The following is a 144,179-nucleotide window of genomic DNA, read 5'->3' on the forward strand; positions in this document are numbered from 1 at the left end:
TAAAAATTGAAACAAATCTTAGTTTAAGAAATAATTTAGGATCACTTAAAAATACACAATTTTAGCCAACAAAAATAATATTCTACATTGCTGTTTTTATGTTATGTGAATTCCTTTTTGTGGGCTTGTAAGTTTTTCAGTATTGCCTGTATTCTCCCTATTTTTTCCAAGCGATGTGTATTTCTGTCCATTCTTTCTAAAGGTTCATGCTTTTCCATTCAAGCTTTCTAAAATGAACATAATTAATATTGGTGGACAAAAAACATGAACCCCTTCAAGCCCTCTAGGACCAGGGATACAGTATCTAACACTATAAACTTGTATCCTACCTAGTACAACAGTGCTTTTGTTATATCACCTTCTGTATATACATTTACAGTATGTAAGGTAAGAAACATTGCTTTTAAAGCAAGGTCACTGTAATATTCACCTTTTCTCTTAAATGCTCAGAGGCTACAGCACTATATCAAAGTACTACATTAGAACAATGAGAACACTGCCATTTAAATGTCAGCGAAATGAAAAAAAGAATCCTTTAATTGTATGCTTTATTGCATAGTATCTCTGTTTGTACTTGTTTGTTAACTCCTGAAAGGCATATGTTCAGTTTGTCCCTTTAATGTAAATGGAACAAATGAAGTTTTGATCTCTTTCATCAGGATCATAGATAGCTTAAGTGCAAATAAGAAATGAGTGTCAATCTCATAAGTGATTGCTTGACCAGTTAAAAAGGTGAAATCACGAATGGACTTTACCAGTGCAGAAAGATGTGTGACAGTTTGTCAATGTAACCTGTACCTTTTTAAATAGCAGAGTAATTGAAAATAAAGGACAAAATGTAAAATTTTGAAAAATACTATAAATGCTTGAATTTCAAATTAATGTGCACTGAATCCTTTGTATTCTAAGTAATAGAAACCTTAAAGCTGCAGTACTTTATAACATCCTATAAATTAGATATGAAAGAGCTTTTTTTATCTCAAAAGATTGATTATTTCTTTAATAGTATTTACAATATGGTATTTGTTGTTTTTTTTCCAATTTGAAAGAACCTTTGAAAAAAGCACATACTGTATGATTCTGTTTTTCTTCTAGAGAAAAGAATCAATTTCAGCTTTTATAAAAAATGTGAAAAGTCAATACATACTACTGTTTTAAAAAGTCAGCATTTTAGCAAGCACTATACCTTATGTTTGCTCTCTGTCAATAGTAAAATAGGTTGCTTAAGTACTTATCAAACTGGACTATTGGTTGTCTGACAGTAAAATATTTAGAGGTTGTTGACTGGTATACGTAAACAAGGGGTTGTTTCATAACTCCTGAGAGAAGTATATATTCAGTTGAAATCCAGAGAACAAAACAGCAACACAAGGCAGAGAAAAAACGTAAGTACTGAATTCTTTTGAATTTCCTTTCCATTTAAATCTGGGTTGAGATCTGTGATATATGTAACCATCACATGAGAATCTATTTTTAAAAGAATTTCAGGGCTTTTAAAATTCCTGGCCAGTGATAGAGAAATACATTAATTTTAATAATTACAAATTATTATTATCATTATTATTATTTCAGATTATATTATTAATTACATGGCCTGATGCAAACTTGATCAGCACTGAAACATGAAATATAATGGAATTGCCATTGTTTTCAGTGCATGAATCCTTAGAGTTGAAATTCCTTAGAGTTGAATGAGAATGCAAAGTATTTTCAGAATTTCAAAGTGTTAATGTTCTGTAAAACAAAATCAAAAAAGGAGTACTAAAGTAGAGCCTAAGGACTAGTTTGGTATCACCAAATACACCTTTTTAAATATTAATATTAATATTTTTAAAACATTTAATTTATAAATCAGAAAAATACCTTGTTGCAATTCTGTTACAGTTGCTGTTTAAAGTACAGTAGATTTGCATGATTTCATTCATGAAAGAGATCCTTTTCTAGTCAGATTATAAAACATTAAAAGCTTATTAGCAGACCAAATAACTTTTTTTAACTAAATGAGGATTTCTTAATATTTCTTATTCTCTCACTGTATATACTGTGTGTATTTTTATTGATTTGTGTTTGTTGTTTTTATTAACAGTGCCTACTGTTGTAAAAAAAATACCTATCAGGATGGGGAAGGGAATTTATTTCTACATCACAGCAGCTCTAGTTTGCTCTGCTGTCCAGGGTAACCACCATCATCACAGTGATGATGATCATACTCACGGTAAAGGGCATCACCACGATCATGGGCATCACCACGATCATGGGCATCACAAAGGTCATGGGCATCACCATGGCCACAAGCATCATCACAATTACAGTTTAGAGGTACAATCTGCAAATGCTGAATTTGCCTTCAGCTTGTATAAACACATTGCTGCACAGCCAGATGCACAAACTAAAAACATCATCTTCTCTCCCCTGAGCATCTCCACTGCCCTTGCTATGCTGTCATTAGGTGCAATGGGCAAGACGCATGATGAGCTGTTCCAAGGTCTCGGTTTCAATAAAAGTGACACCACTGAAACAGAAGTAAATGAAGCCTTTGAACAAATCCTCCAAAGTCTGAATCAGAAGAAAGAACTGGACCTGTCTGTTGGAAACGCAATGTTCATCCGTGAGAATTTCAAACCTGTTTTAAAATTTCTGGAGGACATTAAACACTATTTCCACTCAGAAGGTTTCACTGTTGACTTCACCAACACCACTGCAGCGCTGCATTTGATTAATAAGTATGTTGAGGACAAAACTCATGGCAAAGTCCCACATTTCTTAGATGACCTGAATGCGGATACACTAATGTTCCTTGTCAGCTACATATATTTCAGAGGTAAGATGTCTAGTATAAGTATATAGTTCATTTCACAGCTTAATTTATTTTATCCTCAAGATATCTTCAATACTTAATGAAACTGACAAAAAATATAAAATATAAAAATATTATATAGATATTGTTACACATTTGACCTTAATATGTTATAGTCAAATGAAACTTGAATTTTCCATTGCTTTCTTTTCCTTTCTACATTGTCGAAGATGAGATTGTGTCTGAGATGTCCAATAAAAAGGTATCCAGTAACTACTGTTCAAAACAACACTCATTGATCACTTATTTTGAACAAAATTCACATCTGTTTTATGTTGAGAAAATGGTCTATATTTCTTGTTATATGTCTTGATTTGATATCAGGCATTTTTTTCTATAATATTTATTTTACTATAATAACTATTAACCTAAATATAAACATAATTTTATTTTATAGGTAAATGGGAAATTCCCTTTGATCCAAGGGACACACGTGAAGATGTCTTCCATGTAGATGATAAGACAACTGTTCCAGTCCAGATGATGCATAATGATGACTCATTTGATGGTTATTATGACAAAGAGGCTTCCACTCATGTCCTGAGGCTTGGCTACAAAGGAGGAGTCTCAATGATGCTCCTCCTGCCTGAAAAAGGAATTAAGGATTTGGAGGAGTCTTGGTGCAGAGATCATCTGAGGAAATGGCACAGATCAGTGAAAAAACGGTAGGTGATATTTACATGAAAATGGGGTCATTTTTCTGGTGAATAAATAAGAAAAGGAGAGTTTCGACCAGTTATGAACATGCTAAATCATTCCATTCTTCTTCATAACCCAATGTCAGCAGGATGATGACATGTTAGCAGGGTTGTTATTCAGCATAACAATGGCCCTGAAGACACAACCAGAATAATTCTAAATAAGGAACAAGTAGTAGGTTTATTCCATGCTGAAAAGAGAAGAGAGAAAACACAACGTTTCGTCTGTAATTCTAAATAACATTTCATAACAAAGTAAAACAATAACTTAAAAGTACAACTACTACTAGATTGATATAATAAGTACCATATACATGGTGTTGGTAATATGAATGTTATCTTCTTAGTGCACGTTCAGGAGATTTGTCATTTATGTTAAATTTATATACAACACAAAAGCTGTTTTTTTTATTTCCAGTCTTGGTAAGTGCATTTCATATTTCATTCACAGTGCTATGGAAAAGTATTCACTCCCTTCCAAATATGCCTTAATATATTGAATTGCAAATTTTTATGTTAAAATGTTTGAATGTCAACAAACACATGTGGACATTGAATAACTGAAGTATTAGTTTGTTGTTTTATTATATAGTGTAGAAGAATCTTAAGCATTAAATATTGTGGGTTTTGAACATGGTGTACTGTATAGTAAAGATTAACATGAACTCTTCTTTACTTTTGTAGACGATATTTAGTGAGTGTGCCCAAATTTTCAGTTTCAACATCTTATTCACTGAAGGACGTCCTGTCTGAAATGGGAATGAAGGATATGTTTGATAAAAGTGCAAACTTTTCAGGAATAGCAAATGAAAATTTGACTGTTTCAAAGGTAAAGTCTTGTTTTGAAAATCACTTGTTCATTATTACATGAAGTGGAAATTGGAATTAAAAGCATTTGATGCATGCATTTACGCCACAATGATAAAAGTGTTGTGTGGAACTGGCAAAATTCCATTGTTTCAGGATGCACTTTTTATCCTTGCATATCAGCTTGATCACACATACAGTACAGTAACACTAGGGAGGTGTTAGAAATTGTTGATAAAAACTAGAAATTACAGTATAGTGGGAAAATTCTGCCTTAATTTATCACTACTGATATCACAATTTAGAATTTGTTTCTGAATTCTGTGCCACTCAGAAGGTTCTACAGCAGAGAAAAATAATAGGTTTTTTAAAGATACTCAGAATTTTGTTACTGTTTGTGTATGTGACCATTTGAATCAAAAACTGTCAGGGCTCTCTTAAAGGTACAGTGACCACAGAAAAGCCACTGTGGTACATTCAACACATCCTAATCATGCCGATTACTTACATGCAGATCTTCAGACACTTTCCTGATGCTCAGGTTATTTCTTCCCAAAAAGTCTCACGCTATAGCCATGGCACTCTGATAACAGTTACACAGACTGATCATTCCTAGGCCAGTCTTTAACACTGCAGGACAAGATATTTAGGCAGTTATACAGATTATTAATTAACATGTTCAAGGAATTTTAACCAAGCTTAAATACCAGATATTGAGCACCAGGTGTTTGTTTAATCAAATAAGTTGAGCTCAATGCATTTTTATTTCAAATATATTAGCATATACTGTATTTATTATGCATGTAATAGATATACTTCAGCTATTAATGCAAATTAAGTTGTGTTTCATTTTGCATACTGTTAGTATACATTCGTATTTTGTTTGCAATTAACACATTTTGCAATATTGTATATTACAGTTCTAAATACTGATGGTGGTGGTAAACAGATCTTCTAAGAAGCAAACTGGTTTCTTTCTAGATAATTATATCTAAAATTCATCTGAGTTGTTCTATTGCTACAATTTTGTCTTAGTCTTAATGTAAAAAGATATTTATTAGAGCATTATTGCCATCTCAATCAGTTAGTCAATCACAAGTATATAGTACCTTTCAATACAAAGTAATCTCAAGGGAATTACATAAATTATACTGTATTAAAGAATTCTGTGAACAGAAAATACAATGAACCAGATATAACTGAGAAACTGAAAGAAAGATGTGTCGCTGATAGAACATGTAGCTTTAATATAACAATACAATTTTAGAATAAACATATTGTATAAGCTATAGCATATAATATTATGTCTATTACACTGTTTAAATGTTAAGGATATTTTTAACCGTTTTAGAAATATACTGTATTAATGTCAGCTCAGAATGCAATACTATATTCCATACTGAATCTTTGTGAAATGACATGTCTGTTGTTTTATATTTTTCAGGTTGTCCACAAAGCAACACTAGATGTGGATGAAATAGGAACTACAGCAACTGGAGTCACTGGTGTAGAAATTGTACTTACTAGTTTGCCTCCAAGCTTGACTTTCAACCGTCCTTTCCTTTTTATAATTGGTAATCATGAAACTAGGAGTATACTTTTCATGGGAAAAATAGTCAATCCTGCTGAAAAATAGAGGACAAGATCTACACCAAAAATATTCACAATCATGGTAGAGAAAAAAAATAAAGAAATATTTGTCACTGTTGGACATCTGGAGTCAATTCCTTATTGTTTTTTTAAGATTTGCTTATATATAATTAAATAACAGGCACATTTTTCATATCCAGCTTCTCTAGTTTAGAAAAATCAACCCTCACAATATCTATTAATCTTGGCATTTTTTGTAACAGTACATTGGTAATCACTTAAAAATGAATGGCTATGTCAAGCTAACTATCAGCCTATATTGTCCTTTTCTGAATAAAGCTAAACTTACATCACAGTAAGTAACTGTTAACCTTTTGGAGGCCCATAACAAGAAGTATACAAAAATCTAGATAATTTATGGAATCTACAACAGAGCTTTTTTTGTAAAATACATAACCTCTAAATACCACTGTAATCAAAGAGTACAGTTGTAAACCCATGCTCACACTTTACCTCAGATTTCTAGAGATTTTAAACAAGAACTTAACATTTATAATTCCATAGTGACTGTGTCTGCTGCTCTTTATTACCATGTATGAACAGTTGAAAATTAGAGGGTGTTATTTGGCTCATCTAGCCTGTTGGGTAAATAAATAAAGGTATGTGGTTTTATAGGGAGAATTCAGATGTGAACTAGATACGTCTTGATCATCAATCAAATGCTGTATTTTGAGCTATACCCTAATTACTGCCTTCTGACCTATGAATTTAAGATGTTATTAGAACAAAAATATATGTTTTTTTAAATTATAATTTGAAAACATCTCGTTTGAGTAAATGCTGCTCCCTGAGTACCCCTTTCAAACACAGTGTGATGCTACAACATGAAGAGAAATAAAATTGTTTTCCTAAACCATAAATAATAGTAAATATCTCCAAATCTTTAACTTGGTATAGCTACACATTTTCCCTTTGTTTCCATCTACTATGAATAGGTACCATTTTTATTTTCCTTGAAGCAAGATAGCGCTCATTTGCTTTTTCCTACCGAAATCATGACACATTGACACAAGATTGACCTTAATATTAAATTTGCCTTAAGTTAGGTAAAAACTGCTGAGGAGCCAATTCAGTTGTAAAAAAAAAGTTTCTGCAATAAAACTGCCTACATGTAGTGTGAAGTCCATTGCAAGTTTTAATAAGGGTTGGGTCTGTCACGTCTTTGATTTCATGAGTGATCTGAAAGCAATCAAAAGAATACAATGAGACTGTAAACACTTTTTATAAACATATTTGAGGCATAGTGTATACAGCATATGTTGTAATGAATCCAAATTTAAAGAGACTTTTCTCCATCTACTGTATCAAACAAAGTCTCTGAATAAGGGTAAAGAGAGTAATGCTTTCCACAGTAAAATCCGCAAAAATCTGACTTCTGTTAACAGAAACTGGTTTTAAGTTTATTTCTACTGCTCCCATTTATCCAACTCACCTCAGAGACTCTGATTTATACTAGGCACAGTGGATTTGTTCCTGCTCAGTACAGTGCAGTATGCACGTTATTACAGTACATAAAGAAAACCAGACTATATTTCAAGTGACAGACACCACTTCTGAAAATATTAGGAATTGAACGTTTTTGTAAAGAAGGATTTCTAAAACACTGCACTGAATCCTTTGGTTTCTATTTAACTTTAAATATAAACATTTATTATAAAGATACTTATAAAATACTTATAAATTAAATAATATGTGAAAGGTCTGTTTTATCTAAAGTGAACTGCTTTTCTTCAGCAGTGCGTAATATTTAGGATTTTCTCTAAAGACTCTGAAAACCTTTTGAAAAAAGCAAATACTAATGATTCTATTAATCTTTTTGAAAAAAACATCAATTTCAACAAAATTCACAAAAATGTGGCAATATACTGTAATGCTAAATATCTAAAAAACCTTAGCTTTCATTATACCCAAAGTTTACTCTGTCAACAATCAAATATTTTGCTTAACTACATATGAAACTGGGACTGGAGATTGTTTGATAGTAAAGGGTCTAGAGGTTGATGACTGGTACAAGTAAACAAGTCATTTCATAACTCCTGAGAGACAGAGAAACTGGGATGAAGACCAGAGAAACACTCAGCAAGACAAGGTAGACAAAAGCAGTACAGTAAGTGCTGAATTCTACTTCTGAGCCAGTGAAATCTAGGATGAGATCTGTGACACCTATTTCTCTTGGAAAACACTTTTCCAATAACTGATTTTACAACAACTGATCAGAATTATATTTATTTCAACATATGCTGATGCAGATTTGGCCAGCAGTCCAACTCTATGAAATGTAATAGAAGTGCCATGTTGGATAGTTACTAGCGCATTGATGCGCTCATTAAAACCAAATTAAAAAGGAAGTGCTGAAATATAACGTAACGACTGATTTAGCATTACCACGTTTTTTCTTATATTTAATTAAAGGGTAAAAAAAAATAAGTCATTCTTAACCTGTGGCTGTGCAAGGCAGATTTGCCTGATTTCATTAAGGACTTGGAGGAGTCTTGGTGCAGAGAGTATCTGAGGAAATTGCACAGATCAGTGAAAAAAAGGGTAGGTGGTATTTACATGGAACTGATCAAAAGAAGATTTGAGGTTATTTTGCTAGTGAACAAAGAGAAGTGAAAAAAGATGATGTTTTAAAAATCCAGTTTCATTACTTTCAAGCATAACCCAGTGTCAACAGGATGGTGATATGTTTGCATGGTTTATTTTTAGCATATAGTAATAACAATGCTCTAGATAAGCTCAGACTAAATCTAAATAGCATGTTTCAGACTAAATAAAAAGTGCTGAAAGGTACAACTACAAGATTAAAATGTATAGTACTGTAATGCATACGGCCGACATTACAGGTTGTACGAGCTGGCTTACCAGCACAGTGACGTCACCGCCCTTCTCTGTGAATGGCAGGGACCTCAGCCACCGGACTGAAGGGAGATCTCCCTTTAGCTCAATTGGCTGGGTCCCTGTTGAGTGACACCAGAGGCCTGGGTTTGAGTCCCCAGCAGTGGGGGGCTGACCTGAGGTGGCAGTGGCGAGGGCGCATACCCACATGAACCAGAGAGCGCTACATTGGTGTTAGGAGTGGGATAGGATAGCCCTTTGCTGAGGACGGTGAATTAAGTGGGGGAGAGTGTAACACATACAGCTGATATTACAGTTTGTGTGAGCCGGCTTACCAGCGCGGTGACATCACCGCCCTTCCCTGTGAATAGCAGGGACCCCAGCCGCCTGGCTGAAGGGAGATCTCTTTGGTGAGTGACACCAGAGGCCTGGGTTCGAGTCCGCAGCGGTGGGGGGCCGACCTGAGGCAGCAGCAACGAGGGCGCATACCCATGTGAACCCAAGAGCACTACAGTACTGTATACTGTACAGTACATTGAGCTGATCACGAGATGATCTTTTAAGCACACAGATTTCTGAATGTTTAAATTAAAAAAAACATTTTTGATGTTAAATGTCAGTTAATACTGCAAAGCAAATTAAAAACTAAAATATATTGATTGCATATATTGATATTGATCAATATACTCATGGTCTATTTATATAATTTGCCATGGGAAGTTAGTTCAGGAGAACTGTGAATGGAGATTCCATTTCCAGATCACCTGGCACTTGTGAGGTATTCACATGTACAACCACACACACATAAGCAAACATTTTACTATCCAAACAAAGGCAATAACTCTGGTTTCAAACCAAACTTTACCTAGTCTGGAATTCCGGGATTGCTTTGCTTGCTCTGTGGGTGCACACACAGAGTAAAGTAAGGTTGTTCATGTATGATCAAAATTAAACAAACTCAAACCAAACACCCATTTTCTTTGTTTTAGAAGTAAAATGAACTAAATTGGTGTTTAACTCATGTGTTGCAAATAAATACCTTGTTCTGATTTTTTCACCGGCAAAATGGTTTCTCCCGCAACCTGTAGGACCCAAACCTTGGCATGGCAACGGGCTGGCTTAGCAGTGCCTGTTTCATGCGTGCATCGATTTGTAGAAGATACCTTTAAGAGGGGGTGGTATTTTCTTTAAAAATGTATATGAAAGGAGTAATTATGTTTTATTTTTGTTAATAATATGTTCATTGTTTATTTGTGTACTCACTGGAGAAATGTATATGTCAGAATTCTGATAATTATTTAGTAAAATTATTTTTGCTTTATAGTGGACTATTCTAGGGGGAGGAGTTTAACCTAGAAAAGGAGCTTTTCAAGACAGGAGAGGGGAGATAGGAGAAAGTTGGTCGTAGTGTAGAATTTTTACATTGATTAATGTTTATATTATTGTACTATAGTATTGTATTTTTTTCGCTTGGTTGGTTTGTATTTTTCACTTCGTTTTTTGGGGTGTGGACTATGGGAACACAGTTCCTCTTAATAAACACCATGGCACTTCTTTGCACTTTTGGCTATGCCATCATTATTACTGCATTCCATCTACACCTCTAAACCCTTGAAGGAGGAGACTGTGACAAGCACACATTTACTTTTTACAAATAACACAACTAATTACACTGCCTCTGTCTGCATTGAATAATAGTGCTTCATATTATTTCAGAATAAATGAATTTGTCTCAGTACAGTTCTTCAGACGCAGTGTATTTTCAATTACAAAATAACTCAGGAACACATTTTTAGAACTGTACAGATGAAGAGGAATGTATAAAAAATTCAGAGACATAAACTATGCCTTTAAGCACAGCTAAGCTGGATCTTAACAAAATGAAAGGTGCATTTCCTTCACTTCACTTCCTAGTTAAGGATGTCCTTCAAAGCTGAGCCAGGTCTGCAGCCAGATGGACAATGCCTACTTTATTCTGCTAAAGAATTAAATTCAGGACAAAAATTAGATGTGAACGTCCTTGAGTGCACGACATAACATCCTGATTGAAATTTGACAGAAAATCTGTAGAACTTGAAAATTGCTGTCCATCAGTGATTCTCAATCAAGTTTGAGAAAGTTTGCAAAGAAGACTAGGCAAAAAATGCACTATTCCAATCTGCAGAATTTGTAGAGATTATTCAAAAAGACTCACAACTCTTATTGGTTTTGGTACCATATGTGCTGCCACCAAGTGTGACCTTTGGGGGGGGGGGGGGGGGGGGTTAGATATGAAATAAACATTTCCTTTTCATTGACAGTTTTTATTAATACTTACTGTAACTCCGCAGCCTTGAAAGTGCTCAGTGTGAATATTCACTTTAAAAAATGCTTATACATTCAGAAACATGGAAAAACATTTTGCAAAGTATTATTGAAGAATTATGTAAATTTACAATAATATAATTTTCCTAAAAGTATAATGCACACATACTCATCCAGTTCATAATATAAAAAATATCACGTGAGTTCATCGTCTTGTCCAGCACAAGAAAATATTTTTTGTCAATGAAGCAAAGTATATAAGAAGTTAAATGTACATAGTTTTAATCAGAATAATTATCCAAAATGTGTTAAATCCTGCCTTTTGAGTTAAATTTTAGGACTAATAAGCATTGTATCTATGGAAACACCCATTTGGTATAAACTTCGTACCTCCAGGTAAACAGTTGACTCTCAAAATCCCACAGAAGAATACAGAAGAAGTTATATCGTATATCAATAAATATTTCTATGTAGGCACTGTATATTATTAATAAATGAAGTATTGTGTTGGTCCTTTTGTTATAAACAAGAATCTTACATCAATTCATAGAAATATTAGATAAAGTAAATACAATAAATAGTTGTGGGTGGGTGAACATAATCTGTAATAACTATTAACTAATTATTCTTTATTTTTGTTGACAGTATTTAGTGAGAGTGCCCAAGTTTTCAGTTTCAACATCCTATTCATTGGAGGACGTCCTGTCTGAAATGGGAATGAAGGACATCTTTGGTCGAAGTGCAAACTTTTCTGGAATAGTAACAGAAAATATTGCTGTTTCAAAGGTAAAGTCCCATTGTGAAAATTACCTGCTCATGATTTTATGATAATGATTAATATCACAATCACAGACGTATTCTGTGGAACATGATAAAATTCCACTGTTCAGGGACGCTCGTTTTAACGAAGCTTTAAATGAAAATTGTGGAGGAGGTCAAACCCTAACTTATGATACTTGTACTTAAATGCATAAGTAGGCATGTTTCTAGAACCACTGCACTTTTTGCTTTGGGATATTCAATGCATACCCACATGATCAGACATACAGTAACATGTCTCATTTTAACATCGGTACTTTGGAAATGAGATAAAAAAATCGGTTTCTTCCTTTGTTATTCACTTTTGATGTGAATTACTGAAGAAAATATTTTTTCAGATTAGTTTGTTACCAAAACAAAGAAACAAAGAAGAATGAATTACAGATTTTTTTACAGGTACTCAGATTTTTCTTGCACACAGCTTGTTAGTACTGTAGAACACAGATACTATATAAAATGTGTCTCTGATATTGCAATTATTTGTGATCATTTGTACTTAATCTGTCCAAAATAAAATAATGTTCATTGTGCCATTTTATCTAGAATTAATGCAGAATATTTTCCACCTATCTCAGAAATAGTTAAATGTACAGTAAGTAATGCTGGATATTTTCTATACTGAATGTTTCAACAACATGCCTGTTGTGTGATATTTTTCAGGTTGTCCACAAGGCAACACTAGATGTGGATGAAATAGGAACTACAGCAACAGGAGTCACTGGTGTAGAAAGTGTTCCATACAGCATGCCTCGATCCTTGAAATTCAATCGTCCTTTCCTTCTTGTAATCAGTAATCATGAAACAGGGAGCATACTTTTCATGGGAAAGATTGTCGATCCTACAGAAAAATAGAAAAACAATTCGGAAATAGATTTAAATATTTGTTCATTTGGATTTGACTGGTTAAAGCAAACAATGCTTTCTGTTTGAATTAAAATATAAAGGTCTATACCTCACTTTAAGCTAGTAAGCCCTTGATTCCACAGTGGAGGAGCCCAGGAGAAGCACTGAGACTGGAAACCAGGAATAGTAAGGGGTCTGCTGGGATACTGTAAGTTGGCTCAGGAGTAAATTCATGTCTATGTCAATGCCGGATCACTGAGAAGGGACCAAGCAGGGCTTAAATACTCCAGAGCACCTGGTACTGAGTGATGTTTCACTGAAGCCTGGTGCTTTGTGTATTCTGTCTCCCCGACGATGAAGGTAGAGTATTGCCGTGGTCGTCAGCCATTGTGGCTGCAACACACCTTGCTGTAGTTTGTAATGTCTTGATAAATACCCAGCCATTTTCAAACCACAAAGTATACAATCATGTCTGCTGGAGCTGGGCTATAAAGCCAGTCTGGTTGCTAAGGATACTGTGACTTGATGTACAAGCACTACAGATACTGCTTGTGTCTTACTTCAGATACAGTATCTGTGTTGCTGTTTCATCAGACATTTCCTGCTAATCGTTTTCTGCCCTTGAGTATCCATTTCCATGCAAGTCTAATTCACAACTATGTTTTGTGTGTTCTAACTTCAAAAATAAACAATATACAATATCAATATTTTTTTCCTTTTTTCCTATCAGTTTCTTCCTTTAAGGATACTTTGATTGAATGTTTTAGTGAATACTACTGTACAGAGAACACTGTTAAGGAACTAGGCTTAAGCATTTTCTGGGCATGGTGCAAACAGAAATGAAAGAGTAAATCAGATTTAAAGGTCACTGAATTCTGAAAACAGGATCAGAGAATAAAAAAATAATAGTTATTACAGAAGAATGACCTGATAATTGTTGTTTAACCACATGAATTTACAGCAAAGATCAAGATTGAACTTCAGCATGGCCATGAAGACACTGAATCCCTTGGCTTCTACATAATGTAAATATTACATTTTAGAATTAATTATGGGAGTGGAAATGGCTGTTTTACTTGAAGACATTAATTTTTTTCTTTAGCAGTAGCTAACATTAGGGATTAATTTTAAAAAGTCAGCAGAACAATATGAAAATACAAATACTTCTACTTCTTTTTCCTCTTTAGAGAAGTCTCGATTTCAGCTTTAATACAAATGAGAAAAATCAATACTTACAAAAAGTCCACATTTTAACCTTTCATTTTAAGTTTGTTCTGTTGGAAGTCAAATATTTTGATTAAGGACTTGGACAACTCAGTTTGGATATTGTTTGATACTAGAGAGTTTAGAGGTTGATGACTGGTACAAGTAAACAAGGATTTGTTTCACAACTCCTGTGAGACGTACTGTATAAATTCAGTTAAGGTCCATTGACACGCACAGCAACACAAGGCAGACAAGAACGGTAAGTGTTGAATTCTACTGCATTTGCATACACATCTTGTGTAAATTTTTAAACAGTAATGTTTGTATTTGTATTATTATTATTATTATTATTATTATTATTATTATTATTAATAATAATAATAATAATAATAATAATAATAATAATAATAATAATAATGCAGCCCTATCACCCTGCAGCTCTCAACTGGCTACCCACGGTAGCCAAGCAGGGTTGAGTCTGGTCAGTACCTCAGTACCTCTTGGAAGCTATGGTTGCTGCTGGAAGTGGTGTTAGTGCCCACCCTGTGGTCTGTGTGGGTCCTAATGCCCAGGTATAGTGGCGGGGACACTATACTGTAGTGGGCTTTCGTCTTTCAGGTGAGATGTTAAACTGAGGTCTTGACTCTCTGTGGTCATTAAAGATCTCTGGGCATTTCTCAATAAGAGTAGGGAGTTATCCTGGTGTCCGGGCCAAATTTCCCCCCTCAGCCCGTACTGTGGCCTTCAAACTGTCCCCATGCATGATTGTCTTGCACTTGCCCTGCGATAGACTGGCGCCCGTCCAGGGTGTACCCTGCCTTGAGCTTGTTGCTTGACAAGTAGGCTCCGGCTTCCTGTGACACCGTATGGTATAAAGCAGTTTGGCAAATGACATTATTATTATTATTATTATTATTATTGTTGTTGTTGTTGTTGTTGTTGTTGTTGTTGTTGCTATTGGTGTTGTTGTTGATAATAATAATATAGCAAAGAAACAAGTAATAGGTTTATTCCATGCTGAAAAAAAGAATAAAGAGAACACAACGTTTCGGCCGTGGAGCCTTCTTCAGGTGTGAGAGAGACAAGGCAGTAGGCAATAGAATAATCAACTTATATTCCGAATGAAATGCTACTGTCTCTAAACTTATCAATCTCTCACTATACATATTTTTAAAAATGTATTTATGTGTTTTTATTGGCAGATTCTGGTATTGGTCCTTTACAAAAACAATACCTTTCAGGATGGGGAAGATAGTGATTTATTTATGCATCATAGCAACTCTGCTCTGCTCTGCTATCCAGGGTAAAAAACGGAAAGTTCAGCATGATACAAAGGAGGTTCATCAAGAACGTGGGCATCACCACGACCACAAGCATCAACACAATTACAGCTTAGAGATACAATCTGCAAAAACAGATTTTGCTTTCAGTTTGTATAAACACATTGCTGCACAGACCAATTCAAAGCTTAAAAACATCATCTTCTCTCCCCTGAGCATCTCCACTGCCCTTGCTATGCTTTCAGTAGGTGCAAAGGGCAAGACGCATGATGAGCTGTTCCAAGGTCTCGGTTTCAATAAAACTCACATTACGGAAGCAGAAGTGAATGAAGCCTTTGAACAAATCCTCCAAAGTCTGAATCAGAAGACAGAACTGGACCTGTCTGTTGGAAATGCAATGTTCATACGTAATAATTTTAAACCTCTTCATAAGTTTCTGGAGGACATTAAACAATATTACCACTCGGAAGGTTTTACTGTTGACTTCAAAAACACCAGTGAAGCACAGCATTTGATTAATAAGTATGTTGAGGACAAAACTCATGGCAAAGTCCCACATTTCATAGATGACTTGAGTCGGGATACACTCATGTTTCTTGTCAGCTACATATACTTCAGAGGTAAGATGTCTAGTGATAGGATATATTATAATATAATATAATTCAACTTATTTTATTAATTATAGACTGTCTTGTTTAACTACACTTACTGCAATCAATAACCAACTCCCTCTTACTGAATCTGGCTTATTCTCAACAACAATATTTATAGCTATATTCTTATTGCTACAGTATGTCAGCCTTGATTTTTGCTATTGGTGTCTTTCATATTGTAATGATTTATAACACCAGTATTGTGCTAAACTATATGTAAAATGATACATTTATTTTACAGGTAAATGGGTAATTCCTTTTGACCCCAAGATCACGCGACAAAATGACTTCCATATAGATGAAAAAACAACTGTTCCAGTTCAGATGATGATTAACGATGACTCATTTGATGTTTATTACGACAAAGAATCTTCCACTGATGTTTTGAGACTTAATTACAAAGGAGGAATCTCACTGATGCTCCTCCTGCCTGAGAAAGGAATTGAGGGCCTGGAGGGGTCTTGGTGCAGAAGGAATTTGAGGAAATGGCACAGATCAGTGAACAAACAGTAAGTGGTATTTATAGTATATAGTTCAGGTGGGTAGCTACGTCAGCATGCATAGGCTGCAAAGGAACAAGTAACAGGTTTATTCCATGCTGAAAAAAAGAAGAAAGAGAACACAACGTTTCGGCCGTGGAGCCTTCTTCAGGTGTGAAGAAGCCTTCTTCACACCTGAAGAAGGCTCCACGGCCGAAACGTTGTGTTCTCTTTCTTCTTTTTTTCAGCATGGAATAAACCTATTACTTGTTCCTTTATAGTATATACACTTGATCAGATGAAGGTAAGGGGTTATTTTACTAGTGAACAGAAAGGAGTGAAAACAGAAGTGGTGACGTTTTAAACATATAATATCTGCTCACTCTTCAGCTTCATTCAGTGTTGTGAGGTTGGTGATATAGTTTCAGGGTTAATTATGAACATAATAAAGACACTGAAGACTCAGACTGAATCTAAATATTATTGTTCAGAATGAAGAACACCAAATACTGAAAAGCATAGCAATTTCTAGATCTAAATATTTAGTACTATTCATTATATTGGAACTGATCACATGAAGGTTACCCTGTTGGTTTCTTTATCAGCATTGGAAGACAGATTTCAAATTTAATATACTGTACAATGCCATGGAAGAGTATTTTCCCTTTTTTCAAGGATGAACTCAAACTGAACACTTCTTAGGACAAATCTGTCGGTGAAATGTCAAATGTCAGTGAAAACTGCAAAGGAAAATCAAAAACTATGTTGATTGCATACTGTAGCTGTTACACCAGCGGGAGCCAGAGCTTGAAGCCCGTGGTCTCCACGGTTTCTCGTGGAATCAAACACATCTCAGAGCTATGAGAACACGATCGGTGGGGGTGTCTGTGCCACCAGCCCCACATTCATGGGTAATTGCCTTGTCAGCGCTGGATACTTAACCCCTCTCCTGTCCACAGCCAGACGCTCGCTCATTGAGCTTCCTATGAGGCTATAGAGGTGCATCTTGCATAAACCAGCCTGCCAGTTCCATGTCCTGTACTCTGCCTGAATACATCTGACTCCTCGATCCTGATTCAGAGAGAGAACCTGATGACCAGCCATCTGCCTCCTCATTGCTACATGACTGCAGATGGCGTGAAACCTGCCTGATCTGGCTGTGCAGATTACCTGTTCTCTTCTGCCTGGCTGCGCTGTGCAGCTTCCCTGTTCTGTTTGCCTGCCCAGCTCATCTCTTGTTCAGCCAGTCAGTCCAGCTCACCCCCAGCTTGTCCGCTTGCCTTCACCCAGACCTCTGAGCCTGGGTTCTCAGGTCCTCAACCCATCTTACAGAAGTGGCTTTCTCCAGGTTAGTGCTATGTCGTAACAGCAATATACACACCTTCGCCTATTGCAATTTAGTTCAGGTGCACAAGTATAGTTTTTACAAATCATACAATTTATTGCACAGCCTCTGTCTGTATGCATTATTCATTTTCATGATTTCAGAATAAAAAAAAAACATCTGTCTCTGCCTCAGTGAGGCATTTCATTTTAAGCACTGATGCGACCAGAAAGATCCAGTAAGTTACAAAACAACTCATAGACAAAACTTTAGAAAGGTACAGATGATACAGATACAGAAACATACATTTAAAGATAAAAACATTCAGCACAGTTACATTTATCATCAAGAAAAGAAAGGTGAACTGTACCCTCCTAACACTACCCACTCCCTCTAATCTGAGCAGCCAGGCAAGGAATAAATTGGTCAGAGATGCCATCTTGAAGTCAATAACAACTTTGAAATAGTGACAGAGTTCAATGCCTGAACTAGGAGAAAAAGCCCATGCTGCAATTACATCCTAGATACTTTAAAAAGCTGGATGCCAAAATTGCTTTAATGAAGTCTGGACTTAGAGATCTGAATTAGTATGGAGTCAAAATACAGTATATTACTTTTTCATTTTTGTTTACCCTTTTTACTGACATTTAACATCCTCAGTCTTGAAAGTGTTCACTTTGAACATTCATATTTTGATTAAAAACAGTCACAGACAGACTCATTCAAAAACAAAAACAGCCATAAAGTATAAGTTGGTGGTCTGGTCAAGACAATAATTACATTTTTGTCACTAAAGTAAGACATGTGTTGTTAAATAAAATACTGTAACGCATACAGACTCCATTGGTTGTGAGAGCCAGCTTACCAGCGCAGTGACGTCACTGCCCTTCCCTGTGAATAGTAGGGACCGCAGCCACCAGGCTGACAGGAGATTTCCCTTAAGCTCAAGAGGCTGGGTCCCTGTTGAGTGACACTGGAGGCCCTGGTTCAACTCCCCGATGGTGGGGGGTCGACCTGATGCGGCAGTGGTGAGGGCGCCCATGGGAACCCCAAAGCATTACAATACACATTGTTTTTATGACAATGTGTTTAAATCCTACCTTTTGAGTTAAACCATCAAATTAATAACATTACAGCTGGGAAAAATTTTGTTTTGATGAAACAATATGTAGGCCGAAGTACACCCAATTTTCTCAAAATCTCAAAATTCAGAAAAAAAGTTATATGTTTACAAATATTTCTATGTAGGCACTGAGAATAAGTTAATAATTTGTTATTAAATCTTTAGTATTCTCTCATAGGTATAAGTAATTAATAAAGCAAATATAATGATTTGTTGTTGGGGGGTGAATAAGGTGTACAGTGATCATTAACACTAACACTTCTTTACTTTTGTAGACGATATATAGTGAGAGTGCCCAAGTTTTCAGTTAAAACATCCTATTCACTGCAGGAAGTCCTGTCAGAAATGGGAATGAAGGACATGTTTGGTCAAACTGCAAACTTTTCAGGATTAACAAAGGAAAATGTGTATGTCTCAAAGGTAACGCATGGGAAATATAATTGAAAACACACAAAGTGCACCTGTTGCATTCATCAATAGCACAAACTAAAATGTGTAGAACAGGCAGCATTCCATTGTTTCAGTATGCTCTTTTTAAATTAAACTTTAAATAAAAATTTGGGATTAAATCAAACCCTGATTATCCACACTTACACTTACTATAGCTAAATACAAGTATTATGATTCTAGAATTCCTGCACTCATTGTTTCAGGATACTAATTTTAACCAGGCATACTCGCATGATCGGATATGAAATCTCTTTGTTTTACTACTGGCAGGTTTGAAATTTTATTGAAAAAAATCTAATACTGCCTTCTTTATTCTTTTTAATGTAATAACTACAGACTAATTTGAACAAAAATAGGTTTTATGAAAGTCAGAAGTTTGTTGTAGTACATAAGCAAAATCTGGTTATATACTGTACTGTATATATATCACACTAACGTGATTTAATATACATGAGAATAGTTTTCAGTACAAACTGTCTGATTCATTTTGTGCCATTGGGTTGAACTTTTTTTCACACATTCAATGGGCTGGTGGGGTAACTAATTTTATGGCCAGCCCCTCACAGAATATGTTTCCTGGTTTCTCTGGGCTAGTCTACTGATTGTTAAAGCAGAATGTGTCCTTTTCCACTGCCTACAAAGGCTGCCTTGCTTTGACACCACGGGAGGGGGACTTCATTTATCAAACAGGGCACAATCCTATCTTTCGCTGCTCTTGCAGAAATTAAATATCAGACATAACATCATCAATATTATTCAACACATTCAGGTATTTGTAACTAGTCTAATATACCACATACTGAGCACCTGGTGTTTTTTAAAATTAATTAACATGTGCTGTTCCAAGTAACAATATTTCTCAACAATGCTATCTACTCACTAGGTGAATAATATTATTAATAGACCAAAATAGTTATCAATGTACACTTCGGACTGTTGTGTTTCATTCTTAATGAGTACACATGAATGTTTTTGGCAATTAAGATTTCTGCAATATTGTAAAGGGCCACTTAAGTTATTTTGATTAATGACTCCAACAAGTTAGTGTTAGACTTGAAGTAAAACAAAATCTGTTCGTAGAGTCCCCATCTGTTTTGATATGAGTTATTATTTGTTTTTAATATAAATTTATATCATTTATTGTTTATATATACAAAATAAAATAGTGCACATTGTACTGTTTTGAAGTTTGGCATTAGTGCAGAATGTATTCCAGGTATTTCATTATTTTAATTTAAATTTAGAATGCAATACTGGATATTTTCTGTACTTAATGTTTGTGAAATAACATGCCTATTAAATATTTTTCAGGTTGTCCACAAGGCAACACTAGATGTGGATGAATTAGGAACTACAGCAACTGGAGTCACTGGTGTAAAAATTGTTCCATTCAGTTTACCTCCAAGCTTGACTTTCAATCGTCCTTTCCTTTTCATAATCAGTAATCATGAAACCAACAGTATATTTTTCATGGGAAAAATTGTCAATCCTGCTGAAAAATAGAGAATAAGAACTGCTCAAAACTACTGATAAACCAATTTTAGTATTTGTTTTTACTAAGATATTTAAAAGTGCAAACGACTGAATCTAAAGTTCAATGACAGTAGTTTGGACCTGACAGGTCAAAGCAAGCATTGACTGTCCAAACAAAAAAATAAGTAATGTTTGTCCCTGTAATGTACCTGGAATCAATTCCATATTGATTTTGAGATTTGCTTATACTGTATATAACTAACTTTCAGGCATATTTTCATTCCCAACATCTACAATTTTGAAGTCTATTTTTACTAGATATGGACTTATTCAAAATAACTGGCTATGCATGTATCTGCCTATCTGTCTGTCTTGTCTTTTGCTGAATAAAAATAATACTCTTTTGCACAGTGGTGAATCCATGAACCTTTCGGTAGTCTCATAGAATTATTATGGCACAATCTACGGTAAATCATTTAGTGATTTTAAATGAGTAGTTTGTCCTAAAACAGATCGCCTCTGTACTCCAGCAAATACCTTCAGTACTCAATCAGTACAGTTGTGAACCTATGCTTATAACCTTCCAGATTTCCAAAACATTGAGAATTAATATATTTTTTTATTCATAATAATAATAATAATAATAATAAGGAACAATAGGTTTATTCAATGCTGAAAAAAAGAAGAAAGAAAACACAACGTTTCGGCCATGGAGCCTTCTTCGACACCTGAAGAAGGCTCCACGGCCGAAACGTTGTGTTTTCTTTCTTTTTTACAGCATGGAATAAACTTATTACTTGTTCCTTTGCAGCCTACGCATGCTGACGCAGCTACCCACCTGAACTATAATAATAATAATAATAATAGAAACAAAAAATAAAGTTAAAATACTGTAACGCTTACGGCCGACAGGTACTGTGTAAGAGCCGGCTTACCAGAGCAGGTGACGTCACCGCCCTTCCCAGTAATAGCAGGACCACAGCCTGTGGGCTGTGGAGAGATCTCTCTTTAGCTCACCAGGCTGGGTCCCTGTTGAGTGACGCGGGAGTCCTGGGTTTGAGCCCCCGACGGTGGGGGGGCCTAATGCGGCAAGGACGCCCGCCTGAGCCCCCGTTGCGTTACAATACTATAATAATGCAACGTTTTCGGGTTCGGCGAGGACTGACACAGTGATTCAGACTCTCGTTTGAATGAGAAACGGCGCTTTTATTTTTCGGACGAGCGTCCGGCCCAGCGAGGACAAAACACAGCTTCCGCGCTCGCGCCCAGAGAAAAGAAGAAACACACCGCAACACACTGTGGTCTATACGGGTACAGTTACACTGGGATAGGGTGGCAGTGGTGTACGAGTACAAAAGGGGTGTGAAACCAGGGAACTATTTACACGAATCCGGGCGATCTCACCACTCTGTACAACCCGTTTTACAATTGGTCAGCTGCACTAGTCGGTGACTGTCTTAGTCCCCGCCCTGGCCACTACTGCTCCCGTCCTGCCCCTCGCCATGTACCCAAGCCGGGCGCTCTTCGGCAGCAGCGCCAGCCGAAGGCGCTATATTCATATTCATATTCATATTCATATTCATATTAATAATAGTAATTCCTCACACTTATATAGCACTTTTCTGAACAATCCATTCTGAGTTTTTTAGGTAATGGGGACTCCTATTCACCACCACGACTGTGTAGTACCCAACTGGATAATGCAACAGCAACCTAAGCATTACTATACGCTCAACACACATCAACTGTCATTGGGGAAGAGAGCATAAAAATGAAGTCAGTTCGTAATTGGGGATTATTAGGAGGCCATGGTTAGCCCAAGGGAATATTTGCCCAGAATACCGGGGTTACACCCTTACTCTTTTTGAGAAGCACCCTGGGATTTTTAATTTCCACGGAGAGTCAAGACCTCGGTTTTATGTCCCCGTCACTATACTGAGGCATTAGGACCTACACAGACTGCAGGGTGAGCGCCCCCTACTGGCCCCACTGACACCTCTTCCAGCAGCAAACTGAAGAAGAAGCTCCTCCATTCAGGTACTGGCCAGGCTCACACCTTTAACCTAGTTTAATGTATGCATTGTCATTATTAATTAATATTTGTTTAACACGTTGTATTGTAAATCATTGCTGTTTTCACCAAAGTTGTGCCAGAGAGCAAAACACTCAAAATAACTGCTCGGGTATTTTCTTGCCAAAATCTTGACAAGTTTAGGGTTAGAATTATTTATTTTATCTACTGATTAACCCGCTCGCTAATTTTTATTACTTCACTATTTTCGTAACCCCTTTTTCTAGCGATATGAACTGTTTACAGAATGCTTAAAGTTCGCAAATATCGGCTGGGGATTGATAGTGAAGGGTTTAGACTAGAGGTTGATGACTGGTATAAGTAAACAATGAACTCCCGAGAGATGTATAAATTTAGATAAGACCCCCATGAAACACACATGCACCACAACGCAGGCAAACACGGTAAGTGCTAAATTTAACTGTACATCCTTTCTTGTGTGAAAAATCTCATCTGGGACAAAATGTGTGTCCTACTGTTTTTATTTCGAATACGGCTATGACTCTGTTAGGTGAAGTGTAGAAATGCAAATGCGATCCATAGACAGTCTGCCGGTTTGAGTAGGTTTATTTGCTCTCTTCACAAGTGTGCTCTGAATGAAGGAGGGTTGCAATGCAGTACTGTAAATAAAAGAAACTGCTTCAGCTCCACCTGCACCCACTTTGTACACCCCTAAAGCAAAAAGGGGGAACATTTAAATTTCCGCGTCACAGGCTTAGCAATAAGCCGACAACCACACATTGCATTCGCTCCATATAACCCCTTATTCATGACAGAAATGTAAATTAAAACTGCATCTTGAATGTGTATACATATTCTGCCATCTACATTACATCGTTTTTGCAACTCTTATGCTACACTTTTAACATTTTATCAATTTATGAATTGGAGGTAATGTACTTATACCTCTCCTCACGAATGCATACGCAAACTGAGGAGTAAAGATGCAAAACACCTTGATAACATCACCTGAGAGACCGGAAAAATACATTTAAAAATAAAAAAAATACTCCAAAAACCGTTTTCCTTTTTCTGCTATTTTAAACATGATAAAAATGAAACAAAAAACAGAGGAGGGATTTTTTGTGAAATGAACAAAATTAAAATTATATTCATGCACATGCAATTCTCTCATGAAAAACTTATATTTGCCCAGCACTCCAACAATATGAAATATAATGGAATTGCTATTTTAGATTTTTAACAGTACATTAATACAGTACTTAATATTGCAAATCAACATGAATGAGCATGTAGAGTATTCTGAGCATTTTATATGTATCAAATATATGAATATTAATTGAAAGTTGATTAAAAATAAATTGCCAAAGAAAAACCGTTAGTCTGACCAATTTGAAAGAACTACAGAGTTCCACTGCTGAAGAGAGAAATACTATACATTGGCCAGCAATATCCGTGACTGCAGAAGACTGGCCTCTATGGCGAAATGCAAATCCCATCTCACATTGCTCTACAAAAAATCATGTATCTTGAATCTTACTGATATCCTGTGGAAAGGCTCTTAAATACTGGAGTCCCTAAGAAATACTCAAGCAACTTTAGAGAGTCTGAGCAAATTTGAAAAAAAGGGACAGTCAAAAATTCCTACCAAATCAGTCAGCAAAACTGGTCGAGATTTACTTAAAAAGACTTTACAGGTCTGAATACTGATATTGTTAACATATTTCATTTTTTCCACTTTAGTTTTGGCAAAAATTTACTGTAACATATATTACCTTTAAAAGTCTTTTGTTTGAGCATTGAGGCTTTGCATATTAAATTTACAAATGTGTATGTACTGTATAATTTTGTTATTTCACCAAAATGGACATCATAAGACTTTTTAAAATTATTTTCCTAATCATTGTATAACAAAAGCATTAATAGTTAGTACTAAAACAGATCCAAAAATGATCTGTAGTCACAATGACAATATTCATAATAAATCATTTAAGGTCTTCAAAATAAACCAGTTATAATAGTGTTACAGTAGCAGTTTAAAGTACCAGGTTTTCCAAGATACATTCACTTAAGAGATAGCATACAAGGACAATCATAAAACTTTAAAGTACAGTATGTTTGCAGAATAATAAACTTATTTTAGAATCAGATTGTACTGTCTCAATACTTATTCATCTTCACTATGTACAGTATGTATTTTTACCAAGTTATACAGTATATGTTGATTTTTGTTTTCAATAACAGGTCACTAAAGAACAATAACTACGAAGATGGGGAAGGTGACTTGTTTCTGCATCACAGCAGCTTTGCTCTGTTTTGTTGTCCAGGGTAAAATCCATGAAGATCATCCTCACAATGATGATGATCATTCTAATGGCCAAGGGCATCATCAAGAATGTGAGCATCACCAAGGACGTGGGCATCACCAAGGACGCGGGCATTACCATGGTTATGGTCATCACCATGGACGTGGGCATGGTCATGGTCATGGGCACCACCATGGCCACAAGCACCACCACAATTGCAGTTTAGACGTACAACCTGCAATTAACGAATTTGGCTTCAGCTTGTATAAACACATTGCTGCACAGCCAGATGCAAAATCTAAAAACATCATCTTCTCTCCCCTGAGCATCTCCACTGCCCTTGCTATGCTGTCGTTGGGTGCAAAGGGCAAGACGCATGATGAGCTGTTCCAAGGTCTCGGTTTCAATGACACTCACATCACTGAAGCAGAAGTGAATGAAGCCTTTGAAAAAATCCTCCAAAGTCTCAGTCGGAAGAAAGAGGTGGACCTGTCTGTTGGAAATGCAGTGTTCATCCGTGAGGGTTTTAAACCACTTCAAACATTTCTGGAGGACATTAAACAATATTACCACTCAGAAGGATTCACTGTTGACTTTACCAACACCACTGCAGCGCTGCGTTTGATTAATAAGTATGTTGAGGACAAAACTCATGGCAAAATCCCACATTTCATAGATGACCTGAATCAGGATATGGTAATGTTCCTTGTCAGCTCCATATTTTTCAGAGGTAAGATGTCAAGTGAAAGGATTGAGTGCAATTCAAAACTCAATTTGTTTTATGACTAATAGCCTTGTTGCTCTTCTTTTTCTCAAAGTTCTTCAACACTTCAGTGCCTCAAGGTATCTTCAATACTTAACAATACAAGAATAAAACCAAAAGAACTACTTAGTATCTGGCAAAACCTGACTTTTTTACTGCTTACTTTTCTGTCTACACAGTTGAAGACAGACTTTTGTACTGAAATGCCCAGTAACTATTGTCCAATACAACATTTTTTTTGTTATTTCACCAAGTTATAAAACTAATTTATCTTTTTAAATGTCCTTTTTGTACAGAGCTGTTAGCATTAATGTGAAGTGCTGTATAGATACATGGACACAATGTAGTTTATAATACTGTAAGTGTATAGAATATTGAAATATTTACTGATTTGTTGTGATGAATTTCTTAAATGCTTTTTCATGTAACCATACTTAGTGAAATCAATGGTATTAGAATGCTAATTTCCCCTGAGCTTTATTTTATTTGCTTAAAAAATGGATTGTATCAATGTGTTGTATCCACCTTTATTTTTTACCTGTATAAAAGTTTCTTTCGTATTATAATAGGATCAATTCGTTTAAATCTAAACTTATACTTTTATTTTATAGGTAAATGGGAAATTCCCTTTGATCCGAGGGCCACACTTCAAGATGTCTTTCATGTTGATGATAATAAAACTGTTCCAATTCAGATGATGCATAAAGATGGCTCATTTGATGTTTATCATGACAAAGAGTCTTCCACTCATGTCCTGAGACTTGGCTACAAAGGAGGAGTCTCAATGATTCTCCTCCTGCCTGAGAGAGAAGTTAAGGACTTGGAGGAGTCTTGGTGCAGAGAGCATCTGAGGAAATGGCACAGATCAGCGAAAAAGCAGTAGGTGGTATTTACATGGAATTGATCAGATGAAGATGGGGGTTATTTAGCTAGTCCACAAAGAGGAATAAAAAAAAGGACTACACAGTTTTAAACATATAATATCAAAGCATTCCCTGTTCTTGTAACGCAGTGTCCACAGGACGGGGACGTGATTGGTGAGTTTGTTTTCATTAAAATAATGGCCCTGAACACACCACCATAACAATTCAAAGTATAGAATGAAGAATGAAATATACTGATATTAATAAACATATTGAATGCTGTATGGAGTTCACTTAAAGTTTACCTTGCTAGGGCGTAAAACAAGAACAAGAAGTAGAATACAAAACTATAGTGGAGACAGACTTACTGTATATAGTTCAGAACATTAAAAGCCAACAGGCATAAAGTCTGTGGTTTGGTCCAGTTACAGAAACCATTATAATTGAATATTATAATGGTTTCTGTAACTGGACCAAACCACAGACTTTATGCTATGTCACTAAATTATGACACACAAAAAGTTCCATAAAATACACATCATTTACTGAGTCCTATGCTGTATGTGAGCCTTTGATACCACCAAATAAACTTCAGGTAACTCTCACATAAACATTCAGAAATGTACAATGATTTTCCTATCAGATAAATATTTAACAGATACTGTAAATATTTGTATGCAGACACAGTATAATAAATAAAGGATTCTTATGGTTTACTGTATGTGTTGTAAAGGGGAACCTTCAGTATTAATACACTATATACTGTAGATACATGTAATAGAAGACAAATGGTTGTGGGATGAATGGATTGCATTTATACGAACATTTTCTTTACTTTTCTAGACGAGTGTCATTGAGTTTGCCCAAGTTTTCTCTTTCAACGTCCTATTCACTGAAGGATATCTTGTCTGAAATGGGAATGAAGGACATGTTTGAACGAAGTGCAGACCTTTCCGGAATTTCAAAGGACAATGTATTTGTCTCAAAGGTAAGGTAAATTCATTAATTTTAATTAAACCTCTTCATTATTTTCCTAAGTGGAAAATAGAATAAAAAGCACACAGTATCCATTTGACACACTCATCGATACCAAGAGCATAAAAGTTATACTGTACCTCCATAACACCCTGGCTCACCAATTTGGGAGAGGGGTGTTCCGATAGCATTGTCCTTATGATCAGGTGGTTGTTCCCTTACCAAGGTGGATTAATCCAATCAAATTTGAAATGTCTTTACTCCATATTAGAGTTTGCTCATACTACAGAAAAGCATTGTAACCTGGCAGGGCTACAAGACAACACATTCATTATCTCTTCATTTTAATACAAGTTAGAATTTTTAGTGAGAAAAAAGTCTACCTTCAATACCCCATCATGTAAGGACTTGTGTACTACCGAGAAGGTCTATTTATGGCAGAGTACAATAATATGTTTTGTTGAAATCCTGCCATTTCTTGTGAAGAACATTTGAAATATCAAAAATTTATTCAACATTTTATTGGGTTTACACAGGAAGGGGTTTGTATTTGACATCGATTTATCTGTTTTCTAACCACTTCTTACAATTCATGGTCACAGGGGAGCCAAAGCCCATCCCGGCAGGCAACAGGTACAAGGTGGGGTACACTTTGGACAGGTCACCTATCCATTGCAGGGCACATACAGACATCCTCACATGTCTAGGACCAACTTTCCAGAAGCCTATTAACCTAATCGGTATATTTTTAGAATATGGGAGGAAACCCACAGGAACATGGGAAGAACAAACAAACAAAAAACAACAATCACTACAACACTTACCACAATATTTTCTCACATGTTATATTCTGTCTGGTCTGTCAAGTGCAAAATGGTATTCAGTGAGTAAAACACCCCAACCACTCTCTCTGCTGCCACCTCAAGTGTCCTCTGGCCCACAGCAAATGGTGACTTCATCTCGAAACCTACAACCAGCTTACTCCGAACGGTTCCTGATCATTTTCAAGTAGATGCTGAGCTACATTTTGCAAATGCTTCGGTTATTTCGAATTATAATACAATCACCGTAGCCACTGCAAACTGAAAAGAAATTCACATACTGATGTAACGGTCATAGGTTCATGATTAACTCTTTATGTAGCCAGTCCCTCACAGTGCAGATTTCCAGGTTTGTCTGAACTAGTCTTTTGATTGTTAAAGTACAATGTGTCATTCTCCACTAGCAACTTCTCTGACAAACAGGCAATCTTTGTCTTGATAGAAAGGGAACAATCTGATTTCTTTACAAAACAGGACCAGGTTTTATCTTTCACTGTTCTTGTGTCAATTAAAATCAAGTCTTTTCAACTATCGATAATCTGGTATTTTTAATTGAGCTCAAATACTGGATACTAAACCACTTATGTTTTTATGAAATGGCATGACCTACAGTAAGCTATAGGGGGAATATGGTAATAACAACTATGAATACGGAACAGATTACAAACAAGAGAAGAAAATGCAGCTTAGCTGCTACCAGTTAGTTTTAAAGCATAAAGCACATGTATCTTTCTCAGGAAAAGTCTTCCGTTTTTATATAATATTTATATATATAGTGTTCACAACGCTCACACCTGAAGAAGGCTCCATGGTCGAAACGTTGTGTTTTCTTCTCTTTTCAGCATGGAATAAACCTATTACTTGTTCCTATATACTGTATAGTGTGTTTTATATAAAACATAAAAGGTATATTTTTAATAATACATAATATTATGTCATGCACCTCTGATATCACAGTTATTTTAAAATCCATGCCTATGTCATTGCAAATATTAGTGTGTGCATTATAATCTTGCTGCAATTCAGTTTGTAGAACATTTTTAACCATTTCAGAAATATTTTAATGTAAGCTGAGAATGCCATACTGGATGCGAAATGACATGCTTGTTGTTTGATATTTTTAAGGTTGATCACAAGGCAACACTAGATGTGGATGAAGTAGGAACGTCTGCAACTGCAGGGACTGGTATTGAAATCCTGCTTGGATCCAGCTTGTTTCCTCCACCCTTGACATTGACATTCAACCGTCCTTTCCATTTTGTAATCAGTAATCATGAAACCAGGAGCATACTTTTCATGGGGAAAATTGTCAATCCTACAGCAAAATAGAGGACAGAAGCTGCTGAAGATACCATTTAACCGAAAACTATGTGTATTAACTCACCTGTCTCTTGTAATACCATGTAAACCGTTTCTGATTGTGACAAGAGTTTCTACTTAGGTCATAAGTAAAACAAATTGGTTATATATCGCGCTTGAAAACTCTATACTATATAAACGAAACTATTACCTGCAAAAAAGTGTCACGATATTACTAAAAGACAAAGTTTAAGACAATAAAAATCCAGATGGGAGAGCAATGATATGTGTGTTACATTTTAGTGCTGCTGTAAAATGTTTAAGACTTAGTCTTCTTGTGGTATATTATAAAAAAATATAAGAAAAATGCAGTTAAAAATTAATGCAAATACTAGTGGAACTTTATCATTCACCAACGTACCCCAACCAACAACTTACTCATATGAAGAATCATCTAATTTGTTACATTACTTTCCTTTGGAACTGGTGGTTCCATACGTTGTCGCGGAGTGTAGTGTATTTTTTAAATTTGTCACTGCAGAAAAACTGTAAAGATGTCGAAGTATCCTCCGATCAGTTTGAGAGCTGACAAGATGGCAACAATTAAACAGTCTTTTCATCGTGTTACTTCAGTCCTCTCAGTTGGTGTTTTATTTACATCATGATGAGGAGAAACAACTGTTATTAACTGAGGGACAACTGCAATTATTTGTTGCAGTGTGAATATGAATAGAAAGACGCCTAAAAAGTCAAGGATTGAGCCCAAAATGCTCGGATCTAAAATGGAATCCACATTACATTACACAACCTAATTAGTATAAAGCTAATGCATTAAATACAATATTCTGATATACAAACTAAATTGCTATTGTGCAGAAATTGTTAAATTCAAAAAGGAAAATATGAGCGATTATTCTGAGATCGATCTTTGACCTGCCGTTACACGTTCATCTTCGATTGCTTGTGTCTGATACCTTCAGTGCCCAGTGATGGCCGAAGCAAAGCGGGAGTTAAACGCTGATGGGGAGCAAGAAGAAACTCATTTTTATAAAGAACGGATCAGATATACGCCAGAGGAGGAAGAGAGACTTGAAAGGCAGCACTTTTGGAAAGTTATAGATGCCTTTAGATACTATAGGTAACAACTATAACAAGTCATTATGTCTAGGCAATGTTTGTGCTATATTCCAGAACGGTGGGGATGTTTTAAGCAGTTATTTTTTCGAGCAGTATATAATAAACGTTTTCCTTACATGAAAGGGAAAAACCGTAATTTAACGCTTAATGTAATTTTAAAAATGGTCAAGCTGAAGCCTCTTTAGCTTCCCAGGTCTGCTACTAAGGCTTCAGCAAAATAAAGACATTGATCTGGCTCAGTGCTGAAATAACCAGTGTTTACTTAAAAATAATACAGTAGTGAAATCTGCGAAACGCCGAGATACATCATAATCCTTTAAAAAGCGTGATCTTGTGCTTCTACTCGCTGGTATAAATTGGGGGTTTCTGTTCTCACTTCATCACAAGATGTTGTAGAGCAGTAGACGTCTGCTTTGCTTGAAGTTTAGACATAAACGGCTGTATGGGACCCCAGCATTAAGGTTCTGGAGCTGTATGGGTCGAATGGTATTTTCATAAGTACCTGGATCTCCGATTGTTCGGAATATGTAGGAAGAAGTTAAAAAAAAAACATGCGGACAGTCACTGAACTGATCTCTTTTTTCTTTCTCCAATTTGATTTGCCTTTCTAATACCAGTAAGAAATGTCAGCGAGTTTACATTGCTATGAACATGACTAAGTTTGCGGTGTATTTTTCTGACGATTCTTCTAATATAGCTGCCATTCAGTACTGTACAATACAATTTTATTGTCTAATAAAAGTTTTTGTATAGTACCTAAAATGGGATAGGAATTCATATTTTATCCTGTCAATCCATAGAAATTCACACGTTTACTATGCTTCCCATCGGGTATTTCATTGGAAAACAATGACACCACAGTTTGACATATATGAATAAATACATGAATAGATTTAAAATAAATACATTCCAATAGGCTATTGCTCTATTGGAATATTCTAGTGTTAACTATAATGATTAAATACAAATGTGTATGCAGACATTATCAGATATTTGGAAACGTATAGGGTGGGGCTGAGAAATGCAGGAAGAGATCATCATCTCTGTCAGTACTAGCCATGGATAAGGAACTTGTTTTATAAGGGTGACTGATGCTCAGGCAGTAAGATATTGTGCAGGCACCCTAAATTATATGTAAATTATTTTCAAAAGACTTTTTTTCACAAAATGTGGTGTCAGATATGACTTTTCTTCTACCTTTGCATTATTACTGGCCTAAGATTTCATTAGTGATTTGCGATTAAAGTGGTATTTTCAAGAAGCGTGTGATTACTGACCACATCTTAATTTGACAGAAAAAAAATGCGTAAAGACCTATAGTAAGGGAAATGTTTTATTGCATCGGATTTTGACATTTAATATTACAGTGGCAGATGACTTTAACACGTTTAGAGATACCATCATTTTTAACATTATAAAACTAGACATACTTTGATGTACACACACCCTTTTTTTGTTGTACAGCTTTCTTAGTAAAAAGAAATGCCTTGCTTTACAAGCTGTGGACAGTATAATTATGAATAAGTTGTACATTTTTAAAGAAGGGGTAGTGTTCAGTTTAAGGATGCAAAACATAGAATGGAGTGGGGAAAAATAACCTCATTTACTTTACTCATCCCAAATGTATCTATCATCTTGGATTTCTGAACTATTCTGCTGCATTTAAAAACTCTTTCTCTCCTGTTAATATCAGAAAACGATTTTTAAGCATTTTCAGTTTCACACCCTAAGAGATTCTTGAAATATACTTCAAGTGACAAATAAACTAGAAATGAATGTGCTTTGCTCTCTAAGCTCAAACCATATGTGCTGAAAAAGATAGACGCGAGATCTGTATTATTTAGATGAGACATTTTTTTCTGTTTGTGTAGTTGGAAAGCTTAAGTTTCAAACTGTATTGTTTCAGTTATTTTTTTCAAGCTGTGTAAGTAAAATGCCCACCCTGTTAATCAGATATGAATATATAATATTAATTCTAATATGAATTATTCATATAAATATGTAATAAACTTTAAGTGCACTTCTCAAGAAATCCTGTTGAAATAATTTAATATGCCTATGAATTCTGATAGCATATTTTAAAAGTATGGAATGTTATTTTGTTCCTGCACTACCAGAAATAAAGTAAAATAACTTGTTTTTTACCCTTTCAGGATTCATGTTCATGAGAGGGTGAACCGTGCAGAGCGGCAGTTTCGTTTCCTTCCAGATCGGCAACAGAGGCTGCTTCCAAATTTCATCCCTCACCTCAAAAAGATCCGCAGATGTATCGATATCAACCAGGAGGTGTTGCAGGCCATTGTGCTCAACTGTGTTCACATGTTTGAAAATATGGACTATGCAGAAGATGTATGTTGCATTTTCATTTTCTGAGCAAAGGAGCTATAACCTTAAACTATAGTATTATTCTAGGATGTGGATTTGGTTTTTAAACCTACTTTTTGTGTTTGTCAACTCAGAGGTACCATAATGTTTTCCATGACATAATATCCATTTCGCTGCAGTTGTAATGTTAATATTTCTGTAATACGGAGCAGAGTAGCACAGTGGTTCGTATTGCTGCCTCGCAGAGCTGGGCACATGGGTTCATTTCCCGACCTGAGGTCTATGTAAGTAGAGTTTGTACTCTATGTTCTCACTATGTCAACATGGGTTTCCTCCAAGTGCTTTACTTTACTCACAGAGTCCAAAGTCATACTGATAGGTGAAATGGCTTCTGGGAAAATTGGCATTGCAAACGCGAGGAGATGGTACAAATTCCATGCAGATAGCACCCCGGGAATTGAACCCAGGACCCCAGCGCTGCACAGCAATGATAAACACTGTGGCACTGTGCCTTTCAGATTTTCAAATACTATATACATTTCAAATATTCTTCCCATAATAATCTACCTATCAACATCTACCAGGATGATTGATTTTCAGAGCATTTTTTCCAAAGAAAACGTGCGGCCCATAAAAATCCATACTATGAAAGGGGTGCAAATCTAGACAAAACAAGTAGTTTAGAATACACAAACATAAACTAATGTTTTAACATTGTTATATTTCCACAACTTAGAATTAGACACAACTGAAACACGTTTTGCAGTGTAGGAAAAAAAAAATGCCTACAGAAAATTCAGTGTTATACAGTAACCTTATAATACCATTATTTGTTTTAATCTCAGGATGAACTGAGAAAGGTACGGCCATCTTCTACATTTGATATGGACAAACTGAAGTCAACTATCAAACAGTTTGTGCGGGACTGGAGTGAAGCTGGGAAAGCTGAAAGGGAAGCCTGCTATCAGCCGCTGATCCATGAGATACTGAGGATCTTCCCAAGAGATCAATGGTATTTTCCAAACTCAAGTTTTAAAAGGGTTGCTAAAGACTCATAAGGCTTAGGGCACATGTAGGCTTGTGGTTTCTAGAAATTCATGAAATGTCTTTTCTCTAAAAGGATGTGCAGTTAAAATAAGGTTGCTGTTATTATTTTGAATCAAAACCATTTGTATTTGGAACTAGTTGTTGGGATTTTTGTTCAAACATGGGACATTTAATCCCAATATTCCAGCAGTTTTACCTTAAAGCATAAAACAATTGCCAGGCTTTTTAATGCTATAAGCGTTCATTGCAACCATTGGTATATGGAAATGATACATGTAAAATTTTGAAAATATTTTCCGTACTAAATTTTTGTAGGTTTGGAACATTGAAATATATTTCAATTTCAAGTAGATTTCAGTGACATTTTGGTGCTGAACAGGATTGCATAGTTTTCATCTTCAGCTCACCTGGTATTAATATAATGTATACCCAAAACCTGGGAAAATATTTGAAATATGAAATTAGGTCTTTCCATTGCTGGACAAAACTTCCTGTAGTCATAAGTATTTGGATTTATTAGACCAAGTCCACTTCAGGTCAACCTATAATGCAGTTTTTTTATGTTTAAAAACAAATATTGACCTAAGAAATGTAATTATTTTAAAATGTGTGTTTCTGTTAAAGAACTTCATATCCAGGGCTCCTATAAAGTTAGTAGGTCTGTTTAATTAACTGTTATCATGAGAATATGCTTTGTGGAGTGAGAAAAATGGAATGTGATTCTGTTTGAGTGGGATCTCTATAAAGCACTCTGTATCTTACAAAAGTTTGAACAGGAGTTCTGTTCTTACACAGCTTGGTCCATTTGATAATTGTTAAAAAAGTAGTGTCACATAATGTACAGTCAAAAAGAAAGTACACCCTCTTTCAATTCAATGGTTTTACATATCAGGGCATAAATAACAATCATCTAGTCCTCACCAACTTCTATAATTAGACAAATCTAGCCTCAGATGACAGACAACACATAGCAGATTTCACTGTCGTTATTTATTCCACAAAAAGTAAGCCAAAATGCAGAAACCATGTGGGGAAAATTAAGTACACCCTTACTGCTTCCATAGGAATTAAGAAGGTAATTAGCAGCTAGGTGCTGCTAATCAAATACACTTGATTACTTGATCATCAGGAAATGTGACCACCTCTATAAATGCAGAACGTTTGGCAGTTTGGTGGTCTGGAGCATTCAGGTGTGTGTTAACATGATCCCAAGGAGTAAAGACCTCAGCAATGTACTCAGAGACGCAATTGTTGCTGCTTATCAGTCTGGGAAGGGTTATAAGGCCATTTCCAAAAATTTGAAATCCATCATTCTACAATAAGAAGGATTATTTACAAATGGAGAACATTCAAAACAGTTGCCAATCTTCCCAGTAGTGGGCGTCCTAGCAAATTCACCCCAAGGTCAGACTGTATAATGCTCAGAGAAAGAGCTACATCTAGGGATCTACAGTCCTCGGTTAACATGGCAGCAAAGCTTAGGCTTGCAAAGTTGCATCTGAACAAACCACAAGTTTCTAGAACAATGTCCTTTGGACAGGCAAGACCAAAGTGGAGACGTTTGGTCATTATGCACAACGCCATGTTTGGTGAAAACCAAACACAGAGTATCACCACAAACACCTCATACCAACCGTCAAGCACGGTGGTGGAGGGGTGATGATTTGGGCTTGTTTTGCAGCCACAGGACCTGGGCACCTTGCAGTCATTGAGTCGACCATGAGCTCCTCTTTATACCAAAGTATTCTAGAGACAAATGTGAGGCCATCTGTCCGACAGCTAAAGCTTGGCCGAAATTGGGTCATGCAACAGGACAATGATCCCAGGCACACCAGCAAATCTACAACTGAATGGCTGAAAAAGAAAAGAATCAAGGTGTTTGAATGGCCCAGTCAAAGTCCAGACCTCAACCCCATTGAGATGCTGTGGCGGGACCTTAAGAGAGCTGTGCATGGACGAATGACCTCAAACATCAATGAACTGAAGCAGTGTTGTAATGAAGAGTGGGCCAAAAATCCTCCAAAAACGATGTTAGAGACTGGTAAACACATACAGAAAACAGTTACTTCAAGTTATTGCTGCTAAAGGTGGTTCTACAAGCTACTGAATCATGGGGTGTACTTGGTTTTTCACACATGGCTTCTGCATGTTGGCTTATTTTTTGTTAAATAAATAATGACATAGTGGAATCTGTTATGTGTTGTTTGTCACCTGAGGTTAGATTTACCCAATTTTAGGACCTGGTATGGACCAGATGATTTTTTGTTATGTCCTGCTATATAAAACCATAGAATTAAAAGAGGGTGTACTTTCTTTTTCACATGACTCTAAGTACCTCCCACTCATGTCGAATTAGACTCTGGGATAGTATTGATATGGTGTTGTCTTCCTCATTTGGTGGTTTAGTAGCTAAGTGAAGTGCCTTGAGTTTGGGCCTCAACTGCCTGGCTGAGAATCTTGTTCCAGGTACCCACAACTGTTTGTGTAAAGAAGCTATCCATCGTAAGCCATTTTAAATTATCTTTAAGTTTCCAATTTTGACGCTTGATGTCCTTGTTGTATTACTTAGTGTGAAAATGTTCTCTGGATTAACACATTCTACAGAGTCATTCCAAAAGTATTGATGTCACAAAGTGAAAACTACTATTTTTGCTTTATAGTCAGGCAGTTTGTATTTGAGATCATTTGATTAATATCAATGTCGAGTCCCAATTTAGTTCTTGCATAATTACATGCATACATTTGATCATATTGGATCAAAAACATGTTTCTGTGTTCAACGTGGTTATTTCAAGTGACCGGAAGTATTGAGACCCATTCACTTTTAGAAAGCTTCAGAATGTAAAAGTCATCATTTGGTTGCACTTCATAGCTGCATGAAGTCTGAGATCCAGTGAGCTCACCAGATTCTTTATGTAACCAGTTGAGGAGCTATGGCAAGCTTTTGCTGCAGACATGTAAAATGCATGTTTAATAAGATGTGAGTCTAGAGATTGACTAGATTTTCCACTATAAAACTAAGGCTAAAACATAAGGATATTAAGGCTGTACTGTTATGGTAAGAGGTAAGAGAACTTCCATGGATTTTCTTTGCTTTTGTTATTGCTTCTCCACATGGTCACAATGAGGACAATCTACATGAACTCCTAATTCCCTTTTAGATGTAGCTTCCTGCAGCTCCAGATCATCCATGCAATATTTACAGTGATATACATAGAAATATGTCAATTTCATTTGCCATTTGTCTGCCAACTCCACGATTTTGTTTATATTGAGCCTCAAGTCTTTGTTTAACTCTTAAGTCTTAAGTCATTTTGTAATTCTTTTATCACTAATTCAGTCTGTCAGTCCCCTTATTTTTTAGATTAGTCTGATCTATGAATACTTCAGGTTATGTCCCCATTTTTATAAATCTGTGTTACATCTGCAGTTCTCTAATCTCTTGAATCACTCCCATTCTAAGTGAAAGTATAAATATCCTAACTAGGAGTCAGAGAAGTATTTATTCCCTGTATTTGTTTTCTGTATACTAACTGTGGTCGGTAGACAGTTTGCACTCTTACCAACTATGTATATTTTTCTATTTGTAGTGACATCTCAAAGGTGAGTGTTCTTGTGCCCGGTGCAGGCCTTGGAAGACTAGCCTGGGAGATAGCCAAGCTAGGCTATGCCTGTCAGGGAAATGAGTGGAGCTTCTTTATGCTTTTCTCTTCCCATTTTGTTCTTAACAGGTATTTGCTCCTCTCTTATTTCAGACTTGTAAGAAACTGGTGATTCATTGCGTACCATTTTGTGAAACATTCCTTGTTGTTTTAGTTTTTAGTAAAACCTAATCAGTACAAAACAGGTTTCAGGAAAAGGAGCCAAATTATTGAGCACATTATCCTTAAATGTGATGAGTTAATTCCGTGTTTTAAAACATTCAGTATATCCTGCTCTGCATTCTTGCTTCTGCCATCTTGCTCTCAGATTCTGTGACATACTTTGATACATTTTGGTGAAATTGAGTAGTACTTTTCCATTAGCTTGAACACAAGTGTCAATTTATGTTGACAAGTGTATCTTCTTATCTCAACCCACAGATTGTAGTGCATATCAAAACATTGGAACCACCTTGTGAAGCAGAAAGTCTTATAGTGCCTTGCAAAAGTATTCAGACCCTTGCACAGTTTTCACATTGTGTTGCTTTAAAGCGTGCAGTTCTGACATTTGATAGTAGCAATTAATATCACATATATAACCTTCTCTTCACAAAGGAAAAAAACCAAAATAATAGATAATTTGGAAAAATGGAAATGTAATGATTGCTTAAGAACACTTTATATTGAAGAAATTAACTTAATTAACAAGTAATAGGTTTATTCCATGCTGGAAAAAAAGAAGAAAGAGAACACAACGTTTCGGCCGTGGAGCCTTCTTCAGGTGTGAGAGAGGCAAGGCAGTAGGCAAAGGTAATGGACTGGGAGAACAAAGGCTGGGAGAGAGGAGGAGTGAGAGGCGGGAGCAGGGGACAGAAAGAGAGGCCAATCAAGAGGTGTGAAGTCAGAATAGGTGTAGAGAGGTGTGAAATGAAACTTCCAATGAATGGGGAAGAAGAGTAGTCTGTCGTTAAGGGGGAAGGTGTGATCCTAGCTGCAGGATAAGTTTGGTTTCGGTAGTCTTTCTGATGTATGAGTTAGGAAAACTGTCTTTGAGAACACAGACGGAGAGATTAGAGTGGTCGTGGCCGTCAGAGGTGAAATGAGAAACAATGGGCTTGGAGAGATCTTTAATCTTCACAGCCCTGACATGTTCTCTGAAGCGGTCTCCAAGTCTCCTTCCTGTTTCTCCAATGTAAATGGCTGGGCATTTACTGCAAGAGATACAGTAAATAAGGTTGCTGTAGGTACAAGATGCCATCTGGGTGATCCAGAATTGTCCTGAGGGGCCTTGACTGAGTGTGGTGTTAGATGTGTACTTACAGGTGATACAGCGAGCGTTCTCCCGCTACATTACCTTTGCCTACTGCCTTGCCTCTCTCACACCTGAAGAAGGCTCCACGGCCAAAACGTTGTGTTCTCTTTCTTTTTTTTTTCAGCATGGAATAAACCTATTACTTGTTCCTTTGCAGCCTATGCATGCTGACGCAGCTACCCACCTGAACTACTACAGCCTAACTTAATTAAGCTGAACAAAATTACATTAATGAGTCACATACTTAGTTGTGTGGCCTGTGTGCGGTAGTATTGTTCACATGAATAAATACACCTGTCTCTGTAAGGTCCCCCACTCAAGTTTTGAATTTCTAACAGATTCAACCATGAAGACCAAGGAGCACTAAAAAAAAAGTCGGGGATAAAGACGTATAAAAGCACAGATCAGGAGAAGAGTACAAAAACATTTGAAAGACTCATAATACCTATTTGAGCAATGTGAAGTTGATTGTTAAGAAGTGGAAGGCACTCAGACACTGCCTAGGTCTGTCCCTCCAAAGTGAGCAGCCAGGCCAGGAGGAAACTGGTTAGGGATGCCACCTTGAGGCCAAAGGCAACTTTGCAAGACTTAGAGTTCAGTGGCAGAGATGGGAGAAAATGTCTGTGGTTCAGCAATGTACTGTACCAGTCTTTCTACAAAACGTGAATGGAACTGAAAAAAAAAGTTCCACCTTGGGTTTGCAACATATCACTTAAGTGATACTGCAAACGTAGCAAAGGGGATTTGATTGCATTTAATTATTACATTTTCTGCATACCCATCAAGGTGCATTACTTTGGGAAGCCTGTCAAGACTGATGACTGATGGAAATACAGAATCAGCAAAGTGCTAGCAAATTGTAGAGGAAAACCTTCAGACCTTAAACTGGGACTAAAATTCTCCTTTCAGGACAAAGTATGTAACCTAAAACATTGGAGTGCCTTACAAATAAGTAAGAAATTTTCATTGAAAAATTAGGAAGTAGATGTCTTTGAGTGGCCCATTCAAAGTTCTGATTTAAATCCTATTGAGAATCTGTGAAAGGACTTTTAAAACTGCTGTATAGAAGCAATCCACAAAAACCTGTGAGAATTTCAGCAAATTTACCAAGAACAATGGGAAAAAATGCACCAAGCTAGTGTTCAAAGGTGGTAGAGACTTACACAAAAATACTTGCTGCATTTAAAAAATGTGTCTACATCATTTTAGAATTTCAAATGAAAATGGGACACCACAAGAAGGGTCTGAATACTTTTGCAAGGCTCTGTAAGTGCACCTAACTGTGTAGGACAACAATTATTTGGTTGAGAAAATTTTAATGTCGATGTTACTGTAACAATGATTAGATGCATGGGTCTCAAATAGTAAATGTAATAATATGTGGAGTAAAATGACCATGAACAACATGCTGACTCCTTAAGCTGATGTTAATGGCCCCCTTATAGCATCACACGGCCACCACTAACATTGGCGTTCCTTCACAAAGACATTCGACCTTTTGAGATTCCCCGAAAGGAAAAAAATAAGTCTTATTTGAAAAATAAGTTTGAAGTTTTTTTTTTTCTTGAAGCATTAATTTTACATTTTGCTGCCCTTTTCTCTTTAGGTGTTGTGAGGTGAATGCAATGACTTTATATCCATGGATCCACCAGTTCAGTAATAACAAGAAATCCTCCGATCAGACTCGCGCAATTAAATTTCCTGATGTCAATCCACAGAGCCTGCCGCCTAATTCAGATTTTTCTATGGCAGCAGGAGATTTCCTGGAGGTTTACACAGAACCTAGTGAGTAAATCCATCTTACTTGAATCTTAATCTGTAATCTGTTTTTTTTATTACATGTTCACATTTCTGTTCATTGAAGTAATTCTAGTTTTTTTAGTTTCAGCTTTTAGACAGCTGCATTGATAGACAAATTTTGAATTATTTGATTTTCTTAGGTGACATCCAAGCATATGCCTGACTATAAGTATATGTTATCAAATTTGATAAAAACATGAAAGGCACACCTCTCAGCAGCTATGTCACACAGCCTATAATAGTGTTTATCCGCTAACTGTGGAAACTAGAGAAACTTATGACAACTCAGAAGAGTTGTTTCACTATGACAGGTTTATTATACACTCAGCTATCTCACACTTGCCCCTTCGATGAATTCTGCATACACATTTTGAGTTATGTTTGAAATGCAAAAAGCTGCAGTCTGAATCATCCCAACTGAAATGTCTTATTAAGTATATTAAAATACTGTTGTATGTAAGTTGGACAATGATTCTGTCTTTGAGACATAAATTCTACAAAAGTCCAGTTTTGAATAACTGAATATTTTATTGTGTGACTTTACTTGTAGTATTTGGTGTGTATAGTGAATACTTTGGCACAGAAGTTTTGATGTTAACACCAGCACCTATAATTTCTTGTTAGGATTGATTCACTAATATGATTATTTCTTTTAACTTGCAAGAGTTTTTAACATTGGTGCTCATGGTTTTTTTTTCCAAAAAAGATACCTGGGATTGTGTAGCAACCTGTTTCTTTATAGATACAGCACATAACATAATTGATTACATTGAGACAATCTGGAATATACTCAAACCAGGTGGAGCATGGATTAATTTGGGTAAGTAGAACAAAACGTATTGAAAAGAGAAAACAAAATGTCTGCATTTGTTAAAACATTTATAACTTTTGTGTGTGGTCTACAGATGCCTGCAGAATTTTAATTTATTGCATTCAGCTTTAAATTCTGCAGTTTAAAGTTGTATTATCAAGTGCTTCTGAAGAATATAAGGAGTACATTTGATTTTGGATATTTCTAAAACTGATATATTGAAAATAGCAAGCCATTGCTTTATACACAGAGAAGCATGTAACTGAAAATGGCATTTTTTCGCACTCTTTTATAATTTGTTTTTATATACATTAGGCCCACTGTTGTACCACTTCGAAAACATGGCAAATGAACTTTCAATTGAACTCAGCTATGAAGATGTTAAGTCTGTTATTTTAAAGTATGGATTCCAGTTTGAGGTAAGACCAAGCATGCACCGTATTTGCACTGTAATAACTAATTATTGTGCTACTCAATAGGATGTACCATGTGTTACGTTTCTAAAATAACTGTAAAGTATATATTGTTGTAATCTGAAGGAACATCTGTAGTTTTCTACATTTGTGTATTGCCCTTACATCTTTTCTGAACACATACTGTGCCTACATCTTGTTGTTTAACATACAACAAATTAAAACAGTTCTTAAACAGCTTGTCTCCTCAAACAGCTTTTGCTTGGCCTCTGTATGTACATATTATCGATTCCTCTACCTGTTGTAATATATAGCTATACTGTATATATATGGGTGACTTTGATATTTTGATTTATTTATGAACCTTTAAAGCATTTGTCTAATATTACAAAAAAGAAGATATTCATAGGTGTGTTAAATTTATTTTCATTAGGTGGAGAGAGAATCTGTCCCAACCACATACACAGAGAACAGCCATTCCATGTTGAAATACCTCTATGACTGTGTGTTTTTTGTTGCACGAAAACCAGCTGAGCAGTTGGTCTCTAATGGGTTCCCTGCTGGAAATGGGAATGAAGTGGAGACAAATACACAAAAGGAACAAGCTGACAGCAAGTCATGACAGCAGATCAAAGTCTTTCCAAAAGAAGAATTATTAACTTGGATTTATTTTTCTCATCTTTGCAACTTAGCATTAACCATAAACATTTACAAAGACGTCAACAAAGGGTCAGCCTGAACTGATGAAGTGACCAGTTATTTTTGCTCTTATGTAAAGGTATAGAAATTTTGGTGCCTTTTTTATCTCCAATAAAAAACAGTACATTTTTTCTCCTGTTCACTTACCAAATTGCATGTATTTTTAGAACGTAACTGTTTGTGCTATTGTGTATATTTATTTTGTAAAGTTCAAAGCAGTTATTTCATTTTAATTTGGCATGGGTCAGTCAGCCTGCTTGTTTTAAGCAGTTTCTTTGGGTTTAAGAATTCATTTTCAATAAAGAATTATATTTTTGAACAGTTTTTAAAATTTAAAATGGATTACTTAATTCATTGTCCTTTAATCGTGTTTAGACAGTTTTTCACAGAAGTTTGGAATGCAGAATGTCGATACAGTACTAGTTTGAATAGTTCTCTGCAAAATTGAGAATTTAGAACCATGCAGATGTTTATGAATTACATCTCATTCATACCACAGAACATTTGGAATTTCCAGTTCCCCAGAAATATTTTTCTTTACCATATTAGTTTGCCCTCCCAACTTGTGGGCTATTTGTCCTTCTACTGACCTATACTGTAAACCTTGAAAAGATAACCACACAATCCTGAAATGCATCCCTTAACGTGAAGAAAACAGCTCTAATTCAAAGCAATGTGGGAAACGTCTACGGATAATTTGTATGTCACATTTTGTAATGAAGACTGAAAAGTTTCAATAAGTCATTTTATTTTTTGTAATACTAGGGCAGTAACACGTGTTTAAATGTGGGTGGAAAATAAGTTTTTGTGCTCGTCTCGGTCGTTAAGTCCACTATTTACAGAGGGCGCTATAGTTCTTAAAGCGTAGCACAGTAACGTGGTGTGCTCTTTGTTAAGGGGCGGCGCTCACTCTGCTAAGCTTTGGTGAGTTCCTGTTGAGTTGTTGAGTAATATTTTATTTTAATTTAAAGAGCTTATTATATAAGTTGCATATATGACCAAGAGAAGGGCAGAAAATATTTTGCTGTACAACGGTCCTTTGAAGAGATGCATTCGTCCACTGTACAAGATTGGAGCGCATGACCAAGGTATACCACGAGCAACCTGTGTTGATCCGCCGCTTCCACTAACCCACAACACCAAGAAAAGAGCACGTATTGAGGGAGAAGAATTTGAAAAGGCGAATCCACCGTGCAAAAGACGAATCGTAAATGATCTACAGCGTGAACGACATACGACCTTCAAAGAAAAAGACGTTTCTGTGGGGCACATTTCTGGAAGTTTCCAACAGGATGATAAACCCGAGACGCGCGCTGCGGTGGATATTGCCAATCGTAACAACGATGCACTGAGAAGAAATACCTGTGAGGGAGACAACAGCTTCGAAGACGGATGCTTCAAACTTGAAAAGGTGATTTATATTTTTTCCTCAATTCTTGGTTAGGAAATATTCTGAGCTGTAACGTAAGTGCTGACAACAAACGCAAGATGTCGCTGTTTTCACGTGTCAATGGCCCACGCAGCTACAGCAGGGTACTGATCGAAGTGATAATTTTGAAAAACCTGATTACCACTTCTTTTCGCATTGTGTGAATTGTTAGAGTAAAACCTCATCACTAGAAACTCATAGTTGTACATTTTAAAAGGGTAATATTTTAATGATCAGCGAGTTGTAAAAAATTGATTAGTTTTATGATCATAGCTCACTCCAGAACAGTTGTTTTCACCCATTGATTGAAAACCTCCAGGAGGCACTGATTTACCCCCAACTAAATGTGATGATAATTGTCTTGTTCATATTGCACTGTATATATAGTAGTAATTTCCCATTTGCTTGCTTTTGCATTTTGGTCCATCTACTGAAACTTAAGTCCTTGATTCCAGGGAGGCTACGGACTACGCTGTTAATTTATTTATATGTACAGCACTATCACAGGGGGGAGATGAACCTTAATTGCTACTTAAATTATATAATGAGAATATCTATATCTGGCAAATGAATTTGTAGATGTTAATAAACACTTAATAAAAGTTCTTCAGTAAGCAATGATTGCTTCGTTGAAAACAAAAATTTGATATATTACCTTAATGTTTTACAGGTATCTCCGAAAGAAGAGGAACTTTGCCATTTCAACTCATTCCAGTACTGGAGAATTCCTCTTCCCGATCTTGATCTTTCAGAACTCCAGGATCCAGGTCTTGAGGAGCTCCCAGAACATTCTGCCACAGAGACTGACATGGAAACATGAAAGCACAACATGCATTTTTTTAGCCTGTTTATAGTCTTGAGTGAAAGGAAACATATGTTGTCTTTTTCCTATACTTATCCGTATAAGGGTGTGATAAGTGTTAACACTGGAATTTTGTTTCTTATATGCAGTATATTGTATTTGGAGAGATTTCTAGAACTGCATTCCACATAAACACAGAATAAGTTAGTTAGAATAAGAAATGAAATGTTGTTTCAGTATTCTTTTGTATTTTTTGTATTCTTGTGTTAAATATTAAATGTTCAAATACATTAAAGGATAGGTCGTTATTTTAATAAATTCACTTCTGCATTCTAAACTTGTCTTACTTGTAAACTTACCCCTTTCAAAACTAATATTTAGGTAATTATGATGATGTGATAAATTAGGACAAAGTCTTAACCTTTACCAATAAGTGGAAACTACATTGCAGTGCATTTATAAGATCACTTGATTGGCTATATACAATTTCTTGCATTAGGAATTTGTCTTTTTAGCATACCACAGCTTGCTCTCCATGAGACACACAGGTGGAGAGAGAGAAGCTTGGAGTCAGAGCGCAGGGTCAGCCATTTGTATGGCGGCCCTGGAGCAGCTGTGGTTAAGGGCCTTGCTCAGGGGCCCAACGGAGTAGGATTCCTCTGTCAGCCACGGGATTTGTACCAGCAACCTTCCAGCCACAGGCGCAGATCCTCCGCCCACAGAGCAAACCCAAGCAAAGAAGACACATCTTTATTTAAGGGGTTGTGGGAGTATGGACCAAGTCACTATATTGTGGAAGCAGATACCCTGGCTATTTTCAAGAAATAGCTGGATAAGATTTTTGCAACATATAGCTGCTTGCTAGCAAACAGGATAAATATGGCCAATTATCTACTCATTTGTAATTGTTACTATGTTCTTAACCCTCTGATTTTTTTTCTCCCTTTGATTCCCATCTTCAGTTTTTTTAACTACTACTTGTTATCCCATTCTTATACTTGCCAAAGTACTTATGAGCTTTTTTATGGTTGCTGTGCCTGCAAAATTATTTTCTTAACGAACACCCTTATCAATTGCACCTCTTGATTTAAGGTTGCATTGATTTCAAAGTAGTCAGTATAATAGAAACCACATCCAGTTAGGTTCAGATGGTCAAATAAATTAATCTGATTTAGATTCAGACACCACAGATAGGTTGTTTATACCCAAGTTCTGAAATAACTTGACTAAAACCTAAATATAGCTAAAATTAACTTGCTTCAACAATTGTAATTTCAAGGTAAATCATACTGTACATTTGAAAATGTTTTATTTTCACATTGTCATTCATTGTCTTACTGCAGCAGTGAGATCAATTTAAATTTGTCCTTGTGGATAGATATGTTCTGGATACAGGTGTCCAGAATGAAATGAATGTAAATTTCAATTTTAGATTTGAAACATGATGAATAACTTTTAAATGCACTCTTCAGACACAAGGTGACACCGGTAGGTAATTAGTCTTCATGAGCTTTCAACACCTTAGGCAAGAAAGTTAGTAAGAAGTTGTAGAAAAGCTCCTCCCATTAACTGCATTTCAAAGAAGTGAAACTGCTTGTGGTTCTCCAGTTTATTACAGGTTATTCTGCGAAATAGAATGGTAAGTTGAATAAGTTTGCTATGAAGTTCTGACTTTTTCCTTATCTAAAGTTTTAGAAACTATTTTTTAATTTCTTGAAAATCGCTGTCGGAGTGAAGGGACCAACAAAACATTTCTGTTTTGCATTTAGTAGATTTACAGTACGTATACAATATAGGATATGCATCGATTTTCTTTATAAAATGATTGTTACATACATTAATTATAATTTGTGTATTCAAAACAAAGTGGTATTTTGATATGTACTGTAACTGCTTAGAATTCAGTCAAATGTGTTTAAGAGCCCAGAACTATGCAAGCAAACTGCTTAAAATGTCTTTTAGAGAATGAAAGTAAATTACAAAGTTACATAAACTTTAAACTAGTATCTAGAGTGGTTAGAGTTAAAATAATTTACAAAGTGCCTTTCTGTTTTCTTTAAGAATAGGCTGTTGACACGAACAGTATTAAAAGCTGAAACTGCTGTCATATGACAGGGGGTGTGCAATGATCTTTGGTTTTATCAAAGTAGATTCATATTGTGTAGAATTATATATTAGTGTCATTTATGCTACCTATAGAATAAATACAATACTAAAAACATGCATGCTTATTTCAGTATATTGTGCTGGTCAAAAATCTAAGCTGTGTTATTTACTAAAGGTCGGACATAAACGTGATAAATATTTTAATTTCATAGCAAGTTATCTACTAAGTAACTTACAAGCTTTAGTTGAGTGGAAGATGGTTTGGATATAAACTACATCCAAAAATTTCCATTTTTAATAACGAATTGCTCTCAAAGAATTGTGAAAAGCTGAAATACTGCAGTGAGTGTTTTACAGAAACCTACTCTTCTTTGTTTAAATGATGCAGCATTTTCTGAATACATTTAAAAGGTGTATCATCATAAAAAACAGCACATTTTTAAGTTAAAAACAGATTAGCTAAAGTATCAGAGAGAAAAACTGAAAAAATGGTTGCATTTTGTAGCTGTAATTATGTTATTTGATCCTTCAGCTTTCATGAAGTGCCCTGCTATCATGTGAAGTCAACCTTTTTAAAGCCTATAAAAGATAAAAGAGTCACGATTGGATATGATGTACAGTACAGTGTAATAAATCATCTTACTACACAATGCTCCATATACATTATTCTTGCCATGTTAATTACTGAATTACAAGGCTTCAGAGTTTTCATCACGTGGAGATGCTATAAAATTAAATTATTATGTTTGAACTATTTATTTGGGTATTAAGCAGGTTTCTAACATGCTATTTATTTGTGACAAGTTTTTGTTTTACATTCTTTAGTTCCTGGTAATAACTTTGTTTTATGTAATTGCTTCCACAGCTGAAAAAGATTTCTCACATTCCTACTCCTACTTCCTACTTCATAAATTAGCAAGAAACAAGGTAAAATGTGCTTAAACTCATTATTTCAAGGATGATCTATTTTTCATGAAGTATATTCTTGAAGTGAATCACAATGTTTCACAATGTACCGGTAACATCAGATATTGAAAGGTAGATAGGGTATAAATTATAAATGCTATGTTCAAAAATATATATTGTATATATTATATATATACTAAAATGTTTGATTTTTCATTATCTAGAAAGTGTTTGTTTTTCACCTAATACATATTTTGGAGTGTTTATCAACTGGATATCTAGATAATAATCTTTTTTTGGTACACCTTTTTCTGGGTTAATGGGTTTCCAGACAACAGGACTCTGTAAGTCTTGCCAATGTAATTACATTGACTCAGACAATCCAAGAGGATAGGCTTTTTCTGAAAAGGAAAACACTTTTTCAAGCATTTCCTTCTCCCTTTTTACAGTACAGGCCTGATGACCCAGACTTCAGTCTGAATGTAGTCAAGCAGTGTGAGTGCTCTTCACAAGAATCTCTTTTAGATACATAAACGGATCTCTGACAAGTTTTTGGAGGAATAAATCAAGTCTTACAGTGAATGTCCGAATGAAGGTAATGTATTTTATTTCTAAGAAGTTAACAGTGCATGTACATGATCTATTTTAGTGTTAAATAGTATTTAGAAATTAAATGTGAGATTCTAGGTTTACAGAATTACCGGTTAATCCGAAATAAACAGAATTACAGGATTTTATTAGAAACCTATTAAAAACTAATGCTCCAACAGGTAAAGTTATGTATTTTGTAATGCTGAAATAAATATAAATTCAAGGAAATGATTTGGGAAGCTTGTGAAATAGTTTACAGGAAATGATAACGGAGAAGCATTGTAATATTTTGGTGTGTCAAAGCACAGGAAATGCTGCTAGTTCTGGTGAAATCTTGAAGTTTTACAATAAAGCATTTTGTGTAAATTTCATATTGCTGTTATTGAATCCAAATGTAATTTTAAGGTCCAAGAGCCTTCACTTGGTTTCACTTTGGTTTCACACGGAAAAATTTAACATGTTTTTCACCACAACCAACTAACACATACACAGAGTGAATTTTTGAGTGTAAATTGAATGTTATTTTTATCCTTTAATAAAAGTGAATTATCCTTTCTCAATGGAAATGCATACCCTTTTTCAAATCCTGAACACAATGATCCCCATCATTTTCAATCACAATTCACAGAGGTCTACAGTGAAATTCTAAAACATATTGTAGACATATTTGTGGCCTTTATTGAACTGTAGTATGTGTACTTTAAATATGCACTTTTCCACATTATAGAAAATGTTAACTATCACATAATATTTTTAGTCCAGAAAAACATGGATCGAAGAAACTTTCTGCAAAAGAGAATGCATGATGTTTATACCAATCTCAAGAGGGCCACACAGGTAATATTTTAATACTTAAAATTGTTTTGCTATGTGGTTTATGTTTGCAATTACCAACTCTAAGGACACCTTTTTTTCTTGTGATGCAGGTTTCCTTTTCTGAAATCAAAACTGAAATAGAAAACTTTTCTTAAAGTACAAAATAACCTTTAACCTATCAATGTACAAGTATTCCTATACGTAGGCTAGTAAGCACACTTCCTGAGGAGATTCTCAGAAGGCTTTATCAGATGTTCAACAGATACTTATCACAGTTGTAATTTTCATTTTATCAAAAAGGGCAATATGATGTGTTTCTCAATATTTTGAGGTAATGTAATAAAAATGATCAACAGAGAGACAGATTACAAATGCAATAACGGAAATATATATTTTTTAATTATGAAAAACATTTTGAGAAAACACTCAGCAGATAGATAGATATGTATTCACCTTAATAAATAGTTTTCACCTTAAGAAATGACAAGCACCTAATTACATTTCTCTATGAACCCAATATTTCATTACAAAATTCTCTTAAATTGATTCAGGCTTTCTAGTGATTTAATATTTGGCATGAAATAAAAAGTGTAAGCTATATATCTGTACATATAATTTGTTAATTTAGCCGTACTGTATGTGTAAAGAATTTGTATATACTTACTGTATCTTCAGAAAAGTGTCCTGTCAGGATATTTCTTCTTTTTACACTGCAGAGTTAAGCAACAGACAGTTAATTATGTACAATTGTTGACTGAAAATGGGACCCAAAGAATGATTTAAACAGTGCCTTTACTGACATATCCATTCAGAAGCCCAGTTGGTAAAAGTGCTGAGAATTGTATTAAATTGATCTTTCGCCCATCAACATGAGTAATGTCCAATATTAAAATGCTTAATAATGTAACCTAGATCCATGTTACTTCAGAAATAAAAAAAAGTTTTCATGAAGCAGCAATTATATTAATATGCTAGGTACATTTCTAGGTAAATCTGGAAACTTATTTTCTAGCTGCCTCTGTTTACCATCTTGTGTATTACAGATGTATTCCAGGATGTCAAGTGTGTCAGAACTTAATAAGGTAAGATGATGCTAAGCTGGTTCAGTTCGGAAAAAATAAGAATCATTTGTTACGTTTGACTGGTACTTTTTATCCCAAATGCACTAAAAGTGCATCACATACTGTATACCGGGGGACCAACTTCGTCCATATCTGAAGCTACAAAGGTGTTGCGTGGAAGCCATTATGCACTTACAGCCTCACTGTACAGTAGATCAGGTAAAGAAATGAGAAATTACTTCATTAATCATATTAATGGGAAAAACTAGGGAGGCCAGACTGTGAAACTCCAAGATGGAATTTGTCCAGAACACTAGGGTTAACACCTCTTCTGTTTTGAACTGTGCTATGATATCTTTAATGTCCACAAGTATTAGCAATCCCAGTGTCCTCTGTCATATTAGTCCTTAGGCTTGAAAATTCTCCTTCAGATGTAAGAGTGCCAACTACTGATCCAGCAACACTACTATCTGCAGAAACATGAAAAGTTTTTATACAGATCACCTACTGTATGTCAGTTCTGACCATACACAGCCACACTTCTCAAATTTTACAAAATTTTGGGTAGCGTCAGTAACTCTACTATCATAAGATGCAAGTGCATGCCATATGTGCTGCATTCAAAGGATATAATATATAAAAATATATGCATATTACATAGTCAAATCAGGGTTTTAAGATGCATGCACCATATTTTGTTTCAGGTACAATGAAGAGCTTTGGGGATAATAAAAACCTACTACTGTACTTACACAAGCTACACAGTTCGTACTGCTTTTTCTCTTAGTTGTTTGCCTCCAGCTTGGTCGAGTCCGTTGAAAGATTCCTCTTGTGTCCTACACTAAATGAGAATTCCTCATTTAGCTGTGTTTTTATATAGTATATGACAAGCATATAGTATATAGTACATAGTATATTTCTATGCCAGAAATTCCTTGTTTTACACAGTCACCTGTCTAATCCTTATCACTTAGCTGGTAGGGTGGTGGCAATTGATAGTTTAATTCCATCAGATTCTGGAGAATGTAGTAAGGGCAAGATCTGCCACATTGCCAATGACTACCACTATGTTTTGTATCCCAGCCGACGTCTGACTGACCAATAGCCATCCCAAGGCAAATCATCCCCACCATATAGAAGCAGAAAACAGGGCAGTGTGGTGGAGACAAACTAAGAGCTTATCAGTCTCCCTTCTGAGTTGCACACCAGGCATATCTCCTGGTCCAGTCCTTCATGTGGACTCTTTTCCTAGACAATGACTTCCCATGATTTTTATGAATTATGAATTATCTTCATATTTTTTTCACTTGTATTGGTACTGTTTGCCAGGGTGTGCTGTAGCAAACACAGCTTAGCCTACCGCCTACATTCTCCACCATATGTGACACCATGCAGGGTGGCAGAGTGCTGGGTTTCCCCTTGAGTGGAACAAAAATTGGTGCAAAACAAGTGCTTTTTATTTACAGCGCTGAGTAAGAATGAAAACTAAATGGAAAACAAAAATCTATCTCTGTCTCAGTTCTATACTGACATCTCCTGTATTCCTAACTTAACCCAGTGGGGCTACTGTGCACCTTGCTGACTAAGAAACAACAAGATTTAAACAATCAAAACTGTAAAATTATGTTCCACTTGAAAAAGCCTTGACTACTCCTTCTCTTAGTTGCTTGCCTCCATCTCTGTTGGATTTGAGCTTTGCCTCCCATGTCATAAACTAAAGGATCTGCTTCCTTCTTCCATGCAGCAGGTACTGTAACCAGGTCTCCCTTAGGAAGTCCTGGTTTTATACAATACATCTGACCAATCATTATTCTTGGACTGGACAGGTGACAGCTGGCAATAGGTCATCCCCAGAGGCTTGTGGGAAATGTAGGAGGGGCATGATCCATCATCTTGCCTCATGCTACCACTCTTACAGTTTTCCTATAATATTCTAAATGCTAAACAGCAATGGTGCATGTATAATAATTGTTTTAAGTTGACATTTCTTGTATCTCTTTTTTTCTGAAGCAGTGGTCACCCAGTCAAAGTAATTTCCACAGACACTGAAATTTAATTTGAATATTCCTTCTCAGGTGCTGCTGTGGCCGACTGATTGGAGAACATACAGGCTTGGACTTAAGCTCCCCAGTCTACATGTCAGCCCTGGAGAGTGAGAGAGAAGAGTGGTCTGTTGAGAAACACACAAAGGCCAGTCCTACGGATGCTTTTGGCACAATTGACTTTCAAGATGGAGCTCGATCCTTTCATGCTAAGGTTTGAAATATTTTAATAAGAGTGGCCAAGTTTTGCAGAAATCCTTAGTCAAGAGAAATGACTACAACAGAGACTAAGAACCATATTTTAATGGTTTGGGTATTGGGACACAAGGCAAAGCTCAGATTAGAAACCTAATAGGTGTTTGCCATTGAACTAACTTCAGGGTGAGCGCCCCCTACTGGTCCCACTAACACCTCTTCTAGCAGCAACCTTTGCTTTCCCAGGAGGTCTCCCATCCAGGTACTGCTATACTCACTTAGCTTTAGTGGATTGCCCGTTTTGAGTTGCAGGGTGATATACTGTAGCTGCTGGCTGTATAATCAGGAGAAGTTACACATTCAGCACCTAGGTACAGATAAGTTATCTACATCTGTTGAGGGTCAGGAGAAAAATATTAGGAATAATCATGAATCCCAGCTGCTATTGTATATACTCAAGTCCATAATGGCAAAGAGAAAGATAGAGCATCAGGGAGAAGACAGAAGCAGCTCTTGCTGATAATGCTACAGGCTCACAGGAGCCTAGCAAGCTGTAGGAGTCAATGATGCAAGGCAAGCTAACAGTACACGGATTGATTCACGCTCAGTTAGCAGCAGTAGGACTCACATAACACATACCATACCAGTACTGCTATCTAAGGCACTTTGTTCATACTCAGCTAATAACATAGCCCACAGCAAAAGCAGTAAGTGCAGTACAGTCAAGTACAGTGGCAACAAAACATGGACCTATACTGGAGCTACAGTTATAAAGTGAATTCCTGTCTGCCAGTACTTTCAACGTTTTAGAAAAAGAGGATAAATTAGTGGATAGTTTTGTAAAAGCATATAGATTTGAATATATTTATTTACATAACAATAATAACTATCTTTATTTTTATGTCACTCCTTTCATGAGATATCTCCAGGTTGTTTACAACAATAAAGACAAAAATAAGTAAAGTAAAATAAATTAAAATAACTAAAAACGTTAAAGAAGTGAGTTTTAAAACAGGATTTGAAAATGCTGACTGACTAAAAGGTCTGATATTGGCTGGGAGGTTTCTATCCAGGGTCTTCCAATGTTTGTAGTCTTGTTTTGGAAACTCAGAGGCCAGAGTCCAAAGATTACAATTGACGAGGAGGTGTATAGGAGGGTAACAGTTCAACGGTGTATTCAAGACACAAACAATTCAAACTTCCCCCACAATCAAGCTACACACACACATATATATATATATATTTCCTCTATATTTGCACCATACCCCTCCATTTTTGCACATACTGTAACATAACCTTAACTATTTGCACTTGCCCACAAACCAATATTCCTTTGTTGTGAACTCATTTATTGAGTAGTTTGATTGAATGTGGGATAAAGGATTTTCTCATTTGTTAAGTCTGCACTGAGGGACACTAAAACGTCTTTTGAAGGCATTAGTTGGTATTTTTCATACTGAACATCAGGGATCAGAGGAATTATTAACAGCTAGAGAAACTATACTGTAGGTCTATACTGTAAGCATGTAGTGAAGATATTTCTCCCTTTTTGTGGTTGGGGATTACATTAGCAAATTTCTAGTCACTGGGTAGTTTCTTCCTTGAGTAGCTATTGAATATGTTTTACAAATGGTCTATAAGTAACTTGTCAAGTTCTTTTAAGTGCAACGGAGAGACTACAATGAGACCTTGAAATTTTAATTACTTTTAGTAGATTTCCCTTTTCTATACTAATGCCATTTAATAAAGAACTTTGCCTTTCTTTAGCCACCTGGACTGATTCCAGGACCATAAGTATTAAAACTAAGGTTGAGACATTTGCATACCTGATAAGGAGAGCCAATTATTCTAACTTCAACCTGTTCAGAGTTCAGATGTAAAAAGATATGCTGCATCAGTTTCTTAGCATTTAATCTAAGATACGCAGTGTGACAAAGTAAATAGTGCCTGACCGAAATAATGTTTTTAACAAAACATAAATATATGTGTCATCATCATACAAATTAGAACTAATACCGTATCTACATGAAAGGTGAGGTGTTAACTTGTGAGTATTAAACAGATGCCAATAAAAGATTCTAGTTGCTTTCATATCCCACAGCCATGTGAAGGAGCTGAAAGGCCCATCAGCACATCAAACTGTTGCTAACCTGCACAAATGAAGCTCTGTTGAATTCATTTTCTGTCAGAAACACCTCTTTAGAAGGGTGCTTAAAACATGAATATGGTCTCATAAAACTTATATTCAGAATACTTGTCCAAAGATTTGAGATAATTGGTATTCACCCAGATTCTAAAGTCTAAAGTAGATTCTAAAGTCTGCTGTATTTATTTTTTTCCTGAAACATCTGACAGGTTTAACAGTACATATAAAGATTTCCGTAAATACACATTACTAAAATTGTACATGACTTTCTAAATGACTGTATTTACTTTCTAACTTACGTGTGTAAATATAAAATTATGAATTCCTAAATTCTACAATTATGACTTATCATATTATATTGTTAGCTTTTACCTAGAGGTCCTGTGGTCAGCAGATAGGAATTGAGTTCGTTTAGATATGCAGTGATGTCGGAAACATTATTCACGTGTTGTCATCCAGTTCAAAGTAGTTTTAACATTTTTCTGACAAGAAAGATCATGATTGCATCTACAGTACGTAGACAGTCCACAATGCATGTCAAAAGTTTCCCACTAATATTCCTGTGGAGTGAAATATCCTGGTATGCTCTGTCCATCTCCTCAAGCTTTGCTTCAGACTGCCTGTGCATCAACGCAGATGGAGCAACAAGAAAATTCACATAATTAAGCTCAGAATTAGAAATCTTGGTATGAAGATGTTCTTGATCTATAATACAATAGAAGATTACCACTGACTGGGCAATTTGATCCTCAGTGATTTTTACAAAACCTTTATGTTTTCAGCCCATATCAGGGGCATGGTCTTTACATTGAAGAATCGATAAGACTCTCCAAGAGTGCATAGTTTGGCACAAGTACATTACTGACCCTTGATCTAGACAATTGCTATAAATATGAAAAAGCAATGGTACTAATACAGATTTTAATGGTATGTCTCTAATTACATCTGATTAAATCACTCCAAACTGAACATTTTGAGCAGTCATTTTCTTATCTGTGCTTTCTGTTTTTCTTGATGTTTTATTGATATTAGACCAACATCTCAAGTAATCTCTCCAGCAGTTCCAAGTTCCCTTTTGTGATGAATTTAGGTTTTGTGTAGACCATCATGATGGATACCAACAAGTGCAGAATGATAGCACTTATTACCACGTACAACAGAACAACTGATGGGAAAGCTTAAGTGTTACAGTCAGGACAGTTTAAGTGTTTGGTTGCTACAGAGCTCCTTTTATAGGGATTGATGGCCACCTGACTACACGTCACTACATCAATAAAGACCCGAGTCCTCATTTTCTGCTGATGTGGCAACATTCTAAAAGGACGTACAACAAAGGCAGTGTAGTGAGTTAGAAATGTGACACCTGCTACAAAAACATTTTCTAATTTTCCTGATAAGTTTGTGAAAAATGTTGCATTTTTCTAATTCTCTCTAAATAAACTGATTCCTTTTAGATTAACTAATAATCTAATTAAGTAATAATAATTACTTACAATTCAGGCCTTCTGTTTTGGATGCATGTCTTGTAAGGACAAATTTACAGTATGATGAGAGTCTTGCTGTCTACTTGTTGGAATTGGACAATTGTCATTACATGTACAGCACTTCAAAACCATGTTTCTTTCTCATTTTCAGTACCTCAGAGTGTCATATGATACAAAATTGGACCAACTGTTACACTTTATAGTGAAGGAGTGGCAGATGGACTTACCAAAGTTGGTTATTTCTGTCCATGGAGGCAATCATAACTTTGAGCTCCCTCCCAAGGTAAAACATATCTTTGGAAAGGGCCTGATCAAGGCAGCAGAAACAACAGGAGCATGGATAGTGACCGAAGGCATTAATGCAGGTATTTTTTTTCAGTTAAGCAACAAAAACAGTTACTGTACATGTCTGCAGCGGAACACTCATTGGTTCGTATGATCAAATATAATTTAAAGAACTAAGAAAAGAAAGCGTTTGACTTTGCCAGACCCTTTTAAAATTTAGAATCCCGTAAGAGGAGTTTTTATTAATTTAATACATTTTCATACTGATTAACATTATCCAAATACATATGACACACTTTCCAGGTGCATTATCATTCCAGTTGTCCATCTCAGGACTAATTTCAGTGCAATAATACTGTATATGGTCAATAGAATGACTATAGTTGTGCACTGTACAGTTTTTACATGCTGTCCCTTGATTTGAATTCAGCAGCTTTAACAAGAGCACCTAAGCGTATTTGACAGGTTATTGGTAACATTCTAAACGTCTTCTCTCTTTTTTGAGTGTACTCTAAATGCAAGAAATTATTGTCTGCTAATGAGTCATTATTTCCTCAGACAATAATTAATGTACCTAATGTTTCATCATGGAATATAAGAATACATATGCTTACTAACTTTATATTTAAAATATCAATTTACACAATATTTTTTAAATTACTAACTAAAGTAGCACTATGTCACTCGGAATCTGAAGTATTCTTGTCTGCACACAGATAAGAATATTAATACATAAGAAAGAGAGTTTGTTGGTTAAGCTTAACACTTAAACATTTCTGTATGGATGTATAGCACTGTATGTGCAAAACGAAAATCCTCCTATGGTTATCGAACTAGAAAATATCTTATCTCAAGTGCATGTGACCAAAAATTGCATAGAATGACCCCCTACACACACTTCCTTCCTTTTATCTTCTAGGCATAGCAAGACATGTTGGGGATGCTCTTAAAACTCATGGTGATCATGATTTCCGGAAGAGGTATGCAATTGGAATAGCTCCATGGGGAGTGATTGAGAACCAATGTGACTTAATAGGGAAAGACGTAAGTGCTGCTTCTATTCAATAATAATAATAATAATAGCAATTGCAATAGCAATCTTGGATTGATGGTTGCTTAATTCACCAACTTTAATTTGAATATTTTTTACTTCATACTGTTATGCTTCTTATGCTTTTACAGAATGTTTCTTTTACACATTAAAATGAACCGTTATTAACTGTGAGATTTCTAATTGGTTTCCAAGCTAAATCTGATAGGAGTAAGACACAATGAAGTAGATGCTACTTGTGTGACATTTCCTTTTGTTTGAAGTCTGATATGTACAAACTTCATCACAGTAGATCAGATATATTATTATCTTTGTAAGAAAACTGTTAATTTAATGTAAGAGTTCCTTGTGTTGTCACGCAAAATTATTCTTTTTGTTTTTAAAATGATGGCATCAAATCAAATAATATTTAATTTCACTGCTGTCTCTGCTTCATCTAAATTGAAATCTACCTTTATGTTGTGTGAAAATGAACTTATTGACAAAGTAGACAAAAGAGGAAACATTCCAGAGCTCTATTTTCTTTATTTTAAGAGTAGCACAATTTTTAACAGTTATTAACAGTCAAACAGAACGAACTGCAGTGAAATGAGGCAGAATTGTAAAAGAATTTGTTTTACCTGTTCAGGTTGTTTGTCCCTATCAAACACTGGGCAACCCCCTGAGCAAACTGATGTGCCTCAACAGTCTGCACTCTCACTTTGTCCTGGTGGACGATGGGACTGTAGGAAGGTTCGGAAGTGAGATGAACCTGAGGAGAAAGTTCGAACAAATCATCGGCCTTCAGAAGATTCACTCCAGTTAGTATCATGAACGGTATATGTGATGTCAGTGTATTGTTATGGTTTTGGTACATGCTATTTTTTTTCTTATCATATCTCTGCAATGAAAATTGAGACTTCATAGGAAATATTTCATTTTTTCTTCTTCCTTTCACCAAAACATAAGAAGAAGGCTTTGAAGACTGAACACAGTGAAGGATAAGACATAATAACTAACATATCATTAATTATTATATAACTACTTAAGTTCAAATACAGATTCAGTAGATGTGTATACAGTAAGTCTTACTAGTCAAGGAATGTGACATTTAATAATGACTTTATGTCATAATGTACAGTTATATACAGCATATGTTTTTTTTTATATATCTAACAGATACCAAGCACATTTGTAGAACTTGGAATTGTTTTTATACAGACATATAACATACAGTAGGAAAGGCTACAAATAGGAGGCCCAACTAGCTTGTTAAAAGAAACCAGTTTAATATCACAGCTGGGTAGCTTGTTCCAGTCTCCTACAATCTGTTGTGAAAAAGTGCCACCCGTTCTCCACTTTAATTGTACTTCTTAGTAGTTTCAGCTTGTGTCCTCTCTTTTCAGTCCAGTAGTTTGCTTTGTCAATGAATGAGGTCTCCTCATAGTTATCTTTGTTCTTGCCTGAAAAGGTGCAGGTCTCTTATCCTGTCAGTGCTAGACATTTCTTACTAAGAGGGGAGTTGTGTTTTACCCTGAGGTTATTGGGGAAATTAGCAGTTTTTCACATGCAGTTTCCCTCTTCATCTCCCCTCTAGAACTGACAGGAGTTACCAGCCCTTGGGTTGGCCATTCCCACCTCAGGACATTTCCTTCCCAAATGTCCGGTGGGAAGATAGTAATCGCTACACTATCAACGTAGATTTTAATGGGGACTGAAAATCAAAACATTAATTAGTGGATTCGAAAACACAATTTCCAGTCTTAAGCCTTGTATTAATATCAGACGTCTAGTCAATTATTAAAAACTACACATTGAACTGGTATTGGAAGCTTTAGTCAAAAAAATTTAATACAGCCTGGGAGGGATATTTTCCAGGTCTTTTATTACACAAACACGTCCTTGGAGCTTAAACATATCCAGGAGGATGTTGTGACCAACTGTGTGGTGAACCTTCTTTTTCAGGGTTGGGTCAAGGTGTTCCCGTGGTGGCAGTGCTGGTAGAAGGTGACCCCAGTGCAGTGCCACTAGTGTGGGAGTATGTCAGGAGCACCCCCCCTGTGCCTGTGGTGGTCTTTGAAGGGACTGGGGGGGCTGCTGACCTCCTGGCTTTCGTGCACAAACAAACAGCTGAAGGCAGGTGAGAGCCAACAATGTGATCAAGTCGTATGCAAAGGGACGAAAAAGAGATATTGGCGTGGAATTGATTGCAGATACTTCACAGCGAGCAGATTGTTTTCGCATCTCTGCTCATCATTTAGTAACGTGTCATTAACATTGCTATTATAAACACTAAGCAAAAAGAAGGCTAACAAGTCAACACAATGCATCATGCATAGTCAACATAACACAGCTTATGTTATACAAGTATGTTGTAGATCACAAAAGTAAATGTGAGCAACTTTTGTTTTAATAACTATTGTATGTATATCTAAACATCCAAATACATTTTTTTAAATAATTTGTAGACTTGTAAGGCATAATGTGACAAAAAATTGAAGTCCAAACACCTCAAGAATAGGCAAGAACTCAAATCAACTGCAATCAAGCATTTCAAATGATTATACAGAGTGCTTGGTGAGCTCAATGGTTTTCAGACTTCATGCAGTTATTGCCCAAGGAGATATGCAACCAAATGATGACTTATTCTCTCCAAGCTGTATTTAAAGTAAATCTGTTGTCATATGATCATTCATATGATCACTTGAAATCAATTTTCTAATTACCCACATATATAATCGATATTATATTGTACTTGTTATTTATATTATCTCATGATGACAAATACAGACTACTTGACAGTAAGGCACATACAGTAAATGTTTTGAGGTTGTTATTCTGTTTTGGAGAACACTGTACACTATCAGCTGGGTTGGAAACATTTAATAACTTTAATTTAATGTGATTCTGATATTGCTGTATTTTTTAGAGGGCTTCCTCCGGATATTAAAGAAGACACATTATTTATGATCCAGAACAGTTTCAGTTTTGAAAAGACACAGTGCAATCAGCTCTTTAAAACTCTAATGGAATGTATGGCTCACAGAGATTCAGTAAGTACCACCAACATATTGTAGCGCTCTCTGGTTCATGTGGGTAAGTGCCCTCGCCGCTGCCGCCTCAGGTTGGCCCCCCACCATCGGGGACTCGAACCCAGGCCTCCGGCGTCACTTAACAGGGACCCAGCCAGTTGAGCTAAAGGGAGATCTCCCATCAGCCCGAAGGCTGCGGTCCCTGCCGTTCACAGAGAAGGACGGTGACGTCACCACGCTGGTAAGCCGGCTCGCACAACCTGCAACGTCGGCCGTATGCGTTACAATATCTACAAACTGCATAGTTCAAGATCGAAGTTTGTTTGCCATTTGTAACATGTGCATTGGAATTCTTAATTGCTTTTGTTGTGTAAAAGAGAGGTGAAAGCAGCAATAAGTGAAAGCGGCAGGCTTGTAGTGCAAAGACAGTATCTTCCAGTAGACAATACAATACAACATACAGCATACAGTATATTTGCAATACACAATAGTAAACCAAGAATTTTCAAAAACTTCAAAACATTCTGCAGTCGGTGGTAGTGGCTAGTCGTCGGTCAGTATTGTGTATTTGATGCTGTGGTACCTGCTGCCAGACCACAAATATACTGTAAGCAGAGTTTGTGTCCGGGTGGTTAAAACCCTATATTATGGCACAGGCTTTATTTCAGCAACAGTGGATATGCTGTAGATCTCTTCAGTGGATGGTAAGTCAGGTTTTTTTTTGCAGATGTCACAACCTTCTGTACTGTCTTCCTGTCCTGTGTTGTGTTACCATAGTAAGATGTCACTGGTCGAGACACTTTCTACGGTACAACAATAACAGCTCAAGACTATCTGCTTACTCATCCCACATTTCCTCAGATGCCTCAGGAAGTGGAGGCACACTTGTGCCCTGTTCAGAATGGCTTCAGTATTGTGGGTCCAGGCCAGGACTGGTCCAAGCTGTCCTATAGGGAACTAAAAAAAGCACTTTAGTTTCTTCTTGGAGATCACAACAAAACATATGGCAAGTTTTGTGGTCAGGTGATACACAACTGGAACTTTTTAGTCTACATGGCAAACATTTCCTCTTGTGCAAATACAACACAATGCATCACCCAGCCAACACCATGGTGGTGGCAGCGTTATGTAATGGGGCAGGTGTCAAACATAAACAATAAATACAAACACTGAAATGAAGAGGCTATTTACAGTAAGTTAAAAGAATTGGGTCTTTATGTTGGCACAGTGTTAATATTTTACAGATAATGTGGCAAAGCAGTTGAAAAGGCAAACAAAATGTTAGACGATGCAGTAAAAAGTGTAGAATTACAATCAAGGGATGTTTTTCATGTTACAATGGTACAATGCACTAGGTAGGTCTCCTTTACAATATTGTGTACAATTTTGGTCACCACACTTAAAAAAAATATCTATTGCTGCTCTGGAATCCATCCAGAAAATGAGCAACCAGATACATTCAAAGTCTTAAGAGAATGTCCTACACTGACAAGCTGGAAGAACAGAACCTTTACGACTCGAACACACAAGAAGGGAACCTGAATCAAATATTCAAATTCATACAAGGGCACTGACAATGCCAATGCAATGGATGTCTTCAGAATGAACAGTGAAACATGAACCAGTGGACACGAAGAGAAACTACAGCATATGGAACTGCATTTAAAATCAAGAACTGGAGCCCCTTCCTTAACCAGTGGATTGTGGGCAGATGGAACAAGCTCCAAAAACATGTTGTTCAAGCCAATACTTTGGCTTCCTTCAAAAAAACATCTGGATATGTTTGATGAATCAATAAGCTACTATCAAAAGGGCCATATGTGACCAACTCTGTCTCCCCCAAAAATTGCTATTTTGTTTCTCATCTTTCTTAAATTTATTGTCATTGAGGTGGACTGAAATGAGAAATGACATAAAGAATAAATTATTATGACTATCTAAGTACTGGTAACGTATAGGCCCATTCTCTGTATGTAATTCCTCAGAATTCATGTCTACTTAAACTGCATTTCAGATAAATTGCACATATTTTGAAATATGTCAGCTATCTTGTTATGCCACAAAGTTTTAATGGGGTACACTTAGCCCTTTTATACTGTAGTTTCTGGTAATTAATTCTGCTCATTCCCAAATATCAATTCCCAATGGTGCAGCATCTTATTTAACTGCCAGAAAATTGTCTATACTGTTGTATGCTTCTTTAAAACAGCACTCATCTGATTATGCATCAGTATCAGTGTCAGCATCAGCACTACAGTAAGCCGTAAATAATAATTGTTTTGTATCCCAGTCCACTGTGGATTGCATGTGTTGACACCCTGCTTTTGAGACCTGTGATTCTCCAACTCAGCAGTGCTCTGAGGCTGGGGATCTAAGACTAGCTTAGATCTCAATCAAACAGAATTGTATAGTTAGCAGTCAGGCACAAATCAAAAGCTTTTGAATTTCTAAAACGAGAGTTAACAGAATAATTGGAATAATAAGTGCAAAATGTATTTACATATTTATAAAACTGGGGATAATAATTTGGTCCCAGGACATAGCAAGCTCTAAACAATTGGAAGTGTATCACTCAAAGATCAAGTTAAGATTGGGAATATACTGTATAAAAAGCATTTATCCTACATTCTCTTCACCATTTTATTAATCTTTAATGTGATTAACCATACTGTATGAAAAGGAACGTGAAGTATCAAAAAAGTACAGTTAAGACACACAAAATGTCAAAAATACCTTGTTGAGATTCATGGAGAGCATCTTGCAGCTTTATTTATCCAAAAACTGTAAACTTCTGCTTTCAATGAACAATATTATTTTTTATTTTTATCATTTAATTTTATTATTAACATTATTATTTTTAATAACAACACATTTTTAATAACAACACATTTATTAATGCAAATACATTGTCTTTAAGCAAGTGAGAATTGTGTAATATCTAATGCATATATGTAACATTGTATTTCTCCCTTAAACTAGATCACTGTCTTTGATGCAGAATCAGACGATCAGCAAGATGTATGCACGGCTATGTTAACTGTTATATTAAAAGGTAATGGTCTCTTTAAATAAACTTTTGTTACTCTCTATAGTGATGAAAAGTCTGACTTACTTTAACATTGAAAATCTCATTTGTGTAGCCTGAGTTTGTAAAACTACAGACCTCAGAAAGGAAATGTTCTCCATATTTCTTTCTTTTTCTTCAAAATGGGACCTGTGCATAAGGAAGCACAGTAACCTTATGATTACTGTTTTCACATCTAACACACATAACACAGGAGTAGTAAAGGAAGTACCTGAGGTAAAATGCCTGAGGTAAATGAAACAGATGTACTTTGAAATTTTGTTTTAAAATGACAAATATTTTTTATCTTCAAGTAAATGTATTATATATAATTTTCCTATCAAGATTTAAATGTGATCTACAGGTATTAAAATGTCTGTGTCTCCTGTCTGTGCATATGAAATCTAAATTCTCACATACTGTAACATACTTTTTTATCCCATATTTTACCAGGAACCCATGCATCAACATCTGATCAGTTAAGCATTGCATTAGCATGGGATCAAGTGGATATTGCAAAAAAACACATTTTGGTCTATGGACAGCACTGGAAGGTATTTGTAATGTGATGTAATGAATTACATTGTTTGAATATGATGATTTTATTTATATTTTGTTATGAGATGTAAATATGACTTGAAAAATGATTTTATTCCTGTTGAGTATATGCAAAAAGAAAAAAGAAAATCTGTATATTTACTACTGCATTTGAAATCTTGAGAGAACTTAGGTGTATGTCCTAAAGTTAACTTACACAATAAAGTATATTAATAAAAAGCAAAGTATGCAGGAGCTTGAGATAAATTATCCCAATGAAAATAATTCCATTTAAATATAAAAAATAAAAAAATACTAAGGATATGATAAATCTGTCTAATGCAAATAACAGTTTTGCTTCTTATAACGCAGATTGTTGAGCTTTTCTTGTACTATACATGTCCAGGTTGGTTCCTTGGAACAGGCTATGCTTGATGCCCTTGTGATGGACCGAGTGAATTTTGTCAAGCTCCTGATAGAAAATGGAATGTGCATGAACCGTTTTCTCACAGTCTCCCGATTGGAGGAGTTGTACAACACGGTGATATTCTTTTTGTCTCCCAGCTGCTTATTTTCTAATTAACCTTATACTGAATGTTGGATAGGGATTATTTTGTGTGTTGCACTTCATTTCTAAAATCCAGCTATTACAGTAAGTTGGATTCCTACTGTGATTAAGCAGTAGTTATCCATTTGATAGAAGGCATTCCAGTACAAGGCAGATGTTTCTAAAGCAACAGATTAACACTCTAAATTGATATGATAAGACCTTGTATAACATAAAATACTAATGATTGTATTCATTGCATTTCTACTGTGTAGTTAACTACTTATCATGTATACACTATGTGGATTGAATAATCCTATTTGTACTTATATACTTATCCATTTGTACTTATATTATCATGTAGGATATTTACTGTACAAAGCCTTTTATATTATCTAAAGAGATCAATAAGTAAGATATATTCAAACTGAATTTGTAACAATGGTGATATCTTATCTTTAAAAAGCAATAGCAAACAGCTGGCACAGGAGAAGGATTAACCAAAGGGTACAGAAGTGTTGAAACGTTTATTAGTTTTGTGTATAGTTAATCGTAAACCACGGTAAATTATTAACTCATATATGTCACTTTAAACCAGAGTTATTGCTTAAAACTAGTACGGTTTACTGTGCAAAGAAATCCCTAAGGTTAATGTGCTGTTACCTCCAGCTCCCCGTGACCCTGAATTGTAAGTAGCAGTTACAAAATGTATGGATGGATGCTTACCATTCAGTATGGCCCTTCTTTCTAAACTGTAAATATCTTTTTATTCCACAGTGGCAGGGCCCAACACACAGTCTCTTGTATCACCTGGTAAAGGATGTGAAGCAGGTAAGCAGATATATAGCAGAATCATTTTATGTACTGTACCTCATTAACATACTGTATATCACTAAGGTCAGGTGGCTTTGAGTCAGCTAGGTCATTCTCACCTTGTCCCTCAACACCACCCATGTGTCTTCAGTCTATGAGCTTGCTGTGTTGTTACTGAATCCTCCCAGAGGATTTATGGTCTTAACATATGATAACAGGCTGTGATATGTGAATATTCAGAAAGAAAGTCTATTTTGTGTTCTCCTCCCAACAGTGTTAACACATGGGTCAAGAGAGCTTGATAGATGAAATGAATCATAACTTGTGATTCCAAATAAAATCATAATAAACAAAGATATGAATACGATTTTTTGCTATATTGTTAAGATTGCTGCACTTTAATTTGGTGACAAAGTTTTTTTCATATTACTGGACTTTCTTTCCTTATTTGTTTTCATCTATGTTAAATCTAGGAAACTTTATTTGGAAATCCCATTGTGAATTCCACAAAATGTTGACATATATTAGATACAGATATTAGAATAAGGCCTTGTCTCCATTGAGCCAAGCTAACAGATAAACGTAGAGTGACACTATGGAACTGAGTATCATTTCCAGAGAGCTAAAAGACTGCAGTGAACATGGAGAAATAGTATAAATGCACCCTGGAAGACAATACAAACTTATCTAAAATGACAATACACTGCTAACGCTGTCTGACAGAATACCTTCGGTATGTGTAGTTGTGACTGCAGCAGTCAAATGTATAAGATTAAGAAGAGTACTCATTTTAATCCAGTTTACATAGATTCTTCCAGTCTTCATTGAATCTATGCACACTAGATTTGAAAAAGTAATATTTATTCTGTAATTTTAAATATTTTAAATGATAACCCATCTACAGAGTCATCTTCCGCCAGACTACAAGATATCACTGATTGATGTTGGTCTGGTGATTGAATACTTAATTGGGGGAGCATATCGGAGTACCTATACACGCAAGCATTTCCGAGTTCTTTACAATAGCCTCTACAGACAGAAAAAGGTAAGCAGGAGCTGGAACAAACTGTTCAGCCACCATTTTATCCCTTCTTTCAGGAATTGAAATCACATCAGTCTAAAAGCTAGAAAAAATCGTGGGGCAAAGTAGTTCAAGTAGGTGGCTGTGTCAGCATGTGCAGGCTGCAAAGGAACAAGTGAAAGTTTGTTCCATGCTGAAAAGAGAAGAAAAGAAACACAACGTTTCGTCAATGGAGCCTTTTTCGGATATGTCACATTGTGTTTCTTTTCTTCTCTCTTCAGCATGGAATAAACCTTTAGTTGTTCCTTTATATCCTGGGTCAAATATCCTTCTCTCATTTGCAAACATTCTTATGTTCTTACATAAGAATTATTGTACTGTATTCAAACAAATACTCGTGTAAATCTGAGTCCTTTTTCTTTGTTTTAAAATTGTTATATTGTATCATCATTACACTGACTCGCTCATTACAGTGTAGAAATTCATACAACAGCAATATATTTTCATTGTGTAAAATATGTTAAAGTAATTCATTTCACTGTCGTATTTTATAACTGGTGTGAAATACAAAAATAATAGGGGTTTCTTCTCCAAGAACGTCATTTTCATGCAAAAAAATGAGTGTGGACAATTGTATTCTGAAAGTAGAAGTTTTATATATTTCAAACTGGTGTCAATGTTTCCAACCTATAAACCTACATTTTCTAATACATTATGTTAATTTTATAAAAATGTTCCAAATAGGTTTATGCTTAATTCTTCGTGTAAATAGTGCTTTACATTTTGTATTGTTTTCCTCATTCAGAAAATCAGTCAAGGAAATTCTGTCAGCTTTAACAATGATAGCAAACACCTCTATGGCAGGCATGGAAATGAAGACAGCATACCACAATCATATTTCTTCAGAACAGCTCAGCCTTACAAACGCAAGGTAACTATAATGATTTTTTTTATATGAACAGATTTATTATTAATGAAAATAGTCAAAATTATAAATGCAAATGACAATTTATGTAACAACCAACTACATTATTCCAGTGGTTCCTAAATAATACTGATGGCACGAAGAGTAAATGGTTAAATTTAAATATTAAGATATGTTCAATCTTCTTTTACCGTGAAAAAATCATATAATGAAAGTTAACTTGCGGTCCCTTAGTGTAGTGTGGACTCATTTCTAACAATATTTTACTCTCCTGTAGGAAAAGACACTTTTTCATCAAAAGTCGAAAAAGAAGCAAAAAGCGGACCTGATTTTTTCCCAGGAAAATGAATCTCCACTGTTCACTTACAGCTTCAATGATCTGTTTGTGTGGGCAGTGTTGATGAAGCGACAGAAGATGGCTCTGTTTCTCTGGCAACATGGGGAAGAGGCCATGGCAAAGGCTGTAGTGGCCTGCAAACTATACAGGGCCATGGCAAACGAAGCCAAGGAGAGCAACATGGGGGATAACACTTCAGAAGAACTAAAGATATACTCACAGTGTGTGCAGTTTCATCCACATACAGTACAATATTGCAGTAGTTTGGTCAAAATCTAATTGCAGTGAAATGCAAATACAAATAAACAAATAAAAGAATAGCATACTTAATACTTTGGTGTTAACGTACCTGGTTGAGGAAATGACAGGACCGACAAAAGGTCAAAGCTGTCATCACCTACCCTCACTTACAAGGAATGAACTAGGGAGGCTGCTGCAACAGTGAAGCTGTGGTGAAAAGGAAGGGTGTTTCAAAAGATGTCCAAAGAGTTGTGGACTCCTGGCCAGATTTATACAAAGAGCAGAAGTACAAGATTAGAATTTAACCGCCCAAAAACCATTTGTTAACACTCTTACAATTTTAGATGTAAAATAAGATATGTAAGAAATAAGATATATATAAGATATTGAACTTTATCATTAACAGTATGATTAGAGATATAATGGAATTTGCATTTTATACTTACAAATGTACAGTTGAGCAATATCTATTCAGTCCAAAATACTATTTAAAATGAAAAATGCTTTCAATAAAAAGTTAGGTTGGTCACACAAAGAAAGTAACATTATATAGTGGAATATTATCTATAGCACACAAATATTCAGTATAAATAGCAATAAAATGTAAATGCTTTACTCAAAAGAGCAGCATTATACCATACAGTTTGTATTATCTTATTATTTTTTCTTCAAATTTTAAAATCATGTCTCCTTCTTATTTATTAGAGAGTTTGGTCAGCTGGCAGTGGATCTCCTGGACAATGCTTTTAGACAAAATGAGAGAATGGCCATGAAGCTGCTCACCTATGAGATGAAGAACTGGAGCAACTTCACCTGCCTGAAGATGGCAGTGTCCTCTGGGCTGCGTCCCTTTGTGTCTCACACCTGTACGCAGATGTTGCTAACTGAACTATGGATGGGACGCTTAAACATGAGAAAAAATTCCTGGTTTAAGGTAAAACGCTAATAAATGCTCCCACCCCACCCTGGTAAGAACTGAAAATCAGAACTGACAAACATTATGTGTTTGCATTTTTAACTCAAAACCGAAGCAGTAAGAAACTGGAAAGAATCTGCTGTAACAGTAATGATAAAAATTAATATATTGGGGTTCATATTTACAGTTATTGCCTCAGCATAATTTACATAATTTATACAACTTGTATTAGCCCATTTTAAAATCCATCTGAAATAAAAGCTGATACATGCTGTATATCCAAAATTATTGGTCCCTTAGTTCAAATGGATTCTTGGTTGAATAATCCCTTATGTCACTTAACAGTTATTGTACTTCATGGAGTACATTTTACATGCAATTAAGAATTAATAACCTGTTGAGCAGAATAAAAATAGCAAAAATATTGTAATATTCAAAATGTATGCTTATTTTCATGTTTTAACTCTGGAAAATGTCTCAGTGTTTGTGCTTCCGTACCTTCAGGTTATTTTGAGCATCTTGTTGCCTCCCACCATTTTGATGCTTGAGTTCAAAAGTAAGGCAGAAATGTCCCATATTCCTCAGTCTCAGGAGTCCCACCAGTTAAACTTGGAGAGTGGGAGTCATGGATCCAATGGGAAAGATCAGCCACAAGTGGTGAATACAAAATCTTGATGTTTTGCTTTTCAGAGAAGAGAGGATGAGAACACTCATTCTGTTAATTAACAAGAATTCTTTAGAAAGACAGTAATTCTTGGATTTTAATTAGTTAATTCTGGCTTCTTTATTATTTCTTTGTCCTAACACTAGCCTGTGCTGTATATTTATACTGTGACAATTTAACTATTTATATGCACCATGATTAATTTCATGTCTCAGCTATGCATGCCATTAAAACAGAATCCCCAAACTCCTTATTTACACACATGTACTGTACAGTATATATTCAATGTGGATCAAACAAGGAGATCTGTACCACACAATGTTAATGAGGCTTTACCCAAGTGCACTACACACACTTTTGCATTCAGAGCCCAGGTAAATGAACTGTCTTTTCCTATTTCTATTATTTTCAAATTAGTGGAAAAACAAGACAAAAAGGATGATGAAATTATTTCATTGTCAGTTTTTATACGGATTATGCTAATCATATCATGTAAAATAATTTAATAGTAATAATAATGTAAAATCTTTTCAATCTACTATAACATTAAGATGCTGTTGCTGAGTATACAGTATATATATATTTTCATTTTCAGTATTTATTTCAAATGCTAATTAAATACTTTTCTTCACTGTAGAATGACTGTGATCCTGAATGCGGACCCGAAAAACCAGAAGACATAGATTTCTCTCTGACTACACAGCAGAAAGGACTTTTCTGGACACGGAAAGTCTATGAATTTTACAATGCACCAATTGTAAAATTCTGGTTTCACACAGTTAGTAATCGCTCACTTATTTCTTAACTACAAGTTTAGGATTTACTGCCATTTAGATGTTATCTGAACCACTTTCCTTTTTTTTTTACTATGTTGTCTCAGTAGTACAAGACCAACACCCGCTGTGTTACTGTATATTAATTTTGAAAATGTGTTGTGGTTCATATTCCTGCAGATGGCCTATATGATCTTCCTTATGCTGTTTACGTACACAGTATTAGTAAAAATGGAGCCAAAGCCCACCATCCAGGAGTGGCTGGTGATCTTTTATGTGTTTACTACAGCAGTTGAGAAGGTCAGAGAGGTGAGGAAGTAAATGCATACAGTATGTCCTGGATTTACTGTTTTTTACATTGTGAAAGCGATCTATCTGCAGTCAGTATTATTTAACATTTGGTTAACATTCTGTTTTATATATACTTTTATAACAAAATCAGAAATGCATGTGTTGACAATGCGATGTTTAAAGAATGCGTTTTGCCTTCATTGTTTGTTCTTTACCAAATGTTCGTAGTTAATCACGTTGATTATATATGATTTATGATCAAACCTGGTTTTCAAAAACGTTGAACAAGAAAAGTCCTGTTAACTTCCTACATCCAGTGCGGAGGGGCTGATGTGTTCTAAAACAGAATAACATTTACATGCATATTGCAACAGAAAGGAGAGCATGTACTTCACTTAAATTGTGTCAGATGATTTCTAAGAACTGCCTTGGGTTATGTATCACCTAACAATTTGTTTGCTAAGATTTTATCAAATACCTGCTGCAATTATGGATTTAAAACTGTTACAGCAATCTTACATTTTCTGTCTGAATTTGTTATTCATGTTAAGCACTGCAAAAATTTACAGTTTAAGTTCTTTTTTCAACTTTTCTTAACTTCCTACCATTGATAAAAGTAACTTGGTAATGCACAATAATTACTATATTTCCTTACTATAGTTTTCTGTTCCTTGTGCCACTTTGGTAAACAGACTAATGATCAAATAAAATTTTACTGTATGATAAAATCAGTCAACTGGTGAATATCATTTACTTTATATTAAACAACAAAAACTGTAAGGAATGGATTAAATTGGAGTAACTTTCCTGTTCTAATAACTAATAATGTTGACATCCTTGTGTGACATGGCTCTTTTTTCTTTTGCTAATTTTTGTTTATGGCTTATTGAAGGTTTTCATGTCAGAGCCAGGAAAACCCATTAAGAAGATAAACGTCTGGTTTAGTGAGTACTGGAACTGCACAGATTTCTTAGCCATTCTTTTATTTGTCATTGGCTTTGGGTTACGATGGGAAGATGTGCCCATGAGAACAGCAGGACGAATAATTTACTGCCTGGACATCATTTTTTGGTACGTGCGGCTTCTGGATTTGTTTGCAGTCAACCAGCATGCAGGCCCATATCTGATGATGATAGCTAAGATGGTGAGTTTGAGAGAAACTGACCTTTCACCAATAATTGATTTTCTCATTAATTTAAATTTTTAACCTGTAAATAAAGATGTACAGAATATAATTAAAAAGAAAACATATTTGTGGCACACTGGTCAGAGTATTTGTTTAAGCCTCAGGAAGCCAACATAAGAACTTGAGTTCTGGAAATATTGTAAGCTCACACAAAAAAACAACATTTGAAAAAAAAATGGAAACAGAATAGGCTTTGTTAAACAAAAGTTCGGAAGGAGGTCAAATTCTAATCTTAACAAGATTAGAGAGAGGTTAAAGAGAAAAACGTTTTGGTTTACACTCACCTCTTCCAAGCAAGGAAGGGAGTTGCTAATTCGCATCTTCTCAAAGAACGATAAAACTTCAAAAAGGCTCTCTGCATAGCATTTGGTCTTTTTTTCCTTTTCTTCTAACACCATCATCCCTCCCTGCAACTCTGGAACAGTCATCCCCCTCCCCCCCCTTACTGATTTCCTCATTCCATCCTCTCTTCCCCCTGTTTTTATCTATATTTCTGGTTGGACTTATAACTCACTACACCTTTGGCGTCAGGCTGTCTTTTTTTGTTTCATTTCAAGTTTCATTCTCACTGACACTCACTCTACCAACAGGGTGCGTTAACGTGGTATCAGTCTGCACTGGGTCCAGGCTTCTTCATTCATAGCTCTCTCCATCCCTGCTGCCTGTGTCTCAGTTGTGGCCCAGGCTTTTACGTCAAAAAAGGCCCCTTTACCTCCTTCCATTGATGTCCAAGTCGTGCAGAAATGGCCCGCAATTCAACTCATCCCCAAGCTTTCTCCTGCAAAAGTAGCTGCCATTTCTTATTTTTTTAGGAAGTTCTCTTGGAATCTATCCTCAGCCATTCAGTTCTAACAGATTTCAGCAAATAATACCTCACTTCTGGTCCCTATCCTACTTCCATATTAGCACAGTTCACCTCAGGCTTCTCTTTTCAGGTTGTTTCAGTGCCTTCTACTGTCCGCCACAGAGTCCCAGTCTCATGTAAGCTAGGGTTTTGCGGCTAAACTGTCACTTATTTGCTGATATGCTTTCCATCTCCTGCATCATGCTACTCATTTACTTCATTCACCATCTATGTTCCAAATCGATTTTTATCCAATTTTACTTGATCAATCAAAATTGTATGGTGACTTTATTTTGCTTGAGATGTATAGCTATACAATCTTTTTGTCCTCAAAGCGATGATAAATGAGAAATGCAGTCTTAGTTTGAATGAAGAGTTGTTTCAGCATAAAATAAGCTTGGTACAAAAGACATTAATAAGCATTTCACTTTGTGTCAATCTGCTTGATAATAAAAAGTGAATATTTAAAGTATACAGTATATTATGTTTAATAAATATGTTTTCTTTTTACAGACTGCCAACATGTTTTACATTGTTATAATGATGGCAATTGTACTTCTTAGCTTTGGGGTATCCAGAAAAGCAATTCTCTCACCCAATGAGCCCCCTTCCTGGACACTGGCTAAAGATATTGTGTTCCAGCCATACTGGATGATATTTGGTGAAGTCTATGCAGGGGAAATTGATGGTAGGGTACTTCTACATTTGTTAACCTTTATACAGTGCATTACTGTATGTTCTGGTCCATTCTTGCCTCTAGCACCATATAACTCCTATTCAATTTATACATTTTGTAATCTGTAGAGGTGTAGCATTGTTGGAAATACATTAGATGCATTCACAGAATTCTTAGTGGTTTGCTGTAATTTTGTAAATAATATAAGGCTATCGCAAGCCATTAACCTTCATATATTACCTTTAGGTTATGTATGGTTGTTTGTACAGATTTCATTATACTGTTTAATGTCTTTCTTATTTGTCTTTCAACAGCTTGTGCAGAAAACAATATATGTTCTCCTGGTGCTTTCCTAACTCCATTTCTGCAAGCAGTCTACCTGTTTTTTCAATACATCATAATGGTCAACATCCTAATAGCCTTCTTCAAGTAAGTTTAATCAGAAATATGATGTATATGATACAGTATATATGATACTAATATGATACAGTATATACAGTGTATACATATACTGTACATACAGTATACTGTATCAGGAGAGGAAGACCATTTATCCTGTAGTTAAAAGTAGATAATTTCAAGGTACTTGCTTATTACTAGAAACGTTTTTGAAAGATCTTTTATTTTTCACCATTTATTGTGTACAATTTTATACATTTGTGATAATTACTATTTAATAAGTAATAGGTTTTACAGTGATAATCGAATAGTAAATAATCATACATTACCTGAGGAAATAGGGAGAGGGCATATTGTTCCCCTTTTTTGTTTTTATAAAGTGAAAAGAAGGAAAAGGGTGAAGCCAAGAGGTATTATCAGTACAATATAGTAATAAGACAAACTCCTTTCCCAACTAAATTATATACACATGCATGGTTTATGTTGATGCTTTTATTTCAGTGGTGTCAAGAAAAAGCTTTTAGCAGACTTCACCCTTTCATTATAATTACATTATCTGTCTTTAATATTCACAAAATATTTGTTTTTTCTTAAATGTTGTGATTAACTTTACAGCAATGTGTACTTTGAAATGAAATCTATTTCCAACAAGCTATGGAAATACAATCGATACCGATACATCATGACTTACCATGAAAAGCCATGGCTCCCACCACCTTTCATCCTCCTGAGTCACTTATCTCTGTGCATCTCCACCATCTATCAACATCAGTCAAAGGAATTAGAACATGGAAAGCACGTTGGACTGAGTAAGTTCTGGGAATGGCATGAATACATGCTAGCCAGCTGTACTCACAAGTCCTGCTTATCAGAGCTTTGAAACAATTATTGTATGTATCAGACTTCATTTTAACAACCTTTTCTAAGATTTGAAGGATATAGATTTCGGAAATGTGATGTCCATCACATTAAAGAAGAGTGTAATTGAATGTATACAAGAAAAGGTTCTGGTTGTTAAAAGCCATCTGCTAGTAGATAATATTGCAGATGATGTCTAGGACAGTGGCAAAGGTGTTCCGGTGAAAAAGCTGGCCAAGATGTTTTAAGTCTTAATTACTCTGAGCGAGCTCTAAATGATGTTAACAGGAGTTAAAGGCTGCTTTGTCCCTTGTTTTCTGCTTTACAGTATATTCTACAGTAAAGCTTTTATCTTACCACTGTAAAACTAAATGAGAAAAATCTAAACACAGTATCTCTTCCTTTATAGAGCTTTACTTGAGCATCGAGGATTTGAAGAAGCTCCATGATTTTGAAGAAAAGTGTGTTGTGATGTACCTTTATGAAAAGAATGAGAACTTTAATTGCAATACTGTCCATAGAATAAAAACAACACTGGAAAAGTAAGATATTCACAGATCAAATCCTGATGTCTTTCTTCTTGTTTTAGCTTAATCTTTTGTTTGTTGATGCTGCCTATATTGATGACTTTTAATATTTCATTTTTATGTTCTGTATTGATCATAATCACTTTATTGGTTGCACCAAACCACTAAATTGGTTTAGGATCATGTTATACTTAAATATAAGATTTTACTTCTTGTTTCTGGTTTCAGAGTAGAAGAGATGTGTCTCCAGCTGAAGGACGTTGCTGAGAAAGTGTACTTCGTCAAGGAAACACTTCAGTCTTTGGATAGTCAGCTGGGTCACCTTCAGGACCTCTCTGCCTTGACAGTAGACACTTTGTCTGTCATCTCTGCTGCAGACAGCTTGAAAGAGGAGGAAGCACTGCTTGGACACAAGAGGCGTCACTCCTGTGAAAAGCTTCCTCACAGCTGGAGCAACTATGCCCAGTCAGTGGAAGACCTGAACAATAAAATTAAGAAGAAGTACCGCAGCACCCCACCTTCTCTGCTAAGAACCCTGGGTCATGATCCGCAACCTCTGCAAACTCTGGGGTGCAACAGTAATGAGGAGCAGCAAACAAATTCCAAAGTTAGAGCTCTAAATCCCATAGATAAGGAGGAAAAAGAGGGAGACAAAATGCTGATTGAGGTCCACAAAGACCATCAGTCTAAAGTGTTGTGTGTTCCATTGATGCTTTCCTGCTGTAAGAATAACTCCCTTACAAACATTAAATCTGCAGGCAACTCATTGTCAGAGTCTATCCCTGAGACTCTTCATTCTTCCATGAGACAGTCAGGCGAAGTTCTAATAAAAACAGGGATCCTTGACATTCAGGTTGCACAAAATAGTGATACCTGGCAAGAAAACAAAACGTTCAGTCTAGGAACCTCCACAGAAGTCAGTGATCAAACACTCATGTCAGACTCTCATGCTGAAGAAAGTAAAGGAGGCTTTGTCAATCTGGCCTTTAGTGAGGGCAATGAGCCCGGAATATTCCAGCTTCCTCAGATGAGATATGGCAGAAAGAGCCATCTTACAACATGCAACAGAGATGAGAGTGAAAACAGTCTCCAGAAAGATCAGGTCAGGAACTCTCACTCCTTGGCCTGCAGCTCAGTCAGTATGGAGATAGCACCTCCAAGCCAGCAGAGCTGTACTTTGGTGTGTGGCAACACTGTGGAGAAAAACTGGAAAAGCCACAGCCTACGAGCAGAGCGAGGAAACATGATGCTGAACCCTATCAAAGACAGAGGTAATGATCCTGAAAAAATTTAAAAGTTTATGAAATGTATTTTACTTAAATATTTTCCTCTAATAAAATTAGAGGAGTTATAAAGGGAATTTGGACTGAATGGGCAAAAAAAGTTACAAAACCTAAATTACGGTATGTGATAGAGAAGCTAGAGAAAGTGTACAAAAATAATGTTATTGTGACGACGCAAGTTTTAGTAAAATATCAGAAATTTATAATCAGTTAAGAAGGCAAATATATTTTTATATGAATTAATACTTTGTGCTGTTTTTTCATTTATGTCTCAGTAAACCTTTTAAATTTAAAAGTAAAACCAAAATTTCACAATTTTGCTAGTGCATATTTCTTTGAAAAGAACTGTATCATTTTTAGTGATAATTCTGTTTAAATGGTCCAGGAATGCCTTACATCTTCACACAGAAAATAGAAGCAAAAGTTAATCATTATTTTTTATGTTTGTCTCAGAGACGTCTAAATCTTCGGAAATATACCCATGCGCAAAGCTTGTACCAAAAATGCAGAATCTTAAGAGAAAGACTGTGAAAATCCAAGAGACAACTCCAAACCTCCCTTTGCCAGTAAGTATGGCACAAACAGAGGTTTACTTGTGCTCATTTGAAAAGCATGTTCATCTCGTCATATCAGATCATGTTAGCATTTGAGAGAGGTAAGTTTGTAAATTATTTTTGGTACAAAACAGAAATAAATGAACAGGTATAGCACCCTTAAAAGGGAATTGAAATTTGATTAATGCATTCTTTGTCGCTCTAAGTCTCTTTAATTGAGATTTGTACAGAATTCTGAAAGGAGTATAAATTCAAATCTCACCTATTTCCACTCACTTACAGTATGCATAAATATCTCACACCCCTTTTTCACTTCTTTCTTGCATTCTGCACATAGTATTGCCAGCGACAGGTCTTACCTTCCTGTCTCTGTTTCTGAATTTCTTCCACCATCATTCCTATGCATTACTCTGCAGTTCCAACAGGAGATGGCACTGCTTCCACCTTGCTCCACCTTGGAAAAGTAGCTCTTCTACTCCAGGAATCCCAGCAACCCCCATGATGTTTTGTTCTTTTCTTCCAGCTGTTTCTGATGCTGTCACCCCTAGGTCCAGGTCCAGATCCACTGTAGTTGGTTTCTCCCCCCATTCTCCACTTCCTCCTCCTCTTCTTCATTTTCATTTCATTTCTGCCCTTTTTCATGTCTGGTACAGCCCACTGATCCTTCGGCTCCAGTCTTTCTCTGGTGTTTTGTCTCTTCCTTTCTCTATTTTTTCTGTCCTGCTGTCTCTGTAGGAGCCTTTTGGGAAACTGACTCTCAAACTGTCTGTTGGGTACTTCGGACAGCTCCACTGACTTTCATTTGGTGTGCTGTCTGCCCCTTGCTGTCAAGGATTGTTGAGTTATTAGAATTCTGGGGGAGGGTTCCACTTCGGAGCCTTCCTCATTCATTCAGTTGTAGCAAGTGGAACAGACAGGCAGTCAGTATTTCAAGTTCTCTATTAGTCCTAAAAAGTCTCTTATTCTTATTTACCACTTCACTTTTATTAGTCAGCAATTCGGTCCATTCACGTGCAATCATCACTAAATGGTTTCTCTTCCAGTTACTGCACCACTTCTGCGTCCATTCCTAAACGTCTACCTAGAAGTGTCAGTTTTCCAGAAGGACAATAGAAGACCTCACAGTGCTAGGAATACAATGGCATGACTTCTAGAAAACAATTTTCAGATCTTAGACTTTTAGACCATGTCAAGATCTTACCGTATCAAGCTTTTACTTCAGACCTGAGTTCAATTGATTAACTGTGGGACCAAGTCTCCAATGGCAGCAATAGAAAACAATTGCCATCAGCCAATCTTTGCCAGCTGTTTGTAGAAATACAAGAAGGGTGGTGTAATAGTCCACAGTCCATTCAGAGGTTGCTCAGTCCTTTGTGTCAGTGCTGCTGAGGAAGTCTTACCCAATGCTAAACTTTTAATACTTTGATTTTCATTTGGAATCTCATTCTTGAGATTCTTTAAATTGTACTTTTGATATTAATCTGCTGTAAAGACAGTACATTTTTAAAATAGTTGATAAAATCCATTTGATGTAAGATTTTTTTTGTGCCTCAGTTGTACATAAATACACACTTTCTTGTGCCTCCTTTTGAGAAAACAGGTGGTTTTGTGTGGGAACACAATCTTTGAGAGAAAGGATGTTGACATTTATTAAGTCATGGAATAGCTAAGACAGCAGTATCAGTACAGTGTCACGATCGTTACTCCTCCTCTTAAGAGCGTTCCAGCCCTTCCTCGTTCTGTCCCATTCCCCACACCTGTTCCTTATTCCAGCCCCTCTTTAGTTCCACCTTTAAAGCCAGACGCAGGCGTTTGCCCGGCGCTTCTCATTGAATCCCGTTTTGTGAGAGCCCGGGGTCCTGCCGCGTCTGGCTCCGTTATGGTTTTAGTTTCCTGTTCCTGATTCCTTGTTCCGCCAGTCCCGACCCGGTTCTGGTTTTTAATTACTTTGGATGGATCCCCTGGTCTTGGACTCTGCCTCCCGTATTGGATTTTACTTTTGGATTTATGCTTGGATTGTTCACCCCGGACTCACTTCCCCTGGACACCTGCTCACCTCGGACACGCCCCCCTGTCTCCTGACCCGCATCTGCATGATATTTTTCCCTATTGTTTCTTCACCTTCCGGATCGTGTCGTCTGCATAGGGCCCGGAAAGAACTGTTCCTGACATACAGATCAGTATTATTTGAACTTTTTGGGCCCATATTTTTCCGTGGTCTAATCTATAGTAAATGGACACATTGGTTGTCTCCTACAGGGATAATCACACATGTTGTCTTGTTTGTTTGAGCTTTTTCCCAGTTGAAATAAAATAATAATAAACTGAATTCTCATTCAGTTAAAAAAATATTCTCTTAAAACGTAAACAACAGTTTGAAATTTCCTGAAAATAAGCTGCTAGGTATGATACACTGTACAAATATTAAGTACATTTATTACCAAATATTAAATTAATAAAACTGTTGTCAAAATACTAAGTCATGTGGCAAGAAATGTAGCTTAATAACAGCAATAGCCTGTCTGTTGCCAGCAGCTGTATCATCCTGCAGCTCACAACTGGCCGCCCACTGAAGCTAAGTAGATGTGAGCCTGGTCAGTATCTGGATAGGAGGCCTCCTGGGAAAGCTAAGATAGCTGCTGAAAGAGGTGTTAGTGGGGCCAGCAGGGGGCGCTCACCCTGCGGTCTGTGTGTGGGTTCTAATGCCCCAGTGTAGTGATGGGGACACTATAATGTAAAAAGGCGCCGTCCTTTGGATGAGACGTAAAACCGAGGTCCTGACTTTCTGTGGTCATCAAATATCCCAGGTTGTTTCTTGAAAAGAGTAGGGGTATATCCCCTGTGTCCTGGCCAAATTTCCCATTGGCCCTAACCAATCATGGCCTCCTAATAATCCCCATCTATGAATTGGCTTCATCACTCTGTTCTCCTCCCCACTGAGAGCTGATGTGTGGGGAGCGCTCTGACGCACTATGGCTGCCGTCGCATCATCCAGGTGGGGCTGCACATTGGTGGTGGTGGAGGGGAGTCCCCATTACCTGTAAAGTGCTTTGAGTGGAGTGTCCAGAAAAACACTATATAAATGTAAGCAATTTATTTTATTTATTTAATCTCCAGGTGATAACAGTACATGGATGCTCACCTATCCCTTGCATGAATTCTGAATCTGCACTGCCGAAGGATGAGAATCTCCAGATAGAACAAAATCTAAAAAGAGACTGGTCAAATATAACCAGCTTCAATCAGCTGAGTATGTATTAAATGTGAAGTGATGTTTACTGGGATGATAGCACACCAGAATTTAGGAATTGTATGAAATTAATTTAGAAGTATATGTGTATAAAAAATGTGTAGCTAACCTAAATTCATAATATAGCTTGTATGTGTAAGTATGTGTAATCAAAATGGGGTGAACTAGGCAGTTTGTCTTGAATTATTAATTTATATGAAAATGTATTCACCTTCATAAGAGCAAATGCAAAAGAAATTGTTTCCTGCAGTGGTTTTACTGCATACTTCTCTCATGAGGATACCATCTTACTCAGCTCTCAGGTTTATCCATTTATCCTAGTACATCTATTTTAGAAAACGTCTGTGAACCGCAACTCTCACTCATTTCGGCTTCTTAAATATGTCTCCTTGGAGTTTCTTTTGAAACAATGTTGAAATGAATTCCACGGGAGGTCTATCGCTTGCATGGTAACAATCTTGGATTGTGGTTTGCATTTTGTAATGTACAAATTGTCTACTTTTATTGAATACTTCTATTTCTGAAGTTATTTTGGCTACATGGTATTTTATATCTTTCCATTGAGTGATGGTAACTCACTTAATGTACAGTCCTTTTTAGGCATTTAAAAGTGTAATCATCTGAGTTCTCAGTATATAAACAACTCAACTTTTTTAAACTACTGTCCTGTCAGGTTTTCACATTCTGATATTGTTATGTACAGTGATTCCAAAAGCTGAGTTCAGCCTTTTGACAGAGAGATTTTTATGCACTACATTCCAAGAGATCATTGTTTTTACATAGGTTAAATGAAGTAATTACCTTCTTGTCAATTACTGTATTTGGAACCTTTTTTAGGTTTTGACCAAATGAGTTTTGTGGCGCACAGGCTTCGGCATCATGAAAGCACGTTAAACTTAGTGCAATCCATCGAACACTCAGGATTTCATTATCAGGTAAATTTGACAAAAGTTTCCAAAGTCACATGTGCATGGAAAATGTCCTCTTCCAATGTTTTTTTAACCTTTTTTGTATCTATAATCAAAACCTATTGAAAAACAAGTTTTTGAACTAATAGCTGTTGAAAATATAGTCTTTAGATTTAAAAATTGATAAAAATGAATACAGAATATTGTTTTCATGTCCAGGAGCAGACCAGTACCTCTGCTTGGAACAGCAGGAAAAAAACTCCGAGCCGTAGATCTTCGTATGTATTGTCTTTCTGTATGTTTCCTAAAATTAGCTCTGTATGCTCTTGATAGGAAGAGATGCAAGAACTGTACTACTGCTACCTTGCAGCTGTTGGGTCCTGGGATTGATTCTAAAGTGGGGTGAATTCTCCCCAGAACTTTTTATACCGTCATTAATGTTGGTTGTTTGTTGAAAGTTATAATAATGACCTACAGTAAACCAAAGTACAGGCATACTTATTTTACTTTCAGGTTTCTGTGCATATTACATTGCAATACACCTCTTTTGTTTATATATGAATATTTCAGTAGAGTATATTGAGGTGCATTTTATGAATGGAAGACATTTCTCATAGCAAATTCCATTAAATATGTTTTGTTAAATGCTTGTGAAACAGACGAGTATCAATATAGCTTATACAATTCTATTAATTTTATCAATTCTACTAGATTTCAGTACATGCTGTCAATGACCTGACCTACTGAATTATTATGTTTTTGTAAGGATAAATAAAGAATGTTGTTTTCGTTATGAAAAGAGGAATTCAACCAGTACATGACCATGTGTCTGGGGATGTGCAATTTAATTTAAGTTAAATTTTCATCACATAGTACATTATGTGCACTTTTAACAATAGTTTGGTAAATAAATGAACAAACAAAACAGAAACAATGTTTTTTTTTCTAGCCAAGAGGTGAAATCTGTGTGGTTATGAATGAATTAAGTTTATTAAGTAGACAGTGTCTAATATGGGTGTCTCTAAGTATTGTTAAAAATATTATGCCAGCTGGCAAAAACACTACAACCACAGATCAGTGCTCTCATGCTACATTCTCAAACTAGTCAGAAAATACACGAATGAAATACTATAAAGAGTACAACACAACATATAATCCTGTAAGGTAACCTTTCTCAGCAAAAATAAGGTGATTTACACTGTACAGAATAGATTAATACAGCATTATCACTCATACAATCTTAATTCAGTAATTAATAATTGTAATATTATAGGTTTTAAATGAACTTTATTAACTTCATATACTGTAAGTAAAACATTATTATCTTTGTTGATATAATGCAATTGTTACAGTAGCATTTAATGGTCTTTATCTCTGTTAAGGATTTACTAAAAATTGTTTTTTGTCAATTCATTAATAATTAAAGCTTAAGGAAGTGTACCTTCCTCACAATAAAGCAAGGATTCAATTATGTATACTGACTGACAATACTTAACTGAATATTTGTGTTTTTACTTAGGGAGCAGATTTTTGGTGTCACAGATGGTGAGTTCAATGTAACCTTTTTCTCCTATTATTTTCTTCCTATTATGCCAACTCTTCTTTTTATCAGTATATTCTATAAATGCCGGTTGTGAGTATTATACATTAATTTTAAGAAAATCTGCTTTACAGATGTAAGAAATAAAAGTATTAAATAAAGAGGACTCCTTCTATCATCCAAAATGCTTGGTGACAAAATAAAGGTTAGAATTCTTCAAGCCTTTAATTCTACTACAGAGTGGCTCAGTCATTACAGACATTTGGTTTGTTGGATAATAATAATAATAATATACTTATTATTTTACAACAGAGCAAACATTTGTAATGGCTGAGCCGCTCTGTAATAGAATAATTATCATCATTGTCATCATTATCATCATCTTTTTTTGTGTGTTTCAGCAAAGGGCACCTCATTCAAAACCTCTGAAGATCTAAATCATCATTATTCAGGTAAAGTAATAAGGACTTAGAATACCTGTGAAACCACAGTATTCCACAGCACTGTTTACAGCATCAGCTGTGAACTTTATCAATGCAATGCGGCCATAATACTGGGATTCTCAAAAACATGTTAATGAAATAAATCCACCTAATTTTTTCATTGGTCAGTTTACTTCTGTTATATAAATATTAATGCCAACATTTATAACAGTTTTGTAACTTTACTTCTGTAAAACCTGCAAAATATTTTTATTTAGTTTAGTAAATAAAAAAATAAATCAAATGTAATTTTAATACATTTAAATTTAAAAAGTAATTTTTATTTATTTGTTAAAGGACATTTTAAGATTGTACTGTATGTGATTTTACCTTTAAACATGTAGACAGTGTGTGGATAAAGCAGAAAAATCCACTCTAATATGATGTGAATATCATTATTAAATTTCCTAAAATTAAATTAATAATATTTTTCATATTAGAATACCATCTTTGGTAGTAAAATAATAAGTTTAAATTTATAATATCATACTGTATTTTACTTCCATTTATTTAACGATTCATATGCACAAACAATATTTATTTTTATTTAACAGGAAAATGTGCTATAGGCGTACAGTAAAACTAGAGATTTTTCCATTTTACAGTTTAGTGCCCTACTCGAGCACTTTGTAAAATTTGTTCTTCCTTTAAAAAATGTTTCTCATTTTAGCTGTTGAGAGAAACAATTTGATGAGACTTGCCCAAACAATACCATTTACTCCAGTTTCTCTCATTGGTGAGTAAAAAGTCCTCTGCTGACAATCTGACAATTTTATGCTTGTGCACATTGTTCATACTTTGAACTGCAATCATGTGGTATTCCAGGTTTAGTAAGGATTGGACTGTATTTACAGCTGACCTGTGACTAGAGGCCACTGAGGCCTCTAATAGTTATAAAAAGACTCATTTCAGATGTATCTGGAAATTATTAGCTAATAAACAAGGTAACTGAATGATTAGAAAATAACAGTCTAGGTTTGCTTCAGATATAAATCGTGAGAATGGTGTTGGTAGGTGTGGGGTTTTTAAAGAGCTAACTTGTGTGTATCCAGGGTGTGCTGAAGGAAAGTCTTCTTGCACTGTAATTCTTTGCACCATTGTCAGTTTTGATGTGTTCAGGCCTCACGGTTCACCTCTTTTAGAGGGAGGCCTGTCACATCCAACTTGCAAGACATAAACCTGAGTAATTAAAATAATTTCTCTGTGCATTTGTTTGTCATAATAGCACGTTAACTATTATGATGGAAGATTAACTTGCTAACAAACCTTTCCATCTTTCAAAGGCATCTTTTCAAAGGTAATGCAACCTCTGATTTATTTACAAATGTCTCCATTTTCCATAGCTGGCGAGGAAGTGACTATATACAGACTGGAAGAGAGCTCACCGACCAGTCTGAACAACAGTGTATCCTTCTGGTCTAAGCAAGGCCTGGTTGCTATGATTGAGCCCTTGATGTGTAAGCAGATGGATAGTGGCCTGCGCAGGGCCATGAAAGTGGTCTGCACTTGGGCAGAGGGTGACGTGCTGAAGGCAGGTGCTGTTTATATTGTGAAATCTTTTAGTCCAGAGTTGGTCAGGACATGGAAGAAAATATACCAAGACAGCACTGTCCTTCATCTGTGTCTGAGGGTAAGAACTTGGTTTACTAATATACCAGTCAAGCATTAATCTAACAAAAAAAGTCTTGTTAGACTTTCTAATTCTTTCATGAAGACAAGAGTTTTTTGCTAGAAAACCTCTGGAGAAAAGAATCTCCCATTCCAGTGGATTTCTGAATTATTTATGTATGTTAAGATCCTCATTATCTCATGTCAGTGAAATGGCTTTTATGGCAGAAGCTAAGACACAAGTTCTTGGAATGCTGAGCAAACGTTTATAAAGATCTAGAGATACTGTAGATAATGTGCAGGGGAGGATACATTTACTACAGAATACAAATGTAATCCACACAAGAAAATGATACCTGAGCGTTACAAAATTCGGAGTGAAAAGAGCTCCTGTTAATGTGTTTAAACTTTTACACAATAAGCTTTTCATTATATAAATGACCACTGCACAAAGCATTAACATTAAATTACTGTACCTTTTCATTTCTGCTTTCCTAGGAAATCCAGCAGCAACGGGCTGCTCAAAAACTCATGTACATATTCAACCAAATGAAACCCCATACCATCCCTTACTCCCCAAGGTAAGACATTTAATTCCACAGGTTTATGTAATCATTTGAGACAATCTTGGTGGTTCACATTGGTACATCTATCCTGCATGCCTGACTCACCACATAATTAGCTTTTAGAAGCAGATGCCCCTACAAATGGGCATCTAAACCACAAAACAGATCAGTGCATAATACACCCAGTGTGAAACTAGCTCACCAGTACACAGTTACTGACAAGAGCTTCTGTTTCATAGGGTTTTGGATGTATGTCTGCTCTACTGCCATTCCACTGAAGAATGGCTAACCATTGAGAAAAACTTGCATGGTGACTTCAAAAAGTACAACAGTACCAACGGAGAAGAGATCACTCCTATGTGTTTTCTGGAAGAAACTATTTTGGCTTTCTCTCATTGGACATATGAATATTCTAAAGGAGAGCTTTTAGTTCTTGATCTACAAGGTTAGATTCTGTATCTACTATGTTTATTTATTATTTATGTTTAGTTTTCCAAAATGCCATTCCAAAGCTAATTCTATAATTGAATAAACATCTAAGTTAACAAGATACCTCCAATCAATCAAACATCATTTTATGTTGCACCTTCACAAAATGCTTTACAAATCTCTGAAGTAAAAATGAAAACACTTCAAAATGTATTTGTAAAAATGTACAAAAGCTGAAGCAGTATATTTTTTGGAAAACCAGAAGACTAGGTCTGATTATTTTATCCTGTCTTTTTCAGTTTAATGAATTTTGCTCACTTTGTTGTTTGTGTTTCAGTAACAAATTTATTTTTGCTTGCCTTTGTGAATCACATATCTATTTAGGGAAAAAAAGCTTGAGTACAGTTTTTATTGTACTGCTTCATATCCCTTTGCATAAAACTAAGAAAATATCTCTTCTTTAGGTGCTGGTGAAAACTTAACAGACCCTTCAGTGATCAAAGCAGAAGACAAAGGGTAAGTGTGGACTCTTGAACCCTTTGGCTGTTCTTGATGGCTTCTCGTATAGGAAAAGTAAAGCTTTACACAGGTGATCCTTATGATATATACCATGCCACTCCCCAGATGGTGATTAACCACTGTAAGCTAAAAGCCACCCTCATACTGGGACACTGAATAAAAACTGCATGGCTAAAAGTTAACAATAAAATATTAAATATTTAATTATAAAAATGCTTGTTGTACATCTATTTTTACTATACAAATGTCATAAAGGCTACATTTATTTGCACATTACTTTACATTTCTGCTTTTTATTGAACTTGGACATCATTCATTCTGATATTTTTAAGATTAGTAATATCTTTAATGACGTTTTTAACACAAGGTAATAATTGTCCTTGATTTTGCATCAGTGGTTTGGTCAAAGGAATAGCAGATTGATAGAATTCTAAAATTATATCCACATTGAGGAGAAGCTCATTAGTGTCAGATATATATATATACTGTAAATAAATAAATAAATATATATATATACTGTATAAATAATTTAACCAATCATATTTCCATAGTGAACAAGACATGATATTTGGTCCTGCTAACCTTGGAGATGGGACAATCCAAAATTTCATTGAAAAACATCAGTGCAACAGATGCTGCAAACAACTCAAGCTTCCAGGTGAGGTGAAGATTCTGTTGTGTCTCTCTAGATCAGAAGTGATTCAGTAGTTTAGCACAGCGCTGGTTATGCTCTCCCAAGGATCACAATATAATGTGTTTCTAAATTGCAAACAGCTTGTGATAATCTATTACAACTGGTTCTTATCTGGATTCGGAAAGTGCTTATATTTATTTTCTACTTATGACACCGTGAATGTCCAGAAATGTTTTAGTGCATGATGGTCTAATTTGCTATGCATTCAAAACATCTGTAATAGAAAATCAGAAAAAATAAAAGAAAAAAAACAATGGTAAAGGTGAAAGGCTGAGGTTTGGAAGAGCACCTCTTCAGTTGTCACTGTTACTGATGTAACACTTAGGCAGAACATGATAGCAAGATGCACCCACCCTTAAACAAATAAACAAGGCAAAGCATGTACTGATCTGTATAATCTGGATCAGTGTGATAAGATGCAACCAGCACCAAATAGTTAATACCTGATCTAGTAAAACTGAAACGCAAAAGTTCCAAAGAATAGGCAACAGTGACACTATCCAGCAGTATCCAGTCACCTCCACTGGTGCTCTTCGAATGCAATGAAAGTTTTTGCCAACCATGAAAAGAGGCAGCTTCCAAAGAAAGAGGAGAAATTAATGAACCACAAAAAGCTTTTATTAAAGAGAAAAATTAATACATCTCAAAGATAACACAAAAACAGATGTGTGGGGGCTGGCTTTCCTTTGTGCCACTGCAGTATAAAAAAAGAAGCTTTGATTACATATTAATTATTGTAAACATGAAACCTTTGCTATGTGTATGCATTGGGAACATTTGCTCAGGAAAAACAAACAGAAACACAGACAAATGTTAGCCAGACAGATTTTGCTATTTCACGAGTGCTTTGTTTTGGACAAACAAACTCAAAAAATGAAAATGCATTATTCAAGTGGTCAGCCTATACAATGGATTTCAGTTTCAGAAAATTATTTTAATAAAGATTATAATCTTTACATCTGTACGATTTTCGCTGATTTTTGTTTTTTAGATTTGAGAAAAAATACTTTCACTCTGGGGAAAATCAACCCTGCCTTTGAAGATGATTGCTCAGATATTGTTACACGACTTTGAAAAGAGCTTTGAGCATTAAACTGAAATCGCCAAGGAGATGCAGTGTAAAAAAGATTGAACACATGGATGTTTTTGGTTTATTTTTTTACTCTGCTATCACAATAAATCTTCATAAAGAACAAAACAAATGAATACTCATTTTGTTTCATATTGTTATAGTGATATAATATTATATTATTACTGTTTGGTAGCTAGTAGTGAATTGCTCCAAGGATCTCATCCAGTTGTTTCTTGAAAGAATTTATTTCAATAATGTGACTGTGTACAGGTAGCTTACTTCATATTCCCATAACCCTTTATGTAAATAAGTGTCTCTTGGTCTCAGTTTTAAGTGCATAGTTTTTGTGTCCTCATGTTTGTGTTTCATTGATCATACTGGAGAAATCTGCCAGGTTTGAACACTTTTATTTTGAACACTTCTATACTAATTAAAGCCCCCCCTCACTGGGACAATCCACTTTAACTCAGTACTTTTAAATCTATGAGTTCTCAGTATAGAAAGTTCTGGTCCTCTATATCAATATCAATTCTTTCCATGTCTTACCACAACCCAAATTTGGTTGCATCACTTTTTCAGTCATTCCATTACACTGTGAGCATCACTTTACAGGGTGCTTTTGTCTCCCATCTCTTCAATTCAGAATCCATACAACTCAAGTCTCCAGGTATTCAAACCATAGCACTGATTACTGTTTTCAGTTACAGAAATGTTGGACATCGGCTTTGGTTACAGTCCAAGCAACTACACCAATTCCTCCTTATTTGGCATCCATATTTCCTTACTGGAAACACGGTTTTCTAAAGCATCACACCCTGCACTCTGCATTCTCTTAGGAATACATGGAGTTCTCCCATAGCAATGCAAACTGTAAAACGGTGCTTTATTTTAACCCATCAACTTTTCTTCTCCATACTGTATAAAGCTCATTATGACCACTGAATTTCTGAATATGCTACATCAGCTTGCTAGGAAGCAGCTATGATTCCTCTCTGGTAGATTGACTCCAGAAGCACTATTTTTTTTATTTCATTTGGTTTCCTGCAGTGTGCCAAATTCAGTGCTGCTAGACATGCCTGTCATTCTCAGCTTTATCACATTTTTTCAGATGTAATTTACTACTTTTAAACAAGGAAGACCGATCAGTTCAGTCAAGTCTTTCTCTTTCATTATTACAAACTCAATTCTGTCATCAGCCCTTAAGGAGATAAGAACTAAATTAACCAAAAACAGTACCAGAAATGCTAAGTACACTTTCCACCTGAGCAAGAAGATTATTATTGTTCACAATAATGGATGTGGCACTGAGCTTGATTAGAATTAAGATAAAGAGAGATGCTCTGAGTATGAAGCCATTATTATAATAAGTATGTTTTACTGCTATAAAGCAGTTTAATGCCCAACTTAAGAGGTTCCAAACTTTTGACAGGAGTTATTTAATTGTTGTGCTGCAACAGATTCGAAAATTGAAATTATTTATATTACTAAATAAAATAATGATGAAACCAAGTTTTATAATTGATGTTTAATAGGTTTTTAAAATTGATGAAACATATTTTATTTTGATTACAAATATTTTTAATAATCAAATATTTGACTAAAGTAATGTTTAAGCATGTTTTTTTTAATTCTTAAATAATTTCCGGTATTGGAGTGGCGATGTATCCTGTGAGGTCACTAACAGTTTTTCTGGGCCTGTTTAAGTCTTGACTCTGTTCTGTATTTCTTTTCCTTTGTCTGTTTCTCTGCCTTCCTTTATTCTTGGTGGGGCTAGGAAGTTACAGTAGCAATGTACTTCAGAGCAAAAACTGTATTCTTCCATTCTGTATCAATGGGACTGTCCTTCTAGGCCAGGCCTACCCTTCTACGTTTGTTTCCTGAGAAAGGAAATCTGCTTCCAGACTTGAGGTGCTATCTGTGTGGAGCTTGTATGTTCTCCCCGTGTTCACCTGGGTTTCCTCCAGGTACTCTGGTTTCCTCCCACAGTCCAAAGACATACTGGCAGGTTAATTGTCTTCTTGGAAAATTGACCCTGGTGTGTATGCCTGTGTCTGTATGTGCATGTCTGTCTTTGACATGAACTGCCATACAGGGTGTAACCCACCTTTCACCCATTGCTTGCCAAAATAGACACCAGTTCTCCCATGAACCCTGTATTGGATGAAACAGGAAATCAAAGGTTGGAAGCTTCCTTTGACTGTGCCAATGGCGATGATGTGATCTCTGATCCCACAGTGATTCTTTAAGTCTATAGAAGCTTGTTTTCTATTTCTGTATATATTACTTCACTCTGCATATTATATAACTTTTGGTTTATATAACTTCACCGGAAAATCAAAGATATTACAATGCCATTTAAGAATTGGTTATCATACGTGCTTTAAAATGGCTGTGGTAAAATGTGTTTATACCCCCCCCCCCACCACCCCAGTATTTAAATGTAGAAAAGGAAATTGATAGGTTGTCATTTTGATAGTTCCATTTTTTAAAATTTGGATTAAATATTAAATTATACAGTATGCACAGTTTATTGCCTCAGATAGCACTGGGGCCCTGAGTTTGATTTCTGGGGAGCTATCTACAAGGAGTTTGTATGTTCTCCCCATGTCCTAATGGGTTTCTTCCAGGTGCTCCAGTTTCCTCCTACAGTCCAAAGACATACTTGTAGGTTAATTGGCTTCTGGGAAAATCTGCCCTGGTGTGTGAGCATGTGCATGTCTGTGTTGTGTCACTGTGTGCCATGTCCCACCTTGCACGATACTGTAGGTGCCAGCAGTCGTGCGACCCTGAATTGGATAAAGCAGTTCGAAAATACATGGATAGATGATATTATAGTAGAGCCAGAATTAAAATAAGTACATAACAGAAATGATTTTATTTTATATATTTTATTTTTTAGAATTAAAGAAAACAAACATTGATTGTCATTTACAGCAAACATTCAGAATTTTCTGTGCATTAGAAAATCAACTAACATTATTTACCTACGTTTTCAGAAATGAAATCAAACTTTACATTCTAAAGTAATGTAAAACATGAGATGCCTTACATAATTAAGTTTTGTATTTACAAATGAAAAAAACAAGACCAAAACTGCCATCTTGCTGGGTACATCAAAATTTGATTAAAACTTAATTGATAACAGGGTATCCAACATTAATCAGTAAAATAATATGCATGTATTATCAAAAATCCCATCTCCAAACACTGGGCCTGTAATTCTTAAGTAAAAGGAATTTACTAAATATTTTTATCTGCAACACTCAAGACTATATGGATAATAAAGGCAAATGTAATTTTGTAATATTCTTTTCAAAGACATGGGAGCTATAACAAAACAGCTTTACTTAGTCCCTTTTACAAATATGAAAATATATATTTCTAATCAAGCTCAAATATTTTCTAAAAAGACTTGGCAAAGTCTTAATCAATTATATTAATTTTACACACTTCATATTTATAAAAAAGCCACAAACACCTGTGGTAACATTTACAGAATGTTCAACTGTACAGAAATATTGCTAAAATAGTATTCTTTGATTTTTGTGAATGTTTTGTATACTTCCATAGTTAACTTCTCAAGTGAATTTCAAAATTCATAGAAGAACAGCCTAAAATTATAATACCCTACTGATCGAACAGATTTTATTGCAATCTTGCAGATTTTACACTCCCTCTGTGACTTTGCTTTTGTGACTTACACACATCTGCTTAATACTGTTTAGAAGGATAAAAAGGATCAGTCAAAATAATTTTCCCTGGAGAAGCCACTTCTACATATGCATAAATATTCAAAGGTTGGATTACGTCAGGGTGAATCATGGAAACATAGCAGTTTACTGTAGGACCATCAATCATTAGTGAGAAAGCAAAATTTCATTCAACAATAGGTTTGAAATCAGCTCTTAAAATTGATTATATTTTTTTTTTAAATAACTTGTTCACTGGTACAGAACTTTCAGCTTGAATTGACAATCCTCTTGCATAATGATGTTATTTGTCTAGTGTTAACTGAACATTCAGTTAATGGTCTTTGGAAAGTCATAAGGAACAGAACGGGAGAAAAGATGGCATTTTCATTCACTATTGGTGTGAATATAGTGCAGAAAAAACCACAGCTGGCTAAAAGGCTCCATTACAATCAATTCACAGTAGACAAATATGTATGGAATTCTAACACACTGGTGTAATTTGCCTTTTTCCTCCAACAAACAAAAAATGTATACAAAAGATTACAATACAGAATTCAACAAAATTAATCAATTCAGTATTTCTCTTCAAATGCAACAAAGGGATGAGAACACACAAAGTCTTGGTAATTAGGAAATTGAATTATGATACATTGTAATTAATTGTGAAGTTCATGTTTGATTGTAAAGCAGGATTTGACAGTAAAGCATTATTCCAGTACTGTTTTTAAGACTTCTCTGCTTCAACTATGGCACTTGATTATTTTTCCTTATCCTTTTGTGGTAATTTGGGTATAGTGGGATTAAGTATTACAGTGCCTAGCGGCTGCAATTTCATTGCAAATTCACAGCTTTGCTATGCTCATGGGAAAAGAAGAACTAAAAACAACCTCTAGTCCAGAAACAAATTCATGTCATATTATTTTGCTTTTCTTCATACAGCAGTAAGTCATGAAGACAATTTTATGTTCTAGTGCTGGTATTTACCTTGAAAGATTAACACAAGCTATCCTCTTCTTATCTGACTCAGCTTTACATTTAAGGGTTGTGGTAAAAGTCCACAACACTCTTTTCAGTCACTTAGAATGTCGTTTTAAGTGCAGTATTGTGAACAGGAGAGTCATGTTCCTTCATCATATTATAGACAAACCTCTTCCACAAGTGCCAACCATATGGCTCTTCTTTAAATACTTTGCCTCTCGTAACTAGTACTGTTTTCTGTTAACGTTTTCATGGAGCATTTTCTAATTGAACACAAATCAAAGTATTTTTTTAATAATGTCACATATCGTTGTCTCATTCAGTGAATTGTGAAATAATTACTAAAATACCCTCTTTACTTATCAACTCAAAATGACACTTTTTGAACTTCACTTGTTACAGAAAGAACCACTTGCTACTCTTGGATGTAACAGTAGCAGTTAAATATCTGTTTTACTGTCTTGTTACAGAAGTGGTGCAACTGTTGTCTCTCTACTCACATGTACTGTAATGCATTCAGCAGTACACTCTGAATAGAACCCCAGAACAATCAGTGAAAATCCCCAATCCACAACACAAATGACTCAAATACTTAATTTTTGTGAGACAACATGCAAAACACCCAGAACAAATAGAACATACAATGTACTGTAAGGGTCATAACATTAAAATGCTTTCAGTTATTGCTACAATACCTAACAAAGTAGCATTCTTTCCCAAACGCTTTTTCACTGCCTACGTAGAAACAAAAAGAATCTAGCAAGACATAATTATCTATTGTAGCTGAATTCACTGTGCTTCCTGGGTTTAGTGGATTAGAGATGGCCAATCAATTAAAATACATTTAAAATTACCGGAATTCACCAGTTTTCAACTTGTAAACTATAAACTATGCAAAATTAGTACCAGTGACTCAAGTTGAATGTTCAGTCAAACCTAAATAAGACATACAGTATTAGGATTTTCAATAAATAACTAAATCACATAGGAGTCTTTATGTTTTTGAAGTAAATGTCTTCAATGCAGCAATACAGCTGTTAAAGTACTTGAAAATTTCCTGTTCTGTAATTTTCAGATTATAATAATTGAATTACAATTTTACATCTATTGGAAATCTGTAATTTCATATGATTGAAAAAGCAATGCTGCTATCTGTTAATAAAAAAAAAAACTACTAAACATTTAAAACACAAGTTGACAGATACCTGCAGGACTCCTGGTTAGCAGTGTTTACCAGTTTACTGATCCAAGTCTCGGGTGTACAATTGACTGGAGATACAATCTTGCATTTCTGACTGTGAATTCAGCTAAAAGGTGTTTATCACACTACCCTGAAAGCCTTGTCTGGGTATTTCTTCTTTAGTATTCTAAAAATTCATTATTTTCAAATGGAAAAGTTATAGATTATTTTCTCTTTTTATGCACCAAAAACATCCCTGAGGAAGATACAGTTAAAATGCTTGTCTATACATGATTGTCTTTGACAAGTGAATGATAATGGTCAAAAGTAAGTAGAGCATTGTAAGCATGTAAAATCCTTTCTGGTTTATCCATTTAAAAATTGTGTCTTGCTTCATGGCAGTGAGATGCAGCTGGGCTACATACATTCTTCAGGACAAAAAATATAAATGAATGCATAACAATGTTAGTCTTAAAATTACTACTTTGTTCTTTATTAACGTCTCAGTAACAGTAAAGTTGAATATGAGTATATGTAGAAACATTCCTCCATTATTTTACTTGAAGTGAAACTGTAAATAAATGCCTAAGGTATTTGCAATTGTCAGTACTGTATATTTACTGTAAAGTCTCATGTACTTACTGAAATAAATGTCCACATCCGTTTTTGTTCTAATGCACATTCACAACAAAACAAAAAAAAACTTAACCACTTTCATATGACTTTCTTGATACAAAATATAGACAACACTGCTGTTATATTTAGCATAAACACTTATTCCTTATACCTTTAAAAATCATCTATTACATACAGGCCTGTTCAAACAACTTATGGAATAGATAGTAATTAAGAAAATATTTCTGTGGCCAAAATATTTATTTTGATGCAGGTAGATTTTTTTTGTTAAATATACTATTTAATCTGTTTAGGTAAAATTTGTCAGCATCTAAGGTATCTGTAGATGTTCCTGCAACATCTTATTTTTATATATAGAATTAAGAAAGAGGAGTCAGATACTCAATTTTTAACAAAGTGCCGCCAAAAAAAAATGGATTGAAAAATATTTTCACTCTTTCCACTCAAAATATACATTATTCTTACAATTCTACCACAAAACTAAATCTTAATTTCCACTGCTAAATCATTTTCCTAAAATGCTTTCATACATAACTTCAACTTGTGCAATAAGGAAATAAAATTTAGTAAGAAACCATGACTGTACAAATACTTTAGGAATTACCTAGAGCCACAGATCATCAGTACTGCGAAATGTCCATTCTGTAGGGTTTTAAAAAGAAAAATAAGAAAAGCGCAATGAACGTATGAAAGTACTTCCTTTTGCTATTTAATTTCTTTTTTATTAAATTATGAAAAGCAGAACTGATTATCAAGCTGAAATTTACAATAGATGTTTATTCACAGAGGCAGTCTGAGAAATGTAATTTTAAAAGGTTCTTAAAGTGCTTCTATTTCTTGTACCAAGATACTAAACATGGGTGATTTTGTGATACTATTCATAGCCAATTTGTTTTAATAATACATGCAATAATAACATAGAAAGTTTAAAGGATGGGTGAATAAATACGAAACAGGTACACACACACAGATACACACTGTGAAACTGAAAAATACAACTTCTGAGAGCAAATAAGATGTTGGCACCCTGTTCACATTATGTGTGGATGGTTTTGGTCATTTACTTAAAAATGCCTCCACCTAGTGGAGCAAAAAAGAAAAAGCAATTATCAAAAATACACTACTTTATGATCACAGCTAAGTTGTACATTACGAATTTAAAAACAAAATCTACATTTGCTCAGGTTCAAATCTGAATTAAAACCAGATTTTCCTTGGCAACAGATGAAAAGGCAATGTGACTAGCTTAAAAAAAAACCCTGAGTAGTCAAAATAAATTAAACAAAAAAGACTAACCATAACCAGTAAATTAGGGCATGTTATTTACATTATGGATAAACATGCAGAAAGGCTCAGATAAATGCTACCGTACCCCATGAAAAATGATTGTCTATCACAACTTGCTAGAAAATAAAAATCAACACTGGAAACTGTTTCATTGGAATTACTTGAAAATACCCTGTAATCTAGCTTTAGAGCTGCTGATTGTTATGCGATTCAAAACCTTGAGGCTGTTTAATGCCTTTTCAATAAAATCCAAGATTGCTTAAAGATTGTGCCTTGTTAAATGAAATCTACAACACACAGTAGAAAAGACAACATGCTTTATGCTTTGTTACACATTACGTTCCCTAACCCATTAAATCCAGCTAACCAACAGTGTACCACCCCATGATCAAATATGTTTGATTTAAGAACTGGAAAAGAAATTAAAAATTGAGTTGATCTATTCTGAATATCTGTGTATTGAGTTCTGTATATCTAATGTGGGTAATAATTTAAATGAACTGAAATATTTAGGAGTTTTTTTTCAAAAACAATAAAATATATTTTGTACAGCTTCCACCTGCTCTACTTACTGTTGTGTCACAGTTGATTATGTTCTACTGTGTTGTATTTCAGGTTGTTAATTGAGGAGTCTTATCTGTGACCTTATAATGTTTGCCAAAATAAGGCGAAGGATAATGTATAAAAGTTGGAAATCACTAAACATCCTGGAAAATGCATGAAAATGCGTGAAGGAGTGAAGAGTTTTTTGGGGAAATCTGACGCTGAACCCTTTGTAATTAAAATAAGAAACGATAAAGATGGTTTTAATGAGAAAGAAACTGAACAATGCAGAAGTTAACTTTCAATATTTTTAAGCAAAATATACATTTTGCATTTTTTGCAAAATAATTGTATTGCATTTTACAATTCGCATAGCATATAGTGTTAATACAAAAATGCCCTGTTCATAGGACATTTTTTACAATTTTACAGAGAATATTGTAAAAGTAATTATTGCTGTGTTTATGAGAATCCTTCATTGTACCAGCCTTATATAGAGTTTTGTAGGAAAAATGTGCAAAATGTCTTCAATACTGCAGTCTTGATGTTTTATAAACAGAACCACCCCACACAGGATTGTAAAGCTATAGTTCTAGTGCAGTATTAAGAAATATTAAGAATGGCAAATCTTCAGATAAACTTTTACAACAGGTAACAATAAAATCTTCATCTTGAAAGGAGTTCAGTTATTACTGACTTTACAGCAATACAAAACATTTGAAAGAATGGTGAATCTGTCAACTCAGATTATTTACTCAAAACATACTTTCATACTGTATGTTTAAGGAGAAATTCAGTTTTAATCATCTGAAGATCCATTTTTCATGAACAGTTCTAAAACAATCCAGACAAGGCTTTACTAAAATGTAACAACCTACTGTAATTCTGCCTTTCCTGTTATATCACAAAATTTTTACACACCCAATACTTTACAAATTCTGTACGCATACAGTACAATTACTGAAAACACAAACAAATCATTAGCCCTCTAGGCTGATTTTGTCTTAAATTACAACTAAAATCTAAACAGAACAGGTATTAATACTGTAATGTTCTGCTCTGCTCTTGTGTACTGCGTATCTACTGTACAAACATTTTCACTCCTCCCCTTACACAGGTAAAAAAACAAAATATGAACAAAATAAACTTACCCGAAAAAAGACAACTTACAATTTTCTAAGTCTGTACATTTCTGGTCAGTTCTGAAAAGCCCCTTATAATAGGTGCATATTTACATTCTTTAAACTGTATCGGTGAATAAAACTGTAGTAAGTGCGGGACATTCCTAGTGTTGCAGTAGTGATGATTATAGTTTATTCTCCATTCACAGATTGCTTTATCTGAGAGCCACTCCAGTAGCTACAGTATGTTGGGGCCTCTAGTCACTTGGGCCCTGTTGAAGAGTCTGGATTAAAAAGCTCCTTATATAATGGAGGAAAGAGCATGTTGACAGTTTCAGGATGTAACTGCTTAAAAGCCTGTAACTCCTCTGTATGCAGGGTGCAAAGTGCTGATAATGTTGGGATCCTGGCAATCAGCTGTAAAAATAAAGGAAAATATAACTGTCAAAATTGGTATTTTCTAAATTCTGGTATAACACGGTGAATTATTTATTGACAATGTTTTCCATATATTAAATCCATTTAATACAGAATTATCCGCTGGCATTTGTTGATATTAAAAGATACAAAAGAGGAATACTCCTTTTTATACAGTATTAAAATAAAACATACAAGAGTTGATAGGTCATGTTTTAAGTACATTTAGTAATGATTAACTTTCACTTAATCAAATCAATCTATGTGTGCCTTGAAAATTACATTTATGTATAAAAAGCAGTACCTACATCTTGAGGGTGTCCTATCTTTCTGTGAAAAGGTTGTTAAAGTGTCCAATGAAGTTATATGCTGAAGTCATTAGTCAGTATTAGGGTTTACACGATGTCTGCTATTACAGAGATTATGATAATGACAACAAGTGTTCTAAGCAGTTTAAAGTTCATTCCAAGAAAGCAGAGGCTCATTCTGCACAGTGTGATGAATACATTGTAGTACATTATTCTCAATATGGACCGAAGACAAAAAGAATTCAACTTGTAGTTTCCATATTCATCTCATTGGTCCACAGATTCAAAATGTAACTCAAGTATTTTCTATATGGACACTGGATATTGTTGCATAATTACTATGGAGATTCATTAGTTCCAGTTATTCTATGACTATTCTATATTATGATACCTCAAAATATATTGGAGTTTGCAAAACTAAAATGTGTTCTCTGAAAACTTCAGAATAAGAAAAGGTGTGGCTAGGATCTTGCCTTTTAATTAAGTGAGCTCACTTGCAGTTGACATTTGTCACTAACCAGATCTCATTAAGTACAGTATAACAGACTAGTTATAATACTATAACATTCCCAGAAAAAAAGATATGTAAGAATGTGTAGAGGAAGATGGGGGGAATTTCATAAGTTTTAGAAGAAGTATTTACAGAAGGTGCCAACTATTTAAAAGTGTAACCACGTTGTGTGTTATAGCTTTTCTTGTTTTATAGAAACCTCAAACATCATTACAATGAGTGTAACATTCTGCCTTTCAAAAGTATTTAAAAAAACGTCTCTTCAACTTCAAGCTGTACCTTGGCCAACGAATCCTCATCCAAGTGGTTCTTCTGCATCACATGCTGCAGCGCAAAGTATATTTTCTCCTGCAGTTTCTGTACTTTCCTAGGCTCCACCAGCCATGGACGATCTATTCCGAGAAAAAAAACAACACATTTGTTTGCTGCAGTTCATCCTCCTCTAAAAAACATATTATACGTGCAAATATGTGTCAATATTGTTGTGCCTGGGTTGACAACTGTTCCAGCTGGGGTTAACATTTTTGCACTTTTCAACTTGTTTGCCTTACTCAGAAGGTTTTTAACAATGACTATACATTTGTTGTACTTGCCTAGATAATCAAAAGGAGTTCAAATAATTTATTCAGATTAAACAAAGTCACTGTTATATCATTAAATCTGCAGTACGAAAACATGAATATTGAATATAACAGTGAGGGCTATTCTTGATAAGGCCACAAGTTAGCCTCCATAGGAATGGACCCTAGCATAAATACAGGATCAAACAGGACAATTTCAGTGATATTTCAGCAACATTTTCAAACTGTGTTGATTTCTTAATCATAACAAGCATATCAAAGGATGGAAGAATGAGCCTGTATATTTTCTAGCTATCTTACTGTTAGTGCAAGAAGCATACTGCAGCTACAATATACATTATTTCTCAAAACAAAATCATGAACTAGAGGCACATTCCTAGTAACAGAAAACAAAAACACAGAATTAGAGAACTAATTAAAAAGGGTACAGGACCTGTGTTAATAAGGTGCTATTGAACTAAATTGCTAATATTCCAAATTACAATTAGACAATACAGAAAAAAAGTGTCCTTCACAGAAATTAGATCTCAATCTTTGTTTGTGATAAACCTTGCTCTGGAATGTCTACAGTGACAACAAAAGGCAGAAGCTAGGGGTTTCTGCACCCCCATTACAGTTGTATGCGACTGGCATCTCTTTAGTCATGAATGAAAAAACAGCACAGAATCACCAGCTCTACGAGTGCTTCATCCTCTGTTGTACACTTGTATTAAAAACATTAAATATCACACCACTTGACATGACTTGGATGGCCGTCATATTGCACTGTCTACTTCTAGTCAAGCTACATTTGCTGATATTTCAAATACCAATAAGAATATAGATTATAGTAATTCATTGACTTGAATTTTCCATTTTTATTTTTTATTTTGAACTGTAAGGAGATGACTAGTTCTGATGGAAATAAATGATAAAAATGTTAATATATAAAATACACAGTACAGTATATGGGCAACCTTACTTAAGGGCTAAGAAATGAGAGCAGCAATCTGAATCCTATCATTTATATAAATTAAAATCAGGATACGTTTGCTTATTACAAGTCTCTTTTGGAAAGACTGCATATTCTCAGGGGCACTGGAGATCTACCAGTCTTACCAGTTGATATCAAGACTGCTGCTGAGAACAAAGCAATTTCCTCCTCTGTGAGTTGAAGGGAACACAGACTCTTGGCAAATTCAAAAGCTGCACTGACTAGATCATCTGATCCTGTGGAAAAATACAGGAAACGTTAAAGGATTGAACTGCTGCAAAACAAAATCCAATGCTGTAAAGTAAGAAAAGTTACAAATAAAAAGTAGGTCTTTTGTTTGTTATTGCCCATATAAATTCCAATGATGAATTACATTTACAGCACGTTGACAGATACTGTAGTACATGATATTGCCAAGATTATTTAGCACAACTATCATCAACCCATTCTATTAAGGTTATAGCCAAAAATGATTAGTCTGGGATAAAGAAAGGAAGTACAACTTAATCAGTACTAATAAGTCATTGTTAGAACAGTATTTGTGCATAGAAAATGAGAAACCAGGTACTGCTTTTAAGATATACTCCTTTCATAGCCTGATGTGGTGAAAATATGTCTCAGATAATTTCAGATAGAATTTAGCGTTATTGTGTAAAAGGGTATTAAACCCCTTCTAAATTGATTATTTTTTACATATTACATGGTTAACCAAAATAACACACAATCCCAATAGTTACCTAGAGCTTTAAACATCTGCATTCCTCCATATTTTCCCTCAAAAAGCACAGTGTTGTTCAGTGGGTTGAAGGCACGACACATTCTCACCAATACAACTTCAAGACAACCTTGAAAAAACATTTAAAGAGAGGTATATTTTAATTCTTGTGTGCATGCCAGCTAATAAATTAGATTGTGGTATTTTCCACAGTGAAAAAAGAAAATTCTAGTTTGTTTAAAGGGGAACTGCAGTCCAAGTTTTTCAGACTGCTATTAACTCTTGTAACAAAATAAATTAATTGACAGTATTACAAAATTTTAAAAAAATAATGAAGTACAAAATCAAGAGCTTTGTGAAAATACTGTATGGTTGCCATGCTGTAGCAGGCAGAAGAGAAACAGCTAGTCTCAGCATGGGTAAGAGAGAGAGTTTACACAAATTGTGGCAGAAATGTGTCCCTTTCTGCTCTGTATATATTTTAAATGATGCCACAATGTCGAGCATTTGGATGTTTGTAACATAGTGGTCATACACAAAACAGAGGATCTGATTAGCAGGAAGTCAAACTGTTTCCTTTTCCAAGAGATATTCAGCCAAGAGTTGGGTAGTAAACATGGGCACTGATGTTGGTTCCATCAACAAGTTTCTCAACGAGTTTCACGATACTGTGTACTTGGAAGTTTCATTGTGGTTTGAAATGCACTCGTGATTGCTGGTTCATTATAACCCAGTATAATAAATATAGCATTGCAGTTCCCCTTTATGTTTTTTTTTCTATCAGCAACATTATCATACCGTATATTACCTGGGTAAAATGTCATAGCCATATGAAATTATTGGAGAACAAAGTTGAACAGTACTTGTAATTCAAACGAGTCAGGTTCTCAATGTTTTTAAGCTGTAACAATTTAATAAGAAACAACTGAAGAATATGAAATATGCCTACAAAAAACAAACAAATAAAAAAAATCAATACAAATAAAACTTCATAAGATCTTTCTATGATCATGAAAGACAAAGTCAACACCAATTTGTTACGATACCCAAGAAAAAAGAGAGAACGCAGGCTCGGAGAACAGAAGTATTTGAAACGCATGTACAACGTGCATGAATAAAAGGAGATGTGCAAAAAAAAAAGTTTGTCATACATTTATGTAATTTATATTGTCATAAAATGTTAAGGCTCTCAGTGCTTACCTGATTTAAGGAGAAGAATCTGATCATTCTGACACAATTCCATAAAGCCTGTTATCCGTTTGGCAAATTCAACCACGTACTGAATGGCATGTGTGATCTGGATTGCACATTGCTGCCACAATACTTCACGTGTCTGCAGAAATGAAAAATAAATAATTCAGAAATACAAGTAGTTTCAAATAATGATATTTAAGTAAAAAAGATGGCACGTGATGCTTTGTTTATTAAAACATCAAACTATGCTTTGGAAAATGAGAAAAGCACAAAAAAAGTCAGGTTAAGTACCATTTATCATCTCATCAATTGGCAGTGCCCTGGGCAATATTAAGAGTAATAATTGAATAAGTTACAGACTAGAGTAATTTATGAGAAAACAAAAAAATATAACTACACTTAATTGTAGTGTAACAATTACAAAATACAAACCAAATTAAATCAAAGTAAGTGTAGTACTGTATCATATATTTTCATGGGGCAGAACAATACACAACTCTGTTGAATATGAGTATATACAGTATTAAACCATAATATAGACAATACCGCAATACAATATCCTGTGTTGTATTGCCTACAAATGTACTGTATATGTATATTGGAAAGTAAGCTGTCATGTTGGGAAACTATAGTGCTAACATTCTAGCACAGTCCAATGTGAGGAAGATAAGCTCTAGATCTTGCATTATACAGTATAATTTGCCTATTCTGTTCGTTAGTGTGGACAGGAGGTTGAAATGCAGTATAGGGATCTTCTAGCTGTTGACAACTAAAGCACTAATCCTATGAAAATCCAGTGGCTAGAATTAGATGAACTCAAGTTCAGCAGACTTTGAGTTTACCATATAAATTTGACAAATCACTGACAAGGTGATTTCAAACAAGAGTCTGTTACCTTATTCTGATACATTTTAATTTCTTCATAGGTGTGGGTCTGCCATGCCAATTGCTGCAATTCCTCCACAGTGTACTGACATGTCTCCAGATGGGATTTAATAATATTCTGTGCAATTCGATCTGTTTAAAAAAAGAAAACAGGACATGTCTGAGGTGAATTACTGGGGAAATAAGAATGACAAAAAGCCAAAATGCTGCAAATTATTAATAAAGATTAATTACTGGGCTCCTAAAATTGTTGGCTTTGAAAGTACTTGACAATATATAGAAGTGGCAATGCATCATGTGGAAAGACACATAATTACAGTATTTAGCAGAAAAAGAATGTGAAAAATCGTTGAAAGACATCAGAACTAAAGCATACAAAAGAAAGTCTGGGCCTTAGAGCACAACCTAAATAAGAATGTAAAAATGGTTCAAATAAGAAGAGACCAGTTGGCCCAGCTAGTCCATTTGGTAGTTAGTAGTTTCTTTGGGTAAAGAAGTGTCCCTTGTTCTCATTCTTTTTAATTTTTAACTTTCATGTAGTTTTCTTTCTTTTTGTGTTTCACTTTAGTTCTGAAGAAGACTGCTGGTTTGACGTTGTAAATGTCTGTGAGGATTTTGAATACGTGTAGAAGGTCCCCACATAGTCTTCTCTGTTCCACATTAAAAAAGGTTGTTTCTTCAGCCTGTGACTGGATGACCCTACCTTAAGCCTTGGAATGTGAATGGATGGATTCCAGAAAAGCAATATCTTTTCCATAATGGTGACCAAAATTGTACACACTTTTCTCAATAAGGCCTTTTGCAATTTTAATGCAATGCCTATTGATTTACATTCTATGCTTTTAACTATATATCCTAACAGTTTGTTTGCCTTCCTTCCCACATTATCTATATGTACTGTTAATGATGTTTCCCATTTTGTATTTTATTTGTGATTTTGCTACCTACAGGTACACGCACAACTCTGCTACCTACATGCACATGGTTTACGGACTATACCAACCAATAAACTACATGTACAGTAAAAGAATCACAGGATTACACTGAAAATACCAGGAGTATAAGAAACAAAATATAAGAAATTGAAACAACTGCATTATTAGGCGATTATCATGTAATTGGAATAACTAACCTCACCTGATCACTAGACCTGTCACGAGCCTGCTTGTTCAGCCAAATATTATGACAAATGCAGTTGCTGTATTGGTGCTGATTATATGAGAACAAGTCCCCCCGTGTAAGTGTCCACGCACCTACCTATTTCAGTTATCGTCACACCGGGGGCTAGTTGCCCGTCTGTGAAAGAGCTGTATGTAAACAAGTTTGGTACAGGCGTCAGGTCATATATAGGCTCTTGCTTGATTGGCTTGATCCCAGCCATGTCCATCCCTGACTGATCCGGAGAGGGCTGTGTAGAATCCATGCTGTAGAAACCATTGCCCCCTTCAGTTTTTGGCAGGTCAATTATGTGTCCATTGGAGTATGTCCCCCCGATCTCATTGTTGAGGTTGCTGAGACCGTTGCTGATGCTGCTGGTGTAGACGCGGGCAAGTGCCTCGGCCTCTCCGTTCTGCTGCTGCCGCTGCTCCTGCAGCCTCTGCTGGTGCTTCTGCACCTCAGCATACAAGCTGTCCCTCTGCTTCTTGGACATCCTCCCAAACTTCACGGCTGTATGCAAAGACAAACTCAATTACACACTAGATCATCCGTGCAGGAGGAAGAAAAACATCCAGTTCAGGTACTGGAGTGTACCAAATCATACAAAGCACATGACATGTATTATCTGTTTGCCAATGAGGAAATCTCTATATATATTTATTTGAAACTTGCTATGGATTCAAAAATCAAGTGTGGTATAAATATACAAGCCTTTAAATAGTAGTGTAATAAAAAATAAGCGGTCACTATCATGGAAAGTGTTGGATATTAAAGCGTTAAAATTGCATCCAACTATACACTATACAAAATCAGCTACTACAGAAACAGAATTAAGAAGTAATACAGATTAAAGACGGTAAATGCCAAATTCATTTTAAATCTAAATAGAAGCCATTTACATTTACATATACACTAAAACTAAAGGAACAGCTACAGTGTGCTGTGACACACCGACTCATCGACAAATTAAACATAGTTCTCAAGACATAATTTGGTAAAATTACTGCTGATTTGTAAATCCTTTAATTCTTTGTTTAAGATATATCTGGAAAATATATCTGTACAATAATGTTATAAATAACAGAACTTCCACTGTTTTCCACAGCAACAATGTCTTCAGGGATTACTATAATGTTTTGATGGTTTTAACAGGGAAATCATGAATGTGTATTTTACAATCATTTATTTCAAAAGAAAACAGGTTGAAGTATTACTTTTCCACAGATTACGGATTTGATATTTCTTGGGAAAATAAATGTATGTTGCTTAATTCTTACCATCTCGAGACATTCCAAGGGCAAGACACTTTTGCAGTCGGCAATGCTGGCATCGATTTCTGTTTGTTCTGTCAATTAAACAATTCCTCTGGCGAGGACAGGAGTAGGAGGCATTGTTCTGTTGGCTCCTTCGGAAGAATCCCTGAAAATTACGGGAAAGGGGTCCTACGTAAACAATGAGCTCCTATCATCCACGGAAAAACAAGCGTGTTTAAAGATGGATGTGTTTCAGAGGAAATTCTCCAGAGGGAATTAGCAATCGTCATGATCTTGGGTCAGTGTTTGCATCTTAAAAATCAAAATCCCTTCCTGAAAATCAACCATCGTAATAAAAAATGATAAAAATGAAACTATATAATTACTAAAGGTCCACTACTTATTCTATATACATCACTGTATACTGTACTGTATATGTATATATACACTGTTGGTTTACAGTATATTGCTCATCCAATAAAAATCTCTGTGCAGTACAAATTCAACAATCTGGGTGTTATTTCAGTTCATGACACCTACAAGCTGTTAGTTTAAAGTGGTAGGATGCCAAAGAAGCTAACAAGCCACTAACACAGGCTTGGGTTAGGATAATGGAAAAGTGTGATGATATCCAAAGGGTCCAATTGACCCTCGAAGTTCTCAGTTTAAAAAGGCTTCCTATACGATGACAGGAGCACCATGGTTGTGTCTCTGTTTCTGTTAGCTCATGGCAATACCTGAACAAATTTAAACTACCGCGGTGTTCTGTATGGGATATGTAGCACACCGTAAATCTTTTATCCTGGCAAAAGAATGACTGAAAACTGAGGTCTCTTTATCTAGATATAAAAATTATAAATCAAAAGAACACAGAAACTCACATCAAGAAGACTTTTGGATTAGTACATTTTCCCACAGTAGCATATTAACAAATTCTGAGGAATGCTTTTTGTTCATTTTTTTATTTTTATATTAAAAAGTTAACTATACAAACCAGTATTTACAAATACATAAATTAAGAGACTCACTCCTAAAAATGTTATTTACATGAGAAAAGAAAATGCCAAATATTTAACTTTTTTAACCTTAATAGTACTTCTATATGCGTTACAAACATTTAATCACAATGGCAAACCAATATAAGCAAGAGATTCGTTACATTGATTACATTGAAGAGTATGCTTTTCATAATGTATGGAGAGTAGAATATAACATAAAAGATAACACTGGTAAATTTAAAGCATTTTATCATTTATTTACCTTTTATTTTCATTAATTTATTTTACAAATCTTCTATTAATACTTCGTTAATGTTTCAAGTATCTTTGAATTTAATGGCTATTTTTGTGAAGCCTATTGAATGTGATTAGGATCCTTTAACATTCTAATTAACATAAAATACAATAAAGAACTTACTCACCTTACAACCTTCACATGTTATGACGCCATAATGAATTCCTGATGATTTATCTCCACAGATTTTACACGGTATAACTTCAATTTGTGCTGCAAAGACAACAAATATCATTACATTTAAAAATTCTTCTGATGTCTATCTGTTGTTACACAATTTTTAATGCAACGAGTTTGTGATTGAGTAGTGCTAACAGTGCACTATAGGGATTTGAAACACAGACATGGAAATTGTGTTGAAGGTATTATGTTACTAGCCAAAACTAATTCAACATACTTTAAGTATCCTCAGTATCCTAATACTTTCTTGTAAATAATAACAGAAATAAAGCAACTTTGACCATATGATTTTATTTAATTCAAATTTCATAATTGTATATGTTGGCTAACTAAAATACCAAAAATACTTACACGTAAAATTTTTAAAAACACATATGATTTAAATTGGCACCTTTTGTTGTATAAAAGTAACCATGAAAGTTGCAATGAAAATGTCAGGACAACAAAATTTACTATATTTTATTTTATATTCAATTTTACTACACATTTTCTAAAAATCTAATTGATAAGAAGATAGATAATGAAGTTTCAGAGCATTATGAATGAAAGAATATAATGTTTGAAATAAAATGAAATTATGATTGACTGTACCGAGAACAACTGAAAAAGTAATCAAAACTGCGGACATTTACGAAAAGATACAGCCAAACACAGGTATATTACTTTTCTATGCCTTCAAAAATTAATTCAAGACTTTCTTTCATCCATTATGAGAAAGCCATTCCTGCAAAAACTGGCAGAACGCAGAACAAATTCTAAAATCACACAAAGTACAAAGGGACGCCAGTCCATCACAGGGCACCCACACATACAGCACAAGCACATAGGAACATCTACTAACCTAGCCAGCATGGTTTTGGAAGATGGGAGAAAAACACAATGCCCAGATAAAATCCACACAAACATGGGCAGAAACAGCAAACTCCACACAGAAGGTGCCCCAGGCTGGAACTGAACCCAAGACCCAAGATCTTTGAGGAAGCAGAGCCATGCCACTGACACAGTATGCACAGCATTTTTGTAGTAGGCACAGTAATTTACTCCATATCACAAGTACAAAGCTAACATCTGTAACTAAACTTATGAATGATTTCTGCTTGTGATAGACCCTACTTGTCTCCATATTGTTCTGCTGATACTGCACACCTAACATAAAGAGATTACGCTTCTAATCCTAAATTATTTTCTACACATGCTTCGCTATACTTGAAAATGGCTTATCTCATCCAGCATCCTGCAATTAATCTCCCAGTGCTTTAACTTATTCATGTAAGCCTGTTAAGAATCGGACACTACATCAATTTTCTACATCTAGAACCCATATTAATATCTTAATGTTGATTATTAAGGGGCTTCTTCAAATGTAATAAACAAGATACAGGGTGAACAGTATTTTACATCTGTAGTGGAAAAAACATGTATTTTAGTAAACGACAACCATGCTTTTTAGAGAATAGTAAGACATCTTTCTGTAGATTCTAGTTTTATACATTTTATAATACAGAGTAGGTATCCATTGGTTCAACAATAATTATATAACAATTATAACAATCTAAAAATTCTGTATATTATAACATATTTCTGACTTTGGGGGTTGAGAAGCAATACAAAATAAGACCAATATTACAATTGGTTTTACATGGCAAAAGTTAAACCAATAAAGTGATGTAAAAAATAAACAAATCCACAACGGTCTTTACAATGTACTTACTAAATCTTCAATGTAATACAATTAAAAGGTAGAATAGAATATCTGGTTCAAAGTAATTTGGTTACATTACAGTAATGTAATGCATACAGTATGTGGGCAGACATGTATTTTCTATATGAATGGGTTATCTGCCAAATGCATATGTTGTATTGCTCTTTGGGAGACGTGAATGATCTGTTTGAACTGGTATCACATGAAGAAATGAAAACATGTAACTTTTATAATTGCAAATGGTTTAGCAGATACTGTATCATGTTGCAAGCCCATCAACCAAGTTTGATAAAAAAAACACCAAATACTTCAATGTAATACATGGATAAATGCATTAATTGTTAGAAAAACACTAAACACTTAAACATAACGGAAAAAAAACACATTTATCTTACCCAGACCTAGAGTAAATTAATTTATTGAAAACTACAACAGAGAAGACACCAAAATACAACTAGATTTTACATTTCTAGAGCATGTAGTCAAATAGTAACACTTCATACACAGCAATTAGCATTTGCATTACGTATTAGAGACAAGAAAATAATGTAGCACCATGCTTACCTACAACATCTGTTTTCATTTTGAACTGATTCTCACACATATGCAGAGAACTACAAAGGGCCGCAGAGTACTGACTTAATGTGCAGACAGCCTCCCCACTGCACACCGATATGGTTTCATAGGATAAGCAGCAGAGCACCATAATGAGATTAAACAAGAAGAAGTGTCGAATATGGAATGTTCCATCTTACTAAGCAGAGGATTGGACTACTAAGGATAATGAAAGTTGTTTCTAAACTTTTGAGTGCTTCTCTCCAGTGAAGTTCTAGTCCCTTTACAGATTTTCTGTGCCCAACAGCCCAACAGCGTAGAATTTGAATTTTCCATGAAACCTATTTGTGGATATAAAAAAGTAGAGCACATTTTGCTCTAGTGCAGAGCAAATCTATCTGAAAGTCATCATATCAAATTCGAAAACTTGAGATAACGCAGAAGTGCATTTTAAAGCCTACATTTAAATAAAACTGTTTGGGGCTATTTCAGAGTGTAAAGAATTTTCATGCATTGGTATACAACCATTCAGTTACCCAGAGATTCTGGACTGAAGTCTATTAATTTTGGAATAATATGTATTTGGAATCATATGATTCCAGAGTTATCACATGCCAATTCCATCAACACTGGCTTTGTCTTACAAAGACTCCCACATTTCCTGTACCCGAGCATACAAAACTGATTTTTTTGTTTATATTTCAGTTTCAGAGAGATTTAGAATAACTTCACACTATGGCTAAAACTATACAGTAAATTAAACTACTTCAGAACATACAGCATGTGTGTCACTACTCAATGGGTTTAATTTTGAACAAAACATCATTAAAAAATCAAATGATTTGGTATCGTAGCATGATATACACAAATTATATTTTGGTGCAAGCAAGCTAGTTTGAATGTATTCTTTACCATGATCTACTGTAACTATGACAAAAACTTAAATGCTGAAGAAATAAAGAAAACAGGGAGTCATTCAGATTTCTTTCATCACAAGGCAGGAAGTGGCAGCACTTTGAATGCCAGGTTTGCTGGCACTCTATCGAACTCACACATTCCAATGAAGGCTGTACCACAAAGAGCAGGAAATTAACACAAGGTTCTGAAATAACTAGTAGAGGAAAGCTCAGATACAAGCATTTTACCTCACTTCAAGGGTGCTGTCATCAGCCATCAAAGGCAACAGGCACACATAATAGCAAAAACAATTTGGAAAAGTCTCTTATCATCTAAACATGTTTATCGAGCTACTGGCAGTTATTAATTCAACCATATTATGGATCCCAGCCTAAGCCTTTTGAAAATCAGCACTGAATGCACTATATTCTCTTTGTACAGTAGGTTCGCCAATTTAGTAGATGTAATACACACTTTGAACCAGATTCTCATGTACTAATGCATATAATTCTCAGACATCAAAATAGGTGTCATTTAGTGATAGGGATAACATTAACAAAACAATATTGTTTGTCCCCTTGTATTATCTCTATACTCTATACCTGTAAATCAGGCCTGCAGTAATGTATGCTGCTTACAGCAGTCTGAAGACAATCTCACAATAACCTAGAGTAACACATCTGTACTTACACATGTGAACAATTCCCATGGAAAACTAGGTTCTTGGTAACATGAAATTGTTTCCTCCATGAAAGCAAAAATAAACTGATATTTCGGTACATTACAGTAAAATACAGAAGGTCCTCGTCTAGCTTTGTGATTAGGGACCAGAAAGCTAGACAAAACGACAGCAACCTGGGACTTTTCTACCAAAAGAAAAGAAAGGGACCATAAGGATATAAATCGTGCTAATGACAACCGAAACGGGGATGATTTTTCAATTAGATGGAATATAGCAGTTTCACTCCTAAACTTAAACATGTACAGTTACTGTACATACTGTTAAGTGCATCAATACCTTTGTAACCATCGCCTAAATTAACATACTGTGTCATGGAAATGTATTAAAAATCATGAGTATTAAAGTGTTTTGATAAAAATTGTCATGTACCCATTGAACAGCATTAAAAAAATCTAAATATCTTTTAAAACAATCACAAATACTTTATCATTGAAATATCCATATTAAACATAAGACATACAGTACATAATACCAATCCTGAGACACTTTCTCTTGTCATCAGCACCAATACTCTCACTAACTAACACTTCTCCTAATAATAATGATTTTATGGATTACAGAGGTATTTCAAGATAAACATGTACAAGACTAAGAAATAAGAATGAGCAACTCAAATGCTATGGTTATGACATAGTTAAGATGACAACACAAAATCCAAACGTACTTCCCGTGGTTCTGGGTAAGAAGTAATTATTTTTTTGTTAATTGAAGGACTTTCAATGTTTAATGTTGCTAATTGGGGAGTAACTCAATTAATAACCATGCCAATTTGAAACAATGTTGAACATTGAGATACTAAACTAGGACACCCTATAGCCAGATTTGTTCTTCATTTTCTACTAGGCATTAAACTGTGTTCTTGTCTTGCCAACTTATACTACATAACAGCTTTTTGTAACAACAAAGATAAAATTATGCAGCAATCAAAACATTATTAAATACTCAGAAATACCGAATTTCCATATTATGTTATTGAATTTCCATATTATTGTATTATGGGTTAAATGGCTACCCCAATACTTCTTCAATGTATATACTTCATTGTACATACTTCATTGAAAAGATGTAGATAATCACAAATTTGTGGAACTGCAGAAAGATCAGAAAGGTCTGCTACACTGAACGCCCCTAGTGTTTGAAAGGTATTAATAAATCCAATGGATGTCAGTTTCAAAGGGCCCTCTACACAAAGTTTTCATGGCATAGCTTGCACCCAGACTAGTTATTCCATCCAAAACAGACACTGGAGAAACAAAAAAAACAGAGTCTATATCAAATACCAAACCTCTGTTCACAATACAGTTACAGTTATTGTGAAAAAGTAAATTACTCATCTGTGATGGGAATTAAATAATTGAACATTGGAACTATGAAATGTGTCTTGACACAGGCATTGAGCAGTCTCTGTAACATGTAACATGTAATTTCTCATCCTCTTTCCTGAAAGCAATACCATAAACTCATTTAATTTTTACCTTAATCCTGTATGTAATGGGACACAATGGCATACACACAGGAACGTGAGGGACCTAAAGATACAACAATAATGACATACCCTTCATGTTATAAAACTGGCAGGGAACACTTTATTTATTTATGTTATTATTGAAAAAAAATGATTCTCCAATGAGGCAATTGAGGCATAAAGACTTACAGTATTTCAGGAATTTAATCTCTTCAGTTTTGAACAGATGAGTCTACAAGGGTGCTTGATTCAAGGACAGTAGGGTTTCAACATTCACAAATAGCCAAATTCACATACAGTATAAGCAAGTGCAGGCCTTTAGTGTCACATAATGTACCACATTATATACTACGTAAGATTAAAAGACACAGGTAACCATCCCTGATATGATAATTAAAGTACTAATGCATTTGTTTTAATTTAATTAAAATAACATTGATCAACTAAAACAAACTACAGTAATCACAAACCTATAAAATAAACAACATGGATGCCAGCAATTTCTCTCTCTGACTTCTCAGCTATTCCCCTACTTTGTGAGTATCACACCCCAGTATAATGAAAAGGTCAGTAAAACTCAGCAAGCCTGTAAGTCGTCTCCAGTGTGATCATTTCCTTCATCACTGACACATATCCAGCAGCTTTCTTTACAATACAAAAACAAGGCCACATTGAAATGCTGTGTAGTGGGTACCTGCACAGGGGGCAGGGCTCATGACCTAAATTCGTCTTACGATCCTCGTCTCTTGCATAGTGAATCTGAAAGTTGCACCTAATCACCTTGAGCTCGGTTTCATCCCACTCTTCTCTTCTTCCATCCGATATCCCACTGGCCAGACCGAATTGCGAATAAGTGAATTCACACATGTCAAATTTGCAGATGTCGAGACCCTACTGTATTTAATATTCTGCAATGCGATGAAAAAGTCAATGGACAGGACTACTTCAGGAAAAGGTCTTACAAAAGGACGCAAGGATATCTTGAAAATCAGAGGCTGTGCATTTAGATCTAAAACCTAAATCCATTCATTTGTACAAAGTTGGGAATGAGCTATTCATCCATACTATCACTGGAGATTCCCTTATCTCTCTAAGGTCCTTCAGGAAAAGATCTGAACTGAGATCTCAGATGAGAAAAGCTACGTTTTCTCAGACCAATTAGCAACTACCAATCCAAAAAGTAAGATGGCCCACACTACTTAATTTAAGTTCATTCCCTCTACTATGTTGTCTGTAACTGGCTGTTATGTCAATTAGTAAGATAAGTTATCCAAAACTGGACTTCCAATAGCTTGTTTAAATTTTTTCAAATTAAACCAAGGCTAACGAAGTAAAGAAATACTCATCATTCATTGCTGTTAGTTTATTAGGAGAAAAACAGCACACACCTTATGATGACAAGGGTTAAATCCCATTTTTGATTTGTGCTGGAGCTGGTGTGAGCTCTGCTCCGGCATCTCTTAATTTGAGACCTTTTTTGCACCTTAACTTGGACCTTTAAGCACAGTACTGCCATCTCCTAGAGACCTGAAAAATTCTATGCGCTCATTCACAATACGGTATATAACAATTTTAAAGATGGTCGCTGTTTCATCTTGGTGACTCCTTGATTACATTTGCACAAAAAAAATCATCTTATGTCCACTATGTGTGAATACCTCAAAATCTAACTTGGAGCGAAAAAAGAAATTGGAAAGAGACACTGAGCATTTTGCTGAACTGAATGCAACTAATATGGAACAGATCTTGCAACAGACCTTCCTCAGAAATGAGGAAAAAATGAAAATAATGAAAAAAGCAGTTTGTCCTTAAAATAAAATACTTTATTTTTGCAATATGGCTACCCATGGGCTATAAGTAACACGTGTAGCACTATTCTGCCACTGCCAGAATCTGAACACTGTTGCTTGTGGGATAAGAACACACACAGTACCACTTCCTGCACAGTGACAAGCTCCTCTGTGATAGAGACCAGGTCTATTGTTGTGATAGACTTCTATACTGTCTAGGTTTCAAGGGGGTGGTACATTACAAACATGCCTACTACACAGAGCCCTATCTCATATATAGTAGGGGGTAGTGGACAATCATACAGTCAGATTCATTTGCATGTTATTATAGTAAATGTTTTTTAGTTTTTTTATGCTTCATTGCCTTGAAAATGTGTCGAGGGTGTAAATGTTGTGCACATGTCACAGGTAAGTTTTCCGATACCTTATGTTGCCCCTCATACTGTACATCTAATCTGTCCTATTGAGCTCTCTAACCCTGTGATTTAGAAAATAAAGCAGTGGTTAAATATATTCTGGATTGAATTCAAGAGTTTAATAAATGCAATTTTAAAACGCTCAGTTAAATCAGTGACACTTTATTTTCCTTTTTTAAAAGTCTGATTTCTCCCTTTCATTATTAACTTACAACTGCTAAATACATGCACACCATTTAAAAGATGAAAACAAACTTGTGCTTTGGGTTTTTACATTTTTAAGCTTGCGGTAGATTGAATCTTCTTCTCTCCTCAGTTTGTGACAACTGCACAAAAAGTGTTTCACAAACTTTCACAGTGCTTGTGTTATAATTTACCATAGTTTACAAATGTTCAACTGAAATGGTTTCACAAGCCATTCGCAAGAACTGTACACTAAGTCTTGAAAAGGTTTAGGTTTTTAAATGAATGAATGGCTTGCTCTCTTAAACTTTTTAACTGTTAATAAATATTGGAAAACAAAAGTTGATCCCGGAAGTCTTATGAAGACATTTACTGTACAGTATAAACCTATTCCATTCTGACAGTGTTGAGGAATATAAAATAAAAATTTCAAACAAAGTCAATTAGTAATAGTGCACTCATGCCTCCTTCTTTGCAAAAACCTGAAATATATCTGGTTCAGACCTGACCTGCTACTTTCTCACAATGCAACATGCCCCTAACTACCAAATTTATATAACAATAAACAAATGTACACGTGTTCTTACTACAACGTCATTATTGTCATTTCGGTCAAGATAGTAGGGCCAAGCTCACATTCCACATTAACTGTACTGTACATGTTAAACATGTCAATTTTTTCAGGCTGTTATACTGTATATTGTATAGTTAAAATATATATATAACATGCAAACATACAGTATAAGTAATACACACATCAAATGGTGGATGTAATATATACAAAAATGGATGTGATATCCAAAAAAGCAACTTCGTAATGAATCAGGACAAGCATGATAATTAAATAATATGATGTATAGTACTATAACAATCTCAACACAAATAGAAACACCTGAAGAAGGCTCCACAGCCGAAACGTTGTGTTTCTTTTCTTCTCTTTTCAGCATTGGAATAAACTTTTACTTGTTCCTTTGCAAACTGTAAATAATTTCCAAGAGATTAAAATACCTTTGGCTAAAACAACTGTTTTACATGCAATTTAAAGTAATGTAAGAGTTATTTTGTTAAAATAAAGAGGTGCTGGCTAAGCAAAACCTCTAGTGTTAGTTGTTCTCCTGCACAGAATTTACTGTAATACTGTAACAATATTATAGTATATGCTTCTGTTACAGGTTACTTGAAAAAAAGTTTCATAGTGTAACCTTACTATTGCAATTCAAAACACAGGATCACTTGCTTGCTTAGGCCTATACAATACCTACAAGTGTTCTCAGATAAATTACATGCTCAAAAAACTGATCAAAATTAGGATTCTAAGAAAACAAAATGCTTAACATTCCTATATACAGTGTTAGTACAATGAAGAGTATTTTCCACAAGTTAAAAATGCTATTCTGTAGGTAAAAGCCTGACAATTACACATAAAGTATGGCTCGTATCCATATAGACAGCAGAGCTCATTCCATAACTACTGTATACTGTATATAAACCTTTACACAGGCTTGAATACTTCCTTTAGAATGAAGTGAAATCATCTGTGAATTAGATAAAGGATGAGTTACAGGTGTATCCTGTTCTGAAGTCTTTCCCAGTGTTGTAAATTGCATGTAAATAATTAGGATTCTTAAATTTGTATTAGAATTCTTCTAACTCTGATGCTATTTATACCACAGGATTTGTCTACATCACTTTTGTGTGTTGATCTACAACATAATTATATACAAATGCAACTCATAAAGATACTGTACCAAATGTGTAGTCTTAGCAATAAAAATACAATTCTGCTTCTTATTGACATATAACAGAGTGAGTTATCAGAGGCAAGAAAGTTGCCAGGATACTAGAGACATACATTAATTAGTGAAAACTAATTAGTGTAAACCTAATTTTAGTTAAGAGGTCTCAGGTTGTATACTGTATATTCAGATTCTGAGCAAAGCAAATAAGTAATGATTCTGAGAAAAGGCTGGAAGTCACCATAACATCGAGGTCAGACATAGCAGTGGGCAAATTACCAATAAAATATTAATATACAATTAAATATGTATTTGAACCATCAAAATAACTCTGGTAGCAAATGCATGTTCTAGTGTTAGATTTCCCATTAAGTATTTCTCACAAAATAATGATGTGTACCATTTGCTTCCTTATTGGTGTTGATTTTAATTTCCTATGCTTAGAGCTGAGATTAACAGTAACTAAGACTAGGTACTGTGGCAGTGTAGAGTAGCTTTTAGGGCTTTGGTCTGGACTAATTGCAAGGTTGTTCATTCAAAATGTGAGCTAAGCACTATTACAGTACCCTTGAGAAAGGTGCTCCACTTAGATAGTTTCAGTAATTCGGAGCAAATCTGTATATGGAAAAGATTATTAATTCACATGTAGAGTGTGGATAGTGATCACTGCTGTAAGAGTATAATAACAAAGTCAAAAGGTTTAGCTTAACAACAGTATCAGTTTTTATAGGACAATAAAAATGCTCTTACAAGACTGAAGAGCATTCTTCAGTAAAGATAAAAAACAATGTCTGAAAGACATTATAACAACAAAAGCATTTGCATAATATGTCACTGAACAATAGTGTTCTACAAAATATTAAATAAATACAGTACATATTCTATAGTCAGAAAGTAACAATGAACATTAAAAAACCCTGTTATCAAACAGTGAAACGTGATACTGTAAGACTGAGCTTCCTGTAGCAGAATTCTAACATTTTCCTACACAGAGAGTTAATCAGTTCAGATAAATTAAAAATATTTTGAATAAGAAAGAATTAGTGGGATACTGATTTTCTGACAACTCACTTACTCTGCACCCTGCTTAACAGGGCTAATAAAAGACTATGCTTTTATTTCAAATTTAATCATAATACAAAATGACTATACAGCAATTTGTATAATCATTTTAAATTAGTGGTAAAATTCATTTTGAATTCAAAATTCAAATTTTGAACGTGCTGTCATTTTGAGCCATTCCCTGTTCAATTACTTAATTCAAGAGTCAGCATTTCAAGACCTCAAAAACTCAAGATGATCAAAAAAATAAGTAAGCCCAATGAACATGATATGTAAAATCAAGTAACACAACACAGCATGAGACTTGGACAAAGAATCGAAGGCTAGTTACTTAAATATATATTCATTTAGGTTAAGATATTGTCTAATTTGCTCTCACATTCAACCTATTCTTCAGTTATTCCAAACTGAATGCTGGACTATCACAATTAGTTTTCAGATGATCACTTTGATTGTTTTATTTTGTAAATCACTGTGGCACCTGTTAACATGCTACTGCTATTATTCCTAGCACATCTATCCAAAGTTTCTAACCTAAAACAGTAACAAAATAATGTAATAGAAGACACAAATCAGAAGGAACCATTTACAGTATAATTTTCTCAGATCAACTGAATTTTATTGAGGCAAATTTTGAAGCAATCCACTGAAACAGCAGGTGAAACATGGGAGAAACATGACTGACTTAAATTTATCTGGTCAAAGCAGATGTTTGTTTTTGGTCCTTACTAAATTCAAACCTGTATTCACAAGGCAGCAAGAGAGTATGGCAGAGTTTGTGAAGGCTTCACAACGTATATACTGTACAGTAACTCAATGACAGTTACCAATGAAGGACACCACTTTTGGGGGCAGTTCTGTGAATACTTTATTCAGCCATTTAAAAGTGAAATGACTTAATTACTATACAATATACACAAAGTACAGTATCCAATTAACTTTTTACAGTACATGCATGCATAGATTTATGTTTTACTTGTTCAGCTAGTAAATCAACTCCAATATTTGGTTCTGGAGCTCAAACAATAATGGTATTTGCACACAATTTTAATTTAATTCCTTTATCTAAAAGGCTTTTTCAGGAAGATGATGTTCATTTATTGTGCTGAATAGGGCCTATTCTGATGCAAATCTGCTCTTATTCAAGCTTTCATGGGGAGGCTATCAAAGCTTACTATGCATAGTGTAAGCGATATGAAGCCAAGAAACTGAACTAATTGATTTCAAATTGTCTGAAGTACTCTTGAATACCAGAAGGCCTTTTGTCCTTGAAATACTTGCTTAATTAGGGAAGAAAAAAAATAAATACAGTTGAATTTGTTGTGTGCAAGATGCACACATTCTGTTTTTAGAAATACATCTCACTAGACAAACTTCCTGCGAGGGGTCAAAAAAGCTTTTCATTCTGCTTGTGTTAACGAGACTACATATGGGCTTTGCAGACAGCGGCCTAATCCACAAATACTTTTTCATCACTTCTATGTCACAATGATAAGATGTCAGATTATGATTACCGTAAGACAACAAGCCCTTCTGTTAGGTGCAGGATACATGTGCAAATGGATTCCTGCACCACTCTACCTGCAGGTAAGCCATGTGCTGTAAATTCCCATACGTAACTTTCCATGACTTGCACAAGACACAGTAGACACTTACTGTACACACACGGCACACATGCACATTGATTTAATCAAGGAAAGTGACCAAATACCAAATGTGACAACTAAAACACAATTCTGAAAATTCAAATTTTAGGGAATGCGCACATTGGGGAAAAAAGTATGGGTAAATGAAAAACATCAGACTTACTAGGCATCACTATTGTTTTGGCAATGAGATTGGTCCCTTCACTCAAAACAAAAAGCAAAACACAAAACAAGCCTTCTGAAAAGCAGCGTTGTTTCTCAATTTCCCTTCAGGATCAATAAAGTCTTATCTTACCTTATTTTTAAAACAAAGTCTGACACTCACATTAAAACATAATTTTAAGGATCATCCTGCATACTCGCCCCACTTCATTTATGGCAGGCACTGAGAATGACCACAGTATATCTTCATGGAACAAAATAAAGATGTGTCTGATTGTTTGGATTCTAAAAGTAGGTTTCAATTAGGAAAATGATTTAAAATGCATTCCAACATGTATACTGTAACGCATTCAGTATGATTCTCAATCATGTACAGTTATTATCTTAACTTTCTTTCTTTATTCTACCTGTTCTTTACCCTAGGATAAAAATACAGAAATCCTTAAATATTGATATTACCAAAGCCAACAAATATTGCAAGGAATTTATCTGAAATTTAAAATTAAAACGGATTAAATTAAAACAGATTAAATTAAAACTCTTTATTGGAAAGTTTTCTTTGCAGAAGGAAACAGATGCAACTATAGAACAAAACAGCTTATTCTATAGATAAAGATACACTGTAAACTTTCAAAAGACCACAGAGTTATATAAAGTAGAGGGAAGCACTCATCTTCAGCTTGAACTTTAGTGAAGAAGCCAAAATAATAAAAGCACAGTAAAAGGGACAATAGTGTTTTTGTATGTCCCAGTCTTACAGCTGCCAGGTGGCTAAAAGAGTTTTTTTATAGCTCTGGAGTTCCCAGTCCTGACCAATAACAGCTCCCCAACTAGACAGCATCCTTAATTCAGCCATTCAAGGCAAAGGAAACTTGAAATGTTATTAGAAAATTCAGCCACATCCCTGAAATGGAGCACTTTCTTTCAAAAGGTACCGGGCTAATTACAATCACTTTTATAAACCAGTTCCATTAATTCTCACAAATCATCATAAGGATTATAATAAATAAAAGGCTGTCCTATTTGAAATATACTGTATTTGAGGTTACAGAGTTTGAATGGCCTTCAGCTCTTTTGTTAACTTCATCAATAAAAGCCACTAGATGTCACTCATTGCTTCATATCCAAAGATCTTTAAGAACATAAAATAATTTCAGTGTATTTAAGTATTTCAAATATGAGTGTAAGAGTAAATACATGTAATATTTCAAATGTTTATTTACATACATTGTCAAGGGATTCAGAAATGTTATTCTTCACTGAACCCTTGCAGGTATTTTGTGTCAAATGTAATGTCCCAGGGACACTTACTGTATATATAAATTAATGAATAAAGCAAAGGTTACAAAAGAGAGAAACTACTGAGAACTACCTAAATGTTCATCTCATTAGAAATAGCAGTTTCAGACTTTCTAAGAAAAAAATAGTCATATAGAAAAAAAAAGCAGTGAAGTTTGAGGTTTTTTTCCATTCATAGCTTTTAAAGGCACTACAACAAATGTATTAATCTTGAGCGGTTCTAGTACCCCAAACACTTCTCCCACTTCCATGCTAATCTCTCCAATACAGAATTTAGTCCTTCCACTGTCTGCGGCATGTAGTTGACTTTTTTATACCTGAGTGAAATACAGTGAAACCCCAGTATTTGGGAAGGTTAGGTACTATAAAGTCTCCGGTGAATATGCAAATGGAGAATATGCGAATATAGAACTTAACACCTTGTCGGGGAAATAAGGACTGGTTCCGCGGCTCACAAAACAAGCATTCCTTAGTATTTTTGTTATAACTGTTAACTATTTTAGAATACACTAGAAATAGTGTTAGTAATATTGGTAGTAAGTATTTTGTAATTAAATTCAGTACTGGGAGATTCAACTTATTGTATGTGCAGACAAATAAAACAGATCAGTATTATGGTATTATAGCCTACCCTGTATTATTGTTTGTTTTTGCTGTTCTTTGTAAAGTGCTTTTTCTTTACTTTTCACATCGTGTTTTTTTTACTATTACAAATGCAGCACCACTGTACTGTAATACAGTTCATTGCAGCACAGTAATAACTAACGAGAAAATAAAATAATTATACTCACTCTATTTGTCTAATTCTGCTACGTACTGTACTACAGCAACTTATTTTCTTATCCTCTTCCGTGAGAGAACTGAGACTGTGATAACTTTGGGGACCACAGAGTTTTATTTAACGTTTCCTTTATTTGCAGCACAACACTGAGTCATAGGGCACATCAAAGACTTTCTTCATGGAAACTGCATAACTAAAAGCATAACCCACAATGCACTGTTACATAAACATTAACTGTTAACCTTTTACTACAGAATCCGATGCAGACTGGGTGAAGAAGACCCGTGAGATGAGGATTCTGCACTAGTGGGTGCCTGGCAGAAAGCTCCTACTGTGCAGCCTACAAATACAGTATGTGCATTTGGAAATTAGTGGTCACAGACAATTTTGTGTGAGTAGGTGAAATCTCAAATATTGAACTCATGAATATCAAGGTTTTACTGTATAAGGTAAAGATAATTCTAAACTATTATGCTACTGTCCAAATTAAATGTATTCATTTCTGATAAGTTCTTTATTATAACTACAGTGAAACATTTACTTTTCAGACTTTGCAATTTAACTCAAGTAAAAATCAATCGTGCCAAGCAATTCATCCTAGTATAGAACACTGCTAAATAAATATAATCTTTAAATATCATCTTTAACATCATTTTGTCTTCTAAAAAACTAATGTTCCTTTAATACTGAGATAACACTGAATCTATGAGAGCTCAGTGACACTGCATTTGATTATTACATGATTAAAATATGATGAAATCATTTATTGCATAATTATACATCAAACATTTTAAATAAAGTAATTTTGCAATTGTGTTTTATTCAAGACATTTTAAATGACCTATAATGTAAATGGTGTAGTTTAAAAAACATATTTCAGAAAAAGTAAACAACTATGGTGATTTTGTAAGTAGCCACGTGTTTCTTGACATATTTTTTTAAAGGAAGGAGAAAACAAATATATTTCAGTTATATAAACCTTAGTATTGGTTGCAAATGTACACTATAATCAGTCTTATTCAAGGAGCTTAAATAATGAATGTCCATGTAAATTAAAATCACATGCAGTGCTGAAGCATTTGGTTAGGAGAGGTTATTATCACCATGTTTAACAGCTGGGATTGTTCAGATTGGTATGATGCACACTGGATATTTATCAGACTGAGACTACTTTTATTCTCCATGTGTGCATGTGGTGCATAGCATCTCCCTGTTGGCTTGGGTTCAGCTGTCCTGGGCAGAGAAAAAGCTGTTCTCATCACTGATTGGAAGACCTGACAAGGGCACAGAAGGGGGCCACTGGCCATAGTCCAACACATCAATGAAGTGCCTGAGCAGCATGAGGAAACCCTTTACAAACTGCCAATTGAAAATTTCACACAGTGAAAACACACATCACCTGTAGGCTGTTTTCTGTTGCAGACTCTCAGAATCCCTTAACACACAAGACACTGTATATTTGCATGCTTACTGTGTGCAACTGTACTGTATACTGCGTAGAAGTAGGATTATACTAAAACTCTATACACTGCAAATACTCTGAAGTGTGAATTTCTACCATGAGGAGGAAATAATGCTTCTGTTCATATTTGAAGTAAAAAGTAAAAAAGTGGAAACTAAAAGAAGTAATATAAGCATAAAGTACTCTAGCTTTATGCTTTAGCTTTATAATTAGATTTGTATCTAATCAGAACCTAATTAGATAATGTTCCTCCCCTGGACTCTGCAAATCATCAGTATTCAGGACCAAACGTTGTTGAAGGAGTCTGACAGAGGTAAAGCTTATATAGACCATTTTTAGGCATGCATCTGAGTTGATGGTTTCTGTGCTGGGTCTGACAATATACAGTATACTTTATTCATCCACCTGTCAAAAACCTCCTGCTATGCGAAAAATGGAAGCAAGTCACAACAGTGTACGCCTGTAACTATCAAGTGACATACTGTAAATGCATGCAAATCAAATTATCTTCCAATATTTTTGTCACACTTTTGATAAAAAAGTGTAAAAATCTTTTTTTTATACACAGCATTTACTAAAAAGCAATCCCATTCAGATTAAGCATACTGACAAACTAGTAGCAAAAATGTTTTTGTTTTTTAAAACCACAAATTACTAGTTAATGTATTAAGATTACAACCTGGTATGCAGTACTGAAACCACAAGTTGGGTGATATGCTACAATAAGAAAGGCTTAAAAAGATAAAGAATAAAGGGATTACTGTATACTTTGGTTGCAACCAAAGACATGTAGGACACTGAAGCTCTGCTGAGAGCTGTATTGGAAGCCAGCAAGTTAGGCAAAGAAAACATCTGGCTTAGCTTGTGATTAAAAAAATATTTAATTTTAAAGAAACTAGCACAAAAGTGAACATTTAATGAGCCCAAGCTTGTGATTTTTTTAGTGTTCCTGTACAACAAACAGGTATTGAATTCCTAAAACTGCAATGTTCAACCACTGTTGGAAAACTACTGCATAATTATTGTGCAGTCACTGATGAATCTGGCCTCTGGGGTACATTAAAACCACTCAGTCCTGCCTAGTTATATTCATTGCAATTTCCTACGGAGCACTGACAAACAGTACCCAAACAGAACAAAAATTCAAATGCTACCAGCTTGTAATTGGGTGTCTACTCCCAGGGCTATCCTCAGATCAGGTATTATCTCATAAACATTTTACTTATTTATTAAGGTCAATGGCTGTTCATGTGTTTAATATTAATTTTCAGATATTCATAAAATTATTATTTTCATACAAACATATCATAGTGTGACTATCTTTAACATATTAATAATCTACTACAGCAGTTCAATGCTGCATTCAAAATACATTTGGCTTCATTATTAGTTTTGCTACATAATATCTTCTGAATTATTTAACTGCAAAGGACCTTTTGGGACACATAACTCTGTAAAGACCCCAAATGCCTTTTTATATGTGAAAAGGCCTCTTGTCTTACAGAATGACTATAATTATTGTGTATTACATGTGCATGCTGAAAAGCATGTAAAAAATGGAAACTAAATAAAATGTTTTGGCTGCATCTGATGAAAGTGCAATTTATTCAGGATAAAAACAAAGAGGTATTTTGTGAAGACGACTTAAAAACATTATAATTGTTATTTTGGAAGACTAACAAGAATAACAAATTCCCTGAATACAGTATGTAGTAAAGTACAATCAGTGCTACTGTATGATGGATTTATTTATATTATATATAGGTCATATTATATATGCATATGAATTGATTGAGAACTATTATTATTATTAATTCAAGTATTATCTTTTAATATAGTTCAAGTGGGGTGCTATGTCAGCATGAGTTGGCTGCAAACTAAGTTTGTTTAAACACAGACAGAAACCCTGAAAAGTCGAAGATGCTGAAAAGCAGAAAAAAGAAATGTGTTTCAGCTGTTGAGCCATCTACAGGCATCACACACCCGAAACAATGTGTTTCTTCTGCTTTTCAGTGTGGAATTTACCTTCACTTGTTAGCTCCTTATCTTGCAAGATAATAATATTTGTGATTTTAGAGGCTCCTTGGGTTATTAAAAAGTACAATTTCCACTGTTTATAAGTGTCGATGACTGTTATAAATGTAATGTAATGATGGGAAATTCTCAAACAAATAAGCAACATATTTCATGTGATACAGAACACCAAGCTATATAATATTAATGAACACAGTATAGAGCAGCACAGAAACCTTTGATCTATTCCAGATTAATAATAGTTAAATAAAATGTACACATTAGGCATTGTGGTAATTGAAAGATGTGCTGAATTAATTTTGTTCATTTCTCAATCTGAAAGTATAAGTGTGGAAGCAAGTCACGAATGACAGTAGCACATTTTAAAAAATACATATTCATGTAGCTACTTTACATTTTCAAAATACTCAACAGAACATACTGTACAGTGCCTTGTAAAAGTACTGAGACCTTTGCATGGTTTTCACATTTTGTTGCTTTAAAGCTTGCAGCCAGGACACTTTGAAATTCCAATTAATATTTGTTATATAGACACTACTCCACATAATAAAAGCAAAAAAGAGTTAAATAATATTTTTAAAAATTAATTAAAAAGTGGAAAGTCATGTCTTCATAAACATTAAAATCTTTTCCTGTCACACAAATAATTTAAGTGCAGAAAACAACTTTAATGTTACAATTAGAATTAAATGAGTGACCTCAGTCTGTGAACAGTAATAATAATAATAATCATAACCTTTATTTATAGAGCACCTTTCATACAAATAGCAGGTCAAAGTGCTTTACAATCCTAGCGTAAAAATAAAATCTTAAAATTAAGAGATACTGTATACTGTACTTTTAGTTGTAAAGGAAAACAGTAATACAGTAAAGCAACATAAATGTCAATTTATGCTTGAAAAAGAAATAAACAGAAATTAGGAAAGTCGTAATAAAATAAGAACAATAAAAGATAAATAAAAAAGGAAGATAAATAGATAAAGAAGATAATAGTGGTTCACTTGAATTAAATACACTTCACTCTGTAAGGTCTCTCAGTCAGGTAGTGAATTTCAATGCAAGAGTCAACCATGACACATGACATACATGAATTTCAAAACAATTCAGTGATAAATCTGTATAAAGGCACAGATCAAGAGAAGGACAAAATTGAAACACCTTGATCAAATGCAAAGCATTACACCTGATGCAAACCCAACACAGAGCATCAGTCAACACCATTCTTACTGGTGGCAGCGTTATGTCACACTGTAGTTCTTCTTCTCATCGGTACGGATTTAGAAGACCAAAACTGGTGGGAGCAAAGATGAAGCAAAGCACTGGCAAATCTTAGAGGAAAACCTAATTCAGACCTAATAATTGAAAACCTTACAGCAAGACAACGATCCAAAACACAGGGTCTAACTGACAATGGGGGTGGTTAAGAATAAGAAAGCTAATGTCCATGAGTGGGCCAATTAAAGTCCTGGCTTGAATCTTACTGAGTATCTGTGGAAAGACATGAAAACTGCTGTCTGTAAGCAATTGTCAAGCAACTTGTGAGAACTTAAGCAAATCTGCCAAGAAGAATGTGCACTAAACTGATGTGTAAAGTTAGAATAGGCATGCTATAGTTATTTTCCTCCCTGCAAAGTATTCACTTTTGGTTGTCTTAGCTGCAATCATGACACTTTGAAGCAGAACCTTTCACATTTTTTCCACAACATAAATCAATAACAAAGTAATGCAGCAGAAATATGCTGAAAGAACATAAAAAACAGATTTTAAATACAACCAGAAAATTATCAGTTCCATTAGTATTCAAATCCTTTGCTACAACAACTCTAAATCAGTTGAGCTGTAAACCCTTTGAAAGCTTAAAAATTAGTGTAATGATCCCTTTCTATGTGTAATCAAAGTGGTTTAGCTAATTTTAGAGTAAACGCTTCTGTCTCTGTAAGCTACCACAAATATTACAAACAGTGTATAAAGTTCAATGTCTGAAATGTGATTCACTGCTCTCATATCATTAGTTTCCAAGCCCATACAGAAAACTGGCCTGTATGGGTGAGTGGCAAAAAAAGCCATTTCTGAAAAAGGCTCATCTTAATACTCATATGAGATGTACTGCAGAAATGTGACAGAAAGCTTTACACACAGACAAGGCAAAATAGGTCTTTTTGTCTAAATGTAAAGTATTATGTCTGGTACAAGCCCAAAACAGCAAATCACCCAGTTAGCACCATCTACTGTATGTGTATGGCAGCAGCATCATGATAAGGAGATGCTTATCAGCAGTATACTGAATGTGAGCTATGAAAGTCATATGGAGAAGCAATCCAAAGTACAAGGCCAAATTCACACTGGAATGGCCTGACAAGAAGAGAGTTATTGGCCTTGAAACGTCCAGTCAAAGTCCTAACTTGAATCTAATAGAAAATGCAGTCCACCAAACAATCTTTAGAAGATTTTAATAAATATATATATATTTTCACATTGTAAGTGAAGTTCCCTACAGTGACTTGTCATAAGATTCTGTATTTATTGTTTATACTGTGTTATGTGTTTTGAGAAATAAAGGATGCCAACCCATCACATGGCACACTCACAGGCACAACTTGAAGATACTGATTAACCTAGCCAACATGTGTTCAGGAGACAAAACTGGAGGAGAGGAGAAAAACCATGCAGACACATGGAGAAAATGCAAACTGCACACAGAAGGTGTGAAAAACCAGAATCGAACCCAAAATCCAAGAGCTGAGGGGCTGCAGCACTGACCACCACAACACTGGGCCACCCCCCCCCAAAAAATGATACCTATAATAGATAAATGTATGTGTGAGAAAATAGCCAAAACATTCCCAGCCAAGTTACAAGAATACAGCTGGGGCAATCAAGGCTTGCTTTATTTTGAAAATTATGCCTAGTGACAAGCAAGCCAAGTTTATCCCAATTGTTTCTTCTAACCTGGCATCTGTTTCCCATATCCTCACTTTCACTGGCTTTCTTTGTAAAATGGCCATTTTTTATGTTCACAATGTTTTTTTTTTTTTTTTTGCAGATTATGGACACAAATCTAAGCATAGCATAAAGAATCTGTAGCTAAGTCATGGCCCTCAAAAAAAACTGCAACTGTAAGTTAAATAAAACAAAATACTGGAGTTTGCATAGAAACCCAATTAATGTGACTATAAAAAACAAAATGCAGTGGTTTTATGGCAGGATAATAATTCATATACTGTATACTGTGCATACATATTCTCATTTTCTAAATTTGTAGCCATCACATATACTGGGTTAGACATATTGTAGTTTACAGCGGACAAACATGTATTACATTTAATAAACATTTGCTTTAGAATAAGATTTTGGCCAGCAGCAATTGCTTAAATTAGGTATATGCAACATTTACACAATGACCTTAACAAGACATCCTGCCTCAGGAGACAAAAAACTACAAACACATTATCCTGCCAGAAGATGCCCATTTTTAGCTATGCCAAATGTTTTGCCAGCAGAACATTTGATAATCAGGTTAGAACCAGCAGTATGTTTATAATATCAGAGGATTCCTTTATTTAGACTCAGCGCACTAAAAACAGCATACTGCCATGCTGTCTGAGCTGAAATCCGGCTTCATTCAAGAAACTCCTGGATGAGGTCTTCTGATCATTTATCTACTAGAAAACTAAACAAGCTTACCTTAAAAAAATTGTAACCTTATGTTTTTAAAATAAATTACACCCATATGTACTGTATTTTTTTGCAAGTCCTTAACACTACTATCAGATTTTGTAGAACCTTTAATGTTGTACAGCAGAAGCACCTTCAATGTTAGTTATCTGTGATAAAACTAATAATAGTCTAGAGTAACAATTCAATTCCACTGGAATCCTTGAGATGCCCCTTATGGGTACCTTTAAAGGAGCAAATCAACATTAAGAATTATAGTTTTCTTTATCAAACACAAAACAAAATGAAAAAATATGGAGGTGTATTGAAAATAGTTGCCCATGATATGAAATAAACAAGGCTAGCAGTTGTTTACTATAGCCTACTTGGTAAACAAGAAATTGACTCTTAAGCCATTGCAGTACGTAAGATAAAATAGAACCATCATTTTAACCAAATCAAAAAGTAGCCAAAAGCAGAAGAAATTAGTGGTAAGAGACAGTTAGAAATAACAGTGATTTCCCCCAATTTATTTTTATTTACTGGTACAATAAAATTAATTCCTCCTCGATTTTCACTTAAACTTTTTTTTCTGTATCTGTTTCCTTACTAACTCTTTTTCAGAAAAAAAGCATAAGTCACAAAAATAAGACACAGATTTTAAAAGCAGGGGCTTAGGGAATGTTCAAAGCCTGGAAACAAGACAGCAATCAGCAGATGGGCCACCTCCGTCCTGCAGTTCACTCATACGAAGGGATTTTACAGATGACACTCATCATGCTCAATGCTAACAAGCTTTAACAGCTGCAAAAATTTGCATTATATGCATTCTAACAATTAGCTAACACAACATCTACTGTACATTTCAGTTGCATTTATTATCACTTGAATAAGTACAAGTTGTCTCTATGGATAAATGTTGGCTTGCTAGGATTACTTGCTAGGATACACTAATCATCAAAAGACACTTATCACTCTACATACTGTATATACTGAGCTGTATGTATGTTTTTAGGAAAAATCAGATATGTAAAACACTGATTGTGGACACTGATTGTTTTTGGCTGCATTGCCATTGACCATTCATGATTGATTCTGACACACTTACAGTAAGTGTCCTTGGCAGTTACAGCACATGAACACTAAATCAGCTCCTTAGTGAGAGAGTTGATTGGACACTGGCAATGATAGTGATTTAACGTTTTGAATGTCATGCTTTGTGAAAAAATACAGAAAAGAACCACTAGACACCACTTATCAAGACAACAGCACCTTGTCCCATTTATAGGTTGGAGGCTAGGCTAAATGAGATCATTGTTGTTTGTCAACTGGGGCGCAGACTTGAGCCCCAGTGATCTTTTGCGGGATGAGCAGGGATGACACATGCCATCTAGGGCTCAAATACCAGTGAACAGGGACATGCTTGTTCAGGCTCTATGAGGAGAACAGAACAGAATCCAATAAGCAACTTTGTGCAAAGCATGTTTCAGATGTGTAGTGGCACAGTGGTCACTTAACCCTATTTATGACAAATATTAATCGGTATAATGAATTTGCCTGTGCTGTTCAATAGAATGTCAATGCACTGAAGACAATAAATTTGATTTTTTTGTTTTCCTGATAATCCCTTTCTGAATTTGCTGCCGTTATAACTGATATGATTCTTTCTATGTTCAGTATGCATTAACCACATTCTGTATTTTAATGTTCTTGCAACTCAGGTTTCTTCTCATCGTTATCGCCCATGTGGTCAAAGTTTTATTTGATTTTTGCTGTTACATTTCACATGTAAAATACATTTTATTTAAACACTGTTTTATCTCTGTTTTCCTATCTTTATTAACATGTAGACATGTTAATACGTACAGCAGACATATATTGTGCTTTGAGAAAGAAGTAAAGCATTTCTATTCAAAATGCTGCAAACATAAAAGGTGCACTGTATGTACTGTATACTCATCAGAAACATTTACTGTATATAACGACACCTACTGTAAGATACTTTGCTTTATTACACTGTGTAGGAGAAAGGCTTAAAGTGCAATTGTTTTATTTTGTAAGTATAGCACACATGTACAAAATATCATCTGTATTTGGTGTCAAGTCATAGGGCAACTTTTAACATACAGTAAATCAATAAAAACAACCATTCATGTGTACTGTATGAGTTTCTGTAGCCTTTCTTAAAAACCCACAATTCTAATATAATGCAGTCAAGCTTAAAGACTCATTTCCTAAGTGGCTGAAGGCACACAGCAATTGAAATTCAAGAAACTCTTTTCTTTTGCTAAAATGCTTGACTACTGTGATCTGATGCTCAACTTACAAAAATGACCTGAGAACTCTTGTACATTGATCCCTTTTGAATTCAAGCTTTACATACATTTTGGATTAAGAAAAACAAAACAATCATGAAACTAAACCGAAAAAAAAATATCAAGGCAATATAAATGTTATACACAATACCGCTGTGCTCTTTTGTTTTAAAAAAGAAAAAAAAACATTGATGACCAGGCACACAAATGCTCTAGATTTTTGGGAGGATAAAAATGTTACCCAAGTGAACTAAAGCAATCTCTGAGATGGCAGCGTCAGTTACAGTACAAAGAACCACAGTGTATGCTAAGAAAAAGCAAACAGTAGATTTACAGTCATAAGCTCAAGTGAACAGTCTCAGCCAGAAACATATACTGCAACTACACAACAAACCAGAATGAACAGCTCTCAAGATCGGATTTCAGCATTATGTAAGAGCAGATAGTGTTTAGAAGCACTCTCACGCTTGTGGGAGACAAGGAGAGATTATTCCTATTTATACCAACCCATAGAATTTTCAACAGCAAGCACGTACAGTAACTAATGCTACACTTAATTTGAATACTGTTATGACTTTTATTTCATTGTCTTAACATATTCAGGTATGTGTTTCTGTAAACACTGCTTTAAAAACACATCTGAAAAGAAAAGTTCAAGAGATCATGAGGAAATGTATTATTTCTGGCTGCATCTACTCCACGCTGGCCCTTCCCCCATCTCATACCAAAACCTTCTTGTTTAACCAGGAACCACAAAAAGCAGGAATCGGGCTCTGTACAGTACGTGTGATGAGAAAATAAGCCTGCATCTTTATTAAACGCATTCTACATATTGCCAATGGTACACAAGACCAACATAGTTCTGAAGGTGGTTTGCATAATTTTCCACAGCATCCAGCTAATTACAGGGGACAGGTTTTCAGAGTGTGTTTATCAGCTTTACAATGTTAAACATATACACTGTCCATCTTTTTAGTTGCAACCAACAAGCAAATACAGAAGCAGAAGGGCTTGAAATGAAACAGCTTGTTCAGAAATTATGAAGCTGAGCCTTTAGGGTTTTTGCAGCTGCTGCATACAGCATATCCAGTTCCTACTGTATATCTGGGGTCAGAATGAGGCTTATTTTGAAACAAAGAAATTGATCACAACTTTGGTCAACAGGCAATAAAGAATGAAGGATGTGTCAAAATACTTTACATACACTGTATATTTAAAATGGCTAACTATTGATGAATGCCTTTACAGCAGTAAGTTCTGATACAATACAGGACAGGTCCATAAAAATGTATAAAAAGGGCAGTAATGTGATTGGGTTGTGTTATATATTTAAATAAGCACTACAATCTAAAAACATGTACAGGTATGCTACAATAATATACAGTCTCAATGAATGTACAATGAATGACAAGGTACTCTGTCAAAATTATTGTTATGAGATACAGAAATGTTATTTCATGTCTTCACAAATCTGAACCAGGCAATCCAAAGGAATTAAGGAAAATTCACCATTAAATTGGTTTACTGTACACTGTAGCAGGACTTTCCTTCTACTGATAAAACGTTTTAAGTAAATGACTGAGATGCTATCTACTCTCATACAGTACGTCCATTTTTGTACTACACATACAAAGGGCAATGTGTATGTGTATTTTGTCATTTGTATACAGATCAGTGGTGCTTGAACTGGAACATATGAATTGCTATTTTTAATTTAATCCCCACAGAAACAAAACAATGCCAAATAATCCTGCATCAGGAGCTGGGTGTTACAGCATTGCTAAACATCTGTTTTTTACATGTAACTGTTATAGTTGACATTTAGAAGAGACAGGAAACAAAACTAGTATTTTAAAAATTGAGAACACATTACAACATGTACTGTACTTCAAATCTGATACAGGCACATTTCTTATGAAAATAGTGCATTTATAAAAAATAAACTTTCCAGTCTCCAAGTCTCCAAGTCTCTAGTTTCCAGTTCTCCAAGCTTCATTCTACACCATCCTCAATTCCCAAATTTGTGTCATCAATCATACACAAAAGATTGCATTAATCTTGACAAATTTAAAAAATGTATATACAACATTTGTAAATCAACTCAACAGGGCATTGAAAGGGGTTGAACAATAATTAATATTTATTAATGTATGTCTACAGTACACTCAATAATATAACATTTTCAAGTTTTTGTTTTGTATTTAAAAAAAACCTTTGTTTTAACAGTATTTATTGTGTTTTTAAGCCTTTTCTATTAGAAGGACAAATTAATTATGAATTCTAGACTGCAGTGTAACATGTTGAAAATATCCAGTGACATTTAAAAGCAAGCATGATGATGGAATATTCATTCAATAATAAGGTTAGATATATTAAATTGTAATATGCAAAGTTCAGATATGCAAATTTAAAGAGAATCTTTTAGTCTCAAAAGGATTTTCAAATTTTTTTTATATATTTTTATCAAGTGCAAAAGTGACAATAAAGTGACTCTGCTGTTTGAAGCAATGTACCAAATAGAATTGACTTTTAAGATATCCCATTTTTCTCAAGAACTTTAAAAAACTGTAAATTATTCTCTAATTTGTGAAACGCTGAACTGCTTGTTTCTGAACTAATAAGAGTGTATTTCATACAGTATATCTGCAAACACATATCTTATGGCACAAGATCCAAGGAAAACATAAGACTTAATGTATCCTTTTTATCTTAGAATTCTAGTCACAATTTTCACTTCTGGTTGCCTTTTCTGAATGACATACAAGAAGCTGAACCAAAGGATCAGTTCAGAATACCAAACAGAACTAAAAGGCAGTAATTTCCCCCACATTTTGCATTCTGTACTTTTGTTAGTAAATAGTTACCTTCTGTCATACCAATATAAAAGAAAAAGTTATTAGTAAATGTCTCAGTTTTCAAAATAAGGACACATTTTGACATGGTAAGCATCTGTATAGACTGTTTCAATCACTGCATTTAAAACAAAAAATTGAGGATGGGGATCCATATCATTTCACCATCTCTGTTTTTGTAACAATTTTCAAAAAAAAATTTTTTTGAAAGATTTCCGTTATGAATTTGAGTATGTAGAAGAAAATGTGACACAATATACTGTATACAGTAACTGTAATGTGTTATGATGACAGGGAAAAGCAAATTGCTTTAATTAAAATAGCTTTTGCTGCTGTACATGAATTATAGACTGCGGTTTGTTTCACACTGTAAGTAAATTCTCTTGTGAGAAGTACTGTATTTCATATTCTAAAATGTGTCATTTGTGACTGCTTAAGGTAATTTTAAATCAGATAAAGCTTTCAATTTCTGCACCTATTAGTTCACTAGTTAACTGTGTTGTTCCTCTAAAGGTTTTGTTTTGTAATGAGTAAAAGAAATACAAGACTATGTACTAGAACACCTATGTTTTATACTGTATATACCAAGGGTTATTATTATCATTAATAAAATATACAGTACATTTGATGAAAACAAAGAGGAAACCTTGACAGAACTGATTACTCTAATGGGTGTTATGTTCTGTATGTAATGTGTCGTGTACTTAAATGTATTAACCACCCAAGGAGTATATACAGTAGCAATACTGTACATAACAGATTACTCTTCATGTATTATTAAAGTCAGGACAATAAACTTACATACATAATTACATAGAAAAATATTGAACATAATTAATCACTCAATTTGCAAAATGCCTGCAGCCATGAAAAGTGGAGACACAGAAAAGAATGTCAATTTAAATAAAAACAACTGGAGTAAACTAAATTACTAAGTTACCTCAGCTTGTATCTTGACAGCCTGTACTGTATCTCCACTTTCACTGGATGGAGTCTTTTTTTAAGAAATTATCCATTATTTCAGAGTTCAAATATTTTTATTGTAAACGACTAATACATCTTAGAAACACAACCTCAAGTTCGAGATAAAATTGCACGGATGAAGATAAAGTTAATTTTATTACATCTGGCAGAAAAATCATTTTATACATTTCTGATAAGTGTAACAGTCACCAAACCGACATGGAATATGGATCAAATGGTGCATCAATCAAGAGCACGTGTTACAAAACAGATCAATAACTACTGTACTTCTAAATTAGCTTACATGCATGCAAATGGATTGGAATATTAACCATCTACTAGACCAACAGTGACGTCAGATTGAAGTAGGACATCTTTAATGACCACTGTCATACGGAGAAAAGCATTATTGCATTGGAAGATTAAGGGGATACATTGAAATGTTTGTTTCTGCAACAAAAAGTGAAGCATACTGTAATTCTTAAAATGTTTTAACATAACTGTGCAGTAAGGGTACTCTGGACAATAGCAAGTAATCTCTGAAAAGATTGTATTGCTGGTCATTACACCATCTTACTACAGTATATCCACCAAAATATATTTCCTTCTTTCACACAGACCTCATGGAAACTTTTATGGTTTCTCTTGCATGCAAACACACACTAACATAACCAAATGGATACAGAACAGGGAATGCCAGAAAACACTGTCCTTTCCTAATACCTAGATTTTTCAATATATAGGTGTTTGTCTTCCAGGTTCACAAGCAAACTGCTTTCATTCAGTTCAGTGATGCTGAATCTTGACATTTCCATTGTAGCAGTCTCTGTATACATATACCCAGTTCTGAGTTATCCAGTGACTATGATCACATTTAATCATCTTTTATTTTGCCCAGTTTTGTCAGTAATTGCAGGTGTTTCTCAGGTAACCCAGGTCCCTTCCGGATTAGTGCACATTTTTCACTGGGCCTGGGTTATTCATGGGTGTTCTCAGTATGTTTGTAAACCTGTAGTTTAGTGATTATGGACTGAAGGACTCTGAATGTCCTACTGACATCCTGTTGTCATGTGCCAGACCACAAAATTCCCAGAGCACGCTCTTTCAGTTATAGCTGTTATTAATGCAGTGTGAGTAAAATTTGCTAGCCTGTGACCCCACCTATGAATGCACACATCATCTACTGACACGCATTTGGCTTTCATATTCACTAATGATCACAAAAAGAGAAAATGCCATTTTCCAACAGGTTAATCAGTTAGCACTGGATAATTAATAGAAATATGTGCTGTTTTTCTAATATGTTTCATTATATTATCAATACAATCCAATTGAGAAAGCTCATGAACTACTGCGTTCAAGTTAGTTTTCCATCCCTTTCAAAATCTTGTGCTAAGCATCAACAGCACAGTTTTGGTGGCTGCTGTTTTTTTTTAACCATCTACACTGCCAGCATCTGTTCCAGCCAGGGGTACAGTATGCTCAAGTACAGTATCTTGCAAGGGCCACTAGTTCACACGTAGGTTTAGCAAACCTTGCAGTGTCAATGTATCTGCAAAAAATTAAAATAAAACGATAAGACTGATAAGCCTGTGGATGTTGGGGTGGAGGGTTGGTTTGGGTGGGTTGATTGCAGACCCTAAGATGAAACATGGAATCTCACATTAAAGTGTTTTATCAGACCTCTGCAAATGTAAAGAGAAATGTTTACTTTTAACATAACTAAAAGATCAAGCAGTAAGTACAATATTAACCATTGATAGAATAAATATTCACGTAATATAATAAAGGAACAATATTAATAATTAATAATAATTATTTGCATCAATAGAGTACTAAGGAAACCAAATTTCTTTAAATATACTGTAGGAGGGCACCTCCTGGATGGCAGTGCCATACATTACGTGCCACCAGTTATACCACACAGCAGATCAGGCGGAGAAGTGGAAAACTGGTTCACCAGTTGAATTAAGGGAGAACTTTATGGAGGCCAGACTGTGTAAGCCCATTGAGGAATTTAGCCAGTGCACAGGGTCAACACCCCTACTCTTCAAGGAGTGTAAACTGTCCAGGCAGTTAGGAAAGTAGTTTAGTGTCTAATCTGTGTGGTATACAGTATGTTATTTATACAGTATATATAAGCATTGTGACAGCATGGCAAATCTCTTCAAAACTAGCAAAGCCTTCAGACAATCAAACATTCTGCCACCAGGGCTGGTTATAGATTTTATATATCACGTTTGTGAGTACAAAACCAGTAATTTTACTACAATTATTATAATTATACAATTACTTATTGTTCAATAATTCAAATTATTTCAATCTAAATGACGATGAAAAGTCTCCATAAAGCCAGAAACTTAGGCAACAAAGATTTCAAAGTCCCACACTGGGCAGTTGCAATGCCTGTTGCACTATATCTTTCCATAGTCCTTAACTTTTTAGCCCACTGACCTTTTGGCCTGCTTGAAGCTGGAGTAAGTGTTGCTTGAATTTTATGGACACTGTTGCATGAAATGCTGGTTTCCAGTAATCAGTTCTGAAAAGCTTTCAATGTCCCACATATTTAACGCAAAGCACAATACAATGGGTTCCATGACAGTCAGTTGAGTTTGAAGTCAATGGACTGAACACTGATTATGCTGCCAGTCTTGGCTGAAGATCCACAGAAAGCGTTCATTAGTAGAAGAAAAAGGCATGAATTGGTTTATTTTACCGTATCACTCATTACTGCATCTATAGTTGCGAATCATATTGTACTATGACAGATCAACAGATGTACTTAAATTTCCTCATGGAATTATTTTATGAAGAGAAGCAGTAAGGAAGCTGCTCCATCCTGTCCAGGTAATCTTAGGTTTCTTTCTTCTTCAAAAAAGAAAGCAAATTTAGTTTTAAAAAGCACCAAACCCCAATATTTAAAAAAACCTTGCATGCCCTAAATTGTTACAGTTATACAGTTATATAAACCAACATTTATTGTGTTATAATTCAGCACAGAAAATAATTTTATAGAATTATGTCTGGTAATTCTGACAACTAATGCAAAACTATACAACTCAACAAACTAAAGGTAACCCTTTAAAATGGTATTTACACATACAGTACATTTAATACTTAGTATTTTTTTAAATGCAACAATAAAAAATGTCATTTACATTCAATAATACTATAATCAACTATAATCAACAGCAGATGTTTTGATTTATTGTGATAAATGCAGAAAAAAACAAAATGTAAGTTAACTCATACATTTTTGTACTATAGCTTCATATTTTTTGTGTGCTATGAGAAGTATTTGAGACATTATCTGCTTTTGAATTTAGCCATAGATAGTGTTTGTCCTTCTGTATGTACAGGATATTGAAAACTATTAGAGTTATACAATCTGATATATGATGAAAATCATAACAGTTCTGTTACATATACTTATATTACACAGCACTTGAAACAACATCCATTAAGAGATGGGAAAATTACTTTAAAAAAACAATCCATTACAGTTACATTCACTCTATTTGGATAAGGAATTACTTCTAAAAATTAATTTTAGGATGTGATTATTTTACATAGTAACTATACACTGAATGTAAAATGCACCTGATGACATTTTTAAATTATTTTCCCACAAGGCCTTAATTAAAAAAAAAATCTTTGGTCACATTAATTTGTAACTTGTAACAATCAACTGGCTCTTTTGGTATAACAGTAAGATTGAGAAAGTCCATAATGAACTCATAATAATGAATCATCAGCCATATATTAAAAGGAGAAAAATACAGCTGTTGGATGGTAGTTCTTTAAAGTGCTAGTTCAGTACAGTACAGTTCAATGCATGAACAACCAGGGAAATATACACCTTCATCATTTCCTATATGGCACTCAGGCAGCAATGTACTGTACTAAAAAGTATGTATCATTGATGACAAAATCACCCTCCTACCCTACAGCTCCTCCTGCAATACACTGTACATTTAAGAACACATTCATGTTTAAGATATAAAACATCAAGCCACTGCCTTATATAATGAAGTAAATTAAATATGAAAGACCACGTATGGTATAAAGCTATACAAAAGGAAAACACCTGTTCCAACCCTAATGAAGCTAAGCATCTACTATTGCTCAAGAGAATAATACCAATTAACACTATGAGTAGATGTTAACATGGGTCTTAGTTTAGTGCTACTGGCTTGTGCTATATGAAGGTAAAACATGGACATTCAAAATGAAATGGCAATCTATGTCATAAATCTGAACTCCTTCTAGGAATGAAAATGTGTGGAGGGAATGGGGGAACTGCAGTAATGTAGGCGAGTGATGGTGACTTTGTCCTTGTATTTTAATACTGTACATGTAATGCCAACATCTGACTCTTCACTCACTAGTTCTTAACCACAACGGCAGGAGAAAGATATTGTACCGCCAAAATGCAACTGATATCATGTTGTACAAAGTCTGATGGGACAATTAAACAAAAACACCACTTTCATTCTCTTTTTACATATACAGGACCTGTAGTTGATTTGTTCAAAGCCTGCAGCTCTGATTCTAACACTGAACACAACAGCTAAGAGTCTGTGAAGAGTTATATACACATTTATTTCAACCACACAGACATTTTAGAGACATGCAGAGAAAGAAATGTTTCTCGGAACATTTTCTATATACTCTATTGCTCCTGACACAACAATATTTTCGTAAATGTTCCATAGCACATGCATGGAATAGTGGTTTTACTGAAACCAATTATGAGGAAGGCATCATGAAAGACAATAGTGTACTATTTTTTCTCCAAAATGAGTTAGGATTATTTCATTGTTATCTTATGTTGTATATAAGAAACAAGAAATGTTAAAAAAGCTGATTATATTTTGGATGACTGTTGCATTATCATTAACTTTGTAGCTAAACTAGTGTTCACTGCATAAACCTCATAATATTTGTAGAATCACACAGTATTTTTATTTTTTATAAGTTGTTAAACATTTCATTTTCAGGTTCACACATTCAATGTACACTATATAGAAAAATGCAGTGATATTTAATTTTTGCTTTCCATAATGATTAATATTACCTGAGATTATTGTAAGCTGTACAGATATGCTAGAATTATGTTGAATTTAATATTAGATTTTAAAACATTGCATGCTCAGATATTATAATTCTATACTCAGATATTATTAATAACAGTTAAATAAGGCAGGAAACTGCCCTTCAGTTCAATAATTTATAAAGCAACCGCTTCACTTATATCCCACCACTTTTCTTAGATCATACCACTGTAACTGTGTAGCTGAGTTCATGATTACTTTATAACTCTACTCATAACATTGCAACTGAATCTGTAAACATAAAAACAAAACTATACCAACTTAATCTTAATCTATACCACCTTAAAATACAAATAAATTAATTAGCCTATTCTGGGGTCTCCGTTAATGCTAAACAAAAACTTGGATAAATACAAGGATTAGCAAACACTGCAGAGGCAGTGAAGAAAATTCAAAGAAGATTTAGACAAGGACTAGGCAAATGTCTTGCATGTAACATGTAAAAGAAAATGCAGACAAGTACAGATTTTTTAAAGCCGGTAACAAAACCGTAAACTATAAATATAATATGGGAAATACCAAGGTTGATTATAACAATTACAAATTTGACAAAGCAAACAAAGTTTGGATAGTTAGTAGTGTTAATCAAGCAATTCTATCACAAAATCATACAAAGCACTTAGAATTCATTTCGAACGTTGTATACACATTTGGTCATCACATTATAAAAACATTTTGCAGCTCCCAAATCAGTCCAGAAAAGAGTGAATAGATAAATTCACAGGCTTAAAATAACGCTTTGAACTGAAAGGCTAAAAGAACTTAATCTTTTTAGTTATGAAAAGAGAAGATTACAATGGGACTGCATTCATATATTTACAATTCTCCAATCCAAGAAGTCACACCAATGGACTTCTTTAGAATCAACAATGAGCCAGAAACCAGAGAGACAAGCAGAAACTACCCTGAAAAGTTAAGAACAGGAGTATTTTTTTTACACAAGTATTGTTGGTGTCTGGAACAAGCTGCCCAGACATGTTGTCAATATCAACTAAACCAGATAGATCGGCCAAATGTCCTCTACTGGTTTGTAACCCTTATTTTCTTAAATAACGAAGCCAAATCATGCAACAATATATTTTGTTGCCAGTTCTTTAATTTGTAGTTTCTCTTCTGGCATACGTTTTTAACACATGATAAGACTGGTAAAGCATCGTCCAACCAATACTCTGTTATGACTGGTAAAATTATTTTATTAAGTTCTAAAACCGCTTTCTCTCTGGGATATTAAATAGAAATAATACAGTATATCGATGTCGGCTGCTATGTTTTTTTGCTTGTTTCGTACTTGTACAGTTTTATAATTAAGTGACGAACGTTTACATCTTTTAGTCGCCTTAACGATGCCTATTATTTTATACACAAATGTATCTTAAAATACGTTATAAATAATTTACGCAATTATATAAAAAATAAGATAGCATTCAGCATTTAAAACTCCCAAACCGAAATTCTTTATATTATACATTAAAGTACTGTACTTCTTGGTGAAAATGACCTGTTTCTACAGAAGCATCTACCGTAGGTCATCTATTGTTTATTTGAGAAATGGTACAGATAATAATAAACATGGTTTTGCGGTGATGTCTGTAACGTCTGTGTAGAGAATAGGTTTACAATAAAACTACTTCATTGTGTTGTGGCTGATAATAACCCACATATTCTATGCAACGGTTTATAAAATAAGTTGTATATTCGGGCTAGAGTTTCCAGAGTCTTACAGCCCACTTTTTTGCAAATACTGTATGTCCAAACTGACCTACTGTAAAACAGAAAGGGTTCAATACCTTTAAGTCTAAATATTTCCATATTTATAGATCAAACATGCTTTATATAATTTAAAAACTGGTGAATTACAATAATGACTTATATATGTCATCCGCATTCACTTATTAAAATGGAAAAAAAAGCCAGATGCAAAATATCCTATTTAAAAATGAAACCATGCATGTATCCAGAGCATAGTCTGAAATAATTGTACATTTATTAAAGTAGTTTTGTAAACCGTTTAATCTATTCAATGCCGGTCAATTATAAATCGGCACCAACAACGTTTACTTCTATTCATTAAAGGATTTTATAGCTTGCTTTTCCTAAGACTTTAAGCAAAGCGCATTCATCATAGTTAAAAGCATTTGATCCAACCCACATGACTGGGCGCAAAAGAGAAAGCCGGGAGTCTGCTATGTGCGTGAACTTGTGTCTGGACCTCAAGCGCTGATGCTGCATTTCGGTGTTTCAGCGCAGAGTGGCGCTTGACTGATAGAAGTAGGTCAGTAGAACTCAAGATAATTCTCAGAGAACACTGTGAATGTACAGTATCTTTTGTCAGACAAAATAGTGGAATATTCGTGAATTAATAACAAAACAACCAATGCGTCATTTGAAAGTGGTCTTTCTTATTATATCTTCGGGGTTCATCTTTTTGTATTATTTTCCTCCAAATTATTATCAAAATACAGAATAAATTTGAGGTCTCACAAGGATGCTTCACCTATTCTTCATATTTACAGTACAAGTTAAAAAAATCAGATTTGCACAATATCGAAGCAATACCAATCATTAACAATGCATTAACTCTGTCATTTTAAGCAATTAATATAGCATGTCTCCAGTCTGCACGATTTTTTTCAGCATTGCAAAATGTTTGCAAATTTTAGTTCTGTTGCGCAGTGTAATCATAATCCACTGACCTAAACATGAATTCAATACAGAAACACAACAGTAGCCTCCTATACTGTATATGGTTTAGTATGCACCATAGAGGGCTACTTAAAAGCGTTGATTTAAAAGTATAAACTTTCCCAGCAACTGCGTCTCCAATTATAACTTGAAGCTATTCATGCATTTAATTTACATGCATTTTACATTTAAGGGCAAGAAAGACAGAAATCTGGAAAAAAGAATGACACGTTAAATTCGATGTACTTGCATCAGCTGTCACAAACAGTTGTGCTCTTACCTCGCATGGTGGCGAATCTCTTCTGAATGCAGTCATGAAGATACAAACATAAACATTTATTTAAAACACAAGATCCTCAGCAAAAGTTTAGCTGCGCCATCGCCGGTGTGTAAAAGCATTCCAGAAGACGACGTGTACAGCACGCTTGTTTTTATTAACAGAGGTCGGCAGTTCTGCAAGAAGAGCATGCGAGTTCACACATGACATCTGCGTCCGCAGATCCAAGTGCAATTTTCACTGTTTCCAGGAGAGAGGAAGAGAGCTGCGGAGAGGCTTATAGGAGACAGGATTGGACTAACACTTTCCGCTCCTCCTACTTTCCATACTGTCTCCAATCATGAACCTCTGGTCACCAGACACTACTGTCTGGAGCAAGTACTGGACTGATTTTATGTTATACTTCAAATATCATTAAATGTTTTTGCACGCGTACCAGTTTTTGTGTTTGAATAGACATTTTCCCTGTAACACAATGTAAAAAGGAGCCGTGCTTGTTCTTGCGATGACGGCAAAATTCTCTTTTGAAGACGTCCATGGAAAATGATCTGTGGACATACTGTTTTACTTGACCGACAGCAGATTAAGTGGACATTATAACTAATACCGATCATGTGGTCATTGATTAAAGGCTGAAAACAGAATTCGAATTAGCAATAGTTTATTTAAAGATTTCTTTCACGGTGCAATTGCTAGTATGTACAGTACATATTCTGCATTTACGGTATGTACTTTTTACAATAGGATGTACTGTATTCATTTTAACATAATATGCCGTAATGGTGATCGTTTAGTCAGACTATACACCATCATATGCAGTAGTACAATATATTGCTGAAATCGTACTACTTTAATAACTATAACGAGGAATCTACAGCGTCTGTTAAATAAATTAGAGTTCGTAATTATAAATGAGATTCATAATGTTATTTAATCACACATTTATTTTGTTAAAAACTTTTTATGGTTGCTTTCAGGGATATTCTATATTT

General features: G+C 35.0%; 7 protein-coding genes and 1 long non-coding RNA gene across 9 annotated transcripts; 7 read left to right on the forward strand and 1 right to left on the reverse strand.

The window, feature by feature from the left end:
• The first annotated feature begins 1,157 nt into the window (after window positions 1-1,157).
• Window positions 1,158-6,073, forward strand: LOC148837486 (alpha-1-antitrypsin-like). 2 transcript variants are annotated; one of them, XM_088912402.1, is made up of 5 exons: window positions 1,158-1,385; window positions 2,087-2,821; window positions 3,255-3,522; window positions 4,240-4,384; window positions 5,807-6,073. In XM_088912402.1, the coding sequence occupies exons 2-5, from the start codon at window positions 2,119-2,121 to the stop codon at window positions 5,996-5,998; spliced, it is 1,308 nt and encodes a 435-aa protein (XP_088768528.1). In that variant the 5' UTR covers window positions 1,158-1,385; window positions 2,087-2,118; the 3' UTR covers window positions 5,999-6,073. The 2 variants fall into 2 exon arrangements, with proteins under 2 accessions (XP_088768528.1, XP_088768527.1); XM_088912401.1 differs by lacking the exon at window positions 1,158-1,385 and having other exon boundaries at window positions 2,003-2,821.
• Window positions 6,074-8,082: 2,009 nt separating this feature from the next.
• Window positions 8,083-13,638, forward strand: LOC148837487 (uncharacterized). Its single transcript, XR_016090888.1, has 3 exons — window positions 8,083-8,119; window positions 11,797-11,937; window positions 12,631-13,638. It is a non-coding gene; the product is annotated as an uncharacterized LOC148837487 (long non-coding RNA).
• Window positions 13,639-14,236: 598 nt separating this feature from the next.
• LOC148837488 (alpha-1-antitrypsin-like) lies at window positions 14,237-21,223 on the forward strand. Its single transcript, XM_088909869.1, has 5 exons — window positions 14,237-14,278; window positions 15,222-15,919; window positions 16,194-16,461; window positions 19,154-19,298; window positions 20,640-21,223. Exons 2-5 carry the CDS (start codon window positions 15,262-15,264, stop codon window positions 20,829-20,831), a joined length of 1,263 nt encoding a protein of 420 aa, XP_088765995.1. The 5' UTR covers window positions 14,237-14,278; window positions 15,222-15,261; the 3' UTR covers window positions 20,832-21,223.
• A 1,959-nt stretch (window positions 21,224-23,182) lies between these two features.
• Window positions 23,183-30,487, forward strand: LOC148837489 (alpha-1-antitrypsin-like). Its single transcript, XM_088912271.1, has 5 exons — window positions 23,183-23,276; window positions 25,078-25,869; window positions 26,514-26,781; window positions 27,609-27,753; window positions 29,687-30,487. The coding sequence occupies exons 2-5, from the start codon at window positions 25,104-25,106 to the stop codon at window positions 29,888-29,890; spliced, it is 1,383 nt and encodes a 460-aa protein (XP_088768397.1). The 5' UTR covers window positions 23,183-23,276; window positions 25,078-25,103; the 3' UTR covers window positions 29,891-30,487.
• A 102-nt stretch (window positions 30,488-30,589) lies between these two features.
• Window positions 30,590-43,368, forward strand: carnmt1 (carnosine N-methyltransferase 1). The gene is made up of 8 exons (XM_088912272.1): window positions 30,590-30,998; window positions 33,151-33,346; window positions 34,168-34,334; window positions 37,960-38,100; window positions 40,929-41,107; window positions 41,829-41,942; window positions 42,249-42,352; window positions 42,780-43,368. The coding sequence occupies exons 1-8, from the start codon at window positions 30,850-30,852 to the stop codon at window positions 42,966-42,968; spliced, it is 1,239 nt and encodes a 412-aa protein (XP_088768398.1). The 5' UTR covers window positions 30,590-30,849; the 3' UTR covers window positions 42,969-43,368.
• Window positions 43,369-43,839: 471 nt separating this feature from the next.
• LOC148837491 (uncharacterized) lies at window positions 43,840-45,577 on the forward strand. The gene is made up of 2 exons (XM_088912151.1): window positions 43,840-44,456; window positions 45,145-45,577. Exons 1-2 carry the CDS (start codon window positions 44,040-44,042, stop codon window positions 45,292-45,294), a joined length of 567 nt encoding a protein of 188 aa, XP_088768277.1. The 5' UTR covers window positions 43,840-44,039; the 3' UTR covers window positions 45,295-45,577.
• Window positions 45,578-48,781: 3,204 nt separating this feature from the next.
• trpm6 (transient receptor potential cation channel, subfamily M, member 6) lies at window positions 48,782-88,597 on the forward strand. Its single transcript, XM_088912316.1, has 39 exons — window positions 48,782-48,883; window positions 49,637-49,716; window positions 50,739-50,777; window positions 52,832-53,012; window positions 56,775-56,988; window positions 57,828-57,952; window positions 58,588-58,759; window positions 59,904-60,078; window positions 60,868-60,991; window positions 63,950-64,022; window positions 64,488-64,588; window positions 64,978-65,112; window positions 65,896-65,949; window positions 66,836-66,976; window positions 67,758-67,883; window positions 68,155-68,435; window positions 69,160-69,388; window positions 69,875-70,027; window positions 70,672-70,812; window positions 70,988-71,116; window positions 71,991-72,242; window positions 73,642-73,816; window positions 74,119-74,233; window positions 74,819-75,012; window positions 75,471-75,603; window positions 75,817-76,859; window positions 77,325-77,437; window positions 80,543-80,675; window positions 81,513-81,610; window positions 81,803-81,861; window positions 83,103-83,128; window positions 83,525-83,575; window positions 84,276-84,341; window positions 84,949-85,235; window positions 85,712-85,794; window positions 86,019-86,224; window positions 86,673-86,724; window positions 87,279-87,385; window positions 88,413-88,597. Exons 1-39 carry the CDS (start codon window positions 48,878-48,880, stop codon window positions 88,493-88,495), a joined length of 5,955 nt encoding a protein of 1,984 aa, XP_088768442.1. The 5' UTR covers window positions 48,782-48,877; the 3' UTR covers window positions 88,496-88,597.
• Window positions 88,598-98,188: 9,591 nt separating this feature from the next.
• On the reverse strand, window positions 98,189-107,453 carry rorb (RAR-related orphan receptor B). Its single transcript, XM_088910162.1, has 9 exons — window positions 107,346-107,453; window positions 105,950-106,091; window positions 104,772-105,182; window positions 103,525-103,646; window positions 102,636-102,768; window positions 101,458-101,565; window positions 100,846-100,956; window positions 99,446-99,558; window positions 98,189-98,347 (listed from the first exon to the last, which is right to left on the reverse strand). The coding sequence occupies exons 1-9, from the start codon at window positions 107,451-107,453 to the stop codon at window positions 98,192-98,194; spliced, it is 1,404 nt and encodes a 467-aa protein (XP_088766288.1). The 3' UTR covers window positions 98,189-98,191.
• Between the last annotated feature and the right edge of the window lie 36,726 nt (window positions 107,454-144,179).

Source organism: Atractosteus spatula, chromosome 3 (genome assembly GCF_055471065.1).
Source record: "Atractosteus spatula isolate fAtrSpa1 chromosome 3, fAtrSpa1.hap1, whole genome shotgun sequence".
NCBI lineage: Eukaryota > Metazoa > Chordata > Actinopteri > Semionotiformes > Lepisosteidae > Atractosteus > Atractosteus spatula.

Coding starts and splice junctions, on each gene's coding strand:
- LOC148837486 (XM_088912402.1), top strand. CDS start 2,119: ATGGGGAAGGGAATTTATTTCTACATCACAGCAGCTCTAGTTTGCTCT. Junction 2,822..3,254: donor CAGCTACATATATTTCAGAG/GTAAGATGTCTA, acceptor TTTATTTTATAG/GTAAATGGGAAATTCCCTTT. Junction 3,523..4,239: donor CACAGATCAGTGAAAAAACG/GTAGGTGATATT, acceptor TTACTTTTGTAG/ACGATATTTAGTGAGTGTGC.
- LOC148837488 (XM_088909869.1), top strand. CDS start 15,262: ATGGGGAAGATAGTGATTTATTTATGCATCATAGCAACTCTGCTCTGC. Junction 15,920..16,193: donor CAGCTACATATACTTCAGAG/GTAAGATGTCTA, acceptor TTTATTTTACAG/GTAAATGGGTAATTCCTTTT. Junction 19,299..20,639: donor AAAATGTGTATGTCTCAAAG/GTAACGCATGGG, acceptor AATATTTTTCAG/GTTGTCCACAAGGCAACACT.
- LOC148837489 (XM_088912271.1), top strand. CDS start 25,104: ATGGGGAAGGTGACTTGTTTCTGCATCACAGCAGCTTTGCTCTGTTTT. Junction 26,782..27,608: donor CACAGATCAGCGAAAAAGCA/GTAGGTGGTATT, acceptor TTACTTTTCTAG/ACGAGTGTCATTGAGTTTGC. Junction 27,754..29,686: donor ACAATGTATTTGTCTCAAAG/GTAAGGTAAATT, acceptor GATATTTTTAAG/GTTGATCACAAGGCAACACT.
- carnmt1 (XM_088912272.1), top strand. CDS start 30,850: ATGGCCGAAGCAAAGCGGGAGTTAAACGCTGATGGGGAGCAAGAAGAA. Junction 38,101..40,928: donor TCCCATTTTGTTCTTAACAG/GTATTTGCTCCT, acceptor TTTTCTCTTTAG/GTGTTGTGAGGTGAATGCAA. Junction 41,943..42,248: donor TGGAGCATGGATTAATTTGG/GTAAGTAGAACA, acceptor TATATACATTAG/GCCCACTGTTGTACCACTTC.
- LOC148837491 (XM_088912151.1), top strand. CDS start 44,040: ATGACCAAGAGAAGGGCAGAAAATATTTTGCTGTACAACGGTCCTTTG. Junction 44,457..45,144: donor GATGCTTCAAACTTGAAAAG/GTGATTTATATT, acceptor AATGTTTTACAG/GTATCTCCGAAAGAAGAGGA.
- trpm6 (XM_088912316.1), top strand. Junction 66,977..67,757: donor GCCTCTACAGACAGAAAAAG/GTAAGCAGGAGC, acceptor TTCCTCATTCAG/AAAATCAGTCAAGGAAATTC. Junction 77,438..80,542: donor CTCCAAACCTCCCTTTGCCA/GTAAGTATGGCA, acceptor TTTAATCTCCAG/GTGATAACAGTACATGGATG.
- rorb (XM_088910162.1), bottom strand. CDS start 107,453: ATGATATTTGTTGTCTTTGCAGCACAAATTGAAGTTATACCGTGTAAA. Junction 106,092..107,345: donor TAACATGTGAAGGTTGTAAG/GTGAGTAAGTTC, acceptor CGTAATTTTCAG/GGATTCTTCCGAAGGAGCCA. Junction 103,647..104,771: donor TGTGACGATAACTGAAATAG/GTAGGTGCGTGG, acceptor TTTTTTAAACAG/ATCGAATTGCACAGAATATT.